The sequence below is a fragment of the Cherax quadricarinatus genome, unplaced genomic scaffold (genome assembly GCF_038502225.1).
Source record: "Cherax quadricarinatus isolate ZL_2023a unplaced genomic scaffold, ASM3850222v1 Contig99, whole genome shotgun sequence".
NCBI classification, from domain to species: Eukaryota; Metazoa; Arthropoda; class Malacostraca; order Decapoda; family Parastacidae; genus Cherax; species Cherax quadricarinatus.
Window position 1 is genome coordinate 202,501 of NW_027195125.1, and position 132,500 is coordinate 335,000.

The 132,500-nt window shown below is 41.5% G+C and overlaps 2 protein-coding genes across 4 annotated transcripts; one reads left to right on the forward strand and one right to left on the reverse strand.

The window, feature by feature from the left end:
- Positions 1-14,352: 14,352 nt before the first annotated feature.
- Positions 14,353-80,645, forward strand: LOC128695585 (ribosome assembly protein METTL17, mitochondrial). 3 transcript variants are annotated; one of them, XM_053786286.2, is made up of 7 exons: positions 53,729-53,895; positions 57,397-57,521; positions 59,273-59,447; positions 63,069-63,200; positions 66,949-67,084; positions 67,660-67,800; positions 79,520-80,645. In XM_053786286.2, exons 2-7 carry the CDS (start codon positions 57,474-57,476, stop codon positions 80,370-80,372), a joined length of 1,485 nt encoding a protein of 494 aa, XP_053642261.2. In that variant the 5' UTR covers positions 53,729-53,895; positions 57,397-57,473; the 3' UTR covers positions 80,373-80,645. The 3 variants fall into 3 exon arrangements, with proteins under 3 accessions (XP_053642264.2, XP_053642261.2, XP_053642265.2); XM_053786289.2 differs by lacking the exons at positions 53,729-53,895; positions 57,397-57,521 and adding an exon at positions 14,353-14,423; XM_053786290.2 differs by lacking the exon at positions 53,729-53,895 and having other exon boundaries at positions 57,253-57,521; positions 79,577-80,645.
- An 8,302-nt stretch (positions 80,646-88,947) lies between these two features.
- LOC128695580 (venom dipeptidyl peptidase 4) lies at positions 88,948-118,077 on the reverse strand. Its single transcript, XM_070080045.1, has 17 exons — positions 117,969-118,077; positions 116,519-116,637; positions 115,570-115,664; positions 111,755-111,829; positions 111,558-111,610; positions 108,048-108,265; positions 107,376-107,545; positions 104,859-105,044; positions 103,452-103,631; positions 102,316-102,419; positions 100,444-100,567; positions 99,803-99,946; positions 97,833-97,981; positions 93,936-94,130; positions 93,230-93,390; positions 91,465-91,676; positions 88,948-90,027 (listed from the first exon to the last, which is right to left on the reverse strand). Exons 1-17 carry the CDS (start codon positions 118,013-118,015, stop codon positions 89,932-89,934), a joined length of 2,328 nt encoding a protein of 775 aa, XP_069936146.1. The 5' UTR covers positions 118,016-118,077; the 3' UTR covers positions 88,948-89,931.
- Between the last annotated feature and the right edge of the window lie 14,423 nt (positions 118,078-132,500).

The window sequence follows — 132,500 nt, forward strand, 5'->3', positions numbered from 1 at the left end:
CCAAGAAAGTGGAGCATACTCAAGGTGTGAGCGTACTTGTGCCTCGTACAGTATCTTGCAACCCCTACTGTCAAGCAGATGCGAGATACGGCGAAGTGCTGTAAGCTTCCTGGCTGCCTTGTTTGCAAGATTTACAACATGGTTCTTCATGGTTAGTTTGGAGTCAAATTTCACCCCAAGGATATCAACTTCTTCTCCAGGTGCCAACATCCTCCCATTCATCCTTACTACTGCACCAGCATTACCATCATGGTGCCTAGAGACGATCATCATTTGCGTTTTCTCAGGTGCAAATGTTACTTGCCATCTATTTCCCCAAGCTGATATAGCTCTCAGCTGGTGATTGATGTAGCTTAGAGCAGCTGGCATTTCTTCTCTTGGATAAGTGAATGTCAGTGTACAGTCGTCTGCATATGCATGTGATTCTGGGATGAGATGAAGAAGGTCGTTGAAGTAGACATTCCATAACAGTGGACCCAGCACACTTCCTTGTGGAACGCTTGCCCCAATAGGATGTCTTGCTGATTCCGTTCCATTGAGGACTACACTTAGAGATCTACCATGAAGGTAATCACTGAGGAGACATAGCGTAGAGCCTGCAATTCCCAGTGCTTGAAGTTTTGCTAAGAGGCCCTGGTGCCACACCCGGTCGAAAGCGCCAGCAATGTCCAGTGCTACCACACAGCTGACTTTGGATTCTCTCTCTCTCTCTCTCTCTCTCTCTCTCTCTCTCTCTATTTCTCTCTCTCTCTCTCTCTCTCTCTCTCTCTCTCTCTCTCTCTCTCTCTCTCTCTCTCTCTCTCTCTCTCTATTTCTCTCTCTCTCTCTCTCTCTCTCTCTCTCTCTCTCTCTCTCTCTCTCTCTCTCTCTCTCTCTCTCTCTCTCTATTTCTCTCTCTCTCTCTCTCTCTCTCTCTCTCTCTCTCTCTCTCTCTCTCTCTCTCTCTCTCTCTCTCTCTCTCTCTCTCTCTCTCTCTCTCTCTCTCTCTCTCTCTCCCTCTCACTCTCACTGCAATGACATTCTGACCACATAGTCTAGTAGAAGTAAGCCAGTGGTCACTGCTGTCGTGGTCCACTCCAGCAGACGGAGGGTCGAGCCTCCACCATGCTGCGCTGATCCACAGTTATTTATCGTTTTACATCACTACGACAGTAACCAACTCCGGCTAGGCAGGAGAGTCAGTGAGACACCTTCCCCCTTGTAGCGTCTTTCTCTGTTGTGTCCACAAGCGAGGCCTGGTCATGGACTGGGCCGAGGGGGCGCTGACCCCCAGAACACCCTCCAGATGCAAGAAACTTAAGCATACAGAAAAGTTAGGTTAGGTAAGATTTATCAGGAATCAGAACTGGGGTTTCCCGACGCGGGTCTTAGTCATATGATGACCTGCAGCTAGAGCTTTTGGTCATCTGACAGAGACCTTCCACTGGCTTACCCCTCCACCTCTTTAAAATTATGATTATAATTATAACCACTATTAATGGATATAGAAAATTGTTTTTATAAATCCAGATGTACTTTTGTTAACCCTTTTTGAGGCCTAGTTCCTAGGCCTACCGTGTATCAACATATTCTAGCGATACCAGCCACAGAATGGTTAGGAAATGCAAGATAAACTACTCGCTTCGGATGCAAATTTTGTCAGTCCTATATCTGTGTTTGTTCTGTTTTTGTTATCTAGTTAAGAAATCGCGTGTCTTGATAATTCCCTCGTCCCGTGTTCTCTTACCCGCGTCCTCCAGAGGAGAGGAGCCGCGCTAATCGTTCTTCCAAACAGGTAATACAATACTTGAAAAAACCTGACGTGGGTTTTTGCGTGTGGGTCTAAGATGGTGGAAAAACGTAGTGTGAGTTGACGTGGTTGGTTGTAAGGCCACACCTTTGGTGGTTTATCTGCCTGCTGCCTCAGTAACCCAAGCCAAGCCACGAGGTCAGTCTTATATACCCATGTCAAGCTAAATATACATCCTACCCCTCTCTCTCTGTCTCTCACTCTCTCTCTGTCTCTCTCACTCTCTCTGTCTCTCACTCTCTCTAGCTCAGCATTACAGGTAACCTCATCGATCTTCGGCTTCAGAGATGATGACACAGAACACAGCAATTCTCAGAGCGATCAGCCGCGCTGTGGTTCGTACGTTGGATTGCGTGCGGCCAGCAGTAACAGCCTCGTTGATCAGGCCCTGATCCGTCGGGAGGCCTGGTCGTGGACCGGGCCGCGGGGGCGTTGATCCCCGGAATGCCCTCCAGGTAGATTCAAGTGCATTGTATTGAAATATATACATATATATATATATATTTCTATATATATATATATATATATATATATATATATATATATATATATATATATATATATATATATATATATATATATATATATATATATGTCGTGCCGAATAAGTAAAACTGGTCAGTTAGCAAGAACTCAATTTAAAATTAAATTCTTTCTAAAATTTTCTTCTATACATTTAAAGATATATTTTTTTCATTTGTTAATATAAAAATTATTGATTTTGTACCAAAAGAACCTTAGAAAACTTACTTAACCTTACTATAAAACGCGCAATTTAATTTAGCCTAATTCAACTCATATTTTATATAGGTTTACAATAATTTAATAATAAACAAACACAATGAAATATATTTTTTCGTTAGGTTCAGAATGGTTTTTGCGAAATTATTGCATGCACAAATTTTCGCCTGCCTTATTCGGCAAGAAGAGAGTTGCTATGTAAGCGAAAATCGTAAGTTTTACCTGTTCGGCACAACACACACATATATAAGACCACCACATTTCGCGCCTCTAGGTACTGCGTTTCCATCTGTTCACGATTAATCCTTCGTATTCATTACCACCTTTCGTGGTGACTTCACTCGTTTCCATTACTGGCTCCGACATGGCCAGCCTTCGGCACGACACAGGCCAGCCTTCGGCACGACACAGGCCAGCCTTCGGCACGACACAGGCCAGCCTTCGGCACGACACAGGCCAGCCTTCGGCACGACATGGCCAGCCTTCAGCACGACACAGGCCAGCCTTCGGCACGACACAGGCCAGCCTTCGGCACGACACAGGCCAGCCTTCGGCACGACACAGGCCAGCCTTCGGCACGACACAGGCCAGCCTTCGGCACGACACAGGCCAGCCTTCGGCACGACACAGGCCAGCCTTCGGCACGACACAGGCCAGCCAGTTCCCCTCCCACACACCCTGGGTCTCTTTCACCTGCTGCTATGCGCTAATACAACACACCCAGGCTTGTTCATCACTCCAAGAATCCCCGTGCCTTACAAAAGAAACACAGAAATCACTTTGCCTTTTGACTGGCAGTCAAACCAGTCAGCATGGATGACAGGAATTATTTGTTGGTTGCTTCAAGCAGCATTTTTTTCCTTGAAGTCATGTTTATCTGCGCTTCAAGAACCTCGCATTCAAGATTCTCCTGACCTTTGATGTGTATCTAATTCTTCATTATGTATACATATGTTCCCTGATGTGTTTTCCAAAGCTTCTAATTTTCTTCTATAGTCATCGTGTTATCCACTGAGAAACCTGATATTTAAGACAGTCCAGAGAGTTTGTGAAAAATATCAGGTGTAAGAATATATACAATAGCCTCTATCTTAAATGCATCTAGTTTGAATAAGTCTAAGCTATTATTATCTAGTGGAAGAACAAAAAGGTACAATACCGTGACTGGAACAATACACAAATAACCCGCTTCTTTCTGGTACATCCGGGTTATATAGTGAAAGGTTACTATGTTTTATAGTCGCCTTTTATGAGCTGATTCTTTCCAGCCAAAAGGAACTAGGAATTATAATTCTGTCTTCCGACCACTTTGTAGAGTTATTGCATACACATGTGTGATGAAATATAGCATTAGATTCTTGCATTGTTAGGATCGAATATCAGTGTTATGCTAACTTAACATCAAAGGGTTTACATGTCTGTCCAACAAAAGTTCAATTACAACTTCTCTATATTACAACATGCTATTAACCACCCTTGAATTCTTGAAGACTACTTGTATGATGAATCTTAATGAAAGTTAAGACACATGTGCAACATCTGGTCATCTTTACTGTAGACGTTTCGCCATCCAGTGGCTTTATCAATACAGATTCTAGGACATAATTAGAAAACAGTAAAACTATATACAAAAGATGAGGTAATCAGTCCCTCAGCCTTGGAGTTAGTGTTGAGAGCACCGTGGTTGTAGAGATTCTGGAGCACAGGCAAGGAGACTGGCATTTATATAGACGTCAGTGGATAGGGACGTGTAGTAGACGAGGACATAGTCACTGGTAGGCGGGATTCCCCAGTGGAAGTAGGTCCTACTTCCACTGGGGAATTAGTTGTAGTAGCCGTGAAGAAGGTCATGTAGATGTCCTCTGAACCAAGATTCTATGATGATGCAGTGTCTGACATCAGTGTCGGTATTGTGTACCTTTCTTGCACAACATACTGAATCTTTTTTAGGACATTTGTCAAAAGAGATAATATTCTCTTTGTAAAGGAAAACTGAGACATTCCTAACCCGTGGGGTTCTCCTAGGTTCACTTCTACAATTAGTTTTCCTAGCTGATATCAAAGTCTTTTCTACAAATTCCTTTGGATACCGGAGTGGCGCTATGATATCAAAGATTTTCGTAATTTCCTCACTGAGAAACTCGGGACTGCAACTCACGAAGCTGAGATCTCAGAGATATAGTGAGAAGGATGCTTATTGTTGAAGATTAAGACACATGTGCGACACACTCATAGAACACTGAAGACTCACAGAACACTGAAGACTCACAGAACACTGAAGACTCACAGAACACTGAAGACTCACAGAACACTGAAGACTCACAGAACACTGAAGACTCACAGGACACTGAAGACTCGCAGAACACTGAAGACTCACAGAACACTGAAGACTCACAGGACACTGAAGACTCGCAGAACACTGAAGACTCACAGAACACTGAAGACTCACAGAACACTGAAGACTCGCAGAACACTGAAGACTCACAGAACACTGAAGACTCACAGAACACTGAAGACTCGCAGAACACTGAAGACTCACAGAACACTGAAGACTCACAGGACACTGAAGACTCACAGAACACTGAAGACTCACAGAACACTGAAGACTCACAGAACACTGAAGACTCACAGAACACTAAAGACTCGCAGAATACTGAAGACTCACAGAACACTGAAGACTCACAGAACACTGAAGACTCACAGAACACTAAAGACTCACAGAACACTGAAGACTCACAGAACACTGAAGACTCACAGAACACTGAAGACTCACAGAGACACTGAAGACTCACAGGGAACACTGAAGACTCACAGGACACTGAAGACTCACAGAACACTGAAGACTCACAGGACACTGAAGACTCATGAACACTGAAGACTCACACTAACACGAAGACTCACAGACACTGAAGACTCACAGAACACTGAAGACTCGCAGAACACTGAAGACTCACAGAACACTGAAGACTCATGAGAAACACTGAAGACTCACAGAACACTGAAGACTCACAGAACACTGAAGACCTCAGAACACTGAAGACTCTACAGAACACTGAAGACTCACAGGACACTGAAGACTCAGAATAGGCTGAAGACTCACAGAGAACACTGAAGACTCACAGAACACTGAAGACTCACAGGACACTCAAGACTCACAGAACACTGAAGACTCACAGAACACTGAAGACTCAGGGAGGACACTGAAGACTCATGCAGAACACTGAAGACTCACAGAACACTGAAGACTCAGCAGAACACTGAAGACTCACAAGAACACTGAAGACTCACAGAACACTGAAGACTCCCTAGAACACTGAAGACCTGCATAGAACACTGAAGACTCACAGGACACTGAAGACTCACTTAGAACACTGAAGACTCACAGAACACAAGAACACTCTTAGAACACTGAAGACTCACAGAACACTGAAGACTCACAGAACACTAAAGACTCGCAGAATACTGAAGACTCTACAGAACACTGAAGACTCACAGAACACTGAAGACTCACAACACTAAAGACTCACAGAACACCTGAAGACTCACAGAACACTGAAGACTCACAGAACACTAAAGACTCACAGAACACTGAAGACTCACAGAACACTGAAGACTCGCAGAACACTGAAGACTCACAGAACACTGAAGACTCACAGAACACTGAAGACTCACAGAACACTAAAGACTCACAGAACACTGAAGACTCGCAGAACACTGAAGACTTACAGAACACTAAAGACTCACAGAACACTGAAGACTCACAGAACACTGAAGACTCACAGAACACTAAAGACTCACAGAACACTGAAGACTCACAGAACACTGAAGACTCACAGAACACTAAAGACTCACAGAACACTGAAGACTCACAGAACACTGAAGACTCACAGAACACTGAAGACTCACAGAACACTGAAGACTCACAGAACACTAAAGACTCACAGAACACTGAAGACTCACAGAACACTGAAGACTCACAGAACACTGAAGACTCACAGAACACTGAAGACTCACAGAACACTGAAGACTCACAGAACACTAAAGACTCACAGAACACTGAAGACTCACAGAACACTAAAGACTCACAGAACACTGAAGACTCACAGAACACTGAAGACTCACAGAACACTGAAGACTCGCAGAACACTGAAGACTCACAGAACACTGAAGACTCACAGAACACTGAAGACTCACAGAACACTGAAGACTCGTAGAACACTGAAGACTCACAGAACACTGAAGACTCACAGAACACTGAAGACTCACAGAACACTGAAGACTCACAGAACACTGAAGACTCGCAGAACACTGAAGACTCACAGAACACTGAAGACTCGCAGAACACTGAAGACTCACAGAACACTGAAGACTCACAGGACACTGAAGACTCGCAGAACACTGAAGACTCACAGAACACTGAAGACTCACAGAACACTGAAGACTCACAGAACACTGAAGACTCACAGAACACTGAAGACTCACAGGACACTGAAGACTCACAGAACACTGAAGACTCACAGAACACTGAAGACTCACAGGACACTGAAGACTCACAGAACACTGAAGACTCACAGAACACTGAAGACTCACAGAACACTGAAGACTCGCAGAACACTGAAGACTCACAGAACACTGAAGACTCGCAGAGCACTGAAGACTCACAGGACACTGAAGACTCGCAGAACACTGAAGACTCACAGGACACTGAAGACTCGCAGAACACTGAAGACTCGCAGAACACTGAAGACTCACAGAACACTGAAGACTCACAGGACACTGAAGACTCACAGAACACTGAAGACTCGCAGAACACTGAAGACTCACAGGACACTGAAGACTCACAGAACACTGAAGACTCACAGAACACTGAAGACTCACAGAACACTGAAGACTCACAGAACACTGAAGACTCACAGAACACTGAAGACTCACAGGACACTGAAGACTCACAGAACACTGAAGACTCACAGAACACTGAAGACTCACAGGACACTGAAGACTCACAGAACACTGAAGACTCACAGAACACTGAAGACTCACAGAACACTGAAGACTCACAGGACACTGAAGACTCACAGAACACTGAAGACTCACAGAACACTGAAGACTCACAGAACACTGAAGACTCACAGAACACTGAAGACTCACAGGACACTGAAGACTCACAGAACACTGAAGACTCGCAGGACACTGAAGACTCACAGAACACTGAAGACTCACAGAACACTGAAGACTCACAGAACACTGAAGACTCACAGAACACTGAAGACTCACAGAACACTGAAGACTCGCAGGACACTGAAGACTCACAGAACACTGAAGACTCACAGAACACTGAAGACTCACAGAACACTGAAGACTCACAGAACACTGAAGACTCACAGAACACTGAAGACTCACTTTGAGGATGTCTCCCCACCACAGTCAGTGCTATGTCAGTCTTTGATGTTGTTAGTCCGTGATGCTGTCAGTCCTTGATGTTGTCAGTCCTTGATGTTGTCAGTCCTTGATGTTGTCAGTCCTTGATGCTGTCAGTCCTTGATGTTGTCAGTCCTTGATGTTGTCAGTCCTTGATGTTGTCAGTCCTTGATGCTGTCAGTCCTTGATGTTAGGCTCTCATGCTATCAATCCTTGATGCTGTCAATCCTTGATACTCTCAGTGCTTGATGCTGTCAGTCCTTGATGTTGTCAGTCCTTGATGTTGTCAGTCCTTGATGTTGTCAGTCCTTGGTGCTGTCAGTCCTTGGTGCTGTCAGTCCTTGATGCTATCAGTCCTTGATACAGTCAGTCCTTGATGTTGTCTACAACCCTACATTTTCATTATATTTTTCACGTTGTCAGCTTGGTGCAATCTGTGGAGTGAGATTTATATGTAGATAAAACTGCATGAGAGAATTTTTATCTCTCTGAAGATGAGAGAGGGGAGATAGTGCCGATACACGCCGGTAAACTCTCTCTCTCTCTCTCTCTCTCTCTCTCTCTCTCTCTCTCTCTCTCTCTCTCTCTCTCTCTCTCTCTCTTTGGATGTTCTGCGTTTTGATTACCTTAAAAGTGTTGCCTGCTGATTGGCAGGATAATGTGCGGTCTGTTGGACGTGCTGCCTGCACTACCAACACCCACCTACACACCCACCTACACACCCACCTACACACCCACCTACACACCCACCTACACACCCACCTACACACCCACCTACACACCCACCTACACACCCACCTACACACCCACCTACACACCCACCTACACACCCACCTATACACCCACCTACACACCCACCTACACACCCACCTACACACCCACCTACACACCCACCTACACACCCACCTACACACCCACCTACACACCCACCTACACACCCACCTACACATCCACCTACACATCCACCTACACACCCACCTACACATACACACACATACACACACACACACACACACACACACACACACACACACACACACACACACACACACACACACACACACACACACACACACACACACACACACACACACACACTCTTCCTCGGGTCACCAACTTAATTGATTAAATTAAATATCCTTGTAAAACTCAACATATTTCCCAGTTAACTTTAAGTATAATATCAAGTTATTCAGGTGTGAATTAAAGTTTCAAATAAAGTTAGATTAAGTTTTGTACAGTTATCAGTGATCACAGTTATTGCATTCGTCTTATTAACAATTATTAAAATTAATATAACCCGGAAGACTTCCTTTAATTTCCTCTCAATAACAGCTTCTGTTATTGCAGTTTTTATGTATTTTAATGAGGATCTTGAAGTAGTTGTCTCAAGACATTTCCTTCTTCTTACTTTCCGTTTTTTTTTCGTTTATAGCTCGAGAACTCCTCATCCGATCGGATTCAAATTTTTAATGTTAGTGTACGGTACCGAGGAGCAGATTCTTGGAAAGTTTGACATGTGCAGGTGTCCTGTGACCAAAGTTGTTGATGCCATTCCCAGCATCCTGGAATGGCTACGATAACTTCCACAAGCCTCAGTGGTGGAGTTTCTGACATTAAGAATGGTGTGTCATAATTCGTCTACGTAGGAGACGGAAATTAAAATGTCCTGGAGCAGATTTGGCCATTTAATGTGTAAAATAGAGGGAAATATTTAGTCCTGAAAAATCAGGTTAAATGAATTAAGGTCTACATCTCCTGAATTCAGGCATCTCAATGTTTAATGACTGATGCATCTTAGGGCCAGGAGTGTTTACCTGGAGTTTACCTGGAGAGAGTTTCGGGGGTCAACGCCCCCGCGGCCCGGTCTGTGACCAGGCCTCCTGGTGGATCAGCGCCTGATCAACCAGGCTGTTGCTGCTGGCTGCACGCAAACCAACGTACGAGCCACAGCCCGGCTGATCAGGAACTGCCTTTAGGTGCTTGTCCAGTGCCAGCTTGAAGACTGCCAGGGGTCTGTTGGTAATCCCCCTTATGTGTGCTGGGAGGCAGTTGAACAGTCTCGGTCCCCTGACACTTATTGTATGGTCTCTTAACGTGCTAGTGACACCCCTGCTTTTCATTGGGGGGATGGTGCATCGTCTGCCAAGTCTTTTGCTTTCGTAGTGAGTGATTTTCGTGTGCAAGTTCGGTACTAGTCCCTCTAGGATTTTCCAGGTGTATATAATCATGTATCTCTCCCTCCTGCGTTCCAGGGAATACAGGTTTAGAAACCTCAAGCGCTCCCAGTAATTGAGGTGTTTTATCTCCGTTATGCGCGCCGTGAAAGTTCTCTGTACATTTTCTAGGTCGGCAATTTCACCTGCCTTGAAAGGTGCTGTTAGAGTGCAGCAATATTCCAGCCTAGATAGAACAAGTGACCTGAAGAGTGTCATCATGGGCTTGGCCTCCCTAGTTTTGAAGGTTCTCATTATCCATCCTGTCATTTTTCTAGCAGATGCGATTGATACAATGTTATGGTCCTTGAAGGTGAGATCCTCCGACATAATCACTCCCAGGTCTTTGACGTTGGTGTTTCGCTCTATTTTGTGGCCAGAATTTGTTTTGTACTCTGATGAAGATTTAATTTCCTCATGTTTACCATATCTGAGTAATTGAAATTTCTCATCGTTGAACTTCATATTGTTTTCTGCAGCCCACTGAAAGATTTGGTTGATGTCCGCCTGGAGCCTTGCAGTGTCTGCAATGGAAGACACTGTCATGCAGATTCGGGTGTCATCTGCAAAGGAAGACACGGTGCTGTGGCTGACATCCTTGTCTATGTCGGATATGAGGATGAGGAACAAGATGGGAGCTAGTACTGTGCCTTGTGGAACAGAGCTTTTCACCGTAGCTGCCTCGGACTTTACTCTGTTGACGACTACTCTCTGTGTTCTGTTAGTGAGGAAATTATAGATCCATCGACCAACTTTTCCTGTTATTCCTTTAGCGCACATTTTGTGCGCTATTACGCCATGGTCACACTTGTCGAAGGCTTTTGCAAAGTCTGTATATATTACATCTGCATTCTTTTTGTCTTCTAGTGCATTTAGGACCTTGTCGTAGCGATCTGTCGTAGTGTCTGTCAAGTTCCGTGCTCGTGTTGGCAAATTAGCCAAAATAGTAATTTTTTTTTAATAATGTAACCATGTTCCTTGGTTTGTTTGTAATCGTGTCCCGTAGCTGGGTTGGTAGCGAACTCAGCTCACACGCTGAGGTCTGGAGGTTGATCCCCGGTACGGGTGGAAATATTACGACGTCTTTCCATAAGGCATCTGCTGCCCATGTTTACCTAGCATTAAAATAGGTACCTGGGTGTTAGTTGAGTGGTGTGGGTCGCATCCCGGGGACAAAATTGACTTAATGTCCGGGAAATGCTCTGCATAAATGGGGACTTTCTATATAGTAGTATGTCACTGATGTCAGCTATGGTGCTTGTACTTCAAGAAATAAAGATTATTATTTCGATTTTGTGAATCATGACGGTGACTCTAAAGGACCTTGAGCTAGAGCTCGTCACGGCCACGCTGGCGGGAGATTCATCTGTAAAATTTTGCATTTGTGGTCACAGTGGTGGGCCATGCTAACCTTCCTATGGTGTATAAATATACCTAGTTGGATGAATCTTATTGCAGCCAGCTGGCCCAGTGGTTAGCGCACTGGCCTGCAATTTTACCACTCACTCGCCATATCTGGAGTATACCTGGAGGGGGTTTCGGGGTCAACGCCCCCATGGCCTGGTCCATGACGAGGCCCCCTATGGATCAGGGCCTGATCAATCAGGCTATTACTGCTGGCCGCACGTAAACCGATGTATAAACCACAGCCCAGGTGGTCAGGTACTTACGTCAGGTGTCTATCCAGCGCCTTCTTGAAGATAGCCAGGGGTTCAAATCCCACCCGTTCCATTGTTCTTTTTTATATATCTTCTGATAAGATAAGATAAGATTTCGTTCGGATTTTTAACCCCGGAGGGTTAGCCACCCAGGATAACCCAAGAAAGTCAGTGCGTCATCGAGGACTGTCTAACTTATTTCCATTGGGGTCCTTAATCTTGTCCCCCAGGATGCGACCCACACCAGTCGACTAACACCCAGGTACCTATTTGCTGCTAGGTGAACAGGACAACAGGTGTAAGGAAACGTGTCGAAATGTTTCCACCCGCCGGGAATCGAACCCGGGCCCTCCGTGTGTGAAGCGGGAGCTTTAGCCACCAGGCCACCGGGCTCGTTTCTTAATCACAATAATGTCGTGTTTGCTGCGAGACAGTGTCGGACCTACATTTTGTGGCCCTGAAGCTTGAAGTGTTATGGGTCACCTTGACAACCAACAGCAGTTTCTCTACTTCATATTTTAACACCCTTTTCATTTCTATTTTAACTATTATCTTGTACTGAATTACACTATATTATCCAGGAAGGCTGGAAGATGAAGGTGAAGATGATGAGGGAGGCTGGAAGATGAAGATAATGAGGAAGGTTGGAAGATAAAGATGATTAAAGGTTGAAAGTGGTGATTAAGGAGGCTGGAAGAAAGAGGAGATGATAAAGGAGGCTGGAAGAAAGAGATGATAAAGGAGGCTGGAAGAAAGAGATGATAAAGGAGGCTGGAAGAAAGAGATGATAAAGGAGGCTGGAAGAAAGAGATGATAAAGGAGGCTGGAAGAAAGAGGAGATGATAAAGGAGGCTGGAAGAAAGAAACAAAACTGTCTCAGATATCTGGAAGGTGTCAGCGTGATACATGATACTCACACACAAGTTTGATGACATATGTCTTGTGTGAAGTGGAGGAGCTGTTATAACCAGCTGTCATAACTAGCTGTCATAACCAGATGTCGTCACCAGCTGTCGTCACCAGCTGTCGTCACCAGCTGCCGTCACTAGTTGGCGTTACCAGCTGGTGTCAACAGTTGTCGTCACCAGTTCTGGAAAGAGCACAGAGCTCAAGGTTCATCCCAACAATGCAGAGAACAACATGGACAGGAAAAATAAAACTAATCTTGGAGAATATACACTACAGAAGCAGTAGCGCAGCAGAGATGACATAAACAAAAGTCTCCAAGAACTAACTAATGAGTGAGAAGTAAAGGTGAGAGACAAGATGAGACACACAGCCACAGAGGAGTAATCTGAGGTAAACCTACTGGAGGAACTGCGAGAAAGCTGACCTTATAATGTTAAGTAACAAAGTTAATTAAAGAAGGGAGAAAGAGAAAGTTTATCTTATATAGATTGAGGCAGGAATTACAGGTAAAACACTACGGTGGATTAAGAAATACATAACGGGAAGGAAGAACGAGTTGTTTTCATGGAGGAGGTGTTGGAATGGGCGAGTGTGACGAGTGGAGTTCCACAAGGAGCAGTACTTGGTCCAGTACTGTTTCTTGTGAATGTAAATAACATGACATGGTCAGATGTGTCCCTCTTTGCAGACGATGTGAAACTAATGAGGAAGATACAAGCAGGAGTAGATCAGGAGAAACTACAAGTGGATCTGGACAAACTACAGGATGGGTCTGACAAGTGGCTGTTGGAATTTAACCCCACCAAATCGAAGTTATGAACTCGGAGGAGAGCAAAGACATCCGGAAGCACTGTACAGACTCAGGGGACACAGGCTGCAAACTTCCATGGAAAAGAAGGATCTCGGGGTGAGCATAGTTACCAGCATCTCACCTGAGACACACATCAACCGAATAACACACAACAATAACCGCTGCAACAAAGGTGAGACTGGCAAATTTACGGGTAACTTTCAGAAACATCAACAAAGAGGCATTCACGACCTTATACACGGCATATGTCAAGCCCATTTTGGAGTATGCAGCGCCAATATGGAACCCGCTTTTGGTGAAGCATGTAAAGATTGAAAAAGTGCAAAGGTTTGCAACGAAACTAGTTTTAGAGGTGAGGGGTATAAACTACGAGGAGAGGCAAGAGGTGACGACATATTTACAACGTACAAAATACTAAGAAGAATTGACAGGATGGACAGAGACACTGAGAGGCTGGTCTCGTGTACACAAACACAACTGGAATTTTAAGAGCACATGTGACTCACAAGGTTGTTAGTGTTGCGCCTCTGAACTGGACGCAATGTATATTTAATATTCTGTATATACTTTATTATCATATAATTTTATATTGGAGATGTTTTCATTAATAACTAAAATGAAAATACGTTGCTTTATATTGTTATTTGACCTAGATTGTGTAATTAGGTAAGATATAGTTAGTTGTATAATTGGCCTGACTCTCATTAACCCTTTGTCGGGTTGTTTCAGTCACTGGGGGAGTTGTGAGTCAAGTGACCACACCCAATGTTGGGGCTGCTGGGTTTGCCTCAGTTACCTCGTTGCCTCTCACAGGAGAAACATCGAGTACTCTCTGGATGAGACCACGAACTCAGCTGGTTCTGTCACCTCCTTTGTGTATAGTAAGTCTTCGTGCGTGAGACAGAGTACACTGCTCATCACTCGGTGACACGCAATTATTTGTGTGTACTTGTCGGTACAAGTCTAAGTCTGGGAATATGGAGACATCACTAGATTTGAGTTTATAGTCTTATTCTAACTTAATTGTATATATATTATTGCATTGCTCATATTCTTGAATCTTTTCATAGTTTGTACCAGTTGGTACTTGACAACATTAATTATTGAAGGTATATATATATATATATATATATATATATATATATATATATATATATATATATATATATATATATATATATATATATATATATCTCAAGACAAGTGTAGGTGCTTGACTATTTATGTCAGATATTTCAATTTTGTATATATTCTCCTCTAGACAACTTGACTAGTGAAGATCTTAAAATTTTATTGTTTTGTGTTCATTGAATTGGGATCCTTATTAATACTGAAGAGGGCTATAGAGTAGCCTGGATAACTGAAATAAAATATAATCCAAAATCTTGTTACGAAACCAGAAAGAGACCAGGAGCTAGAAGGTGACCAGTTGACCGTCTACGTCGCTCTCAAGACGTCTCTTTAAGAAGACGTTTTTTGTAACAGGAAATACTTCTTGAACCTTAGAGCGATCAGGAAGTGGAACGACCTGGACAGTGTAGTGGTAAAGGCGGAATCCATACATAGCTTTCAGAATAAGTATAATAGAGCTCATGCAGCCTGTAGAGAGCCAGGGCCAAGAGCTGAGACACGACTCCTGCAACCACAATTGAGTACAATTAGTTGAGTACACACACAATGTTCTTATTGGACGTCAACGCTCTATTCTTCTGAGTGAACGACCACCTCCTCTGCTAATGGATTGCTTCCCATACCCTGATGTGTGCGTGTGTGTACTCACCTATTTGTACTCACCTATTTGTGGTTGCAGGGGTCGAGTCCTAGCTCCTGGCCCCGCCTCTTCACCGGTTGCTACTGGGCCCTCTCTCTCCCCGCTCCATGAGCTTTATCAAACCTCGTCTTAAAACTGTGTATGGTTCCTGCCTCCACTACGTCATTTTCTAGGCTATTCCACTGCCTTACAACTCTATGACTGAAGAAATACTTCCTACTATCTCTCTGACTCATTTGTGTCTTCAACTTCCAATTGTGGCCTCTTGTTTCTGTGTCCCCTCCCTGGAACATCCTGTCTTTGTCCACCTTGTCTATTCCATGCAGTATTTTATATGTCGTTATCATGTCTCCCCTGACCCTCCTGTCCTCCAGTGTCGTCAGGCCGATTTCCCTTAATCTTTCTTCATAGGACATTCCCCTTAGCTCTGGAACTAACCTTGTCGCAAACCTTTGTACTTTCTCTAGTTTCTTGACGTGCTTTATCAAGTGCGGGTTCCAAACAGGTGCTGCATACTCCAGTATGGGCCTGACATACACGGTGTACAGTGTCTTGAATGATTCCTTACTAAGGTATCGGAAAGCTGTTCTCAGGTTTGCCAGGCGCCCATATGCTGCAGCAGTTATCTGATTGATGTGTGCTTCCGGAGACATGCTCGGTGTTATACTCACCCCAAGATCTTTCTCCTTGAGTGAGGTTTGCAGTCTTTGGCCACCTAGCCTATACTCTGTCTGTGGTCTTCTGTGCCCTTCCCCTATCTTCATGACTTTGCATTTGGCAGGATTAAATTCGAGAAACCATTTGCTGGACCAGGTGTCCAGTCTGTCCAGGTCTCTTTGAAGTCCTGTGTTAGTGTGTGTGTGTGTGTGATAAAGAAAGGTAAGGTCAGAGGAAGGTGAGGTCTGTACCCAAGTGTAACATCCTGGTAATCTCTGCTTCCTGGGTTCTTCTGTTGTTTGTGATCGATAGATTTTGTGAACATGACCATTCATCTGTTGAGTGATGATAGTCCCACTACCATCACCACTACCATCACTACCATCACCACTACCATCACCACTACCATCACTACCATCACCACTACCATCACCACTACCATCACTACCATCACCACTACCATCACTACCATCACCACTACCATCACTACCATCACCACTACCATCACCACTACCTTCACCACTACCATCACCACTACCATCACCACTACCACCACTACCATCACCACTACCATCACCACTACCACCACTACCATCACCACTACCTTCACCACTACCATCACCACTACCATCACCACTACCATCACCACTACCTTCACCACTACCTTCACCACTACCATCACCACTACCTTCACCACTACCTTCACCACTACCATCACTACCATCACCACTACCTTCACCACTACCATCACCACTACCTTCACCACTACCATCACCACTACCTTCACCACTACCATCACCACTACCATCACTACCATCACCACTACCTTCACCACTACCATCACCACTACCATCACTACCATCACCACTACCATCACCACTACCTTCACCACTACCATCACCACTACCATCACCACTACCATCACCACTACCATCACCACTACCTTCACCACTACCATCACCACTACCATCACCACTACCATCACCACTACCTTCACCACTACCATCACCACTACCTTCACCACTACCATCACCACTACCTTCACCACTACCATCACCACTACCATCACTACCATCACCACTACCTTCACCACTACCATCACCACTACCATCACTACCATCACCACTACCATCACCACTACCTTCACCACTACCATCACCACTACCTTCACCACTACCATCACCACTACCATCACCACTACCATCACCACTACCTTCACCACTACCATCACCACTACCATCACTACCATCACCACTACCTTCACCACTACCATCACCACTACCATCACTACCATCACCACTACCATCACCACTACCTTCACCACTACCATCACCACTACCATCACCACTACCATCACCACTACCATCACCACTACCTTCACCACTACCTTCACCACTACCATCACCACTACCTTCACCACTACCTTCACCACTACCATCACTACCATCACCACTACCTTCACCACTACCATCACCACTACCTTCACCACTACCATCACCACTACATACACCACTACCATCACCACTATCACCCCTACCATCACCACTATACCACTACCATCACCACTACCATCACCACTACCATCACTACTACCTTCACCACTACCATCACCACTACCATCACCACTACCTTCACCACTACCTTCACCACCTACCATCACCACTACCATCACCACTACCATCACCACTACCATCACACTACTACCTTCACCACTACCATCACCACTACCTTCACCACTACCTTCACCACTACCATCACCACTACCTTCACCACTACCATCACCACTACCTTCACCACTACCATCATCACTACCATCACCACTACCATCACCACTACCATCACCACTACCTTCACCACTACCTTCACCACTACCATCACCACTACCATCACCACTACCATCACCACTACCTTCACCACTACCATCACCACTACCATCACCACTACCATCACCACTACCATCACCACTACCATCACCACTACCATCACTACTACCTTCACCACTACCATCACCACTACCTTCACCACTACCATCACCACTACCATCACCACTACCATCACCACTACCTTCACCACTACCTTCACCACTACCTTCACCACTACCTTCACCACTACCTTCACCACTACCATCACCACTACCTTCACCACTACCATCACCACTACCTTCACCACTACCTTCACCACTACCATCACCACTACCATCACCACTACCATCACCACTACCTTCACCACTACCATCACCACTACCTTCACCACTACCATCACCACTACCATCACCACTACCATCACCACTACCATCACCACTACCATCACCACTACCTTCACCACTACCATCACCACTACCTTCACCACTACATTCACCACTACCATCACCACTACCTTCACCACTACCTTCACCACTACCTTCACCACTACCTTCACCACTACCATCACCACTACCATCACCACTACCATCACCACTACCATCACCACTACCTTCACCACTACCATCACCACTACCTTCACCACTACCTTCACCACTACCATCACCACTACCATCACCACTACCATCACCACTACCTTCACCACTACCTTCACCACTACCATCACCACTACCATCACCACTACCTTCACCACTACCATCACCACTACCATCACCATTACCATCACCACTACCATCACCACTACCATCACCATTACCATCACCACTACCATCACCACTACCATCACCACTACCTTCACCACTACCTTCACCACTACCTTCACCACTACCATCACCACTACCTTCACCACTACCTTCACCACTACCATCACCACTACCTTCACCACTACCATCACCACTACCTTCACCACTACCTTCACCACTACCATCACCACTACCTTCACCTCTACCATCACCACTACCATCACCACTACCTTCACCACTACCATCACCACTACCATCACCACTACCATCACCACTACCATCACCACTACCTTCACCACTACCTTCACCACTACCTTCACCACTACCATCACCACTACCCTCACCACTACCCTCACCACTACCATCACCACTACCATCACCACTACCCTCACCACTACCCTCACCACTACCATCACCACTACCCTCACCACTACCATCACCACTACCCTCACCACTACCATCACCACTACCATCACCACTACCCTCGCCACTACCCACACCACTACCCTCACCACTACCCTCACCACTACCATCACCACTACCATCACCACTACCCTCATCACCACTCTCACCACTACCATCACCACTACCCTCATCACCACTCTCACCACTACCCTCACCATCACACACCACCACACTCACCACCCACTACCCTCACCATCACACACCACCTCACTCACCACCCACTACCCTCACCACCACACACCACCACACTCACCACCCACCATCATCACCACCACACACCACCACACTCACCACCCACTGCCATCACCACCACACACCACCACACTCACCACCCACCACCCACCACCACACTCACCACCCACCACCATCACCACCACACACCACCACACTCACCACCCACCACCATCACCACCACACACCACCACACTCACCACCCACCATCATCACCACCACACACCACCACACTCACCACCCACCATCATCACCACCACACTCACCACCCACCATCATCACCACCACACACCACCACACTCACCACCCACCACCACACTCACCACCCACCACCATCACCACCACACACCACCACACTCACCACCCACCATCATCACCACCACCACACTCACCACCCACCACCATCACCACCACACACCATCACACTCACCACCCACCATCATCACCACCACACACCACCACACTCACCACCCACCATCACCACCACACACCACCACACTCACCACCCACCATCATCACCACCACACACCATCACACTCACCACCCACCATCATCACCACCACACACCACCACACTCACCACCCACCATCATCCCCACCACCACACTCACCACCCACCATCATCACCACCACACACCACCACACTCACCACACACCACCATCACCACCACACACCACCACACTCACCACACACCATCACCACCACACACCACCACACTCACCACCCACCATCATCACCACCACACACCACCACACTCACCACCCACCACCACACTCACCACCCACCACCATCACCACCACACACCACCACACTCACCACCCACCATCATCACCACCACCCACCACCACACTCACCACCCACAGCCATCACCACCACACACCACCACACTCACCACCCACCACCATCATCTGCTGACAATCTTGCTGACTCCAACACACACGCAAGTCAGCCAGAGTTGCACAAGGAAGAATAATCGTGATTGTCTCACTATCTTGTAAATGTTACACTAATAAAAACATCGGGTGAGTGAACTTACAATGTACAGTGCTTCTACAATGTACAGTGCTTCTACAATGTACGGTGCTTCTACAATGTACAGTGCTTCTACAATGTACGGTGCTTCTACAATGTACAGTGCTTCTACAATGTACGGTGCTTCTACAATGTACGGTGCTTCTACAATGTACAGTGCTTCTACAATGTACGGTGCTTCTACAATGTACAGTGCTTCTACAATGTACGGTGCTTCTACAATGTACAGTGCTTCTACAATGTACAGTGCTTCTACAATGTACGGTGCTTCTACAATGTACAGTGCTTCTACAATGTACAGTGCTTCTACAATGTACGGTGCTTCTACAATGTACGGTGCTTCTACAATGTACGGTGCTTCTACAATGTACAGTGCTTCTACAATGTACGGTGCTTCTACAATGTACAGTGCTTCTACAATGTACAGTGCTTCTACAATGTACGGTGCTTCTACAATGTACAGTGCTTCTACAATGTACAGTGCTTCTACAATGTACGGTGCTTCTACAATGTACAGTGCTTCTACAATGTACGGTGCTTCTACAATGTACGGTGCTTCTACAATGTACGGTGCTTCTACAATGTACGGTGCTTCTACAATGTACAGTGCTTCTACAATGTACGGTGCTTCTACAATGTACAGTGCTTCTACAATGTACAGTGCTTCTACAATGTACAGTGCTTCTACAATGTACAGTGCTTCTACAATGTACGGTGCTTCTACAATGTACAGTGCTTCTACAATGTACAGTGCTTCTACAATGTACGGTGCTTCTACAATGTATAGTGCTTCTACAATGTACAGTGCTTCTACAATGTACAGTGCTTCTACAATGTACAGTGCTTCTACAATGTACGGTGCTTCTACAATGTACAGTGCTTCTACAATGTACAGTGCTTCTACAATGTACGGTGCTTCTACAATGTACAGTGCTTCTACAATGTACGGTGCTTCTACAATGTACAGTGCTTCTACAATGTACATTGCTTCTACAGTGTACGGTGCTTCTACAATGTACAGTGCTTCTACAATGTACAGTGCTTCTACAATGTACAGTGCTTCTACAATGTACAGTGCTTCTACAATGTACGGTGCTTCTACAATGTACGGTGCTTCTACAATGTACGGTGCTTCTACAATGTACGGTGCTTCTACAATGTACGGTGCTTCTACAATGTACGGTGCTTCTACAATGTACAGTGCTTCTACAATGTACGGTGCTTCTACAATGTACAGTGCTTCTACTACAATGTACATGTACAATGTACAGTGCTTCTACAATGTACATGTACAGTGCTTCTACAATGCTTCTACGGTGCTTCTACAATGTACAGTGCTTCTACAATGTACGGTGCTTCTACAATGTACAGTGCTTCTACAATGTACGGTGCTTCTACAATGTACAGTGCTTCTACAATGTACATTGCTTCTACAATGTACATTGCTTCTACAATGTACAGTGCTTCTACAATGTACGGTGCTTCTACAATGTACGGTGCTTCTACAATGTACGGTGCTTCTACAATGTACGGTGCTTCTACAATGTACAGTGCTTCTACAATGTACGGTGCTTCTACAATGTACAGTGCTTCTACAATGTATGGTGCTTCTACAATGTACGGTGCTTCTACAATGTACGGTGCTTCTACAATGTACGGTGCTTCTACAATGTACAGTGCTTCTACAATGTACAGTGCTTCTACAATGTACGGTGCTTCTACAATGTACGGTGCTTCTACAATGTACGGTGCTTCTACAATATTAATGGAAATGTATTCACTGTGTAACGAACTTACTACTACGTAACTTCTTCAGTCACCCTAACTTTGGAGATCAGTCCCCACAGTTATTATATGTATCTCAGAAATTTTTACTACCTACCCTTTCTCTCTCTCTCTCTCTCTCTCTCTCTCTCTCTCTCTGCTATTTGTGAATGCAGGGGTCGAGTCACAGCTCCTGGCGTCCCACCTACAAGCCACCACCACCCACTCACACAACCCACCCACCAACACTCAGGGCCCACCCACCAACGCCCACCACCCCCTTCCACCCACCAACGCCCACCACCCCCTTCCACTCACCAACGCCCACCACCCCCTTCCACCCACTCTGCCGCCCAGAGTAACGCCTGGGAGAATTTACATGAAAGGAATGTTACTCTCTAACATTTTCCTGTTTCCGGTGTTCTTACAAGATGACTGTGTGCGTGTGTGTGTGTGTGTGTGTGTGTGTGTGTGTGTGTGTGTGTGTGTGTGTGTGTGTGTGTGTGCTGCACACTACTCCCTCGGTTTGCTGGAAGCCTCTCTGTCTCCACTGTGAATATCTTCCTGAATCTTGAGCTGAGCTCCTCACATACTTCCTGGATGCTCCCTGGGAGCTCTCCTCCTTCCTTCTTAAGCTTGATCGCCTGGTACTTAACTCTTGTTTTCCTCCTGATGTGGCTGCATAACAACTTTGGGTCAGATTTGACTGTTGATGCTGTCATTCTCGTATTACCTCTAGGTCTCTCTCTTTATCCATGAATATTCATTTCTGGCTCTTCGGCTCAACTCCCTATTTTCCCGAGTCCTTTGCCTTCTATACTTTTTCCATGCCCTTGCTCTCTTGGCTGTGACTTCTCCACACTTCTGGGTAAACCATGGACTCACTCTGGTCTTCCCATTGTTTCTGTTGCCCCTTAACACGATCATCTCCTCTGCCTTCCTACACTGTGGTCCCGTGTCCCATCGTTTGGTTTCTGCCGTTCTTCTCGTTCTGTTACGCTGTGTGTGTGTGTGTGTGTGTGTGTGTGTGTGTGTGTGTGTGTGTGTGTGTGTGTGTGTGTGTGTGTGTGTGTGTTTATACACACTGGAACTAAGACCCATGAGTTGAATATACAGTCATACACATGTCGCTCAAGCCTTGGGTGATTGTAAAATATTTCATGAGTGCAGGACACAGGAGTGGTTGATGTGTGCACCTAGCGCAGGTGTGTACCTAGTGGTGGTATGTACCCACTGGTGGTGTGCACCTTAGGCACTGATAAAATATCCAGGACCAACCTCATGGCACCAGTGTCAGCCAGGCTGGCACTCTGTGTAGCATTATTATTATTATTATTATTATTATTCGTAGTAGTAGTAGCAGTAATAGCAGTAGTAGTAACAATAGTAGTGGTAATAGTAACAGTAGTACCCTCCTGGTAAGCAGGTAGGAGTCATAGAGCGCCTGGTAATGAGACATAATTAGAGTATTTGACTTTTTGCAAGAAGTCCTTGGATCAAGAGCTGCTCACCAGCATGTATTTACTCCCTCTGAAGGAAGCATAACGTGAGAGTGCATCATGCTAGCTACACACAGCATACACAGAAGAACTGGTGATGGAGCGTCTTAATACCAACACCAGCTGCGGCAGACACAATGTTGTGTCACGCACTATTACTACTGTTTCTCCCTTGTTTCAACCTTCCAAGGAAAATTTTCCTGAGAGATACGATCCGTCTGTGTTATGAATAATGGAAGTAACAGATGCCCTCCTCTCAGTATTACATTTATGTTTCAGTACGTAATGGTGGACAACCTCTCAGCTCTCTGATGCATGGCTCTCTCTGTCTCTCTCTCTCTCTCTTATAGCTAACACACCTCTTCTGCTTACTACACCTCTTATTATAGATGCTTTGTTCAGTATATTACTAGTTGTACTCTTCAGGAGGGTTGGTTGGTTACACTCCACTGACTACTGACGGACACTGTTGCTCTAGACAACAACTCCCGTTACAAGTATATTTACTAAAGTTGATAAGTGTAATTCAACACTTTATTACTTTTCTTGGTCTTAGCATCACTTTAGTTTGTGTCTAAATGGATTATAAAATAAAAATACATGTATATATTGTTTATTTATTAAATATTATTATATAAAAGTTAATTATTTAATAATAATCCGTATGTGGGTTATTACTGAGATTACCTGGAGTTTACCTGGAGAGAGTTCCGGGGGTCAACGCCCCCGCAGCCCGGTCTGTGACCAGGCCTAATGGTGGATCAGCGCCTGATCAACCGGGGTGTTACTGTTAGTGTGACTTTGCCAATGGTCCAAGTCGGACCGAAACGTCGTCGTAAGCTTCTCTCTTTTATGTGCGGGTTATTTGTGTACGAGCCACAGCCCGGCTGGTCAGGTACCGACTTTAGGTGCTTGTCCAGTGCCAGCTTGAAGACTGCCAGGGGTCTATTGGTAATCCCCCTTATGTATGCTGGGAGGCAGTTGAACAGTCTCGGGCCCCTGACACTTATTGTGTTGTCTCTTAACGTGCTAGTGACACCGCTCTTTAATGAAAGGTCCACAGCGCAGCGTAATTAATTTAATATTAAACTAAGATAATATCAAGTTGTGATACTGATATGATATTCCTACATTATACTTATTTAAATGTAACATACCATAATTAAACACTAAGACTATATATATATATATATATATATATATATATATATATATATATATATATATATATATATATATATATATATATATATATATATATATATATATATATATATATATATATATATATATATAATATATATAAAGAGTATTGTGCCTAAAATTTGGAGGTACAAATTTGAAGGTTGTTGCAGGCCAGTCTCTCGGGGCCACCAAGACTCTGCTGATCCTCTCTGGCTCGCTGCATAAATTGTCTGCGAAATCCCTAGTAAATCCTGTGAAAATTACTGGGACTGTTCTTGCCAGTAGACACACAGCCTTTACCCCCCCCCCACCCACCCAACAATGACCACCTTGCTGCCTCACATGATATATATGAGGCACAGTGGTGCCTCTATTTTCTCTCCTCTTTTACACACTAGGTTACAATGCTAGGCTAAGATATATTATCCTAGGTAATTTACGTATGTTACTATGCAGAATAACCACTGTGAAAAAAAATAGTTCTTTGGTAATATGAAAAATAGCGAAAGCGCTTAGAATTCTATTATTTTCACAGTGGTTATTCTGCATTTGCATATGTTACTATGTTCAGTAGTAACCCCACACGGACACACAAACTCAGATAATTAATTGATCTGTATATTTCGACCCACTTCTGGAAGCCTCTTCAGCAGAAGAGGATCCCAGAAGGGGACTGTATTTGTGTGTACAGGTACACATAAATACAGTAACATAGATTATCATACATAGCAGCATATGCGTAAGTCTCCAAGAGTAACCCCAAGAAAGGTCAGACAAAGTGACTTATTATCATTAGGGTCCTTGACTTATTACCATTAGGGTCCTTGACTTATTACCATTAGGGTCCTTGACTTATTACCATTAGGGTCCTTGACTTATTACCATTAGGGACCTTGAATTATTACCATTAGGGACCTTGACTTATTACCATTAGGGTCCTTGACTTATTACCATTAGGGTCCTTGACTTATTACCATTAGGGTCCTTGACTTATTACCATTAGGGACCTTGACTTATTACCATTAGGGTCCTTGACTTATTACCATTAGGGACCTTGACTTATTACCATTAGGGACCTTGACTTATTACCATTAGGGTCCTTGACTTATTACCATTAGGGTCCTTGACTTATTACCATTAGGGTCCTTGACTTATTACCATTAGGGTCCTTGACTTATTACCATTAGGGACCTTGACTTATTATCATTAGGGTCCTTGACTTATTACCATTAGGGACCTTGACTTATTACCATTAGGGACCTTGACTTATTACCATTAGGGTCCTTGACTTATTACCATTAGGGACCTTGACTTATTACCATTAGGGACCTTGACTTATTACCATTAGGGTCCTTGACTTATTACCATTAGGGTCCTTGACTTATTACCATTAGGGTCCTTGACTTATTACCATTAGGGTCCTTGACTTATTACCATTAGGGTCCTTGACTTATTACCATTAGGGTCCTTGACTTATTACCATTAGGGTCCTTGACTTATTACCATTAGGGACCTTGACTTATTACCATTAGGGACCTTGACTTATTACCATTAGGGTCCTTGACTTATTACCATTAGGGACCTTGACTTATTACCATTAGGGACCTTGACTTATTACCATTAGGGTCCTTGACTTATTACCATTAGGGTCCTTGACTTATTACCATTAGGGTCCTTGACTTATTACTATTAGAGACCTTGGCTTATTACCATTAGGGTCCTTGATTTATTACCATTAAGGTCCTTGACTTATTACTATTAGGGACCTTGGCTTATTACCATTAGGGACCTTGGCTTATTACCATTAGGGTCCTTGACTTATTACCATTAGGGTCCTTGACTTATTACCATTAGGGTCCTTGACTTATTACCATTAGGGTCCTTGACTTATTACCATTAGGGTCCTTGACTTATTACCATTAGGGACCTTGAATTATTACCATTAGGGACCTTGACTTATTACCATTAGGGTCCTTGACTTATTACCATTAGGGTCCTTGACTTATTACCATTAGGGTCCTTGACTTATTACCATTAGGGACCTTGACTTATTACCATTAGGGTCCTTGACTTATTACCATTAGGGACCTTGACTTATTACCATTAGGGACCTTGACTTATTACCATTAGGGTCCTTGACTTATTACCATTAGGGTCCTTGACTTATTACCATTAGGGTCCTTGACTTATTACCATTAGGGTCCTTGACTTATTACCATTAGGGACCTTGACTTATTATCATTAGGGTCCTTGACTTATTACCATTAGGGACCTTGACTTATTACCATTAGGGACCTTGACTTATTACCATTAGGGTCCTTGACTTATTACCATTAGGGACCTTGACTTATTACCATTAGGGACCTTGACTTATTACCATTAGGGTCCTTGACTTATTACCATTAGGGTCCTTGACTTATTACCATTAGGGTCCTTGACTTATTACCATTAGGGTCCTTGACTTATTACCATTAGGGTCCTTGACTTATTACCATTAGGGTCCTTGACTTATTACCATTAGGGTCCTTGACTTATTACCATTAGGGACCTTGACTTATTACCATTAGGGACCTTGACTTATTACCATTAGGGTCCTTGACTTATTACCATTAGGGACCTTGACTTATTACCATTAGGGACCTTGACTTATTACCATTAGGGTCCTTGACTTATTACCATTAGGGTCCTTGACTTATTACCATTAGGGTCCTTGACTTATTACTATTAGAGACCTTGGCTTATTACCATTAGGGTCCTTGATTTCTTACCATTAAGGTCCTTGACTTATTACTATTAGGGACCTTGGCTTATTACCATTAGGGACCTTGGCTTATTACCATTAGGGTCCTTGACTTGTTACCATAGGGTCCTTGACTTATTACCATTATGGTCCTTGACTTATTACCATTAGGGTCCTTGACTTATTACCATTAGGGTCCTTGACTTATTACCATTAGGGTCCTTGACTTATTACTATTAGGGACCTTGGCTTATTACCATTAGGGTCCTTGACTTGTTACCATTAGGGTCCTTGACTTATTACCATTAGGGTCCTTGACTTATTACCATTAGGGTCCTTGACTTATTGCCATTAGGGTCCTTGACTTATTGCCATTAGGGTCCTTGACTTATTACCATTAGGGTCCTTGACTTATTACCATTAGGGACCTTGGCTTATTACCATTAGGGACCTTGGCTTATTACCATTAGGGACCTTGACTTATTACCATTAGGGTCCTTGACTTATTGCCATTAGGGTCCTTGACTTGTTACTATTAGGGACCTTGGCTTATTACCATTAGGGTCCTTGGCTTATTACCATTAGGGTCCTTGACTTATTACCATTAGGGTCCTTGACTTATTACCATTAGGGTCATTGACTTATTACCATAGGGTCCTTGACTTATTACCATTAGGGTCCTTGACTTATTACTATTAGGGTCCTTGACTTATTACCATTAGGGTCCTTGACTTATTACCATTAGGGTCCTTGACTTATTACTATTAGGGTCCTTGACTTATTGTCATTAGGGTCCTTGACTTATTACCATTAGGGTCCTTGACTTATTACCATTAGGGTCCTTGACTTATTACCATTAGGGACCTTGGCTTATTACCATTAGGGTCCTTGACTTATTACCATTAGGGTCCTTGACTTATTACTACTAGGGTCCTTGACTTATTACCATTAGGGTTCTTGACTTATTACCATTAGGGCCCTTGACTTATTACTATTAGGGACCTTGGCTTATTACAATTAGGGTCCTTGACTTATTACCATTAGGGTCCTTGACTTATTACCATTAGGGTCCTTGACTTATTACCATTAGGGTCCTTGACTTATTACCATTAGGGTCCTTGACTTATTACCATAGGGTCCTTGACTTATTACCATAGGGTCCTTGACTTATTACCATTAGGGTCCTTGACTTATTACCATTAGGGTCCTTGACTTATTACCATTAGGGTCCTTGACTTATTACCATTAGGGTCCTTGACTTATTACCATTAGGGTCCTTGACTTATTACCATTAGGGTCCTTGACTTATTACCATTAGGGTCCTTGACTTATTACCATTAGGGTCCTTGACTTATTACCATTAGGGTCCTTGACTTATTACCATTAGGGTCCTTGACTTATTACCTTTAGGGTCCTTGACTTATTACCATTAGGGTCCTTGACTTATTACCATTAGGGTCCTTGACTTATTACCATTAGGGCCCTTGGCTTATTACCATTAGGGTCCTTGACTTATTACCATTAGGGACCTTGACTTATTACCATTACGGACCTTGACTTATTACCATTAGGGACCTTGGCTTATTACCATTAGGGTCCTTGACTTATTACCATTAGGGTCCTTGACTTATTACCATTAGAGTCCTTGACTTATTACCATTAGGGACCTTGACTTATTACCATTAGGGTCCTTGACTTATTACCATTAGGATCCTTGACTTATTACCATTAGGGTCCTTGACTTATTACCATTAGGGTCCTTGACTTATTACCATTAGGGTCCTTGACTTATTACTATTAGGGTCCTTGACTTATTACTATTAGGGTCCTTGACTTATTACTATTAGGGTCCTTGACTTATTACCATTAGGGTCCTTGACTTATTACCATTAGGGTCCTTGACTTATTACCATTAGGGTCCTTGACTTATTACCATTAGGGTCCTTGACTTATTACTATTAGGGTCCTTGACTTATTACCATTAGGGTCCTTGACTTATTACCATTAGGGTCCTTGACTTATTACTATTAGGATCCTTGACTTATTACCATTAGGGTCCTTGACTTATTACCATTAGGGTCCTTGACTTATTACCATTAGGGTCCTTGACTTATTACTATTAGGGTCCTTGACTTATTACTATTAGGGTCCTTGACTTATTACTATTAGGGTCCTTGACTTATTACCATTAGGGTCCTTGACTTATTACCATTAGGGTCCTTGACTTATTACCATTAGGGTCCTTGACTTATTACCATTAGGGTCCTTGACTTATTACTATTAGGGTCCTTGGCTTATTACCATTAGGGTCCTTGACTTATTACCATTAGGGTCCTTGACTTATTACCATTAGGGTCCTTGACTTATTAACATTAGGGTCCTTGACTTATTAACATTAGGGTCCTTGACTTATTACTATTAGGGTCCTTGACTTATTACCATTAGGGTCCTTGACTTATTACCATTAGGGTCCTTGACTTATTAACATTAGGGTCCTTGACTTATTACCATTAGGGTCCTTGACTTATTACCATTAGGGTCCTTGACTTATTACCATTAGGGTCCTTGACTTATTACCATTAGGGACCTTGACTTATTAACATTAGGGTCCTTGACTTATTACTATTAGGGTCCTTGACTTATTACCATTAGGGTCCTTGACTTATTACCATTAGGGTCCTTGACTTATTACCATTAGGGACCTTGACTTATTAACATTAGGGTCCTTGACTTATTACTATTAGGGTCCTTGACTTATTACCATTAGGGTCCTTGACTTATTACCATTAGGGTCCTTGACTTATTACCATTAGGGTCCTTGACTTATTAACATTAGGGTCCTTGACTTATTACTATTAGGGTCCTTGACTTATTACCATTAGGGTCCTTGACTTATTACCATTAGGGTCCTTGACTTATTACCATTAGGGACCTTGACTTATTAACATTAGGGTCCTTGACTTATTACTATTAGGGTCCTTGACTTATTACCATTAGGGTCCTTGACTTATTAACATTAGGGTCCTTGACTTATTACTATTAGGGTCCTTGACTTATTACCATTAGGGTCCTTGACTTATTACCATTAGGGTCCTTGACTTATTACCATTAGGGACCTTGACTTATTAACATTAGGGTCCTTGACTTATTACTATTAGGGTCCTTGACTTATTACCATTAGGGACCTTGACTTATTAACATTAGGGTCCTTGACTTATTACTATTAGGGTCCTTGACTTATTACCATTAGGGTCCTTGACTTATTAACATTAGGGTCCTTGACTTATTACTATTAGGGTCCTTGACTTATTACCATTAGGGACCTTGACTTATTACCATTAGGGTCCTTGACTTATTACCATTAGGGTCCTTGACTTATTACCATTAGGGTCCTTGACTTATTACCATTAGGGTCCTTGACTTATTACCATTAGGGTCCTTGACTTATTACCATTAGGGTCCTTGACTTCTTACCATTAGGGTCCTTGACTTATTACCTTTAGGGTCCTTGACTTATTACCATTAGGGTCCTTGACTTATTACCATTAGGGTCCTTGACTTATTACCATTAGGGCCCTTGGCTTATTACCATTAGGGACCTTGACTTATTACCATTACGGACCTTGACTTATTACCATTAGGGACCTTGGCTTATTACCATTAGGGTCCTTGACTTATTACCATTAGGGTCCTTGACTTATTACCATTAGAGTCCTTGACTTATTACCATTAGGGACCTTGACTTATTACCATTAGGGTCCTTGACTTATTACCATTAGGATCCTTGACTTATTACCATTAGGGTCCTTGACTTATTACCATTAGGGTCCTTGACTTATTACCATTAGGGTCCTTGACTTATTACTATTAGGGTCCTTGACTTATTACTATTAGGGTCCTTGACTTATTACTATTAGGGTCCTTGACTTATTACCATTAGGGTCCTTGACTTATTACCATTAGGGTCCTTGACTTATTACCATTAGGGTCCTTGACTTATTACCATTAGGGTCCTTGACTTATTACTATTAGGGTCCTTGACTTATTACCATTAGGGTCCTTGACTTATTACCATTAGGGTCCTTGACTTATTACTATTAGGATCCTTGACTTATTACCATTAGGGTCCTTGACTTATTACCATTAGGGTCCTTGACTTATTACCATTAGGGTCCTTGACTTATTACTATTAGGGTCCTTGACTTATTACTATTAGGGTCCTTGACTTATTACTATTAGGGTCCTTGACTTATTACCATTAGGGTCCTTGACTTATTACCATTAGGGTCCTTGGCTTATTACCATTAGGGTCCTTGACTTATTACCATTAGGGTCCTTGACTTATTACCATTAGGGTCCTTGGCTTATTACCATTAGGGTCCTTGACTTATTACCATTAGGGTCCTTGACTTATTACCATTAGGGTCCTTGACTTATTAACATTAGGGTCCTTGACTTATTAACATTAGGGTCCTTGACTTATTACTATTAGGGTCCTTGACTTATTACCATTAGGGTCCTTGACTTATTACCATTAGGGTCCTTGACTTATTAACATTAGGGTCCTTGACTTATTACCATTAGGGTCCTTGACTTATTACCATTAGGGTCCTTGACTTATTACCATTAGGGTCCTTGACTTATTACCATTAGGGACCTTGACTTATTAACATTAGGGTCCTTGACTTATTACTATTAGGGTCCTTGACTTATTACCATTAGGGTCCTTGACTTATTACCATTAGGGTCCTTGACTTATTACCATTAGGGACCTTGACTTATTAACATTAGGGTCCTTGACTTATTACTATTAGGGTCCTTGACTTATTACCATTAGGGACCTTGACTTATTAACATTAGGGTCCTTGACTTATTACTATTAGGGTCCTTGACTTATTACCATTAGGGACCTTGACTTATTACCATTAGGGTCCTTGACTTATTACCATTAGGGTCCTTGACTTATTACCATTAGGGTCCTTGACTTATTACCATTAGGGTCCTTGACTTATTACCATTAGGGTCCTTGACTTATTACCATTAGGGTCCTTGACTTATTACCATTAGGGTCCTTGACTTATTACCTTTAGGGTCCTTGACTTATTACCATTAGGGTCCTTGACTTATTACCATTAGGGTCCTTGACTTATTACCATTAGGGCCCTTGGCTTATTACCATTAGGGTCCTTGACTTATTACCATTAGGGACCTTGACTTATTACCATTACGGACCTTGACTTATTACCATTAGGGACCTTGGCTTATTACCATTAGGGTCCTTGACTTATTACCATTAGGGTCCTTGACTTATTACCATTAGAGTCCTTGACTTATTACCATTAGGGACCTTGACTTATTACCATTAGGGTCCTTGACTTATTACCATTAGGATCCTTGACTTATTACCATTAGGGTCCTTGACTTATTACCATTAGGGTCCTTGACTTATTACCATTAGGGTCCTTGACTTATTACTATTAGGGTCCTTGACTTATTACTATTAGGGTCCTTGACTTATTACTATTAGGGTCCTTGACTTATTACCATTAGGGTCCTTGACTTATTACCATTAGGGTCCTTGACTTATTACCATTAGGGTCCTTGACTTATTACCATTAGGGTCCTTGACTTATTACTATTAGGGTCCTTGACTTATTACCATTAGGGTCCTTGACTTATTACCATTAGGGTCCTTGACTTATTACTATTAGGATCCTTGACTTATTACCATTAGGGTCCTTGACTTATTACCATTAGGGTCCTTGACTTATTACCATTAGGGTCCTTGACTTATTACTATTAGGGTCCTTGACTTATTACTATTAGGGTCCTTGACTTATTACTATTAGGGTCCTTGACTTATTACCATTAGGGTCCTTGACTTATTACCATTAGGGTCCTTGACTTATTACCATTAGGGTCCTTGACTTATTACCATTAGGGTCCTTGACTTATTACTATTAGGGTCCTTGGCTTATTACCATTAGGGTCCTTGACTTATTACCATTAGGGTCCTTGACTTATTACCATTAGGGTCCTTGACTTATTAACATTAGGGTCCTTGACTTATTAACATTAGGGTCCTTGACTTATTACTATTAGGGTCCTTGACTTATTACCATTAGGGTCCTTGACTTATTACCATTAGGGTCCTTGACTTATTAACATTAGGGTCCTTGACTTATTACCATTAGGGTCCTTGACTTATTACCATTAGGGTCCTTGACTTATTACCATTAGGGTCCTTGACTTATTACCATTAGGGACCTTGACTTATTAACATTAGGGTCCTTGACTTATTACTATTAGGGTCCTTGACTTATTACCATTAGGGTCCTTGACTTATTACCATTAGGGTCCTTGACTTATTACCATTAGGGACCTTGACTTATTAACATTAGGGTCCTTGACTTATTACTATTAGGGTCCTTGACTTATTACCATTAGGGACCTTGACTTATTAACATTAGGGTCCTTGACTTATTACTATTAGGGTCCTTGACTTATTACCATTAGGGTCCTTGACTTATTACCATTAGGGTCCTTGACTTATTACTATTAGGGACCTTGGCTTATTACCATTAGGGTCCTTGACTTATTACTATTAGGGTCCTTGACTTATTACTATTAGGGACCTTGGCTTATTACCATTAGGGTCCTTGACTTATTACTATTAGGGACCTTGACTTATTACTATTATGGACCTTGGCTTATTACCATTAGGGTCCTTGACTTATTACTATTAGGGTCCTTGACTTATTACTATTAGGGTCCTTGACTTATTACCATTAGGGACCTTGACTTATTAACATTAGGGTCCTTGACTTATTACTATTAGGGTCCTTGACTTATTACCATTAGGGTCCTTGACTTATTACCATTAGGGTCCTTGACTTATTACTATTAGGGACCTTGGCTTATTACCATTAGGGTCCTTGACTTATTACTATTAGGGTCCTTGACTTATTACTATTAGGGACCTTGACTTATTACCATTAGGGTCCTTGACTTATTACCATTAGGGACCTTGACTTATTACCATTAGGGTCCTTGACTTATTACTATTAGGGACCTTGACTTATTACCATTAGGGTCCTTGACTTATTACCATTAGGGACCTTGACTTATTACCATTAGGGTCCTTGACTTATTACCATTAGGGTCCTTGACTTATTACCATTAGGGACCTTGGCTTATTACCATTAGGGTCCTTGACTTATTACTATTAGGGACCTTGACTTATTACCATTAGGGACCTTGACTTATTACCATTAGGGTCCTTGACTTATTACCATTAGGGTCCTTGACTTATTACCATTAGGGTCCTTGACTTATTACCATTAGGGTCCTTGACTTATTACCATTAGGGTCCTTGACTTATTACCATTAGGGTCCTTGACTTATTACCATTAGGGACCTTGGCTTATTACCATTAGGGTCCTTGACTTATTACTATTAGGGACCTTGACTTATTACCATTAGGGACCTTGACTTATTACCATTAGGGTCCTTGACTTATTACCATTAGGGTCCTTGACTTATTACCATTAGGGACCTTGACTTATTACCATTAGGGTCCTTGACTTATTACCATTAGGGTCCTTGACTTATTACCATTAGGGACCTTGACTTATTACCATTAGGGTCCTTGACTTATTACTATTAGGGACCTTGGCTTATTACCATTAGGGACCTTGACTTATTACCATTAGGGTCCTTGACTTATTACTATTAGGATCTTTTACTAGGGGATCGACATGTGCAGATGAATCAGTTTCCTGAGTTTCTGTCGCCATGTGAATTATTACTGAACACTGACAAGTATTTATTACACTTATGCATATATTACTATGCATGAGAATTAGTGTAACTGTTTTTATGTGTAGCAGTACCTAAATAAACTTAATTACCTTATTTTACAAGCTAAGACCTGTTACTCAGCTCACTTTCAGAGCCTTCCTAGCATTAAGTGGCTGTACCCAGTACTGAAGCTGTGTTTGCTCATTACTTTAGTATGGAAAAAAGATATTTCTTCCAGTGATGAGTATATACTTTCCAGCCCTGAGAGTGTGGTACCACAGAGCTGAGAGGCAGAGTCAAACAGTGCGGTACCACAGAGCTGAGAGGCAGAGTCAAAAAGTGCGATACCACAGAGCTGAGAGGCAGAGTCAAACAGTACGGTACCACAGAGCTGAGAGGCAGAGTCAAACAGTGCGGTACCACAGAGCTGAGAGGCAGAGTCAAACAGTGCGGTACCACAGAGCCGAGAGGCAGTCAAACAGTGCGGTACCACAGAGCCGAGAGGCAGAGTCAAACAGTGCGGTACCACAGAGCCGAGAGGCAGAGTCAGACAGTGCGGTACCACAGAGCTGAGAGGCAGAGTCAAACAGTGCGGTACCACAGAGCCGAGAGGCAGAGTCAAACAGTGCGGTACCACAGAGCCGAGAGGCAGAGTCAAACAGTGCGGTACCACAGAGCCGAGAGGCAGAGTCAAACAGTGCGGTACCACAGAGCCGAGAGGCAGAGTCAAACAGTGCGGTACCACAGAGCTGAGAGGCAGAGTCAAACAGTGCGGTACCACAGAGCTGAGAGGCAGAGTCAAACAGTGCGATACCACAGAGCTGAGAGGCAGAGTCAAACAGTGCGGTAACACAGAGCTGAGAGGCAGAGTCAAACAGTGCGGTACCACAGAGCTGAGAGGCAGAGTCAAACAGTGCGGTACCACAGAGCTGAGAGGCAGAGTCAAACAGTGCGATACCACAGAGCCGAGAGGCAGAGTCAAACAGTGCGGTACCACAGAGCTGAGAGGCAGAGTCAAACAGTGCGATACCACAGAGCTGAGAGGCAGAGTCAAACAGTGCGGTAACACAGAGCTGAGAGGCAGAGTCAAACAGTGCGGTACCACAGAGCTGAGAGGCAGAGTCAAACAGTGGGGTACCACAGAGCCGAAATGCAGAGTCAAACAGTGCGGTACCACAGAGCCGAGAGGCAGAGTCAAACAGTGCGGTACCACAGAGCCGAGAGGCAGAGTCAAACAGTGCGGTACCACAGAGCTGAGAGGCAGAGTCAAACAGTGCGGTACCACAGAGCTGAGAGGCAGAGTCAAACAGTGCGGTACCACAGAGCCGAGAGGCAGAGTCAAACAGTGCGGTACCACAGAGCCGAGAGGCAGAGTCAAACAGTGCGGTACCACAGAGCTGAGAGGCAGAGTCAAACAGTGCGGTACCACAGAGCTGAGAGGCAGAGTCAAACAGTGCGGTACCACAGAGCTGAGAGGCAGAGTCAAACAGTGCGGTAACACAGAGCTGAGAGGCAGAGTCAAACAGTGCAGTACCACAGAGCTGAGAGGCAGAGTCAAACAGTGCGGTACCACAGAGCTGAGAGGCAGAGTCAAACAGTGCGATACCACAGAGCCGAGAGGCAGAGTCAAACAGTGCGGTACCACAGAGCTGAGAGGCAGAGTCAAACAGTGCGATACCACAGAGCTGAGAGGCAGAGTCAAACAGTGCGGTAACACAGAGCTGAGAGGCAGAGTCAAACAGTGCGGTACCACAGAGCTGAGAGGCAGAGTCAAACAGTGGGGTACCACAGAGCCGAAAGGCAGAGTCAAACAGTGCGGTACCACAGAGCCGAGAGGCAGAGTCAAACAGTGCGGTACCACAGAGCCGAGAGGCAGAGTCAAACAGTGCGGTACCACAGAGCTGAGAGGCAGAGTCAAACAGTGCGGTACCACAGAGCTGAGAGGCAGAGTCAAACAGTGCGGTACCACAGAGCCGAGAGGCAGAGTCAAACAGTGCGGTACCACAGAGCCGAAAGCAGAGTCAAACAGTGCGGTACCACAGAGCTGAGAGGCAGAGTCAAACAGTGCGGTACCACAGAGCTGAGAGGCAGAGTCAAACAGTGCGGTACCACAGAGCTGAGAGGCAGAGTCAAACAGTGCGGTACCACAGAGCCGAGAGGCAGAGTCAAACAGTGCGGTACCACAGAGCTGAGAGGCAGAGTCAAGCAGTGCGGTACCACAGAGCTGAGAGGCAGAGTCAAGCAGTGCGGTACCACAGAGCTGAGAGGCAGAGTCAAGCAGTGCGGTACCACAGAGCTGACAGGCAGAGTCAAACAGTGGGGTACCACAGAGCTGAGAGGCAGAGTCAAACAGTGCGGTACCACAGAGCCGAGAGGCAGAGTCAAACAGTGCGGTACCACAGAGCCGAGAGGCAGAGTCAAACAGTGCGGTACCACAGAGCTGAGAGGCAGAGTCAAACAGTGCGGTACCACAGAGCTGAGAGGCAGAGTCAAACAGTGCGGTACCACAGAGCTGAGAGGCAGAGTCAAACAGTGCGATACCACAGAGCTGAGAGGCAGAGTCAAACAGTGCGGTACCACAGAGCTGAGAGGCAGAGTCAAACAGTGGGGTACCACAGAGCCGAGAGGCAGAGTCAAACAGTGGGGTACCACAGAGCCGAGAGGCAGAGTCAAACAGTGCGGTACCACAGAGCTGAGAGGCAGAGTCAAACAATGCGGTACCACAGAGCTGAGAGGCAGAGTCAAACAGTGCGGTACCACAGAGCCGAGAGGCAGAGTCAAACAGTGCGGTACCACAGAGCCGAGAGGCAGAGTCAAACAGTGCGGTACCACAGAGCCGAGAGGCAGAGTCAAACAGTGCGGTACCACAGAGCCGAGAGGCAGAGTCAAGCAGTGCGGTACCACAGAGCTGAGAGGCAGAGTCAAACAGTGCGGTACCACAGAGCTGAGAGGCAGAGTCAAGCAGTGTTACCACAGAGCTGAGAGGCAGAGTCAAACAGTGCGGTACCACAGAGCTGAGAGGCAGAGTCAAACAGTGCGGTACCACAGAGCTGAGAGGCAGAGTCAAACAGTGCGGTACCACAGAGCTGAGAGGCAGAGTCAAACAGTGGGGTACCACAGAGCCGAGAGGCAGAGTCAAACAGTGGGGTACCACAGAGCTGAGAGGCAGAGTCAAACAGTGCGATACCACAGAGCTGAGAGGCAGAGTCAAACAGTGCGGTACCACAGAGCCGAGAGGCAGAGTCAAACAGTGCGGTACCACAGAGCCGAGAGGCAGAGTCAAACAGTGCGGTACCACAGAGCTGAGAGGCAGAGTCAAACAGTGCGGTACCACAGAGCCGAGAGGCAGAGTCAAACAGTGCGGTACCACAGAGCTGAGAGGCAGAGTCAAACAGTGCGGTACCCCAGAGCTGAGAGGCAGAGTCAAACAGTGCGGTACCACAGAGCCGAGAGGCAGAGTCAAACAGTGCGGTACCACAGAGCTGAGAGGCAGAGTCAAACAGTGCGGTACCACAGAGCTGAGAGGCAGAGTCAAACAGTGCGGTACCACAGAGCCGAGAGGCAGAGTCAAACAGTGCGGTACCACAGAGCTGAGAGGCAGAGTCAAACAGTGCGATACCACAGAGCCGAGAGGCAGAGTCAAACAGTGCGGTACCACAGAGCCGAGAGGCAGAGTCAAACAGTGCGATACCACAGAGCCGAGAGGCAGAGTCAAACACATGTTCTGCGCTGATGTTAATAAAGCTGTGTGGAAACACGGTGTTGGTACAGTATGTTTATTCAGATATACACAAATACAGTTACATAGATTATCATACACAGCAGCACATGTGTAAGGTATCTAGAATAACCCAAAAAAATGAAAGTGACTTGTTTCCATTAGGATCCTTTATAGCTGCGTAGAAACACGGGTTTTTGTTTAGTAAAAGCATACACAAATAAGACTGTTTCCATCTTGCTCGCTACCAAGTTATTTATTATGTGTGTGTTTGTGTGTGTGTGTGTTTGTGTGTGTGTGTGTGTGTGTGTGTGTGTGTGTGTGTGTGTGTTTGTGTGTGTGTGTGTGTGTTTGTGTGTGTGTGTGTGTGTGTGTGTGTGTGTGTGTGTGTGTGTGTGTGTGTGTGTGTGTGTGTTTGTGTACTCACCTATTTGTACTCACTTATTTGTGGTTGCAGGGGTCGAGTCTTAGCTCCTGGCCCCGCCTCTTCACCGGTTGCTACTAGACCCTATCTCTCCCCGCTCCATGAGCTTTATCAAACCTCGTCTTAAAACTGTGTATGGTTCCTGCCTCCACTACGTCATTTTCTAGGCTATTCCACTGCCTTACAACTCTATGACTGAAGAAATACTTCCTACTATCTCTCTGACTCATTTGTGTCTTCAACTTCCAATTGTGGCCTCTTGTTTCTGTGTCCCCTCCCTGGAACATCCTGTCTTTGTCCACCTTGTCTATTCCACGCAGTATTTTATATGTCGTTATCATGTCTCCCCTGACCCTCCTGTCCTCCAGTGTCGTCAGGCCGATTTCCCTTAATCTTTCTTCATAGGACATTCCCCTTAGCTCTGGAACTAACCTTGTCGCAAACCTTTGTACTTTCTCTAGTTTCTTGACGTGCTTTATCAAGTGTGGGTTCCAAACAGGTGCTGCATACTCCAGTATGGGCCTGACATACACGGTGTACAGTGTCTTGAATGATTCCTTACTAAGGTATCGGAATGCTGTTCTCAGGTTTGCCAGGCGCCCATATGCTGCAGCAGTTATCTGATTGATGTGTGCTTCCGGAGACATGCTCGGTGTTATACTCACCCCAAGATCTTTCTCCTTGAGTGAGGTTTGCAGTCTTTGGCCACCTAGCCTATACTCTGTCTGTGGTCTTCTGTGCCCTTCCCCTATCTTCATGACTTTGTATTTGGCAGGATTAAATTCGAGAAACCATTTGCTGGACCAGGTGTCCAGTCTGTCCAGGTCTCTTTGAAGTCCTGCCTGGTCCTCATCAGATTTAATTCTCCTCATTAACTTCACATCATCTGCAAACAGGGACACTTCTGAGTCTAACCCTTCCATCATGTCGTTCACATATACCAAAAATAGCACTGGTCCTAGGACCGACCCCTGTGGGACCCCGCTCGTCACAGGTGCCCACTGTGATACATCATTACGTGTGTGTGTGCTTGTGTGTGTGTGTGTTTGTGTGTGTGTGTGTGTGTGTGTGTGTGTGTGTGTGTGTGTGTGTGTTTGTGTGTGTGTGTGTGTGTGTGCTTGCGTGTGTGCTTGTGTGTGTGTGTATGTGTGTGTTTGTGTGTGTGTTTCTGTGTGTGTGTGTGTGTGTTTGTGTGTGTATGTGTGTGCTTGTGTGTGTGTGTGTGTACTCACCTAATTGTACTCACCTAATTGTGGTTGCAGGGGTCGATACTCAGCTCCTGGCTCCGCCTCTTCACTGATCGCTACTGGATCCTCTCTCTCTCTGCTTCCTGAGCTTTGTCATACCTCTTCTTAAAACTATGTATGGTTCCTGCCTCCACTACTTCACTTGCTAGGCTATTCCACTTGCTGACAACTCTATGACTGAAGAAATACTTCCTAACGTCCCTGTGACTCGTCTGAGTCTTCAGCTTCCAGTTGTGACCCCTTGTCCCTGTGTCCCCTCTCTGGAACATCCTATCTCTGTCCACCTTGTCTATTCCCCGCAGTATCTTGTAAGTCGTTATCATGTCTCCCCTGACCCTTCTGTCCTCCAGTGTCGTCAGTCCGATTTCCCTTAACCTTTCCTCGTACGACATTCCCTTGAGCTCTGGGACTAGCCTTGTTGCAAACCTTTGTACTTTCTCTAACTTCTTGACGTGCTTGACCAGGTGTGGGTTCCAGACTGGTGCTGCATACTCCAGTATGGGCCTAACATACACAGTGTACAGTGTCTTGAACGATTCCTTATTAAGGTATCGGAACGCTATTCTCAGGTTTGCCAGGCGCCCGTATGCTGCAGCGGTTATTTGGTTGATGTGTGCCTCCGGTGATGTGCTCGGTGTTATGGTCACCCCAAGGTCTTTCTCCCTGAGTGAGGTCTGTAGTCTTTGTTCACCTAGCCTATACTCTGTCTGCGGTCTTCTTTGCCCCTCCCCAATCTTCATGGCAGGATTGAAGTCGAGAAGCCAGTTTCTGGATCACATGTCCAGCCTGTTCAAGTCTCTTTGCAGTCCTGCCTCATCCTCATCCGATTTAATTCTTCTCATCAACTTCACATCATCTGCGAATAGGGACACTTCAGAGTCTATTCCTTCCATCATGTCGTTCGTATATATCAAAAATAGCACTGGTCCTAGAACTGACCCCTGTGGGACCACGCTCGTCACAAGCGCCCACTGTGATACCTCTTCACGTACCATGACTCGTTGCTGCCTCCCTGTCAGGTATTCCCTGATCCATTGCAGTGCCCTCCCTGTTATATGCGCCTGATCCTCCAGTTTCTGCACTAATCTCTTGTTGGGAACTGTGTCAAAGGCCTTCCTGCAGTCTAGGAAAACGCAATCAACCCACCCCTCTCTCTCGTGTCTTGCTTCTGTTACCTTGTCATAAAACTCCAGGAGGTTTGTGACACAGGATTTGCCTTCCATAAACCCATGCTGGTTTTCATTTATAATCTTGTACCGTTCCAGGTGTTCCACCACTCTCCTCCTGATAATCTTCTCCATGACTTTGCACACAATACATGTCGGAGACACAGGTCTGTAGTTTAGTGCCTCATTTCTGTTTCCTTTCTTAAATATGGGGATTACATTTGCTGTCTTCCATTTCTCAGGTAGTTGCCCAGTTTCAAGGGATGTGTTGAAGATTGTGGTTAGGGGCACGCACAGTATCTCTGCTCCTTCTCTAAGGACCCACGGGGAGATGTTGTCCGGTCCCATCGCCTTTGAGGTATCAAGGTCACTTAGCAGTTTCTGCACCTCCTCGTCGGTTGTTCGTATGTCATCCAACACTTGTTGGTATATTCCCTCTTGGTGTTCCCTTCTGTGCTGTCTTCCCACAGCCCTTCCTGTCTCTACTGTAAAAACTTCCTTAAATCTCCTGTTTAACTCCTCCCATACCTCTTGATCATTTCTTGTGAGTTCTCCACCTTCTGTCCTCAATCTGATCACCTGGTCTTTGACTGTTGTCTTCCTCCTGATGTGGCTATACAACAATTTCGGGTCAGTCTTGATTTTCGATGCTATGTCATTTTCATACTCCCTCCTTACCTGTGCATACTCGTTCCTGGCTCTGCGACTGATCTCCCTATTTTCGTGTGTTCTCTGCCTTCTGTACTTTTTCCATTCTCTATTGCACTTTGTTTTTGCCTCCTTACACCGTCGGGTAAACCAGGGGCTCGTTCTGGTCTTCCCATTGTTTCTGTTGCCCTTGGGAATAAACCTTTCCACTGCCTCCTTGCATTTTGTTGTTACATATTCCATCATTTCGTTTACTGGCTTTCCTGCCAGTTCTCTGTCCCACGGAACCTCCTGCAGGAAGTGTGTGTGTGTGTGTGTGTGTGTGTGTGTGTGTGTGTGTGTGTGTGTGTGTGATAGTGACCAACATCAGAGGACACATTATTATTATTATTATTATTATTATTATTATTATTATTATTAATCCTCTATCATCATCATTATTATTATTATTATTATTATTATTATTATTATTATTATTATTATTATTATTAACCATCGTCATTATTGTTATTATCATTATTATCATTAATCATAGTCATTATTATTATTATTATTATTATTATTATTATTATTATTATTATTATTATTATTGGGTAACTGCTAAACTGGTAGAAGTTATGCACATCCTGTTATGAGAGATATTCAGATTTGATCCAAGTAAAGGGAGGCAGCACAGCTTCCTTGCACCACATACTGACAACAACCCTAGACTTGAGAATATATAGAGAGAGAGAGGAGTTAGGAGGAAATTCTGGACTGTGGACAGGTGGTGGAAGGCTGTATGCAGGTGGTGGAAAGCTGCAGGCAGGTTGTGGATAGCTGTAGGCAGGTGCTGGGAGGCTGTGAGCAGGTGGTGGGAGGCTGTGGGCAGGTGGTGGGAGGCTGTGGGCAGGTGGTGGGAGGCTGTGGGCAGGTGGTGGAAGGCTGTGGGCAGGTGGTGGAAGGCTGTGGGCAGGTGGTGGAAGGCTGTGGGCAGGTGGTGGGAGGCTGTGGGCAGGTGGTGGGAGGCTGTGGGCAGGTGGTGGGAGGCTGTGAGCAGGTGGTGGGAGGCTGTGGGCAGGTGGTGGGGGGCTGTGGGCAGGTGGTGGGAGGATGTGAGCAGGTGGTGGGAGGATGTGAGCAGGTGGTGGGAGGCTGTGGGCAGGTGGTGGGAGGCTGTGGGCAGGTGGTGGGAGGCTGTGGGTAGGTGGTGGAAGGCTGTGGGTAGGTGGTGGGAGGCTGTGGGCAGGTGGTGGGGGGCTGTGGGCAGGTGGTGGGAGGATGTGAGCAGGTGGTGGGAGGATGTGAGCAGGTGGTGGGAGGCTGTGGGCAGGTGGTGGGAGGCTGTGGGCAGGTGGTGGGAGGCTGTGGGTAGGTGGTGGGAGGCTGTGGGCAGGTGGTGGGAGGCTGTGGGCAGGTGGTGGGAGGCTGTGGGCAGGTGGTGGGAGGCTGTGGGCAGGTGGTGGGAGGCTGTGGGCAGGTGGTGGGAGGCTGTGGGCAGGTGGTGGGAGGCTGTGGGCAGGTGGTGGAAGGCTGTGGGCAGGTGGTGGGAGGCTGTGGGCAGGTGGTGGAAGGCTGTGGCTAAGATCATGTTTAAAGCGAGAAGTGTTCACGAGGGAAGGTGAAGCAAAGATGATAGGAAACGGAGGAATAAGAAGAAGAAGAAGAAGAAGAAGAAGAGGGTATAAACAATACTAATGAGTAAGAAGAAGTTAAGAGAACGAGGCAGTCTGTGTTATGCTTCTTGAATAAAGAGGAAGGTATATAAACAAAAGAGTCTCGGGTGTGAAGACTCTTACACTCTCTAAAGTGAGAAAACCAGAGATAATAAGAAAGAGGAGAAGTACAGGAAACAAGATAGAGAAGGAGGGAGAATCTGAAGGAAGAGAGAGAGAGAGAGAAAATGTGTAAAGCAAGAATATAAAAAGAGGAAGAACTTGAAACAAGATTAAGAATGAGGAGAAACATCCAGTACGAAGACTTTGATTAAATGCCTGTATGTATCTCTCTCTCCGTCTGCCTAGCGCTGCCTGCCTGACGCTGCTTGCCTGACGCTGCCTGCCTGACGCTGCTTGCCTGACGCTGCCTGCCTGACGCTGCCTGTCTGTCGCTGCTTGCCTGACGCTGCCTGCCTGACGCTGCCTGCCTGACGCTGCCTGCCTGACGCTGCCTGCCTGACGCTGCCTGCCTGACGCTGCCTGCCTGACGCTGCCTGCCTGACGCTGCTTGCCTGACGCTGCCTGTCTGTCGCTGCTTGCCTGACGCTGCCTGCCTGACGCTGCCTGCCTGACGCTGCCTGCCTGACGCTGCCTGCCTGACGCTGCCTGCCTGACGCTGCCTGCCTGACGCTGCCTGCCTGACGCTGCCTGCCTGGCGCTGCCTGCCTGGCGCTGCCTGCCTGGCGCTGCCTGCCTGGCGCTGCCTGCCTGACGCTGCCTGCCTGACGCTGCCTGCCTGACGCTGCCTGCCTGACGCTGCTTGCCTGTCTGTCGCTGCCTGCCTGACGCTGCCTGCCTGACGCTGCCTGCCTGTCGCTGCGTGCCTGTCTGTCGCTGCCTGCCTGACGCTGCCTGCCTGACGCTGCCTGTCTGTCGCTGCCTGCCTGACGCTGCCTGCCTGGCGCTGCCTGCCTGGCGCTGCCTGCCTGACGCTGCTTGCCTGTCTGTCGCTGCCTGCCTGACGCTGCCTGCCTGACGCTGCCTGCCTGACGCTGCTTGCCTGTCTGTCGCTGCCTGCCTGACGCTGCCTGCCTGACGCTGCCTGCCTGGCGCTGCCTGCCTGGCGCTGCCTGCCTGACGCTGCTTGCCCGTATGTCGTCCCGACATACAACTAATACAAACTAGAGATGGCAGGTATACGGCTTGGGCTGATTCTATACAATGTCAAAGTACACAACATGAAACATTATAGATACATAAGTAGAACATTGGAATGAAAGCTTACGTAACTGAAACTGTAATGTAATACAAGGTATACTATAGTACAACTTAAAACTCAACAAATGAACAACGAACTCAACATTGAGATTACAAGTGATAAAAACAAAAATTTTGATCGATCGATCTGTATTCGTGTGATCTACGGATTCTGAGGAAGGAATATATACAAAGAAAGAGTGTTTAACAGAAAGGCAGATTCGGTGCACTCAAATCTAGACTGTTAACTCTCAGAATGCGGAGAGAACACGAACACAAAAAAAAAATTCTTGAATACTGATAAGTTGATACTGTAACTATTCATCTATACAGGTTATTTACATTTAACCCCAACTCTGCTAGGGTAAGATTGGCATATGCAGAATGGGTGTCATCTCTGGGAGGATCAAACTCTGTAGCATTGGCTAACTCATGCTGTATTTGAGGCAAATCTGAATTGGAAGTTACAAATGATACTTGAGGATTTCTCAATACCTGTCGTGTACGTAGGGAATAACGACATTCAGGTTGATCATCTGACTGAGTATCAGAGGAAGAGAGTACAGGATCAGGAGGATTGTCAGAGTCTGTCACATTAGTCTGGGTTGGAACATCATTATCATCACATACTAACTTCATATGATCCAAATGCGATTCTTTATACTGACCAGTACTAATCTCTCTAACCTTATACTTATTACCAGTGATATGTTCAACTACGCGATAAGGACCAACAAACTTTTGATCAAGCTTTGGCATTGCAGACGTTTTGTTAAAATTAGTCAGCATAACTCTCGAACCTACTTTGATTTTGGATGGCTTTACTCGAGTATTTGCGACTCTTGTAAATTCAGCTGTTGATTTATGAAGTGTTTCACGGATTCTTCTAAAAACACTTTGAGCTAAGCTGGTACGAGTTGCTACGAAATCATCAGGGTTGTAATTTGGTTTCGGATTAGAATATAACAACTCATAAGGCAAACGTTTATCTACACCATACAATGCATAATGTGGAGTGTCACCTATAGAAACATTGTAAGCAGAATTTATAGCACACTGCACATCAGGTATAACTTCATCCCAAGTTTCACTATTGGGATTGATAGTGGCTCTCAATACATCAAGTACTTTCTTATTGGTTCGTTCCGCTAACCCATTGCTGGCAGGATGATGAGGAACAATGGTGGACTTAGAGATCTTGTACAAGGTACACAAATTTTCAAGAATTTCATTACAGAATTCACCTCCATTATCTGTTACTAGGGACTTAGGGGTGGTATGCCTGCAGATAATGCGTTCTTTAAACGCTTTAGCTACTGTCTCGGCAGTCTTATCTGCAATAGGAACTAACTCGCAATATCTGGTGAAATGGTCTACCATAACACACAGATGTTTGTTACCTTGGAGGGAACATTGGAAATTAGTTAACAAATCTAGCGCAACTCTTTCCCAAGGTTCGCTAGTAGTCGGATACACTTGGATTGGATTAGGACCATTAGCATTGCCTTTATGTTGCATGCAGACACTACATTTCTTAACATACTCAGAAATATCAGTTGCCATACGAGGCCAAAAGTATTTCAATCTGGCTTGTTTTACTGAACGATCCATACCAGGGTGTGCAACACCTGGTACATCGTGAACTAGCTGTAAGGCTACATTCACTAGTGACTGTGGAATTACTAACTGGTATACTCTTCTGCTAGGAGTACCCAACTCGGCTGTTCGATACAGTAATTCTTGGTTCATGAGAAAGTCACTGATGGGAGCTGGTGGCTTCACAGTCAGAATAAGATCTTCCTGGAGCAGGAATCGAATCACACCAGACCACAAGGGATCGGTTCTTTCTTACTGGAGGAATGAACAAACTCGGTGGAGTGGATGACTCCTCCCGGTTGAAAAATTAACGCTATAACACGCAATATGAGCAAGGGAGAACGAATCTACTATCTCAAACTACAAGCACAGGAGAAAAGAAATGAACACGGTGAACAATGCTGATATACTGAGTCGCACACAGTGACACGAGGTATCAACTATAAAGAAACTACACTTACAAACTTTAACAACGTGGAAGTTACTCGAGAAATAACTTCTTACAATGCACTGATTACTGTCAACTAGGATGGGATCACAATCTGAAACACAAGGGACAACAAACACTCAAGTGAGCACACTAGCCACAGAAACGTCTTTCTGCACGGCTTGTGGCATCAGCAAGAGATGGCATAACTCGTTGCAAGTAAAGTTCTTCTCAAAGCGTCCCCTGGGAAGGAACGAATACTTGAACAAGTCGCCATCGCAAGGATAGTAGAGCACTATCGTGCGTGCATGATATTGTGGCTGGAGTCCAGACAGGAGTGACAGTATTACTAGTGCCTGACCGCTCGGCTACGTTAATAAGTAATTCACGGATCTATAGGAACTTAATCTGAACTTCACATTTCGCAGCACTTTAACAAATCTCAGATACAAGCTGTGAGAACAAACACATTGCTCGAGGGCTAGGTATTGTCTGTCAGTCAGTAAGGGAATGTAAGGACTGATGACAGGACCAGCAGTAGTAGCCTGAGAGGTCTGAGTGTCGACATTCACTAAAGTATCACTTGACGGTATGTAAGACATAATGGCAAAGTAACACGAGAACAAATAAAGCAAAAATAATGAACAATAAAATGATATAAAATTCTAGAATTGAAATGAAAAGATATACAACTAATTCTGCAGAATAATGTCTAAATACACTGCAAGAGGAAGGAAAACTCAATTTAAAGGACTATTGACCAAGAAAAAAAAATTTACATTGAAATATACAAGTAAAAATATTACTGGAGACTGAATTAAATTCAAAATGAGCTGTCTTTACTCTTGCTAATAAAAAATTAATTAATTAAATTATTTAAATCAATGTGAAAGTGTAAAATAAAATTATTAAATTGTTAACTGGGAAATTTAAGTATTTTCTAAGAATGCATAGACAAAATTAAATTATAAATCATAAAAATAGCAATAAAAGAAAATAATTCACTGCAGAACAGTTCAACAAAATAATTCACTTCAGAACAAGTGCAACAAAATAAAGTATAGAAATAATCACTGCAGTAATAAAGTGTCACTGGGAAAACTCAGGTAAAATAATGAATTAAAATATGAAGACCAAAAAAATAAACTGATTGAACACTTTAACTCTTAATTGTAAATTAGACAAAACAATTTACTCAAACAGAGTAAGAAAAACACTTTACGTTAAAAGTAATTGAAATTGCATCAAGAGTGAATTTGTTCAAGAATTATAAAAAATAAATAAAACACAGGAACAAAACAGGGAATATAACACTTACAGTGACGGAGCACACAACAGTATTAATTTATTCTTACAACAAATTCCTGCTGTGACTGATACAACAAAATCTTGCTGTGACTGATACGACAAAATCTTGCTGTGACTGATACGACAAAAATTTGCTGGCAAAAATAATGGTACACAGTCTGCGAAAAAATTAGAGGAATGAGACACTGTTGGCATACGAAAAAAAGACACACATAGAAATAAATTGATAATTTGGTATGCTGAAAGAATACAATAAAAAAAAATGAATCACTTCACACAGGGTGACTGACTGGTACACTACACAATAATACTTACTAGAGACAGGAGTAGCATAAGAAAAAACACAGAATAAAAAATATAAGATAAATAAAAACACTGAAAAATATTGTAAAAATTAACGAGTCAAAGAAAAACTGAAAACACAAGGTTTAGAGTACACAAACAATTTACTATAAATGTCTCACACACGCAAATGTCTTTAAATGCAAGAAAATGTCTCAAAAAAAAAATTATCACTGAAGTCGAGAGTAGTAGACGGGTGATTACTGGTGACGGGAAGAAGGTGTTGTCCTGTGGGCGGGCGGTGTGTACTGGTGACGGGGCGGGGGGGTTTCCTCCTCCACTCACACTGTTGTCGTGAAGAAATGTGCGTTCTAGGCGAACTCACATAACTGGCTTTATCTCGTTGGCACCAGCTACAATCTCTTGACCAATTATGTGAGCCAAAACAGTACTAGGACCCGGTACAAGGGTGCAAACAACCACAGGTAGATGAGTGGCTGGCTGGTGGTGGTGGTGGGTGGATGCTTCTGCCGCGCACCCCGGGTGGTGTGAGAGAATGGTGAGGGGGGATGCTGGGGGTCTGCCGCGCACCCCACTCACCCACGAAGGTGGCTTGAAACCCACTCTATGCCACAGGAATGGTAAAAACCACTCCTAGCATCCAACAGGGAGCACAAAGCGATATAAACAATACTTCAGAGGAACTTGGCTTACTTCTTACTGCGTGGCTTACTTCTCTCTCTCAGCTGGGTTAGAAGCTGGCTTGGCTGGCTGGCTTACCCCACGAGAATGGATGACTGGAAGACGTGTAACGATGCACAAAGCACGGAGGAGCAGTTGGATGACAGGAGACAGGCTGGATGATAGGCTGACTGGCGTTCACTTCCACAGTCTGGCTTACTGACTGGCTTAATTGCAAAATCCGGGTCAACCCCTCGGAGATTGAAGCAATTAGCACACGAACTAAGCCAGGAAGCTTGAAATGGCTGCAACAGGCTTGCAGGATGAAAACTGTGAGGGGAGTCAGCTGCTGGCTGGTGGTGCGCGAGGGTAGAGCTGGTGGCTCGAGGTGGTGCGGGCGGGTAGTGGCTGGTGGGTGACGATTCACCTATGACCCTGGCGCTACTCACACAAACAGCCTTCTAACGCCTTGAATTACCCTTAAAAACGTAAATCCACGCTCCACACCGCTGTACACCATTTATCATGTGGGAGTTCGATACGTGGATTAGGGTAGAAATACTCACGTAGGCTGTTATTACGTATAATCGTAGATATGTGGAGAGAACCCGCAGCCGTTACCTGTCTCCTTGGTTACACTCGTCAAACTGACTAGCCGGCTGGCCAGTACCCCGTAGTGGGTCTTTTGAAAATAGTGTCAGCTCACCACAGACCGTGACTCAAGACGGTTGGTCGTTGAGTCAACGGACAGGTTACTGGTAACTGGTTACTGGTAACTGGTTACTACTACTGAGAGCCTGACGCTGCCTGTCTGTCGCTGCCTGCCTGACGCTGCCTGCCTGGCGCTGCCTGCCTGGCGCTGCCTGTCTGTCGCTGCCTGCCTGACGCTGCCTGCCTGGCGCTGCCTGCCTGGCGCTGCCTGCCTGACGCTGCTTGCCTGTCGCTGCCTGCCTGACGCTGCCTGCCTGACGCTGCCTGCCTGACGCTGCCTGCCTGACGCTGCTTGCCTGACGCTGCCTGCCTGACGCTGCCTGCCTGGCGCTGCCTGCCTGGCGCTGCCTGCCTGACGCTGCTTGCCTGTCGCTGCCTGCCTGACGCTGCCTCCCTGGCGCTGCCTGCCTGACGCTGCCTGCCTGGCGCTGCCTGCCTGACGCTGCCTGCCTGACGCTGCCTGCCTGACGCTGCCTGCCTGGCGCTGCCTGCCTGGCGCTGCCTGCCTGGCGCTGCCTACCTTACACTACCTGCCTGGCTACACTTGCCTTGTGGAGTAATGTATGCATTATTCATCCTGAAAGTTGCCAGAAAAAAAATGCGAGTTATTTGTAAACCCGGCAGAGGGAACACATGCGCCTACGCAGCTGATAACCCTATAATAACGGTCACGTGTGTGTGATTCATTGCAGTTGTCGCGGTCACCTCATACAGTGGGAGATAACGCCAGGTTAATTATCATATCTAATCAGGGGGAAGTACACAGAATCCTCCGTCGTCGCTATTTCCTCTACCATCGTTATGATTTGGACCTGCCTAGCATGAGCCAGTAGGTGACTTGGACCTGCCTAGCATGAGCCAGTAGGTGACTTGGACCTGCCTAGCATCGGCCAGTAGGACTGCTGCAGAGCTCCTTCTTTGCTGTGTTCTTAGGACTAAAGAAGCCACTGTCTGGCGAATCGTTTCATCCTCAATAAAGATTCCCAAATGCTACACAAGTATCTTATTTTTTAACTTATCGGCTTCCTAAACTATTTATCGTATCCGATAAAGTTAGCCAATTTCCGATACAGTTACTGAAGACAGCTGCAGCGTTAGTGTTTGTGTGTGGTGAAGAACTCTTCTGAGGCCACACAAAGCGGCCATTACCTAAAAAGTCCTACAAACTCATTTATCAACTTGTCTGTTTCCTAAACCGTTTATGCACAGCATGTCAGACACAGCAACATCTTGGGGTCTCGATGCAGGAATTTCTACAGACTTGTCTATAGACACGACCTACTTCCACTAGTGATCTTCCCCACTGGTAACTCCGCCCACCACTGCTCCACCGACAGACAAACTAGTCATAAGTTTGACTAAGACACTCCAATATAGAAACTATTATGCCAAATCGAGACAATTTCCATTAATAGATAAACTAATTGTTAAGTTCTTAAATATTCTGAACTACCTCAGTTTTATAAATCTAGTTAATCACTACAATTACCTAACCTTAATACCAGTATGATCCATATCCTGTGTTAATATACAGTAAGAACTAGTATTAGTCTGCCCGAAATGCCTAGGCCTAACTAGGCCTACTAGTGGCCTTCTTTGTAAAAGTATTTTATAATGTGTAAACCCCACATTATAATATTAACAGAGAAATAAAGAATTTTAATTTTAATTTTAATCTGCCACAGTATATAAGCCTCACCTCCGTGAATATGCAGCAGTTTCGTCGAGACTGATGGACTGAACACATCGAGTCTAGGTTGAGGCACTGATTACCTCAACCTTTCTCTGCATTGGACTGAAGAAGCCACTGTGTAGCGAAACGTTTCCAGAATAAAGATCTCCAAATATTGCACAAGTGTCTCATTTATCAACTTGTCGTTTTTCTGCACCATTTATACACATTAGGAATCACTATTAGGTTTTATTCTCTTTTTCTTTACCTTTATAACTTTATTGTTAAGCTACTCTGTTATTATCTTATGTACAACTTAACTGTTAAGCCTTTCTGTTGTTACCTGCAGGTTGGACACCGTTCTTGTCCCCCCCCCTCGTGCACCTGTCCTCACTCTTCAGTTAGGTACAGTACATCTTGACAGTTCCTGCTGGAAGAACTGTAGCCTTCGGCACAACATCCTACACGTTGCTTATGGGTCTGTTTACCTAACTGATTGTCGTTGTATTCATAACTTTTACTCTCTCTCTCTCTCTCTCTCTCTCTCTCTCTCTCTCTCTCTCTCTCTCTCTCTCTCTCTCTTCCTTCTTTGCTATTTTATACTCTGGTTACTCATAGAATTAGAGCATTAATTTATGATACTCGGTAGAGACATTAAGGAAGGGACGTGTGGGTTGGCTGAATCACTAATGGCTTCCTGGGCCATGATGGCTGCTGCTTCCAAGACATTCAGACCGAACGTCAGGTCACGTCACGTCACGTTAGATCACGTCACATCAGGTAGTGTCAAGTCACGTCTACACCACACCTTTCATGGAGAGATCTCTTTAATCCACTCCTGCATAGACAAGGACCTATGACTCGACTCCTTCCACCACATAAAGGTAAGTACAGACCAACACACCCTCGTTGAATATAAACAGGTTACTTTATTGGGTTTAAAGCTTATCGACTACACTGGGAGAGGTACGAAAACTAGAGACGAAATATGTACAGGCTCGGGGGACAAGGTTGCGACTCTCATTCGAGGAGGAGGACCTGAGGGTGAGCATAGCGCCGAGCATGTCGTCTGCTACGTACCTAAACCGAATAACTTCTGAAGTATATATGCGATTGGCACATCTAAGATTAGTTTCAAGGAATTTCAACGAAAAGCTGTTTACGACACTTCATACGACACATGTCAGGCCCATCTTCGAGTGTGCAGCATCAATATGGAACCCATACCTGATCTAAAATGCCATGAAACTGGAAAGAGTGCAGAGATTTCCAACAAGACTAGTACCAGAGTTATGAGGTATAAACTACGAAGAGAGACTAGAGGAACTAAACCTAATATCGTTAAAGAACTGAATGACCAAGGGAGACATGATAACGATATACAAATACTCAGAATAATTAACAGGGCGGGCAGGGATTGGACTGGAGAAGCCACCGTGTGGCGAAATGTTTCCGTAATAAAGATACCCAAATGTTGCACAAGTATTTAATTTATCAACTTATCAGTTCTGTAAATCATTCACGGTTATGGGTACACAAGAGCACAACTAGAAGTAAAGAAAAATGAGTCACAGAAATGTCAGGGAGTATTTCATCAATCTCAGAGCGCACGGGAAGTGGAATAACCTGAACGGTGAAGTGGCAGAGACAGGATTTATAAGCACTTTTAAGAATAGATATAATAGAGCGCAAATTGCCAGGAGTGAACGTGGTAGTGGCCAATTTAAGAAGAGGAACCTAGAGCTGTAACTGGACCTGATCAACCACAAATAGGTGAATATCCCCTCGGTGTATATAACTTTTGCAAGTAAACAAAAGCAAACACAGTACATAGCAGTGTTTCTTCAGTCATAAAGTTGTCAGGAAGTGGAATAGTCTGGAGAGGTGATGTTGTGGAGGCAGGATTCACACATAGCTTTAGGAAGAAGTACGATAAAGTTCATGGAGAAAGAGTGAACCTAGTGGCGACAGGGAAGAGGCAGGGCCAGGAGCTGTGAATCGATCCCTGCAACCACAAATAGGCGAGTACAGCACTATATATGTGATGCAGGGCCTAGAAAGTGGGGGAAACAATCAAGTTTGATCCGAGGATGACAAGCATAGCCCCCAGTTAATTATATAAATTAACTGGGGCTGTGCATCGAGGCTCTCCCTCTCCTCCTCCCATCCTTGAAGGGTCGTGTCCACCGCAAAACATGTCACCTCCCAGACAGACGTTATCTGTACCCAGCCACACACAGCATTACCTTCCTGCACGGTGCCTCACCACTCTCATCCTGGTGACTCAGGGCATCTTTCTTCCCACACATAGTATTATTTTATGTACATATATTAAGTGTGGTTCTCCATGGGGAAGTGGAGAAGAATTCTTCCTCCGTAAGTCATGCGTGTTGTAAGAGGCAACTAAAATGCCAGAAGCAAGTGACTAGTAACCCCTTCTCCTGTATACATTACTAAATATAAAGAGAAAAACTTTCGTTTTTCTTCTTAGGTCACCCTGCCTCGGTGGGATATGGCATAAATTTCCATTTAATCATACAAACATATTTACATCACAATTTTCATTTTTTTTTCGCTAATGTTCAGTATGGTTCTCCTACACCAGTGTCCAGCAGCAGTTCATCATCAAGCTGACCCTCAGGTTTCAACAAATATCTCTTCTCCATGACAGCTGTCTTAGTGACATTGTTTACCGTGGGGTCCTGTCCAGGGTTGGGTGGGGAGCTGGTGTTAGTGTTGGTGCCGGGGTGATGTTGGACCAGCTTGGAAAGGGATTAAAGTTGCTTCTGGATGAGTTGTGTGTGTTTGGGTGCTCCTTCCTCATTGCTTGATTGGTAGCGCACTTAGCTCACATATTAAGTGTCCGTGTTTCGATCTTCGGCATGGGTGGAAACGTTGGACATGTTTCCCTACACTCGCTGCCCCTATTCACCTAGCAGTAAGTAGGTACCTGGGTGTTAGTCGACTGTTGTGGGTGGCATCCTGGGGGTAGTAGTAGTATACGTTACACAGGGTTGGCCTTTGCAATAAGCTGTGGTGGGATAACAGCCCTTAGTCTACAGGGTTTTCACCCTCGGCTGTTTGCTCTCCATCGTTGTCCAGTGTCCTTCCAGGTACACACAACTGTAGCATCGTGTGGTCTTCAAGTGCGCTTTCTCTTGTAGGATCCTTTCCCATTTTATAGTGTGTGTGTACTCACCTTGTTGTACTCGCCTAGTTGTGGTTGCAGGGGTCGATTCACAGCTCCTGGCCCCGCCTCTTCACTGGTCGCTACTGGGTCACTCTCCCTGCTCCATGAGCTTTATCATGTGTGTGTGTGTGTGTGTGTGTGTGTGTGTGTGTGTGTGTGTGTGTGTGTGTGTGTGTGTGTGAATAAGTCGAAATAAAAATGTAAGTGTTGATCAGGAGGAAAGAAAAAAAATGCGAATAAGAAACTCATCACGATATATCCTGAAGTTTAAGACTTTTGAAATATTTCTTATTTACCTGAGACCCCGACCCCCTCCCTCATTCACTTCCTCCCTCTCTTCCTTCCTCCCTCTCTTCCTTCCTCCCTCTCTCCTTTCCTCCCACTCTCCCTGTCTCCCTCCCTCTCTGTTTCTCTCCCTCCCTTCCTCTCTCTCTGTTCGTCTCCCTTCTTTCCTCCCTTTCTGTTCCTCTCCATCCCTGCCTCCCTTTCTCCCTCCCTGCTTCCCTCCCTCCCTCCTTTTCTCCCTGCCTCCCTCCTTCTCTCCCTGCCTCCCTCCCTCTCTCCCTGCCTCCCTCCCTCTCTCCCTGCCTCCCTCCCTGTCTTGTCCTACACCACTGTCAGCGTTCATGAGTGACAAGGTTCCAAAAAATAATAAAATTGGATTTCCTCCTTCTCCTCCTCATAGTCTTCCTCCCATCCACTTCCTCCCCTCCTCCTCCTTCTCTTCCACCCCCCCCTCCTCTTCTTCTTCCTCCTCCTCCTCCCAGAAAATTGCTTGCTGCCATCATAAAAGACGAGCCTCGTCAACACTGAATGAAGGCAGGTGTGTAAGCCAGGTCCAGGTACTACAGGTGTGTGAACAAGATCCAGGTAACGCGTGTGTGTGATCCAGGTCCAGGCACTACAGATATGTGAGCCAGGTCCAGGTACTACAGGTGTGTAAGCCAGGCCCAGGCAATACAGATGTTTTAGCCAGGTCCAGGTACTACAGGTGTGTGAGCCAGATCCAGGTAACACAGGTGTGTGAGCCAGGTCAAGGTAACACGGGTGTATGAACCAGGCCCAGGTACTGCAGGTGTGTGAGCCAGGTCCAGGTAACAGGTGTGTGAACCAGATCCAGGTACTGCAAGGGTGAGCCAGGTTCAGGTAACATGTGTGTGAGCCAGGTCCAGGTAACACAGATGTGCGAGCCAGGTACTACAGGTGTGTGAACTAGCCCCAGGTACCACAGATGTGTGAGCCAGGTTCAGATAACACAGGTGTGTGAGCCAGGTCCAGGTACTGCAGGTGTGTGAACCAGACCCAGGTACGACAGATGTGTGAACCAGACCCAGGTACGACAGACGTGTGAACCAGACCCAGGTACGACAGACGTATGAACCTGCCCCAGGTACGACAGACGTGTGAACCTGCCCCAGGTACGACAGACGTGTGAACCTGCCCCAGGTACGACAGACGTATGAACCTGCCCCAGGTACGACAGATGTGTGAACCAGACCCAGGTACGACAGACGTGTGAACCAGACCCAGGTACGACAGATGTGCGAACCAGACCCACGTACGACAGATGTGTGAATCAGACCCACGTACGACAGATGTGTGAAACCAGACCCAGGTACGACAGACGTGTGAACCAGACCCAGGTACGACAGATGTGCGAACCAGACCCACGTACGACAGATGTGTGAACCAGACCCACGTACGACAGATGTGTGAAACCAGACCCAGGTACGACAGACGTGTGAACCAGACCCAGGTAGGACAACACATATCCCTGAATGATACCGAAAGGCTCTTGATCCAAGAAATCGTAGTTGCCCTCCCCTTCCTCAGATAAAATATTAATTCCTCCCAGGTATTATTATTATTATTGTTATTATTATTATTAGTAGTAGTAGTAGTATTGTTGTTGTTGTTGTTATTATTATTGAGGGTGTCTTACTTTAGTCTCCCTTAACAACCCCAACAACAGCCATTATCAAGGCTCACATCTCAACTGTCCTCATGTAGAAGGTGTCACCTCATTATACATAGCTCACTGGATATTTTACACGTTATAATAGGCACCAACTCATTATTTTCAGCCCAGATATAGGTCAGAACTGCCTGTGTACAGCGTGAGTCAGGAGCTGCTCGACGACCTCCAGGAAGAACAACAGAGATGGATAACTTGAGAAAAACTTGGCCATTGTACAGATCCATGTTAAGAGTAAGTTTGTGTCAAGTTGCTTAAGGTTAAGTTTGTGTCAAGTTGCTTAAGGTTAAGTTTGTGTCAAGTTGCTTAAGGTTAAGTTTGTGTCAAGTTTCTTAAGAGTAAGTTTGTGTCAATTTGCTTACCTGGAGTTTACCTGGAGAGAGTTCCAGGGGTCAACGCCCCCGTGGCCCGGTCTGTGACCAGGTCTCCTGGTGGATCAGAGCCTGATCAACCAGGCTGTTGCTGCTGGCTGCACGCAAACCAACGTACGAGCCACAGCCCGGCTGGTCAGGAACCGACTTTAAGTGCTTGTCCAGTGCCAGCTTGAAGACTGCCAGGGGTCTGTTGGTAATCCCCCTTATGTATGCTGGGAGGCAGTTGAACAGTCTCGGGCCCCTGACACTTATTGTATGGTCTCTTAACGTGCTAGTGATACCCCTGCTTTTCATTGGGGGGATGTTGCATCGTCTGCCAAGTCTTTTGCTTTCGTAGTGAGTGATTTTCGTGTGCAAGTTCGGTACTAGTCCCTCTAGGATTTTCCAGGTGTATATAATCATGTATCTCTCCCGCCTGCATTCCAGGGAATACAGGTTTAGGAACCTCAAGCGCTCCCAGTAATTGAGGTGTTTTATCTCCGTTATGCGCGTCGTGAAGGTTCTCTGTACATTTTCTAGGTCAGCAATTTCACCTGCCTTGAAAGGTGCTGTTAGTGTGCAGCAATATTCCAGCCTAGATAGAACAAGTGACCTGAAGAGTGTCATCATGGGCTTGGCATCCCTCGTTTTGAAGGTTCTTAAGGTTAAGTTTGTGTCAAGTTGCTTAAGAGTAAGTTTGTGTCAAGTTGCTTAAGGTTAAGTTTGTGTCAAGTTGCTTAAGGTTAAGTTTGTATCAAGTTGCTTAAGGTTAAGTTTGTATCAAGTTGCTTAATGTTAAGTTTGTATCAAGTTGCTTAAAAGTAAGTTTGTGTCAAGTTGCTTAGCAGTGCATCGCTTAAGAAAAAAAAGTTTTTCTTTTTATACAGAAGGGGTTACTAGCATCTTGCTCCCGGCATGTTAGTCGCCTCTTACGACACACATGGCTTACGGAGGAAGAATTCTGTTCCACTTCCCCATTGAAAGCACTTTAAATATTTGTTATAATATTACATAAGAAAGAAGGAACACGGCAACAGACCTACTGACCTATGCGAGGCAGGTCCACTTCTCCCACCAGCTTAAGCCAGTGCCTTGACCTAGTGAGGTCAGACACATTACTTAGTAGCACAGGCTAGTCAGGTCCAACTCATACCCACCCACACCCACTCATGTATTTATTCAACCTATTTTTAAAACTACACAACGTCTTATTCTATGTTCATTTTACATTATTGATAGACATTAATGCTTACAAAGAAAATGTGTATAAAAAATGGAAAGTTTGATCACAGAATTAGGGAAAAAACACACAAGCAAAGGAAAAGATAGAACAGCAATAAGAAAGCAGTTTTCACTGAGAGATTACAAAAGATTTAGAAATTATATTATATAGCAAACATTTAGTTAATACTTTATTTGTGTCCAAAACTTTCTCTGTCTTAGATGGTTGGCTTATTATGGTAATTCTCTTAAGGAAGTGTCAAGTGAAGAATCTCTTCAAATACATGTCAACAACATTAAGTTCTAGTGTTTTTAAAGGAGCCTTGAAACCTTTCTTAAAAGTATCATATATACTAGCTTGATCATTGCGTGTGTTAATTTTTATAATGATATTTTTTAATTTTCTCCAAGGCATTTTCATCAGAAAATAAGGTGAAGACAAAGTTTGACTTCAAGCTTGCAGAAAACATTTCCGAAAATATAAACTCCGGCATGCTGAAGGCTCGTCATTTCCCAGGAGCTTTAGATGTTGGTTGTGTTACCTTGCCTGATGATCTCATGCAAGCTGCAACCATTGCCCTTGCAGGTATGTTATTGAGCTACTAATGTACAGTACAGTATGTGTTCTTTCATAAGTTTCCTCAAGGATGGTTTATTTTCCAAATAGTACAGTAAATAATTATAACAGTTATATACCAAAGAATGATGAAACAGTTAAAGTGTATTGTTTGGACAGTTGCAAAGATAATTTATGCAATATAAATGCTGTAAAGAGTTTTTATGAGGATAGTTAGGTTCAGGTTAGGGTGTGTAGGAGAGAGGGAGATTACTTTCCAGTAAAAGGTCTTAAACTGGGATGTGTAATGTCACCATGATAGTTTAACATATTTATAGATGGAGTTGTAAAACAAGTAAATGCTAAGGTGTTGGGGAGAGGGGTGAAATTAAATTACGGGGAATCAAATGCAAAATGGGAGTTGTCACAGTTACTTTTTGCTGATGATACTGTGCCTTGTTAGAATCTAAAGAGAAGTTGCAAAGGTTAGTGAATGAGTTTGGGAGGGTGTGTAAAGAAAGTTGAAAGTGAACATAGATAAAAAGTAAGGTGACGAGGGTATCAAACGAGTTAGGTAAAGAAAAATTGGATGTCACGTTGGAGTGAGGGAGTATGGAAGAAATGAATGTGTTCAGATGTCTGGGAGTAGATTTGTCAGTGGATGGATTTATGAAGGTCAAGGTTAACCATAGAAATGATGAAGGAAGAAAGGTGAGTGGTGCATTGAAGTGTCTGTGGAGACAAATAATATTATCCATGGAGACAAAGAAGGGAATGTATGAGAGTATAGTGGTACCAACACTATTATATGGGTGCGAAGCATGGGTTGTGAGTGCTGCAGCGAGGAGGAGGCTAGAGGCAGTGGAGATGTCATGTTTAAGGGCAATGTGTGGTTTAAGTATTATGCAGAGAATTTGTATTGTGCAAATTAGGACGAGGTGTGGAGTTACAAAAAGTATTATTCAGAGGGCTGAAGAGGGGTTATTGAGGGGGTTTGGTCATTTAGAGAGGATGGAGCAAAATAGAATGGCTTGGAGGGTGTATAAATCTGTAGTGGAGGGGAGGAGGGGGTAGGCATTGTCCTAGGAAAGGATGGAGGGAGGGGGGTGTAAAAGAGATTTTGTGTTCAAAGGGAATGGACATGCAGCAGGCATGTGTGACTGTGTTAGGAATAAATGGAGATGAATGGTTTTTGAGACCTGATGAGCTGTTGGAGTGTGAGCAGGGTAATATTTTGTGAGGGGATTCAGGGAAACCAGTTAGCCAAACTTGTGTCTTGGAGGTGGGAAGTACAATGCCTGCACTTTAAAGGAGGGGTTTGGGTCACCCTGCTTTGGTGAGAGACGGCTAACATATTACCTGGAGTTTACCTGGAGAGGGTTTCGGGGGTCGATGTCCCCACGGCCCGGTCTGAGACCAGGCGTCGTGGTGGATCAGGGTCTGATCAACCAGGCTGTTACTGCTGGCCATATGCATCACAGCCTGGTTGGTCAGGTACTGACTTTAGGTGCCTGTCCAGTGCCTTCTTGTAGACAGCCAGGAGTCTATTAGTAATCCCCCTTATGTATGCTGGGAGGCAATTGAACAGTCTTGGGCCCTGGACACTTATTGTGTTGTCTCTCAGTGTATCCGTGGTGCCCTGCTTTTCATCGGGGGAATGTTGCATCTCCTGCCGAGTCTTTTGCTTTCACAGGGAGTGATTTTCGTGTGCAGGTTTGGTACCAATCCCTCCAGGAAATGTGCTGTTTTAATATTTACCAAGAGATGACAGAAAACTTTAGTGTTCATAAGTATGTATTACAACTTCAGAAAAATGCTCATGCTTAAAATCCCTTTAGTAAAATATGATGCATAAGTTGAATTTATACTGTGTGCATGGGTGCATATGTGCATTCATGTGCATGTGTATGCATGTGCACTCACACATGCGAGTGTGTGTGTGTGCCTCCATGCATGTATGAGAGAGGAAAAGAGTATGTTCTCACCTATATGTAGTTGCAGGGATCGAGTCACAGGCCCCGCCTCTCAACTTGCCCCAGTCATATTCACTCTCTCCTAGCCTTGTGGGTCCTATCAGACCTACTCTTAAAACTATGCATGGATGTTATGTTATGTGGAGTCTGTCTCTGCTTCTTCGGCAAGATCATTCCACTTCCCAGTCACCCTGAGACTGAAGAAATAGTTTTTGATTTTTCTTTGTGACTCATCCATATATGTACCTACCTACATATTGTTGCAGGGTTGAAGTCAGTTCCTGGCCCCATGTGTGTGTGTACTTGCATATGCAGTTTTGTGCACATTTGTGCATATGCATGTATGCAAGTGTGTGTGTATGGGTGGGGGGGGGCATTTGTCAAATAGATACCTGGCCTGTTTTGCATGTGTATGCATGCATATCTGAGAAGTTTTTGTGTGCATGCACATTGGGCCCCCCATTGCTCTACAACTTGCCACTTGCCAGATACACTCCCTCCTAGCTTTATGGGCTCTATTGTATATATGTTCTTAAAGCTTTATATGGAGCCTGCTCTCACTTCTTCATTCCACTTCTGACTACTCTGAGACTGAAGAAATACTTCCTGACAGCCATGTAGCTAATCTGTGTCTCGAAGTATTTGAGAGACAAGAAACAGGTACTCAGGGACACAGGAGGGAACGAATCTGGCAAGTGCCAAGCACTAAGACTTGACTGCAATCTTAGGGTGGTCAGAAAGTGGAATGATCCTTATGAAAAAGTGGTGAAAGTGGAATGATCCTCATGAAAAAGTTGAGAGGTGGGGGCCAGGAGCTACATATAGGTGAGTACATATTTTCATACAGTGTAATTAGATTCTTTATTGATGATCTTTTGCCCATACGGTGGGCTTTATCAAGTTAGATTCACTTTGAGAGTGAGGGTGAGCTTATATACCTCGGAAACATAATGAAGAGAAAGCCAGGTTGAGTGTTGAAGCTTAACACCTTAGGTAGCTTTCAAAACAGGTTAGACAAACACCATACCTCATTGCACCCAACCTGACTTTTCACGTCACTATGATCCATAGATATATAAACTACTACTACTTACTACTACTTACTACTACTTACTACTACTTCCTCCTCCTCCTCCTCCTCCTCCCTCCTCCCTCCTCCCTCCTCCCTCCTCCCTCCTCCCTCCTCCTCCTCCTCCTCCCTCCTCCTCCTCCTCCCTCCTCCTCCCTCCTCCTCCCTCCTCCTCCTCCCTCCTCCTCCCTCCTCCTCCCTCCTCCTCCCTCCTCCTCCTCCTCCCTCCTCCTCCCTCCTCCTCCCTCCTCCTCCTCCTCCTCCTCCCTCCTCCTCCCTCCTCCTCCCTCCTCCTCCCTCCTCCTCCCTCCTCCTCCCTCCTCCTCCCTCCTCCTCCTCCTCCTCCTCCTCCTCCTCCTCCTCCTCCTCCTCCTCCTCCTCCTCCTCCTACTCCTCCTCCTCCTCCTCCTCCTCCTCCTCCTCCACCACCACCACCACCACGTTAATCTGTTTGTGATTCGATAAAACCCACTGTGCAGGTGAAATGTTAGCAATAAATGATGGTATCATACTGTACTGCAATTCTTTTTTCCATTGTGTTGGCATATTATACCATTTCCCTCAAGCATAATGCATGCAAGATATTTTATTCATCTTAAATTATTTCAGGTTTTCCTCAAAAAAATTTAGAACAGGATGCACAGAAGCTATCATCTTATATTAACTCGAGACATCCACCGATGGAGGAAAATGAGTACAAGGAAAAACTTGCTGAAGTTGTTGAAACAGTCAAACAAGAAGGTATGTAGTAGTTAAGTAAATCATATTTTAAGTTCTTGTTACAAAGGTTTAAAATGTCTTACATATTCTTCGATTAGGAGTGCTGCCAATTCAGTCTGTAGTGAAGATTAGCATTTAATTTGAAATCTTCTATACAGAACAATAATTAAACAATAGTTCAACCCCAGAATTTGCTAGCCTTAGGTTCCTGGAGGCCTCATGAATCTTGATATTGAAGGTGACAGGAAATTTCACGTCAGAATTATTGAAATTTTGGTTACCCAATTTTAAGTTTCTCATGTATAGTCCAGTAATGTGTTTCAGTATAATTCCATGGTAACTACAACTGTCTTGCAACATAAGAACATAAGAAATAAGGAACACTGCAGCAGGCCTAATGGCTGATGTGAGGCAGGTCCAAGTCACCTCCTGGCTTAAACCAGTGACCCACCTAGTCAGGTCAGGTCACATCCACTTAAGGAAAGAGCACGGCATAAGACCTTTTATCACAAGCTAATCAGGTTCAGCTCACATCCACCCACACCCACTCATGTATTTGTCTAGCCTATTTTTAAAACTACACAATGTCTTAGCTTCTATGACGGTACTCCGGAGTTCCATTCATCCACAACTCTGTTACCAAAATAGTGCTTTCCTATATCCTTCATGAATCTGATTTTTTGTTACTTAAAAACATTGCTGCGTGTCCTGTCTTATCTAGATCATTTTAGCACGCTATTTACATTCCCTTTGTTTGTTCCTGTTTTCCATTTATACACCTCAGTCACATCCCCCCTAATTCTACGCCTTTCTAGAGAGTGCAGATTCAGGGCCCTCAGTCTGTCATCATGGGGAAGATTTCTGATACGTGCGATCAACTTTGTCATTCTCCTTTGTACGTTTTCACGTGTACTTATATCCATTCTGTAATACAGCGACCAGAACTGTACGGCATAATCTAAATGAGGCCTAACCAAAGAAATATAGAGTTGAAGAACGGCCTGAGGACTCCTATTATTTATGCTCTCTGATATGAAGCCACGGATTCTGTTCGCTTTATTGTGCACACATATGCACTGTTGTCTTGGTTTTAGATTACTGCTAACCAGAACTCTTAAATCCTTTTTTGCATTCAGTAATATTAAGATCTACACTATTTAGTTTATATGTGGCATGGTTATTTTTTTGTCCAGTGTTTAGAACTTTGCATTTGTCTATATTAAACTGCATCTGCCACTTCTCTGACCACTGCATCAGTCTATTCAAATCTTGCTGGAGTGCTCTAATGTCCTCGTTAGAATGAATTAGGTGACCTACTTTGGTGTCATCAGCAAACTTGCTTATGTCGCTGTTTATTCCCTCATCAGTGTCGTTTATATAAATTGTGAACAACAAATGGCCTAACACTGACCCTTGTGGAACACCATTCTTGATGTGCCCCCCACTCTGATTTGTCCCCATTGATGCAAATTCTGCTGCCTATCTGTCAACCATGCCTCTACCCAGGAAAAAATTTCTCCTCCTATTCCGTGTGCCTTAATTTTCCTCGGTAGCCTCTGATGCGGAACATTGCATAGCTCCTGATGATGCACAAAAGTGGGAAAGATCTAGAGCTAAAGATTTCCATTCCCATATGGCTTGTTCTGCAATGTATACTGATGTACAGTACAACATCCACAGAAATGTCCTCTTTGTAAATATACATCATTCACAGTTAAAGGGTTAAAGAGACATGGTCAAAAATAAAATGAAAGAGCCAAACCTTCCATGGAATTATGCTGAAAAATATTATTGTACTGTATATGGGAAACTTAAAATACTGTACCCAAAATTTCAATAATTCTGACATGGGAAATTTCCTGTCATCTTCAATATCAAGATTCATGTGGCCTCCAGGAATTGACTGCTATCAGCATATTTAAGGAGCTATGTTTTAAACTTAAGTCTATGTAAGCAACATTGATATCTGTAACATAACTCTACATGAGTGACATTGGTGTCAGTAAGGTAAATCTGTGTTAGAAAGGATGAAAGAGTTAAAATCTTTTATTTAGTTTTTATTATGAACTTTTACAATTTTTTTATTTTATTCCCATTATCAACATCTCTGAATTTTGCTGATATTTCCACATGGTAAAGCATATTACACAAGAATTTATGCTTTGAGCCTGTACAGTGTACTGTACATCCTTCAGTATGTAACTTGTTAATTTTCTCAAGAACCCCAACTAAATTCCTTTAAGTTGAACAAGACTTCTAATAAGAGCCTGTGTTGCAACCATGTGATCACCAAGTTAAAGGACCACCAGTGTGTGACTGGTGACAATGTGTACATTGTTAAGCAATATTTTTTTTTTTTTTTTTTTCAACAAACCGGCCGTATCCCACCAAGGCAGGGTGGCCCAAAAAGAAAAACGAAAGTTTCTCTTTTTAAATTTAGTAATTTATACGGGAGAAGGGGTTACTAGCCCCTTGCTCCTGGCATTTTAGTCGCCTCTTACAACACGCATGGCTTACGGAGGAAGAATTCTGTTCCACTTCCCCATGTAGATAAGAGGAAATAAACAACAACAAGAACTAGAAAGAAAATAGAAGAAAACCCAGAGGGATGTGTATATATACATATATATGCTTGTACATGCATGTGTGACCTAAGTGTAAGTAGAAGTAGCAAGACGTACCTGAAATCTTGCATGTTTATGAGACAGAAAAAAAGGACACCAGCAATCCTACCATCATGTAAAACAATTACAGGCTTTCGTTTTACACTCACTTGGCAGGACGGTAGTACCTCCCTGGGCGGTTGCTGTCTACCAACCTACTACCTAGATTAAGCAATATTTATGCCAATAAAATGTTTAGCAGAGGCTGGCAGGCATCCTGCATAGCTTATTTGATTGTAGTTGCAGGTGGTGGGCCCTTACTTTAAAATAGTCCTTTCCTGTGAAGTTATACCTTCTGGATCTCTTGGATGTTCTCTTCACCTTTCCTTTGAGCACCTTTCCAATGACCAGGACATGACATACAAATAGTAGATACTCTACTCTTATTTTCATTGATGAAATTAGCAACAGTGTAACTATTTTTGTTCTGATATTGTCATACACAAAACTTTTGTCAGATCATTGCTCCTTTAGTATTGGAGAGTGAATTGAAAAATACATTGGTAGATAATGCTCTCAGAGGAATTAGATTAATCAGATGTCATCCTCCCAAAACTTTAATTATAATGATATGAATGTTATTCCTAGGTAGTAGGTTGGTAGACAGCAACCGCTCAGGGAGGTACTACCGTCCTGCCAAGTGAGTGTAAAATGAAAGCCTGTAATTGTTTTACATGATGGTAGGATTGCTGGTGTCCTTTTTTCTGTCTCATAAACATGCAAGATTTCAGGTATATCTTGCTACTTCTCCTTACACTTAGGTCACACTACACATACATGTACAAGCATATACATGTCCATACATATACAAGCATATACAAGTATATACACACCCCTCTGGGTTTTCTTCTATTTTCTTTCTAGTTCTTGTTTATTTCCTCTTATCTCCATGGGGAAGTGGAACAGAATTCTTCCTCCGTAAGCCATGCGTGTTGTAAGAGGCGACTGAAATGCCGGGAGCAAGGGGCTAGTAACCCCTTCTCCCCTATAAATTACTAAATTTAAAAAGAGAAACTTTCGTTTTTCTTTTTTGGGCCACCCTGCCTTGGTGGGATACGGCCGGTTTGTTGAAAAAAAAAAATGAATGTTATTGTCTTATTTTGCAGAGACTATTGACCCAATGTCTCCTGGACTGGTAGAGGAAGAAAGGAAACGGTTATTAGACTCGAGAAGATCTAAGGTGTATGAGAAAATGAAGAGAGAAACTTATAAGTGGAAAGCTATCGACTATAATGAGTACAAGTAAGGGTTATTATCATGTTTACTCCAAATATTTAAGGTCAGAGGCATATAAAATTATAAATAGGATATGTCCCATGTTCAGCAAGCAGTATCCAGCTGTGGTGTTGATTTTCAATTGCATCAAGCTGCTCTTAATAATCTTGCATAATGTACATTATAGTGAATTATGCAGTGTGGTACACATATTTTAATAACTTAAGTAATTGCATAGGGCATTATGCTCAAGTATTATTAGGAATGAACTATTCTGTGTTCTTATAGACTGTATAGTAATATACTGGTAAAAGGATGTTGTTAAAAAAATGCTTTATTTCTCTCTAGTGGAGTGAAAAATCCCTGGTGAGTGAAACATCTCCTTAATAAATATCCTAATACCACTTTATTGCCTTGCTCACATGTACTGTATTTGTAATTACTGTCTATTTATACATGCTCATTTACTTACTTATTTTAGTATTTAGAAGCTTAGTTTTAATTTGCAAAGGTAGAGCTTTATTATTTCTATGTACATTAAGTTCCCTCTCTGAAATCTTTCAAACTTTGTGCTTTCAAAACACCACCTTTGATTATTACAGGTCAGCTGCATATGTTGTTGCACGTTTAGCTCCAGACTTCGCTTCATTAACAAAACTACTGCGGGAGATTAAGAAACGGGATCCGGAGTTCTGTCCTGTCCACTTGCTGGATTTTGGGTCTGGGGTCGGCTCTAGCATGTGGTAAGTACACATCATGAGTTGAAATACTGGCAGGAAAGGGATATAAATATAGGGATTAAGAGAGATTAATCACACACCTAGGAAGAACAAAATCCTTTGAGAGAAACAAGGTTTCGGGAAGGAAAAGTTGAGTCTTTTAATCCTTATAGATAACAGTAGACACCCACCTTTTGCACCAGCTAGGTTCCAGAAAAACAGAGGTACGTGTGAAAAAACGTGATGGGTTTTGTGAATAACTTATTGGAAGAATTGAGTTATGTGCCATGACACCTTGAAAAAATGCCATACTAGTTTTTTAATTCTTAAATCATCAATACAGGAGGCCCTCCACATTCGCGATGGTTAGGGGATCAAGAACCTCATGAATCTTAAAAATTTGCGTATGTTTGGTGCGCAAATATGATGTAGGGAAATATAATAATACTGTACTGTAACGTTCGCGAATGCTTTGATGCGCAAATATATTGTAGGGAAATATAATAAAAGCATTTATTTAACCTAACAATACTGCTTCCTTAACCTGTTGAACCACGAACAATCATAAAACACATGAAAACACCATAAAATTTTGTACGTATATACATGTTATGGTTTAATAACAAATAATGCAGCTGAGCATTTGCGAATGTTCGAAGCTCTCAAAAGTGGAGGGCTAGCTGTATTATTAAAGTTTTTGATAATTTATATTGCAGATGTTGATTCTTGTTGATCAAGAAAAGTTTGGAGAGGGTTCATGTTTCTCTTCTAGGTCTAGTTGGATGTAGTGAACTTTAGACCCTTAAACATATGTACAGTGTTTGACTAAAATGGGTTATCCAAGGTTAAATTGATAAAATATACTTGTTATGCACACGTGTGCCATCAAGACCATTATAAAATAATTAAGATATTTACCCAAAATGGCCGACTTATTGAAAAAAGAAAGTAAGGCTCTTGAGAGAAGCATGTTTGACACGGTTACCATATATTCCTTCCATAGAAAATGGACATGCTCCTTCCAGAAACATTTGACATGGCTAATACAATGCCCGAGGCTATTTATCTTCACCACACAATTTTCCTGTTTTTATTTTAAAAATGCTCAGACTTTGACACTTATTCCTTTTTTAACACCTCCAGTATTACTAGTATTCCTTTTTTTTTAGCCATAGTTAATATCCAGAGACAAAGCAAGGTGATAAAAAAATAGTGACTATCAGAGTAGGTGGGTCAAGGGTGAGGGATGGTGGGTCTGAGCGAAGCAGCCACCCCACCACTGTCTCTCAAGACAGTGAGAATTCAACATCTTTTGGTTACTTGTGGTTTTCAACTATTAAATCTGTTGAAAGTTGAAAGTGAACATAGAGAAAAGTAAGGTGATGAGGGTATCAAATGATTTAGATAAAGAAAAATTGGATATCAAATTGGAGAGGAGGAGTATGGAAGAAGTGAATGTTTTCAGATATTTGGGAGTTGACGTGTCAGCGGATGGATTTATGAAGGATGAGGTTAATCATAGAATTGATGAAGGAAAAAAGGCGAGTGGTGCATTGAGGTATATGTGGAGACAAAAAACGTTATCTATATAGGCAAAGAAGGGAATGTATGAAAGTATAGTAGTACCAGCACTCTTATATGGGTGTGAAGCTTGGGTTGTAAATGCTGCAGCGAGGAGGCAGTGGAGATGTCCTGTCTAAGGGCAGTGTGTGGTGTGAATATTATGCAGAAAATTTGGAGTGTGGAGTTAATAAAAGTATTAGTCAGAAAGCTAAAGAGGGGTTGTTGAGGTGGTTTGGTCATTTAGAGAGAATGGATCAAAGTAGAATGACATGGAGAGCGTATAAATCTGTAGGGGAAGGAAGGTGGGGTAGGGGTCGTCCTCAAAAAGGTTGGAGGGAGGGGGTAAAGGAGGTTTTGTGGGCGAGGGGCTTGGACTTCCAGCAAGCCGGACTTGAGTCCTGGAAATGGGAAGTACGATGCCTGCACTCTAAAGGAGGGGTTTGAGATATTGGCAGTTTGGAGGGATATGTTGTGTATCTTTATATGTATATGCTTCTAAACTGTTGTATTCTGAGCACTTCTGTAAAAACAGTGATTATATGTGAGTGAGGTGAAAGTGTTGAATAATGATGAAAGCATTTTCATTTTGGGGATTTTTTCTTTCTTTTTTGGGTCACCCTGCCTCGGTGGGAGACGGCCGACTTGTTGAAAAAAAAAAAAAATCTTTCAAATAAATGTGAGCACTATACATATATAGAGAGCGGTTGTATACAAAATATGAATGCATTTGGTTTCAAACTAACAGGAAATAATGCTGTTAATAACTCAGCCTTAATAAAAACGTAAATATAAAATCTTTGGTTCTCGACGAATCTTAACCAAACAAATATGAGCTCTCAGTGCATGCATAAATGCAAAGTACGAATAATTCATATATCAAAACTAGACTGATAGAAATGAAAAAGGAAAAGATAGTGATTGCAATGGGTGGTTACCCTCTGGAACAAAAGATGGAAATAGATACAAAAAATGAATCCTAAACCGGCAGAAATGCAGTAATGAAGGTGTGAAAAGTAGTGGTCTACTGTTCATGAAAAACTAACAGAGATTAAATATGAAAGAACAAATTAACTGTTTATGCCAGTGCTGTGAAGAACACTGCTAAACAAGGTCTGCTTTATGAATGCTCATATAAATCACTTTATTGATATTTAATGAGAAATTGGTAAAAAAAAAAAAAAATCAAGTGGGTCTGTATTGGGTGATCACATATAAATGAAAAAGCACAGAGACAACCCACTCCAATCGCATAAGAGTGAATTTTTGCTGCATATAGCGAATTCCTGGTAGAAATAGGGTCTTGCACAGAAGTGAAATAACACAGAAATCTACATTAATGAGAGGGGAAACCTATATATATATATACAGTGGACCCTCAACCAGCGATATTAATCCGTTCCTGAGAGCTCATTGTTAGTCAAAATAATCGTTAGTCAAGTTAATTTTCCCCATAAGAAATAATGGAAATCAAATTAATCCGTGCAAGACACCCAAAAGTATTGAAAAAACAAAAATTTTACCACATGAAATATTAATTTTAATACACACAAACTGAAGATTACATGCACAGTTACATGACACTTACCTTTATTGAAGATCTGGTGATGATTGATGGGATGGGAGGAGGGGAGAGCGTTATCTTCTTACTGTTTAGAAGGGGAATCCCCTTCCATTAGCACTTGAGGCAGCAAGTCTTTTTCTGGGGTTACTTCCCTTGTTCTTTTAATGCCACTAGGACCAGCTTCAGAGTCACTGGACTTCTGTCGCACAACATATCTGTCCATAGAGGCCTGTACCTCTCGTTCCTTTATGACTTTCCTAAAGTGGTTCACAACATTGTCAGTGTACAGGTTGCCAACACGGCTTGCAGTAGCTGTGTCAGGGTGATTATCATCCATAAAGCTTTGCACTTTAAGCCACATTGCACAGATTTCCTTAATCTTAGAAGTAGGCAACTTCTTCAATTTCTCTCTCCCCTCCTCCGAAGCAGTTTCCTCAGGTCTGCCCTCTTGCTGTTCAAGATGATCTAGCAGCTCATCAGTGGTTAGTTCTTCACTGTCCTCCACCACCAACTCTTCCACATCCTCCCCACTAACCTCCAACCCAAAGGACTTCCCCAATGCCACAATGGATTTCTCAACTGGCATAGGATTCTCAGGGTTAGCCTCAAACCCTTCCAAATCCCTTTTGTCTACACATTCTGGCCACAGTTTTTTCCAAGCAGAGTTCAATGTCCTCTTAGTCACTTCCTCCCAAGCCTTACCTATAATGTTTACACAATTGAGGATGGTAAAATGATCTTTCCAAAACTCTCTTAGAGTCAGTTGAGTTTCTGAGGTCACTACAAAGCACCTTTCAAACATAGCTTTTGTGTACAGTTTCTTGAAGTTGGAAATAACCTGCTGGTCCATGGGCTGCAGGAGAGGAGTGGTATTAGGAGGCAAAAACTTCACCTTAATGAAGCTCATGTCCCTAGAAAGTCGCTCTGCCACATCTGTAGGATGACCAGGGGCATTGTCTAATACCAGGAGGCACTTAAGGTCTAATTTCTTTTCGATTAGGTAATTTTTCACATCGGGGGCAAATGCATGGTGTAACCAGTCATAGAAAAAGTCCCTAGTGACCCATGCCTTTCTGTTTGCCCTCCACAGCACACACAAATTAGCCTTGAGAACATTGTTTTTCCTGAATACTCTGGGGGTTTCAGAGTGATACACCAATAAAGGCTTCACTTTGCAATCACCACTAGCATTGGCACACATCAACAAAGTAAGCCTGTCTTTCATAGGCTTATGTCCTGGAAGTGCCTTTTCCTCCTGAGTAATGTATGTCCTGCTTGGCATTTTCTTCCAAAACAGGCCTGTTTCGTCACAATTAAACACTTGTTCAGGTTTCGGTCCTTCACTGTCTATGTACTCCTTGAAGTCCTGCACTTATTTTTCAGCCGCTTTGTGGTCCGAACTGGCAGCCTCACTATGCCTTATCACACTATGAATGCCACTACGCTTCTTAAATCTCTCAAACCAACCTTTGCTGGCCTTAAATTCACTCACATCACTAGTTGCTGGCATTTTTTTAATTAAATTGTCATGCAACTTCCTAGCCTTTTCACATATGATCGCTTGAGAGATGCTGTCTCCTGCTATCTGTTTCTCATTTATCCACACCAATAAAAGTCTCTCAACATCTTCTATCACTTGCGATCTCAGTTTCGAAAACATAGTTGCACCTTTGGCAAGAACAGCTTCCTTGATTGCCGTTTTCTTGCCCACAATAGTAGCGATGGTTGATTGGGGTTTATTATACAACCTGACCAGCTCAGAGATACGCACTCCACTTTCATATTTATCAATGATCTCTTTCTTCATCTCCATAGTTATTTTCACCCTTTTTGCTGTAGGGTTGGCACTAGAAGCTTTCTTGGGGCCCATGGTGACTTATTTTGCAGGTGCAATCACTAAAAAGGCTGTGATAATATGAAGTGTTCCAGTTGTATGTTTGGAAGCGACCGCGGTGGCTGGCTGGCTTGTAAACACTGGCACCAAAGGGACAAGTGAGGCGCGCTCGGGCCAAAGTGGATGCGTATGGTACGGAACGAAAAGCGCTGGTCGGATTTTTAAGCGCTAGTCGAGGCAAAATTTTTGCGTTTAAATGAATTGCTAGTCAGATTTATCGTTAATCGAAGCCATCGCTGGTTGAGGGTCCACTGTATATATATATATATATTTTTTTTTTTTTTTTTTCAACAAGTCGGCCGTCTCCCACCGAGGCAGGGTGACCCAAAAAAGAAAGAAAATCCCCAAAAAAGAAAATACTTTCATCATCATTCAACACTTTCACCACACTCACACATTATCACTGCTTTTGCAGAGGTGCTCAGAATACAACAGTTTAGAAGCATATACGTATAAAGATACACAACATATCCCTCCAAACTGCCAATATCCCAAACCCCTCCTTTAAAGTGCAGGCATTGTACTTCCCATTTCCAGTATCATGTGGGGTTCGAACACGTGGATTGGGTAAAGAATACTCACGTAGGCTGGAAGTACGTATATTGTAACTGAAAGTATGTGGAAGGCGCCACAGCCGAACCTGCCTCTCTCTGCCCCTTGGCTAGACCGACTGAGAGTGCCCATGGGCGAGGGGGCGCTTGAAATCCTGCTAGGTCAGCAACAATATGAATACAGCCAGTGATTCACGCAGAGACGGTTGGTAGTGAGTCATCTACTGGTACACTGGTTACTGGTAACTGGTTACTACTACTGAGAGCTCGGCGATCTTCACATCCATATAAGAGTGTTGGTACTACTATACTTACATACATTCCCTTCTTTGTCTCCATAGATAACGTTTTTTGACTCCACATATACCTCAACGCACCACTCACCTTTTTTCCCTCATCAATTCTATGATTAACCTCATCCTTCATAAATCCATCCGCCGACACGTCAACTCCCAAGTATCTGAAAACATTCACTTCTTCCATACTCCTCCTCCCCAATTTGATATCCAATTTTTCTTTATCTAAATCATTTGATACCCTCATCATCTTACTCTTTTCTATGTTCACTTTCAACTTTCTACCTTTACACACATTCTCAAACTCATCCACTAACCTTTGCAATTTTTCTTTAAAATCTCCCATAAGCACAGTATCATCAGCAAAAAATATATAAATATATATACAGTGGACCCCCGCATAACGATGGCATCACATAGCGATTTTTCCGCATACCGATTACTTTTATCGCAAAATTTTTGCCGCGCATACCGATTAAAAACCCGCTTACCGATTTTCGTCCGAGACGCGTCCAATGTGCCCTCAGCCAGCCTCACATGTGCCGGCCGTCCCATTGTTTACCAGCCAGCCTCCGCGGTAACATCCAAGCATACACTCGGAATATTTCGTATTATTACAGTGTTTTCGGTGCTGTTTCTGGAAAATAAGTGACCATGGGCCCCAAGAAAGCTTCTAGTGCCAACCCTGTGGTAAAAAGGGTGAGAATTAGTATGGAAATTAAGAAAGATTTTGAAGGGTTTGGGGCTAACCCTGAGAAGCCTATGCCAGTTGTGGAATCCATTGTGCCTACTTCAAAGATTAAGGAAATGTGTGCACAGTGGGTTGAACTGCAAACCTTTATAGATGAAAATCACCCTGACACAGCTGTTGCAAGCCGTGCTGGTGACTATTTCAATGACAATGTTGTGGCCCATTTTAGACAAATCGTAAAGGAACGGGAGGTACAGAGCTCTATGGACAGATTTGTTGTGCGACAGAGGTCCAGTGACTCTCAAGCTGGTCCTAGTGGCATTAAAAGAAGAAGGGAAGTAACCCCGGAAAAGGACTTGCTACCTCAAGTCGTAATGGAAGGGGATTCCCCTTCTAAACAGTAAGAAGATAATGCTCTCCCCTCCTCCCATCCCATCAATCATCACCAGATCTTCAATAAAAGTAAGTGTCATTTAATTGTGCATGCCTTTTTCAGTTTGTGTGTATTAAAATTAACATTTCATGTGGTAAAAAAAAATTTTTTTCATACTTTTGGGCGTCTTGCACGGATTAATTTGATTTCCATTATTTCTTATGGGGAAAATTCATTCGCATAACGATTATTTCGCATAACGATGAGCCCTCTTGCACGGATTAAAATCGTTAACCGGGGGTCCACTGTATATATATATACATATATATATATATATATATATATATATATATATATATATATATATATATATATATATATATATATATATACATATGCAAAACAACCACTCTGAAAGAATAAGAAATTCCAAGCGCTTTCGTGACTACTCACATTATCAAGGAACTATCATAGTTCTTTGATAATGTGAGTAGTCACGAAAGCGCTTGGAATTTCTTATTCTTTCAGAGTGGTTGTTTTGCATATTCTAAAATCACCTGTTTACTGTGATCTTATTGTGTGTGTGTGTGTGTGTGTGTGTGTGTGTGTGTGTGTGTGTGTGTGTGTGTGTGTGTGTGTGTGTGTGTGTGTGTGTGTGTGTGTGTGTGTGTATATATATATATATATATATATATATATATATATATATATATATTAATAATTAAACAATTTTGCTTTTGATATTGGGCCTAAACATGAGAGAATGCATCTATGTGATAAGTGTGCACTATATAAAACAAATCCTGCAGCAGGCAATGCTTGAGAAAAAAACAAAGTGCAACTGTGTTTTTGATTAAAACAGCAAATTTTTGGTGTATTTTCATATGTTTTTTATAGTAGCATTCACTGTTTCTTGGTCTCATTTGATAAAATAGAAGATGTATTACACAAATGACTTTGATGGATTTTAGTACAGAAAATAACTTGAAATTGAGTTCAGAGTTGTGGAAATGTTCTGTTTTTGCTGATATTAGAGGATAAACAATCACATCACGTGTCCAATACACGTCAGCTGGCGGGTTTAATGTGTGCTGCTGAATGCACTGATATTATTTATACAATTATTACAATATAGGTAGTAGGTTGGTAGACAGCAACCACCCAGGGAAGTACTACCGTCCTGCCAGATGACTGTGAAACAAAAACCTGTAACTGTTTTGCATGATGGTAGGATTGCTGGTTTCTTTTTCTGTCTCATAAACACGCTAAGATAACAGGGATATCTTGCTACTCCTACTTACACTTTGGTCACACTTCACAGACACGCACATGCATATATATATATACATACATCTAGGTTTTTCTCCTTTTTCTAAATAGCTCTTGTTCTTTTTTATTTCTTCTATTGTCCATGGGGAAGTGGAAAAGAATCTTTCCTCCGTAAGCCATGCGTGTCGTATGAGGCGACTAAAATGCCGGGAGCAATGGGCTAGTAACCCCTTCTCCTGTATACAATTACTAAAAAAGAGAAGAAGAAAAACTTTATAAAACTGGGTTGCTTAAATGTGCGTGGATGTAGTGCGGATGACAAGAAACAGATGATTGCTGATGTTATGAATGAAAAGAAGTTGGATGTCCTGGCCCTAAGCGAAACAAAGCTGAAGGGGGTAGGAGAGTTTCAGTGGGGGGAAATAAATGGGATTAAATCTGGAGTATCTGAGAGAGTTAGAGCAAAGGAAGGGGTAGCAGTAATGTTAAATGATCAGTTATGGAAGGAGAAAAGAGAATATGAATGTGTAAATTCAAGAATTATGTGGATTAAAGTAAAGGTTGGATGCGAGAAGTGGGTCATAATAAGCGTGTATGCACCTGGAGAAGAGAGGAATGCAGAGGAGAGAGAGAGATTTTGGGAGATGTTAAGTGAATGTATAGGAGCCTTTGAACCAAGTGAGAGAGTAATTGTGGTAGGGGACTTGAATGCTAAAGTAGGAGAAACTTTTAGAGAGGGTGTGGTAGGTAAGTTTGGGGTGCCAGGTGTAAATGATAATGGGAGCCCTTTGATTGAACTTTGTATAGAAAGGGGTTTAGTTATAGGTAATACATATTTTAAGAAAAAGAGGATAAATAAGTATACACGATATGATGTAGGGAGAAATGACAGTAGTTTGTTGGATTATGTATTGGTAGATAAAAGACTGTTGAGTAGACTTCAGGATGTACATGTTTATAGAGGGGCCACAGATATATCAGATCACTTTCTAGTTGTAGCTACACTGAGAGTAAAAGGTAGATGGGATACAAGGAGAATAGAAGCATCAGGGAAGAGAGAGGTGAAGGTTTATAAACTAAAAGAGGAGGCAGTTAGGGTAAGATATAAACAGCTATTGGAGGATAGATGGGCTAATGAGAGCATAGGCAATGGGGTCGAAGAGGTATGGGGTAGGTTTAAAAATGTAGTGTTAGAGTGTTCAGCAGAAGTTTGTGGTTACAGGAAAGTGGGTGCAGGAGGGAAGAGGAGCGATTGGTGGAATGATGATGTAAAGAGAGTAGTAAGGGAGAAAAAGTTAGCATATGAGAAGTTTTTACAAAGTAGAAGTGATGCAAGGAGGGAAGAGTATATGGAGAAAAAGAGAGAAGTTAAGAGAGTGGTGAAGCAATGTAAAAAGAGAGCAAATGAGAGAGTGGGTGAGATGTTATCAACAAATTTTGTTGAAAATAAGAAAAAGTTTTGGAGTGAGATTAACAAGTTAAGAAAGCCTAGAGAACAAATGGATTTGTCAGTTAAAAATAGGAGAGGAGCGTTATTAAATGGAGAGTTAGAGGTATTGGGAAGATGGAAGGAATATTTTGAGGAATTGTTAAATGTTGATGAAGATAGGGAAGCTGTGATTTCGTGTATAGGGCAAGGAGGAATAACATCTTGTAGGAGTGAGGAAGAGCCAGTTGTGAGTGTGGGGGAAGTTCGTGAGGCAGTAGGTAAAATGAAAGGGGGTAAGGCAGCCGGGATTGATGGGATAAAGATAGAAATGTTAAAAGCAGGTGGGGATATAGTTTTGGAGTGGTTGGTGCAATTATTTAATAAATGTATGGAAGAGGGTAAGGTACCTAGGGATTGGCAGAGAGCATGCATAGTTCCTTTGTATAAAGGCAAAGGGGATAAAAGAGAGTGCAAAAATTATAGGGGGATAAGTCTGTTGAGTGTACCTGGTAAAGTGTATGGTAGAGTTATAATTGAAAGAATTAAGAGTAAGACGGAGAATAGGATAGCAGATGAACAAGGAGGCTTTAGGAAAGGTAGGGGGTGTGTGGACCAGGTGTTTACAGTGAAACATATAAGTGAACAGTATTTAGATAAGGCTAAAGAGGTCTTTGTGGCATTTATGGATTTGGAAAAGGCGTATGACAGGGTGGATAGGGGGGCAATGTGGCAGATGTTGCAAGTGTATGGTGTAGGAGGTAGGTTACTGAAAGCAGTGAAGAGTTTTTACGAGGATAGTGAGGCTCAAGTTAGAGTATGTAGGAAAGAGGGAAATTTTTTCCCAGTAAAAGTAGGCCTTAGACAAGGATGTGTGATGTCACCGTGGTTGTTTAATATATTTATAGATGGGGTTGTAAGAGAAGTAAATGCGAGGGTCTTGGCAAGAGGCGTGGAGTTAAAAGATAAAGAATCACACACAAAGTGGGAGTTGTCACAGCTGCTCTTTGCTGATGACACTGTGCTCTTGGGAGATTCTGAAGAGAAGTTGCAGAGATTGGTGGATGAATTTGGTAGGGTGTGCAAAAGAAGAAAATTAAAGGTGAATACAGGAAAGAGTAAGGTTATGAGGATAACAAAAAGATTAGGTGATGAAAGATTGAATATCAGATTGGAGGGAGAGAGTATGGAGGAGGTGAACGTATTCAGATATTTGGGAGTGGACGTGTCAGCGGATGGGTCTATGAAAGATGAGGTGAATCATAGAATTGATGAGGGAAAAAGAGTGAGTGGTGCACTTAGGAGTCTGTGGAGACAAAGAACTTTGTCCTTGGAGGCAAAGAGGGGAATGTATGAGAGTATAGTTTTACCAACGCTCTTATATGGGTGTGAAGCGTGGGTGATGAATGTTGCAGCGAGGAGAAGGCTGGAGGCAGTGGAGATGTCATGTCTGAGGGCAATGTGTGGTGTGAATATAATGCAGAGAATTCGTAGTTTGGAAGTTAGGAGGAGGTGCGGGATTACCAAAACTGTTGTCCAGAGGGCTGAGGAAGGGTTGTTGAGGTGGTTCGGACATGTAGAGAGAATGGAGCGAAACAGAATGACTTCAAGAGTGTATCAGTCTGTAGTGGAAGGAAGGCGGGGTAGGGGTCGGCCTAGGAAGGGTTGGAGGGAGGGGGTAAAGGAGGTTTTGTGTGCGAGGGGCTTGGACTTCCAGCAGGCATGCGTGAGCGTGTTTGATAGGAGTGAATGGAGACAAATGGTTTTTAATACTTGACGTGCTGTTGGAGTGTGAGCAAAGTAACATTTATGAAGGGATTCAGGGAAACCGGCAGGCCGGACTTGAGTCCTGGAGATGGGAAGTACAGTGCCTGCACTCTGAAGGAGGGGTGTTAATGTTGCAGTTTAAAAACTGTAGTGTAAAGCACCCTTCTGGCAAGACAGTGATGGAGTGAATGATGGTGAAAGTTTTTCTTTTTCGGGCCACCCTGCCTTGGTGGGAATCGGCCGGTGTGATAATAAATAAAAATAAATATATATATATATATATATATATATTTATTTATTTTAAAAAATTTCTATGTGATAAAATAAACTTACATGTATTTTTTTGTGACAGGGCAGTGGATAAAACTTGGCCCGGTGCATGTAAAGAAGCTGTTTGTGTTGATTCCAGTGCTGAAATGAACAACATGGCAGACAAGTTGTTGCGAGGTGGAGACTCAAAAAATCCCTTGAATGTGAGGCCTGGAGGAACATTCTTCAAGCAGTTTGTGCCAATGTCCAGTACTCGCAAATATGACTTGGTAACTTGTTCGCGCTCTCTTTTTGAACTTCCAGATATAGCAGCCAGACTTCGCACAATAGATATACTTTGGCGGAAAACTCACAGTTACTTGCTAATCGTAGAAGCTGGATCAAATGCAGGATATAGGTTAGTTTTGGAGGCACGGGATTATGTTCTTGAATTAAGCAGGCGAGCTCATGAGGAAGGTGAATCTAATCCTACAGGATATGTTTTTTCGCCATGTTCACATGACAAATTTTGTCCACGATATTTGGATGGGACTAACATTCCCTGCAACTTTGAAGTCTCATATAGGCCATTTAGTATTAATAGGAAAATAAATGCCCTAAAAGACAGATTTAGTTATGTAATAATAAAACGGGGAAAGCGAAATGAGGATGTTGACCAACAGTGGCCTCGAGTGATACAGAATCCTTCACTGAAAAAAAAACATGTTATATGCCATTTATGTACAAAATATGGTACACTCCAAGAATTGACAGTGACAAAACGTAGACACGGTAAAGCATGTTACAGTGTGAGCAAGAAAGCATCATGGGGTGATTTGTTTCCTGTGGTTCTTCCAGAACCTGAGTTAACACAAGCAACTGAATCTACAGATATCATCACTGAAAATGGGGACGATCTTGGTAACAAAGAAAACATTGGAAAGGAAGACATGTGAATTTCATACTTTACTAGGGTAATAACAAAATTGACTTGTTCTCTTTTATGTTTAGTTTATTTAAATTTAATGCTTGGTTAGTATTTAAGATTTTTTAATATTTTTAAATCTGGAAAAGTCAGATACGTATTTAAAAATGATGGCTACTTTATCATTTATTTTTCAGCTTTTAATATTCCCAGCAGTGCAGCAGTACTGTTGAATTTTCCATTGTATTATATTAATTTTTGTACAGTTTAGTATCTGTAAATTAAATATATTAATTAAATTGTATCAATTTGTATTATCTTCATCCCTCACAGTACTAACAGCATCATGGAGGCTGCATTACTAACATCCCTTGGATTTCTTATTAAATGTTGAGGGAAAGCTGCTGCTGTATAGTGATATTCCAGTGACTGATTTCAGACCATTCTACTCTCAAAGACCAACATGAAAAACTGTTGTAGGGAGGGCATAGTAGGTAAGCTTGCAATACCAAAGGTAAGTGAGATGTGGGGGGGCTCTTTATAATATTGTGCCATATGTTCTCCACATTTAAGGTACACCCCAATTTTAGCAGGTATATTCTGGGGGGAAAAAAATGCAGTACTTGCTTCACAATGATAGTGAGCCAGTGGCTGGCTGCTTATCCACACAAAAATAGCTGAAAGAGGTGGGACCTTGTGCAGCCTGTCACCTGCTCCACCATCATCCACTAAAATAAATGTGGTTACCTGTTTACAGATGGCTTCCTTACAAATTATTTATAAATTAGACACACATGCAACTCTTGGGTATCTTTATTAAGGAAATGTTTCGCCACACAGTGGCTTCATCAGTCCATACAAAGGAGAATCTTGAAGAACAGAAGGAGAATGAGGTAATCAGTCCCTCAACCTTGAGTCGATGTGGTCAGTCCATCAATCTTGAATAGAATACGGCATACGTGCGGAGAAGGAGCTTATAAACCGTTGGTAGGAGAGGTGCAGCAGTCATAGGTTGTGTCACATTTGTTCAGTGTGGAAGTAGGTCATGCCCAAGAGTTAGGCAAGCGAAGAATTCCCAAGTATTAAGATCCCAAGAAGTTGCAGAGTCTGACAGGTTTGTAGATGAATGGTCCAGAGAACCGACATGTTGATAAATTAGACACAACCTATGACTGCTGCACCTCTCCTACCAACGGTTTATAAGCTCCTTCTCCGCACGTATGCCGTATTCTATTCAAGATTGATGGACTGACCACATCGACTCAAGGTTGAGGGACTGATTACCTCATTCTCCTTCTGTTCTTCAAGATTCTCCTTTGTATGGACTGATGAAGCCACTGTGTGGCAAAACGTTTCCTCAATAAAGATACCCAAGAGTTGCATGTGTGTCTAATTTATCAACATGTCGGTTCTCTGAACCATTCATCTACAAACAAATTATTTAAAAGTGCTGAAGCTAGTTTGCTTATTACTTACCATGTAATATGTAAATTATAATTTATAATATTTACTAATCGCTTTAAATACTCTGGAAAACAGTTTTGTGATGGGGGGTAGTTAACCATTACTGCAGCACTGAAATCACCACTTGTCAGTAACCCAGTGCCTACACTTGGGTCTGACCTTAACCGTGTAAGACGCTGGGTGATTTTCTTGAGACCTTATTTTGGGGGAAAAATCTCACCTTGTATGCCGGCAAATATAGTGTATAGAAAGGGGTTTGATATTAGATAGTACTTATTAAGCATACAAAGTATAATGAAGTGTGCAGTGACAGCAGTTTACTAGACTGGATTGGTGGATAAAAGGTTGATGGTAAGTCTTTTGAATGTGCATGTTTTTAGAGTGACTGATATATCAAATCAATATTTAGTGGTAGCCACTAAAAACGTAAATGTAATGCAAGGAGAATGGTGTCAAAGTGGGCAAGAGAGTAGTGAAAGTGAATAAACAAAAGAAGGAGAATTATTAGTGGGAAGATGAGCAACTGTTGAAAGACTGGGCTAGAGAGCACAGGTAATGAGGTATGGTGTAGATGTTGTGATTACTAAAAACAGGTGCCATTGAGATGAATAACTGGTGGAACGATGAGGTAAAAAAAAAAGGTGTAAAGGAGAAAAAATACCATATAAATATTTTTCATGGATGTAAGGAAGGCACAGTATATGGAAAAAGAGGTTATTTTTTCTGGGGAAGTGCTAAACCTGTAGGAGTCATACAGCATCTGAGGAATGGGAGGCAGTCAGGTTTGAGCCAAAGGGGAGAGTGACCCCAATTCCTTGTATCAAGAGCCCTTCACCAGCATCAAGACTAGTGAAGGAAAATTAAATTAAACAGCAAATTTTATTAAGAATAAGAAACGTTTTGGAGAGAGATTGGGATGTTGTGAAAGGTTGAGTATTAGGTGGACTTAGTAGTTAAGACTACAACTGATGAAGTTTTAAATGGGGAGGTGAAAGTATCCAAAAGATGAAGAGAACACTTTGTTGATCAAAGGGAGGCAGTGATTTCATGCATTGTGCAGGGAGAAATAAGATCTGGTGGGAGTAGGGAAGAACCAGATGCGAGTATGGAGGCAGCAAGAAAGGCAGTCAGTAGGATAAAAAGAGGTAAAGCAGCTGGGATAGATGTGATTAAGACTTGAGATGCTGAAAGCAGGCTGAGATATAATTTTGGAGTGGTTAATGTATTTGCTTAATATATGCATGAAAGAATAGAAGGAATCTAAGGACTTGCAGAAGCATGCATAGTTCTTTTGTATAAGGACATAGAGAAAAAAATACATGCAAGAATTATAGGGGGATTGAATTTTTTGTGTATACCGAGTATAGTGTATATTAGAGATATCGCTGAAAGGAAAGCAAAACAAAAAGAAAGACTGTAGAGGAACAACGAGGATTTAGTTAGGGTAGGGATTTGTGTTGACCAAGTGTTTACATAAAAAAAAATATGCTGCGAGTTAATAATATTTAGATAAAAGTAAGGAACTGTTTTATGCATTTATGGAGTTTGTTTAGGCATGTGTTAGGTGGCTTAGGGATCAGTGTGGCAGTAAAGTTGTTGTGAGGAAAGACTCTGGTTAGGGTCCTCTCAAGAGGTGTCTTAATGCCAGAGAATTATTCTTATCCAAAAAAAAAAAGGAACAACCCTCTGTTACCTGAATCAAATCTAATTGCTACCCATTATCCAATGACACTGTATGACCCTTACAGGTTTAGTTTTCCCTCTTCATGTGTGTCACAATAATCAGATTAAAGTATGTAGGAGAGATGATTCCATCCAATATTTATTAATTATGGTTTTCTTAACATATTGGCTGCCTCCCACCGAGGTCAAGTGACCCCATAAAAAGGAAACGCATTCACCTTCTGTGGAAAAAGACACGTGTGCAGTTCAGGACATTTATGGAAACTTTTGGCCACAAGTGGCTTCTTCAGTCCTAGGACTGAAGAAGCCAAATGTTTCCTTTAATAAATGTCCTGAACTATACACAAGTGTCTTTTTCCACATCTCAGTATCACCATACCATTTCTCACATTCACCATCATTCATCAAATAGATGTCTTGCTAGAAATGTACAGACATCACAATTCATATGCCTCTCCAAACTGAAACATCACCATCTCTCCTTTGGTGTACAAGCACTCTACTTCCCATCTCCATGATTCATTTCTGGCTAATGAGTTTCTCTAAATGAATTCATAAATATTACCTTGTTCACATTCCAATAGCACTTCAACCCATGAAAACCACTTTTCTTCATTCCAAGCTAACACCCGCACACAAGCCTGCTGAAAGTTCAAACCTTGAGCACTCAAAATGTTTACCTCCCCTTCCTTCCCTCCAACCCTTCTTGGGACAACCTCTCCTCTTTTCCACACCCTGACTGTTTTCAGTCTCTAAATGCCCAAATCACCTGAAAAACCTCTCCTAGGCCCTCTGAATTATACTTTTGTTAACCCCACACCATCCTCTAATTTCTATGCACTGAATTTTTTGCATAATAGTCACATTACACTTTATCCTCAAGCATGACATCTGCACTGCTTCCAAGCTCCTCAGGACTATAACATTAAAAACCCATGCTTCACACCTGTATAAGTGTTGGGGTGACTATACTCTGGTACATTGCCCCTTCTTGCCTCCATGAATATATGTAGTTCTTTCTGTCCATGGATGCCTTGACACCACCATCTCTTCTCTCCACATCTATTCTATGGCTCACCTCAGTCTTCATTAGGGATGTGTCAAGGTATCAGTTTCACTATCATTAGTATTAGTTGAATTTGATAGTATTGGAATCAGCCTAAAATTTAGTATTGGTACTGGCAAATGTTTAGTATCATCCCATCTGTAATCTTCATACACCTATCTGCCAACAGGTAAACATCCAAATATGCAAATACATTCACTTCTTCTTTCATTGCCTATACTTCTGAACAGTGGCAGCTCATGTATAGGCACTGTGGAACTGCAGCACCCCCTATTTTCACTCGATATTACTGATTAACATTCAATATAATGAGTCTTTTTTGTTACTTTAATTCTTTCTTTATACCTGTACATTATATAATCTTTAAGCTTAATGTCAGTAGCCATCCCCTAGTACATGAAAAAATTGCAAAATCCTTGTATGGAACTGTGCTCTTCACAGTTCCAGCGACTCAGCGTTTGGCTGTTGTGCGCCTCCACACGTCTGAGATAAGACGCTGCACGCTAGGTAGAGAGAGCACTGTCGCTGATGCAGTGCCAACCTTGTGCACGTGCAAGGTAGCGTTTCTTTTTGACTCGGCGACATGTGTTGTGCTTAAAAACCACATGCCATATTCTTGAATATGATAAAGTGCAGAATTAGATGATTATCATGCTTCCAGGCATTTTATTTAATTCAGAGTTTCTTTTTGGTTCTCTTATTTTACACAATATTAAAACAATGGCTAAAAATTTTCTGAAGCAGTACCTCCACTAATTTTAGCTACGAGCCACCACGGCTTCCGAATACATTCACTTTCCTTTCAGTGTCTGTACTGTTTTGTTACTCTTCCTTGCTCTTTCCTATGTTCACTTTTAATTTCCTCCTTTTACATACCCTCCCAAATTCATCCACCAACCTTTGTTTGCAACTTCTCTTCAAAATTTTCTGTAAGAACTTTGTCATTTGCAAAGAGTATTTGTGACAACTCCCACTTCATATCAGAACAATTATCCTCTAATTCCACATCTCTTCCCAACACCCCAGGATTCACTGTTTTACATCCCTATCTGTAAATATGTTAGACAGTCATATTGACTTCATACATTCTTATGCATGTCGTAAGGGATGACTAAAATGCCAGGAGCAAGGGGCTAGTAACCATTTCTATATAAATTAATTTTAAAAAGAGAAATATTCATTTTTCTTTTTAGGTCATCCTGCCTTGGTTGGTCATGACTGGTTCATTGAAATGAAAAACCTTGCACTATTATCCCTTTTTCCTTATACAATGGCACTATACATCCTTTCTGCTAATCCTTAGGTACCTTCCCTTCTTTCATGAATATGTTGAACAAATATGCCAACCACTCCAAAACTATATCCCCACCTACTTTTAACATCTGTCCAACTCTCAACTGTACCATCTCCTTTATCCCTTTTATTCTGCTCGCTGCCTCACAGACTTCCCATACATTTCCCTCTGGCTTTACCCTTACTCCTACAAGTTGTTATTCTTCCCTGCCCAATGTATGAAATCAGTCTTCTTTCCTTCATCAGCATTTAACAGCTACTCAGAATATTCTTTCCAGCTTCCCAGTGGCTCCACTTCCAACATCTTATTTTTCACTGCCAAATCTATCTGCTTCTCAGACATTATCAATTTATTAACCTCACTCAAAAATGTTTTATTTTCAGCAAAATTTGCTGGTAAAGCCTTACCCATTTCTCATTGACTCTTTTGCATGCTCTCACCACCTCTTTTTTTTTTTATTATTAGATTAATGAGGAAGCCCTCAATCTATATGGGTCATAGAGCACCTGGGAAATGAAAAAAAATCAGGTTTCATCCAAGGAAAGGGAAGACAGGTCAAATTCCTTGCTTAAAGAACACGTGTGTAATGTGTGGCATAACAGTGGTTATTAAAAGATTTATGGGAAGTGCTAAACCTTTATGGGTCATACACCACCTGGGGAACAAGCAATTGGAGTCAGTCAGGTTTGATTCAAGGGAAAGGTAGCTCCATTTTCCTGGATCATGGTAATTGTTACTTCAGTGAGTGCTAGTGTTGAAAGGTGTGGACTTAAAATGAATCTAGTATGAATTAAGATGTAGTATGTCACAGCTGCTCTTTACTAATCAAGTGTTTTTGAGAGATAATAAAGAGAAGCTGCAAAGTAATGATGTTGAGGCAGGTGAAAGTGAACATAGAAGAAAGGTGATGCAAGAAAGTCTGCCATGCAAAAAAAAGTACACCAGATTGGAGGGTGGAATTATGGAGGAAGTAAATGTATTTAGGTATTTGGAAGTGGATATTTCACCAGCAGACTAATAAATGGAAGCAACAAGGGGAATGTTCTTGAACTTACTGTAGTGATAGCAGCACTTTTAGATAGGAGGTGCCTTTCTAATTCACCGAGATATTATGTTTGAGAACGGTCAGAATGTATAGAATTAGGATGGTACTTCATGCAAAAGCAAACCTTTAATATGAATGTTTAGCTCTGCTTAGAGCTTTATCAAATCATTAGAGTAATGCAACAGGATATTATATACAAGGTGAGTAGAGAAAAAAGAAAGGTTAAGGTTAGATGAAATATGTGGTGGTGATGTGTACAGGCATTAGTCTCTTCTATTTGTTGTTGGGTTTTCTTTCTAAGGGGAGCTTGGCAAGTGGCTTCATAAAACTAAGTACCCCTTTATTTTAGTATTTAGTGTTTGGGACTTGTATGATTGCAGTTCCCAAACCCTGCATTCTAGTTCTGTTGTCTTCTTTGACAAGTGCTGCATGTGGCCAAGATGTGTGTGTGTTTGTCTTTACGTATAATACAGGCATTGCTCTGATTCCAAGCTTTACATATATACTTATATGTCACGTTTCACATCACACCCTCTGTAAGGGTTCATATACACTCTTTGCTTCTTGTGGTGGTGGTTGGCATTTGATATGGTTTCTAAGACGTTATGACCAGTGTTGGTGTCACATTGAGTGCCTGGGTCATATTGTTAACTTTGCCACTAGAAGGTACTATAAAATGCAGTTACCCATTTTCTCCCTAGGTTTGTTTAGTATGTGCTGCACTATGTCTGCAATCTCAGATGAAGGGGAAACTTGCTGTTCAGTGAGTATGTTGATATTAGTATTACACTCAGCTTCAAGAAATTCCAGGGTACATAATCTGTAGGCTCTGAGGAAGAAATTTATGAGAACACCACATTCATGGCACCACAGATTTTTTCTTTAAGACCTAAAGAATATATTTCCCAGAGTTTCTTGAAGGAAAGTGTAATACCTATACCAGCAAATTCTGTCTTCACCTTTGCAGTGTAAAGCATAGCAGATACTTAACTTAGGGAGAATACAGACAACCAAGGCATTTTTACCTACTTGTACCATAGCTGACAACCTTACCTGGGCCCTCAAGTACAGCAATTTAAAGCCTTACGTGAATCAACCAGACCAAACACCATCCACCACATCAAAGCAGGCCTGTAAAAAGATTCCTTCCAGAGAGTATGCCAGAATTTAGTGGTGAAATAGAGCAGTCTACACACACCAGTTACCTAAAATATCATGTGTGTAAAATTCACAATTTAGAATGCGTTTTATATGTACACCCCACACACCAGCTGGTTATATGCAAAGCTCATCATGAATATAAGCCTAAAAGGTGTTTGGAAGCTGCAGTCCTATAGTCCTCTAATAGTATAAAGCATAATCAAGAGGCATTTAATATTGCTGCTCATCTTACACACACACCCAATATACAGGTGGCACCAAAAATGAGGTACTGTACATTACTGCCACAGATGATGGTTCACTCTGACCTACTGCTAGCATCTGTATTTATTGCAGACCCTTATGGGTGTAGTGCTTAGTTATGATTACAATATATTTGAGGGTTGAAGAGGGGTTGTTGATGTAGTTTGGTCATTTAGAGAGGATGGAACAAAATAGGATGACTCGGAGGGTATATAAATCTGTAGTGGAAGGGAGGAGGGGTAGGGGTCCTAGGAAAGGATGGGGGTAAAAGAGGTTGTGTGAATGTGTTAGGAGTGAAGACGAATGGTTTTCGGGACCTGACGAGCTATTGGAGTGTGAGCAGGGTAACGTTTTGTGAAGGGATTCAGGGAAACCGATTAGCCAGACTCGAGTCCTGGAGGTGAGAAGTACAATGCCTGCACTTTAAAGGAGGGGTTTGTGATATTGGTTGTTTGGAGTGACATCTAAACTGTCATATTTGGGTGCCTCTGCAAAAACTGATTATGTTGAGGGTGGGGTGGAATGAGAGGTATGCAAGTTATAATTATTATAATCATAACCAAGTGTTTATACTAGGGTCTACAGATGTGAATGTAATTTGGTCATGTAGTAACTGCTACCTATTCTACAAGGATAAATAAAGAAAACAATTTACTGGTATTTAAAATAAATTTATTTCTTCTAGAAGTGTATTTATAGGGCTACTTGTAATTGCTATACTATGCCAACAGTATTCTCCCCACCCCCCATATACACACAAAAAAGTAATCGTCTATGTATGAGAGTTTTACCTTTGACTTTGTAGTAAACACATTTTTTTAGCTAAAAATTTTGACTTAGCTTGACAAGTCTTGAATAAGACACTTGCAACATCTGGATATCTATACATGTATTGCTGAAACATTTCACTTGTGTAGACTTCAGTCCAAAAAGCAACTTTTAAACTAGACAATGGTGGAAAGGTAATTTTGAGGTGTTCATGCCCTCAAAGCTGAACACCTTAACATCACCTCCACTTTTTTTTTTTTTTTTGTCACTTCTGTAATGGACTGAAGCCTCACATTTAAGTGCTGTATAGTCCTTGTGGCTTAGCGCTTCTTTTTGATTATAATAATAATAATCACATTTAAGTGTGTGTGTGTGTGTGTGTGTGTGTTGTACATGGCATTAATTTATTGGTATTGTATACCACTATTATGAAGATAGTTATCTACAAAGACTTGCTAACAGTTTTACTAGTTGGCAACATGCTATCAGATGCAGTGCTGCATCAGTTTCTTGTATATAAATACATTTATTTAATCTCGTGAACAATTTAATGCTATACACTTTACATTCAGCATTTACTGCTGTTGTCAATATTTACACAAAAAAAAAATTATAAAGTAGATATAATTACCTAATTACAATTCAATCTGGAATGATGAATTTATAATGGAATGTAACTAAATATTGTGACTAAAATAAATAATGCTCAAACTCTTGGAGGTACTAATAATTCTTATTTTGCACTAATATCCCCATTTTAAAATGCACATTCTTGCCTAATTAAAAACCAAAATAATGGTTGCATCCTTTAGAAAGCTAGCATGATATAAGACAAGATAGCCCTGGAGTTCTGATCTTAATAACTGTTAGGTCCTGTTGAAGCAATCATTGAGGAAATCTTCCATGGAGTGATAGTGATGCCTCTTTACACCTGCCAAGCCATGATTCTCATCTGGATAACTCTGTCGGGAAAAAAATATTTCTATAAGAATTTCAGTTATGTATTTTAAAAGTAGTCATAACTAATAAATAAACGGCTTTCTGGTACATTTCATCATTCTGTTCAAAACCAAGGCCTCAAACCTGCATGGATCATGCAGTGTAGTAATGTTATCATCCTATCACTTTTTTTTTTTTTTTTTAATTTGTTGGGATGCTTGGCACTATGTGCAAACTTGTAAGTTTAAATGGATCACACTTCATTACTAATGTAAACTGGGCATTATATTATTTAAGGATTCACAATTTAAGGACAGTTTTCCAGCAGCAGCAGCCAAGGCAACTTTAACTGCTAGATTGTCTTAGTCAAGAATCACAGGGTAAAATAATAATAATAAAAAAAAAAAGACTTAATTGAAAGCCAGAGGCTTGTACAAGTCTTGCACAGAGCCAACTACTTATCCTAGGTCATTACTTTTAGCAAACAGGAAGACATCTGCTGTCCAGTTTTGCTATTCAGGATGCAATAGATGACCAGTAGATTCTTTAATTAGACAAACCCATTCAGTTAATTTTGGCTAGACACGAGAGAGAGTATAATTCAGCGTTCCCTGTCTGTCCGTTCTTAAGTATAGGGACCACATTCATTGTCTTTCAGATATCTGGCAACTGTCCCATATTCACCGACTTCTTGTAGAAGTCAGTGAATCCAGAATCAACTAGCTAACTAGTGGATTCTGCTAACTCTCGCAGAATTCATGGTCTGTGGCGTCAGGTCTATCAAAAGTTTGCTTACTTCTCCCACTGTTAAAGTGAATGCATCAAGACACTGAATTTGTCAAAACTGAATTTTGGGCAGTCTGAAAGATAGGGCACTTAAAACATGGTGAATTGATAGCTCAACCCGGCAGTCCTTACAAACACACTGGGCTTTTTTCCACGTGATATCCAAGTCGTGTGTGTTTGATTCAAAATCAGGTGGGCATAGTTTCCCTACACTCAACAGTGATAAAAAGACAGCCTGGAAACAACTATTGTTTGTTCAGTTTCTTCTAATATTCCAGTGTAATATTGATATTACAACATACCAATGATACACTGGTATAAAGTGGTTGGCTATGGATTAGGGTAGTTGGTAAAGTTGATACAAGGTGGCAGAAGGGTAGTTGGTAAAGTTGATACAAGGTGGCAGAGAGAATATTCCAAGTCAGACCAAAATGTTGTCATAAGTTTGTCTAATATGTGCAGGTTATTTGTGTAGTGTCCCAGTCAGTGTTGTGCCTTTTTTCTTTATGGAATTGTGTACAGAAAATTGACTAATAGTGCTAGAAATAAGGTGTATAGGAGTTGTGTGTAGGGGGACATGAAGCAAGGAGGTGAAAGTCCAAAGTATACAATTTGTATGATGAGGTAATCAACATTAATGGTAACTGCCTTACCAACGTTGAATTTAAACAAACCTGCGATCTGAAGAGAATATCTTCAACCTCCAAAGCTCGGGACAGCATCATAGACTGCTGGTAGTGTACATTGTCATCAGCTGTTCCATGTATCAGGAAGAATTCTTTGTTTCTGAAGTTGGACACATTCCTAGTCACATCAGAATATTCATAAGCAGCATAATTGTCACTTGGTGTTGGTAGGCCCATATATCGCTCAGTATAAACTGTATCTGTAGATGAGAGAATATGTAATGAGGGTCATAAAATACATGAAAACTACTCTTAACAGTTGGACCAATTCATTTAGGGCATTTAAAGTATATATATGGGAGATTCTAGAGAGAAATTGCAAAGGTTGGTTGACGAATTTGGGAGACAGTGTAAAAATAGAAAAGTTGAGTGAACATAGAAAAGAGTAATGTGATAAGGGTATCAAATGATTTAGATAAAGAAAAATTGGATATCAAATTGGAGAGGGGGAGTATGGAAGAAGTGAACGTTTCAGATATTTGGGAATCGACGTGTCAGCGGATGGATGTATAAATTATAAGGTTAACCATAGAACTGATGAAGGAAAAAAAGGCGAGTGGTGCATTGAGGTATACGTGGAGACAAAAAAACTATCTATGAAGGTAAAGAAGGGAATGTATGAAAGTATAGTGGTACCAACACTCTTATATGGGTTTGAAGCTTGAGTTGTAAATGCTGCAGCAAGGAGTAATATTATGCAGAGAATTCGGAGTGTGGATATTAGAAGGTGTGGAGTTAATAAAAGTATTAGTCAGAGGGCTGAAGAGGGGTTGAGGTGGTTTGGTCATTTAGAGAGAATGGATCAACGTAGAATGACATGGAGAGCGTATAAATCTGTAGGGGAGGAAGGCGGGGTAGGGGTCGTCCTCGAAAAGGTCGGAAGGAAGGGGTGAGGGAGGTTTTGTGGGCAAGGGGCTTGGACTTCCAGAAGGCGTGCGTGAGCGTGTTCGATAGGAGTGAATGGAGACAAATGGTATTTGGGACCTAACGATCTGTTGGAGTGTGAGCAGGGTAATATTTAGTGAAGGGATTCAGGGAAACCAGTTATTTTTATATAGCTGGACTTGAGTCCTGGAAATGGGAAGTACAATGCCTGCACTCTAAAGGAGGGGTTCGGGATACTGGCAGTTTGGAGGGATATGTTGTGTATCTTTATACGTATATGCTTCTAAACTGTTGTGTTCTGAGCACCTCTGCAAAAACAGTGATTATGTGTGAGTGAGGTGAAAGTGTTGAATGATGATGAAAGTATTTTCTTTTTTGGGATTTTTTCTTTCTTTTTGGGTCACCCTGCCTCGGTGGGAGATGGCCGACTTGTTAAAAAAAGAAGAATATATTAAAAAACATATTGTATATGATGAGGGAGGGGATAAAAGAGATTTTGTATACAAGGGGTCTGGACATGTTATATAGGAGCGAATAGAGATGAATAGTTTTTGGGTCCTGATGAGCTGTTGGAGTGTGAGCAGGGTAATATTTTCTTAAGGGATTCAGGGAAACTGGTTAGCCGGACTCGAGTCCTGGAGGTGGGAAGTACAATGTTTTCACTTTATAGGAGGGGCTTGGGATATTGACTGTTTGGAGTGACATCTAAACTGTCGTATCTGGACATCTCTGCAATGACTGATTATGTGTGAATGATGGTGAAAGTGTTTCTTTCTTTTTTGGATCACCCTACCTCAGTGGGAGACAGCCAAAATGTTGAAAAAAAAAAATGAATTTATATTCTAAATCATCATGAGTGATTCCTTACCATAATAAATCCAGGATGTAACAGGTGCCACTGAAATACCACACTTGAAAATATTACTAAAGTCTTTTGACAGAACTGAGGCAGTCACATAGCCACCGTATGACCATCCCCAAATAGCAGTTCTTGAAGAATCAATGTATGGGAAGGACTTCTGAAGAGCACTGAAAAATTAACTTTAACTTTAGAACATACACATTTATACATAAATAAATTATTTCTCTTGAATACAACACATAAACAATTACTGTAAATATATAAAAATGCAATACTGTACTGCAAATGTGTTCTACAAAGATATTTCACACTGAAGCAGCATGACCCGAGTTCAAGTTTATAAAACGTTTGTTCCCCTCTAACTACACAAAATATGCTGTATTACAGTTCAGTATTGAAGTTACAAAACCATGATTTGGACAGGTGACAAGCAGTATATAAAATGGAAAGCAAAAGTTAATAGGTTATGAAGGACAGAAACATTGGTGAGTTTTCTTTTAAAATTTGTAAAATTTGCTTCAGTACTCAACCTCTAGCAACTTAAAAGAAAAAGTAATTTTGTACAGTATACTGTGTATCAATCCTCAAAAATAACAGACTCCTTATGACTAAATAAAGAATATATATTTTTTAATATTATCATCATTATTATGCCACTTCAAAATAATGAGAAAGGTTAAAATAAAAAATAAAAAAATTAATTTTAACTTACGCAGTAACAGCAATCTGGTCATCAACTTCACCTGTTCCTAAACCATAATAAAGTGTATGGAGAAGTTTATCTCCAGCATATCCAGATCCACGGCCATCAATTGATGTATATATAATTCCTTGCTCAGATGCCAAATAATCACCCCAATCAATTTTAAATCTATCACTAACCAATTGGGAACCTGGACCACCATACCTAGAAAAGAAGCAGAGTTACAAAAAAGTTTTCATAATTATTAGTTCAGTGAATTTTATTACAATAGGGTAATATGAGCAGGGTAATATTTAGTGAAGGGATTCAGGTAAACGGCTATTTTTATATAGCTGGACTTGAGTCCTGGAAATGGGAAGTACAATGCCTGCACTCTAAAGGAGGAGTTCGGGATATTGGCAGTTTGGAGGGGCATATTGTGTATCTTTATACGTATATACGCCTACCATAGTAAGCGTGTATGCACCTGGAGAAGAGAGAAGTGTAGAGGAGAGAGAGAGATTTTGGGAAATGTTGAGTGAATGTGTGGGGAGTTTTGAATCAAGTGTGAGAGTAATGGTGGTTGGGGATTTCAATGCTAAAGTGGGTAAAAATGTTATAGAGGGAGTAGTAGGTAAATTTGGGGTGCCAGGGGTAAATGTAAATGGGGAGCCTTTAATTGAGCTGTGCGTAGAAAGATTTGGTAATAAGTAATACATATTTTATGAAAGAGGATAAATAAATATACAAGGTATGATGTAGCACGTAATGAAAGTAGTTTGTTAGATTATGTATTGGTGGATAAAAGGTTGATGGGTAGCCTCCAGGATGTACATGTTTATAGAGGGGCAACTGATATATCGGATCATTATTTAGTTGTAGCTACAGTTAGAGTAAGAGGTAGATGGGAAAAGAGGAAGGTGGCAACAACAAGTAAGAGGGAGGTGAAAGTGTATAAACTAAGGGAGGAGGAAGTTCGGGTGAGATATAAGCGACTATTGGCAGAAAGGTGGGCTAGTGCAAAGATGAGTAGTGGGGGGGGGGGTTGAAGAGGGTTGGAATAGTTTTAAAAATGCAGTATTAGAATGTGGGGCAGAAGTTTGTGGTTATAGGAGGGTGGGGGCAGGAGGAAAGAGGAGTGATTGGTGGAATGATGAAGTAAAGGGTATGATAAAAGAGTAAAAGGTAGCTTATGAGAGGTTTTTACAAAGCACAAGTGTTATAAGAAGAGCAGAGTATATGGAGAGTAAAAGAAAGGTGGAGTGGTGAGAGAGTGCAAAAGGAGAGCAGTTGATAAGAGTGGGAGAGGCACTGTCAAAAAATTTTAATGAAAATAACAAAAAATTTTGGAGTTAAGTAAGTTAAGAAAGCCTAGGGAAAGTATGGATTTGTCAGTTAAAAACAGAGTAGGGGAGTTAGTAGATGGGGAGATGGAGGTATTAGGTAGATGGCGAGAATATATTGAGGAACTTTTAAATGTTAAGGAAGAAAGGGAGGCAGTAATTTCATGCACTGGTCAGGGAGGTATACCATCTTTTAGGAGTGAAGAAGAGCAGAATGTAAGTGTGGGGGAGGTAAGTGAGGCATTACATAGAATGAAAGGGGGTAAAGCAGCTGGAACGGATGGGATCATGACAGAAATGTTAAAAGCAGGGGGGGATATAGTGTTGGAGTGGCTGGTACTTTTGTTTAATAAATGTATGAAAGAGGGGAAGGTACCTAGGGATTGGCAGAGAGCATGTATAGTCCCCTTATATAAAGGGAAAGGGGACAAGAGAGATTGTAAAAATTATAGAGGAATAAGTTTACCGAGTATACCAGGAAAAGTGTACGGTAGGGTTATAATTGAAAGAATTAGAGGTAAGACAGAATGTAGGATTGCGGATGAGCAAGGAGGTTTCAGAGTGGGTAGGGGATGTGTAGATCAAGTGTTTACATTGAAGCATATATGTGAACAGTATTTAGATAAAGGTAAGGAAGTTTTTATTGCATTTATGGATTTAGTAAAGGCATATGATAGAGTGGATAGAGGAGCAATGTGGCAGATGTTGCAAGTATATGGAATAGGTGGTAAGTTACTAAATGCTGTAAAGAGTTTTTATGAGGATAGTGAGGCTCAGGTTAGGGTGTGTAGAAGAGAGGGAGACTACTTCCCGGTAAAAGTAGGTCTTAGACAGGGATGTGTAATGTCTCCATGGTTGTTTAATATATTTAGATGGGGTTGTAAAATAAGTAAATGCTAGGGTGTTCGGGAGAGGGGTGGGATTAAATTATGGGGAATCAAATTCAAAATGGGAATTGACACTGTTACTTTTTGCTGATGATACTGTGCTTATGGGAGATTCTAAAGAAAAATTGCAAAGGTTAGTGGATGAGTTTGGGAATGTGTGTAAAGGTAGAAAGTTGAAAGTGAACATAGAAAAGAGTAAGGTGATGAGGGTAGCAAATGATTTAGATAAAGAAAAATTGGATATCAAATTGGGGAGAAGGAGTATGGAAGAAGTGAATGTTTTCAGATACTTGGGAGTTGACGTGTCGGCGGATGGATTTATGAAGGATGAGGTTAATCATAGAATTGATGAAGGAAAAAAGGCGAGTGGTGCATTGAGGTATATGTGGAGTCAAAAAACGTTATCTATGGAGGCAAAGAAGGGAATGTATTAAAGTATAGTAGTACCAACACTCTTATATGGATGTGAAGCTTGGGTGGTAAATGCAGCAGCGAGGAGACGGTTGGAGGCAGTGGAGATGTCCTGTCTAAGGGCAATGTGTGGTGTAAATATTATGCAGAAAATTCGGAGTGTGGAAATTAGGAAAAGGTGTGGAGTTAATAAAAGTATTAGTCAGAGGGCAGAAGACGGGTTGTTGAGGTGGTTTGGTCATTTAGAGAGAATGGATCAAAGTAGAATGACATGGAAAGCATATAAATCTATAGGGGAAGGAAGGCGGGGTAGGGGTTGTCCTCGAAAGAGTTGGAGAGAGGGGTAAAGGAGGTTTTGTGGGTGAGGGGCTTGGACTTCCAGCAAGTGTGCGTGAGCGTGTTAGATAGGAGTGAATGGAGACGAATGGTACTTGGGACCTGACGATCTGTTGGAGTGTGAGCAGGGTAATACATATTTAGTGAAGGGATTCATGGAAACCGGTTATTTTCATATTGTCGGACTTGCGTCCTGGAAATGGGAAGTACAATGCCAGCACTTTAAAGGAGGGGTTTGGGATATTGGCAGTTTGGAGGGATATGTTGTGTATCTTTATACGTATATGCTTCTAAACTGTTGTATTCTGAGCACCTCTGCAAAAACAGTGATAATGTGAGAGTGTGGTGAAAGTTTTGAATGATGATGAAAGTATTTTCTTTTGGGGGATTTTCTTTCTTTTTTGGGTCACCCTGCCTCGGTGGGAGACGGCCGACTTGTTGAAAAAAAAAAAAAAAAAAAAGCCTACCATCCGACTTACGACCTGCTCGACTTACGACCGTGTTTTTTATGTCAAATTTCTGGGAAATAAACAACTATTTGTGTTGTACACAGTGTTTATCCTAAACCTTACAGTATAAAATACAGTACTAACAACATAAAAAGCAAAGTAAAACATGAAATACCAAAATAAAACAATAAAATAAAGTCATTACAAAAATGTTTTATTCATATTCAGTAGTAAAGTTCGACTTACGACCATTTCGACTTACGACCGGTTTCTCGGAACCGAACTCGGTCGTAAGTCGGATGGTAGGTGTACTTCTCAACTGTTGTATTCTGGGCACCTCTGCAAAAACAGTGATTATGTGTGAGTGAGGTGAAAGAGTTGAATGATGATGAAAGTATTTTCTTTTTGGGGATTTTCTTTCTTTTTTGGGAGACGGCCAACTTGTTAAAAAAAAAAAAAAAAAAAAAATTACCTATAAATTTCAGTTTTGCTTTCACTTACACATAAACCAACATGGGGTACGACTGGGAACGAGCTGGATTATAATCTGGTGGCAGCTTCATGGAAACTTGGGCCTTGAATCCACCCTCTACATCAATTTCTAGACGTTTCTCCAAAGGTAAAGATCGATCTAGAAGTTTAATCCGAATCTGCAAGAAAGAAGTCTATTTTTGACAAGTGCTCCCTTTTTGCACAATCTAAATACAGTGGACCCTCGACCAGCGATGGCATCGATTAACGATAAATCTGACTAGCGATACATTTTATCACAAAAATTTTGCCTCGATTAGCACTAAAAAACTCGACCAACACTATTCGTTCCGTCTGAGACGCGTCCACTTCTGGCCAGTGTTTACAAGCCAGCCAGCCACCGTGGTCGCTTCCAAGCATACAATTGGAACATTTCATATTATCACAGCCTTTTTAGTGATTGCACCTGCAAAATAAGTCACCATGGGCCCCAAGAAAGCTTCTAGTGCCAACCCTACAGCAGGGTGAGAATTACTATGGATATGAAGAAAGAGATCATTGCTAAGTATGAAAGTGGAGTGCGTGTCTCTGAGCTGGCCAGGCTGTACACAAAACCCCAATCAACCATCGCTACTATTGTGGCCAAGAAAACGGCAATCAAGGAAGCTGTTCTTGCCAAAGGTGCAACTATGTTTTCGAAACTGAGATCACAAGTGATAGAAGATGTTGAGAGACTGTTATTGGTGTGGATAAACGAGAAACAGATAAGTCACTCTGTCTGACTTTTTTGGGTTATCCTAGGTTTTCTGCACATATGCTACTATGTATGATAATTCTATGTAACTGTATTTGTGTATACCTGAATAAACTTACTTACTTAGAAGGAGACAGCATCTCTTAAGCGATCATTTGTGAAAAGGCTAGAAAGTTGCATGACGATTTAATTAAAAAAATGCCAGCAACTAGTGATGTGAGTGAATTTAAGGCCAGCAAAGGTTGGTTTGAGAGATTTAAAAAGCGTAGTGGCATTCATAGTGTGATAAGGCATGGTGAGGCTGCCAGTTCGGACCACAAAGCGGCTGAAAAATATGTGCAGGACTTCAAGGAGTACATAGACAGTGAAGGACTGAAACCTGAACAAGTGTTTAATTGTGACGAAACAGGCCTGTTTTGGAAGAAAATGCCAAGCAGGATGTACATTACTCAGGAGGAAAAGGCACTCCCAGGACATAAGCCTATGAAAGACAGGCTTACTCTGTTGATGTGTGCCAATGCTAGTGGTGATTGCAAAGTGAAGCCTTTATTGGTGTATCACTCTGAAACTCCCAGTGTGTTCAGGAAAAACAATGTCGTCAAGGCTAATTTGTGTGTGCTGTGGAGGGCAAACAGTAAGGCATGGGTCACTAGGGACTTTTTCTATGACTGGTTACACCATGCATTTGCCCCCAATGTGAAAAATTACCTATTTGAAAAGAAATTAGACCTTAAGTGCCTCCTGGTATTAGACAATGCTCCTGGTCATCCTTCAGACTTGGCAGAGTGACTTTCTAGGGACATGAGCTTCATTAAGGTGAAGTTTTTGCCTCCTAATACCACTCCTCTTCTAAACACTAAGAAGATCAATGCTCTCCCCTCCTCCCATCCCATCAATCATCACCAGATCTTCAATAAAGGTAAGTGTCATGTAACTGTGCATGTAATCTTCAGTTTGTGTATATTAAAATTAATATTTCATGTGGTAAAATTTTTTTTTTCAATACTTTTGGGTGTCTTGCACGGATTAATTTGATTTCCATTATTTCTTATGGGGAAAATTAACTTGACTAACGATAATTTTGACTAACGATGAGCTCTCAGGAATGGATTAATATCGTTGGTTGAGGGTCCACTGTATAGTTCACATGCCTAGAAATACTGAAGCTATTAAGTCATCTTAAATATAAAATTTTATTCTGATCTGAGCACTATTTTAAAAAATCCAAATATCCTAATTGCATTACCTCTTGATTATCCTCCAGCAGCAGGAGTCGTGAGTGGTCAGAAGAACGATGCAGAGTTACTTGTGGTATTCCCGGCCCATTACATGTCAGTGCATAATAGGTACTTTCTTCACTCATATCAGCACTGTTGTAATTGCAATCTTCCTGGAAAATAAAGAATAACAATAGCAATAAGTTTAATGAAAGATGCACTCAGGAGAGAGGACAGAAACAAGCAAAATATGCAAAGTTCTTTAATGTAAACCGTATGTATTACAATACAAATAATATTCCCAAACAATTAAAAGGTGTATGAGGAAACTGGTTTAGGTGTCAATTTCTCAAAAATTATCCTGTCTAGACCTTAGTCCTAGTATATATCCTTTATAGTATAATAAGATAGTATATCCTTTGTAGTATAATAATAAGGCATTATAAGGGACTCCAATGGAAATAAATCATTGACTTTTTTTGGGTTATCCCAGGTTCTCTATACATATGCTACTATGTCTGATACTCTATGTAACTGTATTTGTGTATACCTGAATAAACTTACTTAATGTTTTGAAGTGCCAGCCTTGGCTCCCAAACTTTACAAAGTCTGCTATAATATTTTATTATTGTGCTATATCAAATAAAAAAATGTAGATAAAAAAACTTACATTAAAGTCATTTTTGAAGCCACAAGTAATGCAATATGCTTGTTTGGGTTGAGTTGAATTTAGATCCCCTACATAATACATATGTCGTTGACCAGGTTTTCCAGCAGGAGCAGCTGAGAAATATCTGAAAATGGGATAATAATCATGTCAATAATAATCAGACATTCCAGAGAAGCTACAAACGTTAGCAGACATTCCTAAAGGTGTTTAAAATAAGTATGCTAAAAGTGAATACTGAATATGGCGATAATAAAAATATGGGGGAAACGAGAGATCAGAAAAGAAGGAGAGATTAGAGGAAGTTAGTATATTTAGATATTTGGAAGGTGCATCAGGATAATGTTAATCAATATGGAAAAGGAAACAGAGATGAGGGGTGAAGTTTGTTGTCAAGTTTATGTATGGAAAGTAAAGTTTGTCAATAGATAACAGCATAGATATTTTACAGCACTTTGCTTTACAGTGTTTTGCTAATACAGTGGTTTTTCAATTATACCCATTCTTCATTTATTCAAACTTCCTACAATAAATATATTCACCATTCACTACAAGCTATGGACGAAAATATTTTAAGGCAAGTAATGCGTGAACTGTATATGCATTTTTTAGGCCTAGCTATATTGTTCACTTAATATATGATAGAATAAACATGTTATCAGGCTTTTATATGCATTTGGAAGTGAAAAAAAAAAAAGGCTACGATTTGTTTTACAGCGGTAGTTCAGAACCTAACCTGCTGTATAAGCAAGGTCTGCCTGTACCAGTACATGGTTTCAAAGATTTAAGACCCATCAACTGCACACAGGTTTTGAACTCTTTCAAGGTCATTTCCCAACAGTTATAACTTTACCATAAATTTTTGGGGTTAACCAAAGGCAGAATGACAAAAAAATAAAAAACACACATCCATGATTATACATTCAAGTGCCATTTTGTCATAAGTGGGCAGATAATGCAATTCAAATGACCCTTCAAACTACATCTCCAACCCTCCTTCAGAGTGCAGACACTATTTCAAACCTCCTGCACTCATGTCTAACTAACCAGTTTCCCCTAATCCCTTCATAAATGTTACCTTGCTTATACTCCAACATCAAGCATTCAACATGCCTGTTGAATGCTCAAGCCCCTAGCACTCAAAACCTCCACTAATTCCCTCCCAACTCTTCCCAGGGCAATCCTTATCGCTCCTTCCTTCCACCCCCGATTAATACAGCCTAATGGTCATCCCCATTTTGCCCCTTCTCTAAATGTCCAAACCACCTCAACAACCATTCCTTAGCCCTCTTAATTATATTTTTGGTACAACTCTTGAATGGCTCGTAGCAAACAAAGACTGAGGTTCCCATACTACCTAAAATGGAATTTCTGAGAAACAGTATTAGATAGTGAAAAACTTACATACGAAAATTTAATATTTTATAACTGTGCTTAAAAGTATTGTGACTGAAATAACTTGGTGCCAAAAGTATTGCAAAAAAATTCTTGCATGTATAATACATGTATAACAGTTACGTGTATATTTTGTACTGTAATCCATATTACAGTATATATTAAGTACAACTTATGAGTTTGGTAAAAATTTAATTAGAACCTTGTTAAATACATATATCAATTTCAGGAAAGCAAAAAACAGTACAGAATAGTTACAAAAACAAAAACAAATTTTTTTCACATAGAATATTCCCATGGCTCAGTTTGGTATTTTTTCCCATTACCAAAATTCTATGGTAAAAAGCCTGTCTTTGTACATTCTGTCTATGGCCCCTTTCAAATACTGTAAACCTTTTCCTGTTGTAGCAGATGAACTAATGTCTAGACAAGCACCCACAAAAAATATCTAAAAAGGAGGGAAAACTTAATTGCACTTACATGATGTGATTATTTTGGTCCCAGGAGAGAATTTCCACAACTTCATAAGTTCCAGTTGTCAAAGGAATCAAGGTTTTGTCCGATGATCTCCGAAGATTGATATGCTGGATAAATTATTACGGTTTTAGTTACAATCATTAAAATTATTCATTAATTTGGGAGGCTGTGAAATATTGAACAGCAGACTAGACAAAGGGAGTATTGAGAAAGTGGATATATTTAGGTGACTGGGAGCTTACACATCAGGAAATGGATTATGAAAGATTAGGTGCACCACAGAACAGATTCAGGAAAAAAAGGTAGAGGTGTATTGAAGCATTTGTGAAAATTAGGCTTATCTACGGAGACAAAAAAGGGGAATGTACCAGAGTATACAATAGTGGTACCAACACACATGGATGAAGAATGGGTTTTGACATTGCAGCAAGGTGGCTGCTTGTGGTAACGATATCATATTTGATAGCAATGTGTGGTGTGACTTATGTAGAGAATTTAGAGCACAGAAATGAAAAAAAAAAAACAGTGTGGGGAGAAGATGACAAGAGTGTGTATAAATCTGGGGTGGCAGAAAGGAGCAGTTGTGGTAGTCCCAAGAACAGTTGGAAGAACAGGGCGAAGGTTTTGAGTGTTAAGGGCTTGAGCCAGTTAGACAGGAGTGGAGACAGGTAGATTTTAATGTATGTACTGTTGGACTGTGAGCAAGGCAGCATTTATGAAGGGATTCTGGGAAGCTGGTTAACTGGTCCTGGATATGGAAATAGCAGTGCATACACTGAAGGAGGGAACGAATGTTGAAGTCTGAGGGCCATTTAAATTGTGATGTCAGAATACTAATGGCAAGGCAGTGACTGAGTGAATGATGGTGAATATGCTTCCTTTTTAAGTATGGAAACAGAATAACATTGCTGTATATAGGTTTCTTCACAATTATGGGAACTGAGTAACAAAGCTATATATATATAGGTTTCTTAATAAGTGTGGGAAAAGAGTAACAAGTTATACCTGTTCTATGTCATAAGACACTATTTGTCTTATGTTATAAAACAATGCCATTATTTTACTATTGAGAATGCCTACTACCGTAATATTAAAAATTAGCAATTATACAGACATTATTAATACAGTAATAAACTTACTTTGAAATTTCCTTTTGCTCCCTGATCTGTGGGCATGATTATGAGGTATGTGTCACCATTAATATCATCAAATGTAGGTGGAGTATAGAAATCATTCCAGGCATGGTCTGGCGACTCATGAACCAAATCATCACTACACACACCAGTGTCTGCCAAGCATATGCTAAGGGTATTCACATTCTGAAATGTAATTAATCCTCTACTTAGCAATCATTCTGTATAGTTAATAACTAAATTATTTTCTTATTTATGGAGATGTGCTAAACCTGTAAGGTTCATACAACACCTGGAAAATGCAAGGTAATCAGGTTTGATATGAGGAGAGGGCAGCTCCAATAACCTGAATCACAAGTCCTTCAACATCAAAGCACTCCCTTTTAATTGTGATTGCTAACTATAAACACAACCTATATCAAGCTATAGCATATCTACATTCTGTATTTTTTTACTAATACAGCAATGTTTCTTTTTTAGACATAAGTTCAACAACAAAAGCACAACATATTTAGTAAATACTTTTATACAAACATTAATGTTGGGTCTCAATTAGGTTCATTAAACCATGTTTCAAAAAACAATAAAAATGAATTTAATGATATTTATTAATTTGTTTGACTGTAGTTGCAGTTAGTAGTTACCTCTACATTATTCAGGGAAACAATTTAAAATTACATTCTATTTGAGATAAATACTTAATATTTTTTCATATACAGGTGTGTACTGTGCTGCAATCTAAATACGTATAAAACACTGCATCCTATGTAGTGTTTCAAAAAAGCTTAAAACATTAAATATACCAAACACTGATACTGTATATGAATCAGTGAGAATAATAGAAGTGTTTCTAAATCTTCAAAGAGAGGGGTGCCTTGAAGGTGAAGGTATCTTGATCTGAGTAATTAGTGCTACTTTCTTCTTCCAGGGATCATACCCAATTGTTCCCCACCCCTCACATTTTTCTGGTGCACTAAAACCTTTACGGGTTTAGCAGCAATTACATCAATAACTTCACTTTCATTTGTCTTTAGTGCACAAATATTTCTAAAATATATTAAAAAATATTGTGATTATGTATCAGCTTTATTTTCACTGAATTTATTTAAGATTTAAATGTATTCTTCATGTATACTACAGTAGTACCAACCACAATTTGATTTTAAATATATGGTAATAATACAGACCAACAGTGATTTTATTTTTTTAGTTGTCAAGAAATTAACTTGACAACTTTATAAATTTCCTTAGGAATTTCTTGTTAAAAGGCAAATGAGGGTGCAATTAACTGAAAAAGTTATATACCTGTACTAATTTCATTGTTTACAGATACTATTAACATACTGATGCATCTACAAGGACATAATAAGTACTGACAATTTTTTATTTTATCAACACAAAAACAGCACTAACCTGATGTCTGTTCATCCACATAATAGAAACTTTATCAGGAGTAGCCCAGCCAACAGCAGTGAAGTAATGGTCAGCAGAGGATAAAGAGTCAGGAGGAGGCAGGCGAGTCACAGTTTCTGCACTACCACTGACCAATTTAGCAAGGTCTACCACCCATAGATCCACCACAGGATTGGAGCGGCCAGGCTGAAATTACATTTTACTTAATACTGTCGGTGAAACATATAAGTGAACAGTATTTAGATAAGGCTAAAGAGGTCTTTGTGGCATTTATGGATTTGGAAAAGGCGTAGGGGGGCAATGTGGCAGATGTTGCAAGTGTATGGTGTAGGAGGTAGGTTACTGAAAGCAGTGAAGTTTTTACGAGGATAGTGAGGCTCAAGTTAGAGTATGTAGGAAAGAGGGAAATTTTTTCCCAGTAAAAGTAGGCCTTAGACAAGGATGTGTGATGTCACCGTGGTTGTTTAATATATTTATAGATGGGGTTGTAAGAGAAGTAAATGCGAGGGTCTTGGCAAGAGGCGTGGAGTTAAAAGATAAAGAATCACACACAAAGTGGGAGTTGTCACAGCTGCTCTTTGCCGATGACACTGTGCTCTTGGGAGATTCTGAAGAGAAGTTGCAGAGATTGGTGGATGAATTTGGTAGGGTGTGCAAAAGAAGAAAATTAAAGGTGAATACAGGAAAGAGTAAGGTTATGAGGATAACAAAAAGATTAGGTGATGAAAGATTGAATATCAGATTGGAGGGAGAGAGTATGGAGGAGTGAACGTATTCAGATATTTGGGAGTGGACGTGTCAGCGGATGGGTCTATGAAAGATGAGGTGAATCATAGAATTGATGAGGGAAAAAGAGTGAGTGGTGCACTTAGGAGTCTGTGGAGACAAAGAACTTTGTCCTTGGAGGCAAAGAGGGGAATGTATGAGAGTATAGTTTTACCAACGCTCTTATATGGGTGTGAAGCGTGGGTGATGAATGTTGCAGCGAGGAGAAGGCTGGAGGCAGTGGAGCGTAGTTTGGAAGTTAGGAGGAGGTGCGGGATTACCAAAACTGTTGTCCAGAGGGCTGAGGAAGGGTTGTTGAGGTGGTTCGGACATGTAGAGAGAATGGAGCGAAACAGAATGACTTCAAGAGTGTATCAGTCTGTAGTGGAAGGAAGGCGGGGTAGGGGTTGGGCTAGGAAGGGTTGGCGGGAGGGGGTAAAGGAGGTTTTGGCCTAGAGTATGAAAATTCAGAAGGGAACCTTGCTGGAATTCACAAACATAAAATATAAAAAAAAAAAAATAATACATTAACTAATGTTGCTGTTTTTTAACAGTGGCCATCTCCCACCGAGGCAGGGCGACCCAAAAAAAAAAAACACACTTTCACCATCATTCACACTATCACTGTCTTGCCAGAGATGTGCAGATACAACAATTCAGATGTCCCTCCAAACAACAAATATCCCCACCCCTCCCTCTTCCTGGGTGCAGGCATTGTACTTCCCACTTCTAGGACTCAAGTCTGGTTAACCAGTTTCCCCTGAATCCCTTCACAAAATGTTCCTTTGCTCACACTCAAACAGTTCTTCAGGTCCCAAAAACCATTTGCCACCACTTGCTATCTAACATGTTCACACATGCCTGCTGGTTGTCCAAGCCCCTCGCACACAAAACCTCCCATACCCCCCTCCCTCCATTGCTTCCTAGAATGGCCCTTACCCAGTCTTCCCTCCACTACAGATTTATACACCCTCTAAGTCATCCTATGTTGCTCCATCCTCTTTGAAAGAAAAATTAACTGAAACTAAAAAATAAATAATTTGGTGTAATATAAGTTTTATTATTATATTAGTCACTATGTTAATCATATTAATATTCATTATATCGAAGAAGTATTGTAATGTGCAGCAAATTGTTTTGAACGGTGGCTAATTTATTAAATCAGATTTCTTAGAGCACCTAAAATCTTTTTATCATATTTTGACAAGACCTAAAGTGCTTATAATGCCTACTACTAAAACATTAATCAACTTTGAGAAGACAAAGGAACAGTTTCTAATTTTCCTTCATAGTTAGTTATCGTATTAATATGCATACACTTAAAATCACTAGTGTACTGTAATCACAGACTGTATGGCATATATCGAGTTACTGTACTTTCCAGTTTCCTATACATTTATGCCATGTTGGTAAATTAATCACAACTTGGTTTACGAGCTATAATCACCTTTCATCTCTTAAATATACAGTTCAATAATGACAAAATCAAAATTAATGTAAATTCAATGTAGAACAATAAAATCTCAAGAATTATTTTTGCATATGTATTATTTTAGCTGCAATTTTTCAGGCAACTTTCTGAAATATATTGTCAAACAAATCAATTAAGGCAGTTACTGTACACATTTCTACTGTTATTAAAAAACCACTATGCACCTAAACCTCAAGGCATCAAAGCATCCAGTTCTACAGCCTTTATTAATTCTCAACTATTGCAACTTATTGCTCACTACAACCAGCAACTTTCTATACCTTGGGGTATTTGATGGACTGCTGAATAGGGTACTGGAATGCCAAATCTCCAGGGCGACCATAGAGAGGGAAGTTCATTGTGTCTACCCGAGAATCATTAAAGGTAGCGAACGCCAGGCGTCGACCATTGGAGTTGAACCATAGAGCAGAATTTGAGCTTAGAATTTCCTCTGTAGTGGATATACAAAAAAGTATTTTAATTATTATTGTAATGTAGCTATTTTAAACCATTTTCAGACAATGCAATTTCAACAAACTTTTTGCATAGAAGCCTTTTAAGGAACTGTAAAAATAAATACTGTGTCTGTTGCCTTATTAGTAGCTTAATAATAGAAGAATTTCAACACGGTTCTTGAGGTCCTGAATATCATAAAACAGCATTTTAGTATAAATACGCAGTTAAATTTGTGCAGTACTTGCAAAATAAAGTACACTTTTCATTAACAAAGCTTTATAGACTGGTTATTTATATTTTAGTGGATGTACAAGAATTTTCATTAGCATATTTTACTGTAAACAGAAATAGTAGTTACAGTGCCATGATGTAGCAAATTAATGAATAACTCTTAAGAAATCATTTAAAAAATAATAATGGTACAGTCCTGTGAATAAATATTAACTTTACTGCACTCAACAAAAATTTACACTTTAAAATGGCAATGTACATTGTACCTTCATACACCCAATCAGGAATGCCATTGAAGATGCTGCCAATCTGTCCAGTGTCAGTCAGTCTATACATGGTGTCTAGATCAGGGCCAGTGGTGTAATACAAGTCGTTGTGAGAGACGAAAGCCAGAGCATCATCAGTGGGTGCCCATGTGGCAAACAGTAGAGGTGGCTGGTCGCTTCTTGATCTCACACGAGTTGGAGCAAGTGGGATTGTTTTCCTACAAAGAAAATGGAATCAAATATTAAGAGGTACATCCCATTTATCTCCAGATTTCACAGTACGAGAAGTACCCAAGTTACACACACCTGCACATACAGCAGGCCCCACTTATACGACAGGTTAAGTTCCAGGCTACTGCTGGAAAGTAGACATCGGTGGAAAGCAGAACGCCATTCTTTCCACTTATAAATGCATATAAATGCCAGATAAGTTTACAATAACATATATTAAGTTAAAGAATAACGAATAAAAAAGTATAAAGAATAAAAAGAATAAAGATTTTATTTCTTCGTGAAGGTTACAATATGTAACTATAATTTTGGTTAGCTAAGTACGTACAAGGAAAGTCACTATCATGCCGGGGGATTTCGGGCAGATTAATCCTAGTACATAATAGCTACTTAAATCTAGACAAGATAAAAGTGGTTAACTTTTATTAAAATCTTTAATTATTATATTACTAATGTGAGGTAGTCAAGGTGGAGGTTTATAAGAATAATAATCTTGAAGTTGGACATAATAAAAACAATATTACAAAATTACAAACAGTAATATTTCATGGATTGGCAGAAGTTTAATAGACTTGAGGTCATATAATATCATATAATAACTGATTTGAAGTTGTTTTGGTTAGTATTAAGAGATGAAATGATTTTTAAGCAAAGTCCTAAATTTATAAGTATTCATGGGATCCTTTACCAGTTCAGGTAGTGAATTCCAAATCTTCGAGCCCTTTATGTACAATGCATTTTTGCATAGCGAGAGACTGACACAAGGGATGATGTTGAAGAGTGTCTTATGCCTTGTATTGTGACTGCATTCTGTTGTAACTATCAAGAAGTTTAAGTGGAGGGTTTATATTGGATTTTAATATTTTTTATATGTAGTAGGCACAATAAAATGAGTGTATATCTCGTATATTTAGCAAGTTCAGGCTTTTGAAAAGTGGTGGGGTGTGCTGTCTAGCAAAGGAGCTGGTATTAAAAAACAATAAAAAGTATAATACACACACACACACACAATACACTCATTACTTACCTTAAAATATTTGTAGTCTTAATGTAGGGTGAGAGGTGAATAGTATTTATTTGTAGGAAGTCAGGTGTGGGAGGTATGGTAGCCAGCTAGGACAATTCACCCACACGTAATACGTATGTACTATGGCATTTAAAGCGCACTAGAGTAATAAAATGCATATACAGTTCACTCATTACTCACCCTAAAATATTTATAGTCTTAATGTAGGGTGAGAGGTGAGTAAACGAGGTAAAACGAATAGACGAGAGAGAGTGAGTACATGAGAGAGGAAACAGACGCGGAGAATGTAAACAAACAGACAAATATGTCTGGTTTTGGTCGATACACGTTCATCTACACCTAACATCTCATATTTATGTTAATTTATTCTACTGTTGGGTGTATCTTATTCCTTATCCTCATATCAGACATAAACAGAGATATACACCACAGCACCGTATCATCCTTTGCGGATGATACTAGGATCTGCATGAGGCTGTCATCTGCTGAGGACGCGGTTAACCTCCAAGAAGATATAAACAAAGTTTTCCAGTGGGCAACGGTAAACAATATGATGTTCAATGAGGACAAATTCCAACTACTCTGTTATGGAAAACTGGAGGAGATAATAACTAGAACAGAGTATACTACTGACTCCGGCCATACAATAGAGCGGAAAAATAATGTAAGGGACCTGGGAGTAGTAATGTCTGAGGATCTCACTTTCAAGGATCACAACAGTGCCACGATCGCACGTGCAAAGAAAATGATAGGATGGATAATGAGAACTTTCAAAACGAGAGATACCAAGCCCATGATGATCCTTTTCAAATCACTTGTTCTCTCTAGGCTGAAATACTGCTGTACATTAACATCTCCATTCAAAGAAGGTGAAATCGCAGATCTAGAGAGTGTACAGAGATCCTTTACTGCACGTATAAGTTCTGTCAAGCACCTTAACTACTGGGAACGCTTGGAAGCACTTGACTTGTACTCGTTGGAACGCAGGAGGGAGAGATATATCATAATCTACACTTGGAAAATCTTGGAAGGAATGGTCCCAAATCTGCACACAGAAATCACTCCCTACGAAAGTAAAAGACTGGGCAGGCGATGCAAAATGCCCCCAATAAAAAGTAGGGGCGCCATTGGTACACTAAGAGAAAACACCATAAGTGTCCGGGGCCCAAAACTGTTCAACAGCCTCCCATCAAGCATTAGGGGAATTGCCAATAAACCCCTGGCTGCCTTCAAGAGAGAGCTGGACAGATACCTAAAGTCAGTGCCGGATCAGCCGGGCTGTGGCTCGTACGTTGGACTGTGTGCGGCCAGCAGTAACAGCCTAGTTGATCAGGCCCTGATCCATCGGGAGGCCTGGTCATGGACCGGGCCGCGGGGGCGTTGATCCCCGGAATAACCTCCAGGTAACCTCCAGGTATGTAGCATGTTTATTACATAATTTTGAAGAAATATCACAGATGGATTAATGAAAATGTTTATATTAACATAATATACGACATTTAATGAGCCTCAGAGTGATTATTATTGCATATTATTAATACTGTCATTATTAATATGGCATCCTCAAGACTAGTAAGACACACTTAGTGATTTTAATGTGTACCTGAATGCCAGCACAGTGTGTAAGTTTATTTGGGTGCAGGTACACATAAGTATAATTATCAGAGTGTACAATATGAAAACTTTTAGACACTTGAAATTTTGGAAAGTTTCCAAATGTAATGGAGAGAGACAGTGCTCACAGAAAATGTAAACAAACCAGGTGGGGGGCATGGTGACCAAATTAGAAAGTCAGATGGGGAGCCGTACAGCGAGTTTAGGTCGTAATTTGAAATGTCCTTATTACCGGAATGCCATAAGGGGAAACGACTGTACGGTACTGTACAGTCTGGGAAACAGGAAGCAATTAATGTTTTGCAATTGTCGAACTGCAGTACAAATATGCATGTGAAAACAATCACTCTACTAGTGTACTTTAATTCTATAAAAAATAAATCATTAGCAAGTTGCAACACCAGCTTTATACATAAACCACCATCAGTCAGCATCTTGTCCTGACAAGCCAAACATGCTGCAACACAAACAGATTAGTGACTATCTGTTTCATATGAACTTCATTATACATTTTTGTGGTTATTTTCATGAGAGCAATTACTACATCAGTTTAAATACTTGTCACAAATTAACACTGAAAAGTATCACTGATCAACAAATATTAAGAATATACTAGTTGAGCAAAGGCTGTCACTTACCCAGTCTCCAGGTCAAGAATGGTATGACGAGCCAGGTAGGAATAGCGGAACAACTGGAAAAGAGGGATTTTGCTGTTATTATTTTTTTAAAACTGTACAATGTATAACCAACATACAGATGTTATCACATACTATCCAATGTTCAGCATAAGAATAAAATTAAGAATTTTTATTTCATCATTTAACAGACAACTGACCTTCTGAACATCATGGACCATAAGCAGGTACTTCCTACTCGGTGAGAGACTGTACTTGAAGGGCCGCCATTCACCCTAGAGAAATAATTTTATGCTGAGGAAAGCTGTGTTGTCAATATTAATTTTTTTTTTTTTTTTTTTTTTTTCAACAAGTCGGCCGTCTCCCACCGAGGCAACAAGACAGGTAGGTAGGTAGCAATCAATACTATCATGTAAGGTACTGATAGTCAAAAAACAATGTATTTAAAAACATTAAAAATTTACAATACAGTGTACAGATATAAGGCAAAATCTATTTTTTTTTTATTTACGGGTAAATACTAAGAATGAAAGTGATGAATGATGATGAAAGTATTTTCTTTTTGGGGATTTTCTTTCTTTTTTGGGTCACCCTGCCTCGGTGGGAGACGGCCGACTTGTTAAAAACACAAACACACACACACACACACACTACAAACCTCACTCAAGGAAAAAGATCTTGGGGTGAGTATAACACCAGGCACATCTCCTGAAGCGCACATCAACCAAATAACTGCTGCAGCATATGGGCGCCTAGCAAACCTCAGAACAGCATTCCGACATCTTAATAAGGAATCGTTCAGGACCCTGTACACCGTGTACGTTAGGCCCATATTGGAGTATGCGGCACCAGTTTGGAACCCACACCTAGCCAAGCACGTAAAGAAACTAGAGAAAGTGCAAAGGTTTGCAACAAGACTAGTCCCAGAGCTAAGAGGTATGTCCTACGAGGAGAGGTTAAGGGAAATCAACCTGACGACACTGGAGGAGAGGAGAGATAACATGATAACGACATACAAAATACTGAGAGGAATTGACAAGGTGGACAAAGACAGGATGTTCCAGAGACTGGACACAGTAACAAGGGGACACAGTTGGAAGTTGAAGACACAGATGAATCACAGGGATGTTAGGAAGTATTTCTTCAGTCACAGTAGTCAGTAAGTGGAATAGTTTGGGAAGCGATGTAGTGGAGGCAGGATCCATACATAGCTTTAAGCAGAGGTACGATAAAGCTCACGGTTCAGGGAGAGTGACCTAGTAGCGACCAGTGAAGAGGCGGGGCCAGGAGCTTGGACTCGACCCCTGCAACCTCAACTAGGTGAGTACACACACACACACACACACACACACACACACACACACACACACACACACAATATGCAGCAGAAATGTGAAGCTAGATTACTGATATTTGTGTTATTCATTTTATATTATAACTACCAAAAATTCCTAAGAATAAAACCAGATATATTTTCTTGAAAATATTTAAAGTACTATAGTTTAATGCAGAGATTGCTATGGCAATGACTGTACATGTCACTCCCTATTGAATGCTGAGAGACGGTCCAGAAATGCATGCCACCTACAGTAAACCTTTGTGAATTTATGTTGAGCTCCTACCTAACATGCTCTCACAAGCCTGCTGTATGTCCCATCCCCTAGCACTCAAAATCTCTCTTATCCTTTCCCTCCGACCTCTCCTAGGACAACCCCTACCCCTTCTTCCCTCCACCCTAGATGTAACACCCTCCTAGCAACCCTATTTTTCTCCAGCCTCTTTAAATGTTCAACCTACCTTAACAACCCCACCACTAATTGCCCTCAAACATATCTCTACTATTGCCAGCCTCTTCCTTGCTGAAACATTCAAAACCCATGCTTCACACCCATACAACAGTGTTCGTACCACTATTCTTTGGTACATTCCCCTTTATTCCTTCATGTATAAAATTCTTTGTTTCAACAGATGGCTTAATGTACCACCCACCTTTCCTTCGTCAATTCTGTAGTTCACCTTATCTCTCATAGAACCATCTGCTGACACCTCCACTCCCAAATATCTGAACAAAATTACTTCATACTCCCTCCCTCTAATCTGATATTCAGTCTCCCACTGCTATTTTTTTTTTATACTCTCATCACCCTGCACTTTCATGTTTACTTTTAATTTTCTTCTTTTGCACAGCCTCTCAAATTTATTTACTAACCTTTGCAACTTCTTTTCTGAATCTCCCAAAAGAGCTACATTGTCAGCAAAAAGGAACTGTGACAACTCTCACTCCATAACAGATTCACTAACTTTCAATCCTACACCTTTTCCCCTAATACCCTACCATTCACTTCTTTGATAACCCCATCTATAAATATATTAAACCACCATGGTGACATCACACATTGCTGTCTAAGGCCTACTTTTACTGTGGCATCACAAACAAAAGTTCTTTACTGGTATAAGTAACCTATTGCCTATTCCATACAGTGCACTCTTATTCCTTTTCTTAATCCATAAATACAATAAAATGTTCCTACCTTTATCCAAGTACTGTTCACTTATATGCTTCATTGTAAACACTTGGTCTACACAACCCCTACCCTTCTTGAAATTCTGTTCCTCTGCAATCCTACTCTGTCTTATCCATAATTCTTTCAATAATAACTGCCATACACTTTACCCAGTTTACTCAACAGGATTTTTTTTTTTGGTTGAACACACCAGCCATCTCCCACCAAAGTAAGTTGATCCAAAATAGAAAACACACTTTCGCTATCACTCAATCCATCATTCTCCAATATTTCAGTTCAAAACTGCAAAAATCCCCACCTCGCCTTCAGAGTGCAGGCACTGTACTTCCCACCTCCAGGATTCAAGTCCGGCTAACCAGTTTCCCCGAATCCCTTCATAAATGTTACCTTCCTCACACTCCAAGAGCACGTCAAGTCATAAAAACCACTTGCCTCCATTCATTCCTATCTAACATGCTCACACACGCTTGCTGGATGTCCAGGCCCCTCACATACAAAACCTCCTTTACCCCCTCCCTCCAACCTTTCCTAGGATGACCCCCACCCTACCTTCTCTCCACTACAGGCTTATTCCCTTTAATTCTTTAACCCCTCTTCCCTTGTACAAAGGAACTATGCATGCTCTCTGCTAATCCCATCAATACACTGCACAAAAGCATCGACCACTCCAAAACTATATTCCCACCTGCTTTTTACATTTTTGTCTCAATCTCGGCTGCTTTACCCTCTTTCATCCCACCCACTAATTCATGCACCTTCCCTACACTGACATCTGGTTCTTCTTCAGTCATACAAGGTGTTATACCTTCCTGCCCAATGAAAAAATGGGTCCCCCTCATTTGTTTTTGACTTAAATCCGTTTGTTCCCTATTTATCTCATTCCAAAATTTTCTTATTCTCAGCAAAATTTATTGACACCTCTCTTTACTTCTCTCCCCTACCAATGACATTTCCTTGTACCACATCCACCTCTTATTCTCACTGTAGTTACCACTAAATAATGCATTCAGAAGTCTACCCATCAACCTTTAATCTACTAAATACATAGTCCAACAAACTGCTATCATCACACCCTATATTGTATCTCATATATGTACTCATTTATACTCTTTTTCTTACAATATGTATTACCTATTTCCAAACCTTCTTCTATACATAACTCAATTAAAGCCTCTCCCCTCCCATTATCATTTACTACTGGCAATCCAAACTTACCCACATCATCATCCACAACAGTTTCTCTCACTAACCATTTAGGTTCCCCACAACAAATATTTTCTCACTGGGTTCAAAACTTCCTAAACACTCACTTAACACTTTCCAAAATCTCTCACTCTTGCACTCTTTTTTTTCTCTCCGTGATTGATCATTCAATATTACCACCAATGTGTCCTGTACTCTAAATTCTAGAATAAAATTTCTGAATACTTTACCATAGTCTACAAGAGCTTTAAATTTATTATTGAAAGACCATAACTTGTTTGACCTACCATGACATCTTCGCTAACCAACTCTGTAGAAGCCTGGGTGTCTACAATAAAAATGTTGAGGGCTTCTGATTCCGTACGGTACAAGAACTCATTATCTGCAGGAAAAAAATAATTAAATTATATCTATAATTGTAAATTATTTATGAAATACAGTAACCAGCATCAGAGTAACTTAACTTCTAAGGAAATTACTGTTTAATCATAATGTATAAACTGAAATTTCTAGTACAGTTCAATCACTATTGTGTGTACATTATTATTATTCCCTGTATTATTATTATTCATTATTATTATTACTGCTATGGGAGGCTGAGGGAGGCACAAATACGAGTAGGCAAATATGAGAGGTTAGGGGCCAGAGATGAGAGAAGGAGGTTATTTGACAAATGTGACCATGAAGTAATAGTCTATCAAATGAGAGTAATAGGAAAATGGATATTCAATTTCTAACAAACTGATCACATACAGTGGTTGTAAACAAGATAAACTTCAATATCAGCAAAGTAAAAAGTTAAGTACCCCAATGTATGGTCCTCATACCATTAATATTTCTCATTCTCATAGCCAACATGGACAAGAGCACTAGCCATTGCTCCATTTCTTCTGCAGATGATACATATCTTCTGTAGATGATACCAAAGTATGAAAGTCACCTCAGTACAAAGACAAAACTAGCAAAGCCTTACAATGGTAAATGAAATAACACGTTTAACAGTAACAGATTTCAACTGTGCTCAAAATAAGCATCGTATACAAAATGCTGGCAGGCCATATCTGTGTATAAAACAGGAATAATTATGGCACAGGATGTCATTTGGAGAACACAATAAGGCAAATGCAACAGAAGCCAGGATAATGATAGTATGAATTTTAAGAACTTTTAAAACACACACACATTCAGTATACATATATACATTTATGTACTGTACATACAAATCAATGCACCTACCAGAGATCCATGTGCCGTTGAAAGACTCTGTAGAGAAGGTTCCATTTAGTACCTCTGCTAAATCTATACCACCTGGAGTAGCCGTTAATGCAGATGTCTCCGGAACTATGGTGGTAGGCCTGTGAATAGTCATGAATACATACAACTGTTTTATGTAGTATTCTAGATCAGACTGAGAAAGATTACTAATATTATGTAGTCACATATAACACTTAAATTTGTTCTAGTCAAACAGTGCTACTGAAGTTTAAGTGACTATCAGTTAAAACTAAGAATACATTATTTCTATATATCAAAGCTTAACAATGCTGCACTCAAGTTTGGTTAATGTGAAGTCACATAAGAACATAAGAAAGAGGGAAGACTGCGGTAGGCCTAATGGCATATGCTATTCAAGTCCAATTCACACCTGCCCAAACTATTTTTTAAGCTAACTAAAGTTATTGCCTCAATTACACTACCTGGGAGTTTGTTCCACTCATCTACAGCTCCAATGCCAAATCAGTGCTATCCTATACCCTCTCCAAATCTAAATTTGTCCAATTTTAATTAATCCATGGTGGTTACCTGAAGGAAGTTTCAAGGGTTAATGTCCCCACAGATCAGTCTGTGACCAGGCCTAGCGGTGGATCAGGGCCTGGTCTACCAGGCTGTTACTGCTGGCTGTATGTAAACCAACGTATGAACCATAGCCCGGTTGATCAGGTACTGACTTTAGGTGCCTGTCCAGCACCTTCTTTAAGACAACCAGGGGTCTACTGGTAATCCCCCTTATGTATGCTGGGAGGCAGTTGAACAGTCTTGGGCACTTGACACTTATTGTTTTGTCTCTTAGCATACTCGTGGTGCCCCTGCTTTTCACAGGAGGGGGGGGGATGATGCTGCATCTCCTGCCGAGTCTTTTGGCGTCATAGGGAGTGATTTTTGTGTGCAGATTTGGGACTAGTCCCTCTAGGATTTTCTAAGTGTAGATTATCATGTATCTTTTTCACCTGCATTCCACGGAGTACAAATCAATGGACTTCAACTCCTCCCAGTAATTTAGATGCGTTATTGTACTTATATGTGCCATTAAAGTTTTCTGTATATTCTGAAGGTTTGCAATTTTGCCTGCCTTGATAAGAGTCTTTAGTGTACAGCAATATTCCAGCCTTGAGAGAACAAGCAAGTTGAAGAAAATCATCACAGGCTTGGCATCTCTAGTTTTGAAAGTTCTCATTATCCATCCTATCAAACGTGAAATTCTCTGACATTATCACTCACATGTCCTTCACATTAGTTTTTCGCTCTATTGTGCAGTTGGGATTTGTTTAATACTCCAATACAGTTTTTACTTAATTTAATTTACTTATTCAAGCATTTGTATAAATTTATGTAACATTTTTCCCCTTGGTGGATTAAGAAGGAAGGAAATTTTCAAACGAGCCTAAAATATTTATGTGATACTGACCTTCGTGTGATGATAATTGTAGCAATGCCAGCGGCCACAACAAGCATGACACCCACTGTGCCCAAGAGTAAGTTTCTCCATACTCGCGATCGCGTAGAACCCACAAGCTCCTGTTAAATACAGAATAAATTAATAAAAGTTGATCAACTAGAGTCATATAATACTGTAATTAAGATAGGAGCTAGCGTACATGGAAGTTTATTTAGGCACAGGTATACATGGTATAATAAACCTTGGTAATAGATACTGATAAGTTGGTTAGAAAAACACATAAGCAAACACTAGGACATATTACAAAAAGTTTTGGTCCTGGGACTTTGATCACGGTCCCAGAACCAAAAAGTTTTCTGTCCTAGTGTTCGCTTACGCGTTTTTCTAAACCAAAAGGTACACATAAGTACAATTATCATACACAGTGTAAATTACCTAGGATAACCCAAAAAGTCAGACAAAGTGACAGCTGTTATTATCGTACCTAAAGCAACACATACTCCAGTAAAATCTAACTGCGGAACTGTGCCCTAGTTATTCATGTATACATGCTATATAATTTGTATGTAACCTTTAACTAAACTGTCGCTCTGTCTTTAGTTTTGTATTAGAAAGTTTTCAACAAACATACTTAGCTTCATGCTCTTTTCACATTATTTCAAGGACATGACTCATGTGCACTTCCCCTGGAGTTTACCTGGAGAGAGCTCCGGGGGTCAACGCCCCCGCGGCCCGGTCTGTGACCAGGCCTCCTGGTGGATCAGAGCCTGATCAACCAGGCTGTTACTGCTGGCTGCATGCAATCCAACATATGAGCCACAGCCCGGCTGGTCAGGTACCGACTTTAGGTGCTTGTCCAGTGCCTGCTTGAAGACAGCCAGAGGTCTATTGATAATCCCCGTATGTATGCTGGGAGGCAGTTGAACAGTCTTGGGCCCCTGACATTTATTGTATTGTCTCTTAACATGCTAGTGACACCCCTGCTTTTCATTGGGGGGATGTTTGCTTTCGTTGTGAGTGATTTTCGTGTGCAAGTTCGGTACTAGTCCCTCTAGGATTTTCCAGGTGTATATAATCATGTATCTCTCCTGCCTGCATTCCAGGGAGTACAGGTTCAGGAACTTCAAGTGCTCCCAGTAATTGAGGTGTTTTATCTCCGTTATGCGTGCCGTGAAGGTTCTCTGTACATTTTCTAGGTCAGCAATTTCACCTGCCTTGAAAGGTGCTGTTAGTGTGCAGCAATATTCCAGCCTAGATAGAACAAGCAACCTGAAGAGTGTCATCATGGGCTTGGCATCCCTAGTTTTGAAAGTTCTCATTATCCATCCTGTCATTTTTCTAGCAGATGTGACTGATACAATGTTATGGTCCTTGAAGGCGAGATCCTTCGACATGATCACTCCCAGGTCTTTGACGTTGGTTTTTCGCTCAATTTTGTGGAAGGAATTTATTTTGTACTTTGATTAAGTTTTAATTTCCTCATGTTTACCATATCGGAGTAATTGAAATTTCTCATCGTTGAACTTCATATTGTTTTCTACAGCCCACTGAAAGATTTGGTTGATGTCTGCCTGGAGCCTTGTAGTGTCTGCAGTGGAAGGCACTGTCATGCAGATTCGGGTGTCATCTGCAAAGGAAGACACGGTGCTGTGGCTGATATCCTTGTCTATGTCAGATATGAGGATGAGAAACAAGATGGGAGCGAGTACTGTGCCTTGTGGAACAGAGCTTTTCACCGTAGCCGCCTCAGACTTTACTCTGTTGACTACTACTCTTTGTGTTCTGTTAGTGAGGAAATTATAGATCCATCTACCAACTTTTCTTGTTATTCCTTTAGCACGCATTTTGTGTGCTATTACGCCATGGTCACACTTGTCGAGGCTTTTGCAAAGTCTGTATATATTACATCTGCATTATTTTTGTCTTCTAGTGCATCTAGGACCTTGTCGTAGTGATCCAATAGTTGAGACAGACAGGAGCGACCTGCTCTAAACTCATGTTGACCTGGGTTGTGTAATTGATGGATTTCTAGATGGGTGGCGATCTTGCTTCTTAGGACCCTTTAAAAGATTTTTATGATATGGTTTGTTAGTGCTATCGGTCTGTAGTTCTTTGCTATTGCTTTACTGCTCCCTTTGTGGAGTGGGGCTATGTCTGTTGTTTTTAGTAACTGTGAGACGACCCCCGTGTCCATGCTCCCTCTCCATAGGATGGTAAAAACTCGTGATAGGGGCTTCTTGCAGTTCTTGATGAACAAGTTCAAGACTCACTATGTTAAAGTCGGTACCTGACCAGCCGGGCTGTGGTTCGTACATTGGATTGTGTACAGCCAGCAGTAACAGCCTGGTTGATCAGGCCCTGATCCACACCATGAGAGGAATGGTCACAGACCGGGCCGCGGGGACATTGACCCCCGGAACTTTCTCCAGGTAAACTCCAGGTGTCACGATTTTGCTTCCCCTGTAACTCATTTATATTATAATAATAATAATAATAATAATAATAATAATAATAATAATAGTAATAATAATCTTCATTTCTACAAGTACAAGGTATACAGACCATAGCTGACATCAATGACATACTACTATATAGAAAGCCCCTTGTTATGCAAGGCATTTCCCGCAAATTAGGTCAATTTTGTCCCAGGATGCGACCCATACCAGTCAACTAATACCCAGGTACCTATTTTACTTCTAGGTGAACATGGACAGCAGGTGTCTTAAGGAAAGACGTCCTAATGTTTCCAACCGTACCGGGGATCGAACCACGAACCTCAGTGTGAGAGCGCGCTGGTAGTTGAACAATCGAGTCATACGCACAGTTCGAGACATTTACTGAAGAAACGTTTCGCCATAAGTGGCTTATTCACTAGAACTGAAGCCACCACTTGTGGCAAAACGTTTCCTCAATACATGTCTTGAACTTTAAGCATCACCATACCTTTTCACTCATTTATATTGCTGCCTCGTTTTCAAAAACTTCTTTAATATTTTCTTATTCCTTGAACCACCTAACACATGGAGCATGGGGACGTTAGGAAATATACTTTGAATCTTAAATAGTGATTAAGTGGAATGCACTAAACGAAGAGATGGTGGAGGCCAACCCTACACAGTTTTAAAGAATAGATTCGTTCAGGCCCTGAAGTGGAAACGGGACTCTGAGAATTTAGGTTCCAAAATCACTTAAGAAGGATATGACATCCTCAACACTGAAGACAAACACAAACAGCATAATTATCAGCTGTAACTACAAAAAGATAATAAAAATAGGTTCCACCATGTTGTGTCTTAGTGCACCAGTAATCTCGCTCTTCAAAATGGCCCAAAATAGGTTCGTGTATTAGAAAGATGTCCGTCTTTCTTAGCATTTAAAATAACATTAATGCAAGGTCTTGGGAAGGTGAAAGTTATAGTAGAGTGAATGTTAGGTAAAATACAGCTAGCACAAAACAAAAACCGCAAAGGTCAAACAATGCGGGTGCACAGTATTGTATTGTCCGGATAAGTGGTCAGCAGTTCTCTCTTTAATGTCATTGTACTGTCATCAACCACTCCTCACCTAGCAGTAAAAAAAATAGGTACCAAAAATAACTACCTGTTTGTTAGTTGATTGTTGTAGGTCACATCCTGGTGAAAAAAACATGCAACGCAAATGTGTAAGACACTCCAGTTTTACTGGAAGTCATATCCAGTGCAAAATGTCAATGTACAAGAAAACTCCAGACGTGTTGGCATATTAATGTTGCGTACAGGGTGCCATGCAATGTGGGGTAGCTAGTAAATGTATGACCTAAAACATTCAACTATTACGAATAATACAGTGCAGCTATCTGTATTATCTAGAAGTGTAGTTTATTATTATAATTTATCAATATACTATTGTGTATCATATCTCAATAAGAGTTAGCCTAAAACGCTGCATTTAACAGAACTTATGTACTGTTTATATGTAAATAAAATGCCTGTATGAAGTAATTTTAAACTTCGGTTAATTTTTCTTTAATACAGTCATTAATTTTATTTAATAAAACATGAGGTACTATGCGTTTAAAACATTCTCAAATGTCAAATATATTAACGACAAAACTTGAACAAAACTACGAAAAGTAATAATGTTTACCCGGCTGTTGTGGATGACATCCTAGAGGGTTGATGGTGTTCAATTAAATACGTTGGAGCCTCGATATGAGCTGATGTGTGATAACAGTTCATAGCTTGTAAATTCAATTGTAAAAAAAATAATAATAAAAATCAGGCAGTTACCACTTTCTTCTGATGGTGACTAGTCTGTCCTTACGTTTGGTAGTAGTAAATGAAAACAAAAACTGACATGCGCAACAAAAAAAAAAAAAAGAAAAACTAAAAAATGCAAAAGATCGTCTGGGCGACAACAGCACAAGGTTAGACTAAAGGTGAAGCAAACGGTACATGTGCAACAGAGTCCGCGACTATGAGGATAAGTTAACCCTAGCATTCTAAATAACCTTTTACATCTATATTAATAGAAGTCTGACTATTTTCACAGTTACTAACAAACTCTAGCATAATTTTTTTTTATTAACACATAGGCCGTTTCCCACCAAGGCAGAGTGGCCCGAAAAAGAAAAACTTTCATCATTCACTCCATTACTGTCTTGCCAGAGGCGTGTTTACACTACAGTTATAAAACTGCAACATTAACGCCCCTCCTTCAGAATGCAGACACTGTACTTCCCATCTCCGGGACTCGTGTCCGGCCTGCCGGTTTCCCTGAATCCCTTCATAAATGTTACCTTGCTTACACTCCAACAGCACGTCAAGTCCTAAAACCCATTTGTCTCCATTTGCTCCTATCTAACATGCTCACGCACGCTTGCTGGAAGTCCAAGCCCCTCGCACACAAAACCTTCTTTACCCCCTCCCTCCAACCATTCCTAGGCCGACCCCTACCCCGCCTTCCCTCCACTACAGATTTATAGATGTATTGGATATCCGCATCTGCATCCGCGGAACATCCGCACAATTTCTTACATCCGCATCCGCATTTTACTGGAAACAGATATTTGCATATGCATCCGCATCAGCAAAATAGGTAAGTAAGACATCCTTATACACATCCTTATCCGCGGATATCTAAATTTTCACATCCGATACATCTCTCTACTCTCTAAGTCATTCTATTTCGTTCCATCCTATTATTATATTCAAAGGGAAACTAAACGTAGGGATCACACAGCGTCTAATTAATGGGAGGTAATCAGGTCTGATTCGAGGAAGGGTAGGATAACTTATAATTCCTTTAATCACGAGCACCTCACCAGCATTAAGGATTGGTAAATATTAAAACGAAACATTATTATTAATAATTGCATCCAAAATATGACTGTTTCTCAACGAGATATCCAATGTTGCTGTATACGACCGCTAAAGACGGTGACCCTAAGATGGTGTCTAGCACCACTAAAGACGGTAGCCCAAGATATCTAGGCCCACTAAAGATGGTGGCCCTAAGACGGTGTTTAGGACACTAACGACGGTGGCCCTAAGATGGGGACATATATGATATGTGATTGGGAAGGGAAAAGCTCAGAAATAAAGAAACGGGATACTACCTGTTCACTAAAAAAAAAAAAAAAAAAAAAAAAAAAAAAAAAAAAAAAAAAAAGGTCCTATTATGAATCTCTATTATGAAACCCATATGGGGAATTGGGTGCAAGCAGGTTCGATCTAAGGAAGGGGAGAACAAGTCCAATTCCCTGGATCAAGAGCCTTTCACAATCAAGGAACACCCCACGCGAACGCAACAAGTAATATCACAGCCCCAGATCGACTCACCCAGAACTGATGAGTAAGACTTGAAACATTGGGCAAAAAGCTGTCAATAAAGATGTACAGGTGTTGCACATATCTTACTCATCAACTTGTCAGTTTTATATAATACTAAGATAGCAAACCGCCTAGTTACTAATAATGTTAAAGATAACACTCGGCTAGTAATGGGCGAGTGTAAACAGCAAGAACCCTGAGTTGTACACTATCGGTCACCACTCCTGATCTGCGAGTGACCTTCAGTAACACTTCTGCTACAAGACAAGTCACCGGATGTCCCACAAGGTGGTCTACCATAAACAGTTTGTGTGAAGTTTTGCTGAACATTTCTAGAAACTATTTTTTTTTAACTTAAGGTTATTTTTACATTACATTTTTACGACTTAATAACAAAAAACTTTGTTAAATGTTCATAAAAAAATGTTCTCAGAGTATGTTACATTGACAAGTTCCCCCTTCATCCTTAACTCCACCATGAGTCCAATTCTTGTCCTTCAGTCATATTTATATGCAAAATTTGGGTTATTTTAGGTTAAATCTAAACAATTTATCATCAACGAATGCCTGTAATAATTGTTTGTTGTATTCGTTATGTAAATGTATGTTAGTCTGTAATACCATGCTCAGTGAATCTGAAAAAAAAAACTTATAATAATAAACCTTTCTCCCATATGCAATGCACATTTAGTTAACAGCATGAATGTTCTTATTATTAGGCTTTCATTGGTTTGCATTACAGTGAAACCGAGATGTTTTGCACTACAGTACTGCCACAAATAAAGAAAATGCCATGGGGGCAAGTCCTTCACACATAATATGATCCAATGATGGAGAATGCACAAATCATGCGATGTGACACTCTTGGAGGACGTGGGAAGAATGTTTGGTGAAAGTCATGTGTGTGGGTGTGGCGGGTCTACACAAGCTTAGTAATACTACTTCAACCTCGCCTGATGGAATATATTTAAATACAAGGTATCCGAACACTGTAAATAATAGTACATGTGTCTAGGTTTAAATAACTCAAGCTAGTTGAAGCACCTAAAGCAGTATCTTGTAACCAGGAAGGTACTGCCATCGTCGTGAGTGTGGAACGAAACACTTTTAAATAATTTTGCATTCGAGCAAGATTGTTTTTGTTTCATAAACACGTCAGATGACAGATAAAGCTTACTACCCCAGGAAATTTAAAATAAACTTATGATAAAGAAGACGGGACACTAGGAGAATATTTTTACTCTTCGTGTTTTATTTCTTAGGTTTAAAAGCTTATCGACTATACAAGGGTCATTAAGGCTGCATTCAACCTGTATATTTAGCCTGTATATCAGTCCTCCATCATTAGAACTGATAAACACTCCTGGCGAAACATTTCCTTCAATAAATATTCAGAACTGTGTACATTAGTGCCCTTTTCCACATTGTGGGTATACACCATCGGTCAAGATTATTTTAATCCCTAAATAGGAACTGAAGTAAATCGAGTGTATAAACACACAGATATAAACATCTGTGCACACACCTGTATTCTACATATTGGTAATGGAGTATATACAAGTGTTTGCCCTCTTGTTACTGCATACACCAATACGCGCACATACAAGCCGAGTTGTACATCAGGTATATAAAGTAAATGTACAAACTAATGCGTTTAGCATATAATAATAGTGAATGTAAGATATAATTAAAGAAAAGATACAGCTTAACTGCTAAAGAACTTACTCTCATTAATTCCAGACCTAAGCAACTAAAGAAATGTGTTATATAACTTTAAAAAAGATGGCCATTAATGAACCCCCAGAGGCTGTGAAACCAGCCTTGTGGTTGCAATTCCCGGCTAGAAGTGACCATGATGCCACCTGACGTTATATTGCACCAAGTGTATTTACGAAGCCTCATGTAAAAGCTAATCCAACCTTGGTAGAAGGAAACCTTTGAAGCTAAGAGAACACAAGTGTTAGGGGCCCAAGACTGTGTTCAACTGCCTCCCAGCATACATAAAGGGGATTACCAATAGACCCCTGGTTGTCTAAGTCAGAGAGAGGACCTTTCGACGTCATTTAGGTCGTTAGTATGACGTTAGTGTGGCTTCGTAAATGGTCCAAGTCGGACCGAAACGTCATCGTAAGCTCCTCTCTCCTATGTGGGGGTTGTGTATTGTCCCAGTCACGGTATTGTGTCTTTACGTTCTTTCTGGTTCAAATTTTACAATTTACAATGATTCCCTCGAATATTTCTTACTGCTGGCGTAGCACATTAACAACGCTCTGTCAGTCAACTCCCTACATTATACTGCGAGTAGAAACAAACTATTTTAAATTCAGTCTGCATTGGTAATTATTAATTTCAAGCAAAAACTTTCCAAAGCAATGAATAGGTTGTGTCGTGCAGAATAATTATAATGCACAGCAGCAGAGGAAGCAACTTTCACTGGGGAAAAACCACTCCACAAAAATTAGCTGCAGTAACAATGTTAACGACTCTGTAAATATCAGTGAAAATCTGAAAATTACAAATAACCCCAGTCAACCGCAGTTCTACCCATTTTTTTTATATCTAATGATATTAGAGCAAAAACAGTTTTAACCTGAATAATTCATGACAATGAATGAGATCTTTCACGTTATTTAAAATAATCGCACACGACAAAACTGCTAGAGAACAACTCAATCAGCAGGGAATCCCTAAATGTCTAATTCAAAACGAAAAAAATAACCGGGTGTAACGTTGAAGAACAAATACTAGGCTAAACACAGGAGCAGGTTACACGAGTGCAGTGAGAAATGAGCAAAAAAACTACAAATTAAACAAGCTATAAAATAGATAAGGTAGTTAAAAAATATTAATTATGAAGGATCAAAGGCAGCAAATGCTCTTCTTGATAGCCAGGAGAGGAAAAAAGATACGTGGTAAATAAGCAAGATCAAAAGATGCCAGGAAACAGGTAAAAAAAATTTTTTTAGCACTAACGGAGAAAAGAACACATGTGCTTGTGTTCTTTGATCAAACGTGCTGAGAGCTTTTCGCTACCAGCACGTTTGAACCGTGTCCTTTTTATTCTCCGACAGTTTTATTTCACGTTGCCTGCTTCGTATCATTAAAACAGTCCCTAATGAATGCTTTTAACAATCACTGGCCGCTGTCGAGAAATCTTCACAATATCCCCGAGATAAATTACTGTTGTTGCACTAGATGGAGACACGTGCAGACACCTACGACAGATTAAAGAGCCTTGGAACAGCGCTCTCTAATCTATCGTAGACAACACAGTACACAACTAGAGCACGGGACAAGCACGCGCTTGACTTGGAGTTCTCGAAAAAAAAAAAAAATGAAGTGCCGCAAATTAAGTGGATTTCGAAGAAGTCATGCCGTATCAGACCCTCGTCCAATCCATCATCCTCTGAAAGTGTTATTATCACAAGTGCGAGTATTATGTGCTTTATACAAGGAGGCTTTGTACACACCTTCAAGAAAATTTTCCTTCGGAGGAAATAAATGGTATAAAACGTCAACCTGGGTGGCGATAAGTCTTGAGTTTCGTAGTTATCAAGGCCGTGAATTACGGTGTTACTACGCATTCTCGTGTCGATCTGCCGCGTTGGCGCCTTCGAAATTATGCGTTTCGAGTTCCCTGATGGGCCCACGACCTCTGCTGCAGTCAGTCACAAGCGATTGAGCAGATACGCCTCGCAGTAGACGGAGGTTGTCCTGCCTAATTACGGTGATACCCTGATGTGGTCGTGGTTGTGAGGTAGCTGGAATGAGCCATAAAGATGTTGGAACATGTTTGGCAATGAGGATTCATGGTCTTCTTGGTGTCTGGGTGTGTTGATTTATGCTCGCCGTCCGCAGTCTCTGCAGACGGCTACAACAAAACACTTCAACACACCCAGAGAAGACACTGCCGAGAAGAGATACAGTCCTTCCCACTAACTCCATTGCCAAACATGCTTCCAACATCTTTGCATAAAACATCATCCAAGTATCTACCTCCACAACCACGACCACTGGCGCGACATCACCAGTAGTAGGCAGGACAAGCTCCATCCTCTGCAGGGGGGTATACATAATCCCTGTAATGACTGGCAAACAAGTTATACGGGCGAAACATCGAGGGACCTCCAAACACGTATTTCAGTAGGAACACCAATACGCAAGCAGGTCTGACGACACAAGGAATGCATGCGTACAACACCGTAATTCACAACCACTTGATAAACTACAGAAACTCAAGACTTATCGCCACAGAAGACAACACCCAATACCGAAGAATCCTGGAATCATCACTTATTTCTATATCCGACAACTTCAACCAGAATAGTGGCTTCTATAACATAGCTGAACCACTTGCCAAGAAACTTCTTCATCGCTATCCCACATAAGAACACTGTAGAAGGTCTGCTCACAAACTTGTCCAGTCTCCTTTCCAAGCTACCCAAGTTTTTAGACTCTACAACCCAACTCGGTACATCATCAGATGCAGCATTCTTCACCTGACCTCAGCCGGACTATAAATACTCGCTTTCCTTCCACCCCAGGTAGTTCTGTTTGTGACTAGAAAAAGCCCACTGTGTGGGCGAAACGTAGTCAATAAAGGATCACATTATACTGCATTTGTGTTTATATTGCCAAAATTTTCCTTCGCATGGTGTTAAGTTAGGAGCTGGATCCCAGAGGTGGTACGCTATACTATTCTCACTTGGAATTCAAAGTGTGAAACACTAAATTATTGTTTCCAGTTGTTACAAATACGTCTTATATATAATAAAATAGTAATACTGCGACTACTAATAACAAAATTATTTTAATATTTTACAAGTGTAGAGGTAGACAATAAAAATTTTACCTACAAGTCTCCTTTTTACTTTTCATAAATATTAAACTATTACACACAAGTCGAGCCATTGTAAATGGAGGATGTGGGAACCTCAACTTCAAAAAAGTGAAATGTTCATTGATTTTGAGCTCTGTTTAGACTGTTTACGCGGTTTATCTCCTAACAAGAATGCAACGTTAATTTGCTTTATATGTTTTCATGTCGCTTTTCATTCCCTTATCAATGTCATTAATGTAGACTAAGAGGAAGGAGCCAGAAACTGATCCTTACGAAGCAGTCTCCATTCTGATATCACCTTATTTATGCAAACACTGCTGTTTGTCAGTAATGACTCTAGCTATAATTTTTTTTCTTATAAATCATGTCCTCTCAGCCACTGGTGAATCCGCGACGAGAGACTTAAATCAACTTATGCTCAACAAGCTGGTTTTTGCTTATATCCACTACTATTGATTCTAATAATATTCCCACTTCTGATGTCAGACTGACTGGGCGGTAATTCGATGGTAGTCAGTTATATTCCGTTTTATAGACAAGACTCACATTACTCGTCTTTCACATATCGGGTACAACAACCTTTGCAGTGATGCACTGCACAGACTAGTTAGCGGTTTACTAAGTTGCATCTTGCATTATTTAGGAAAGCTTGAAAATAATGCATTAGGACCCGGGGACTGTTTTATAATCTACTTCACTAATAACGAATATATAAAATAATCTATATGCAAGGAACGTTCAGAAATTTGTGCTGGCAATCACGTAGGAAAACTGACGTGTCAAATGAGGATGGGCTGCACACTGAGCATACAGGAAAGTTAACAGTCATACATATACATATCACTGGGCTCCTTACTCAAATGCCAAATTTCAGACCATTGTTTTTTACCTCCCAGGCTTTTGCTCTGTAATGGTTCGCTGCTTTTATACTATAAACTATAGCTAAGATTTAATTAAACTCAGTACCAATAACAAGACTCAAATTAAAAGCTTAACTTTCAACCAGTGTGCGAATGATGACAGCAACCAGGAGCGAAGCTTAATTTTGGGAGTGGGAGATAGAAGGGAAAAGCTGTGCAGTAAGCTGACCTTTGACCAAATTTCTCTTTCCGTACCCCACGCACGACCTTACCCACCCACCATCCATCTCTTAACACTGTTGCAAACTTTCTTGCAACCAGCGAGGTCGGAACCCGTGATACTCATCAGCCTGGAGTAGGACCTGCTTCGTATGATGCAGTAGCTTACCGTGGCGCACCTCCATTATGTCCTTATGTGGGCTATTGTTCTTATTTTTTCCCCAAATTTCGATAAAAAACCTATTTATAATAATCTTATGCAACTTGGGCACTTTTTTTTGTTTACCAGTGTCGTAAGGGGAGCGAAACTTAATTTAATTTAATAATTTATCATGCATTACGATGGGCAGCGCAGTTCATGCTAGAGAACGAAATTTCTGCTTTAAGAAAAAGTACAACAAACTAGGAATTTAACCCGCTGCATCTGCATCAAGACTGGTGCAGGGGTGGAAATATAAACACACATGCAGTATAATGTGATCCTTTATTGACAACGTTTCGCCCACACAGTGGGCTTTTTCAAGTCACAAACAGATCTACCTGGGGTGGAAGGTACGCGAGTATAGTCAGGATCACATTATACTGCATGTGTATTTATATTTCCATTGTGTCGGTATTTTATACCATTTATTTCCACTGGTGCAGGGCTCTTGATCCAAGGCGGCAGGCGGATCGTTTAGTGCTCTTGGTAATGGAAAAAAATACAATACAAATACGAACATCGAAGACAAAAAAGACAGTTTAAAAATGAATTTAACACAACACAAATACTATCACATTAAGTTAAAATAGTCAGAATCAGTTGAAAATCAAATTAAATTGTAAATATAAAAAATAAAGGCTCCTAAAAGTTCCAAGATCCCTTCCCACAGCCCAATAATTGTGAAAAAATTATGACGAAAGTGAAATGGCCAAAGTGTCTGGCGAGGGTTTCGAAGTCTTGTGGTGTTAGGATAATAGAGATTTTTGAAGTGACCAAATTTTGAGTCAGTCAAAAAATTCATTTAGATTGTCGATCCTGAGTCTGATTAACGGCTCACTGAACACTGAGTCATACTGGGACTTGAGTATCTCACTCATTTCTTTGTTGTCATCTGTGTAGGTCTCACCTCGTCTAAGCAGGGGTCCAATACTGGACGTTGTTTTCGCCTTTGATTTGGCATAAGAGAAGAAGTATTTCTGGTTTCTTCCAGTTACATTGATGGCTTTAAGTTCTTCCTGAGATTCTTGTCTCATGTAAGATTCCTCAAGCTTAAGTTCGATATTTGCTATTTCTCTGACAAGTGTCCCCCTTCGTATTTCAGATATACTGGCCCCTCTCAGCAGCTCTGTGATTCTTCACCTTCGCCTGTATAGGGAGCATCTCTCTCTTTCTAGTTTACATCTTCTCTTCCTTTTTCTTAATGGAATGTACCTTGAGCAGACCTCAAGTGCCACCGAGTTATTTTTTTTTTTTACAGGCAAAGGTTCGGATCCGTATTGATTAGGATATCTTCCCAGCTTGTCTCATTTAGCACATGGTTGACTTGTTCCCAGTGTAGTGTAGTGAACAATTCAAACGTGTTCCACAGTCGGCTGTACGCAACAAGCTACACACAGGGGAAGCTGGAGCACCTGCAACCTTGACACTAGTGATAATTCCTGATGTAGGAATCAATGCATGTGGACACATCAACGTGTGGGGCCCATGAAGGTACTATGGCAGAAGTCTGCTATAGAGAGCTCGTCACAGCAACCTTCGCCTCGTCATCTGCCCCTTCATTTCACGAGACACAAGAACCAAGCACCAACAGAACTCCACAACCTTGTGCTGGAAGCGGACATGGGTTAACCATCCCAGAATGTTTTAAACCACAGGCTGGACAAAAGCATACTGGACCAGGGCAAAGCACAGTGCAAATCTGAGTAAAAAGAAATCTGCGTAATTGGTCAGTTTGTCTTCCTGATGTATTCTTGACATGTCAATATGTGCTAATCACATCCCCTTTCTCAAGCCCTTCTTTCAACTTCAAACCTCTCCGCTTTTATTTTCTCCCTCTTTTCTAAATTAATACTCATATCTCTCACCATTATATCTTCTCCAACCTTTAACAAGGAAAGAGGCGAGTGAAATGTTGGTCAGAGAACATACACTCCTTGTAGCCTCGGAGACACACTGATACTGGGAGGGACGTGGACCAAGCAACGGGAAAATTATCATTACATATAGCATAAGCGTCTCATACTGGTTTCGAGGAACGTCTTTGGGGTCAGTCTTACGCCAGTTTTACACTAGAAAAATCTAACAGGAAAATAAGTTAGGGTGAGGGGATAAGAAGAGCAGGAGGCAAGAAGAGAGGAGACAAGGAGAGACGAAGGGTAAAAGGCACCAACAGTAGATTGGAGAGGCAGCGGGACAAGTTAAGAAATAAGGAATGTGTAATATAGTCTTTACTGTAGACCATTAAAAACGGGAGAAGGGGTACGATTTTTTTTAGGCAACATTACATAAACAAAATTTACCCAACAAGTGAATATTTCCAGAAGGTATTTAAGATTTTTAACACAAGGCTAAAGTGTTTTCTTAGAATGTAACATTTCAGCTAGACTAGAGTTTTTTTTAAAATTCCCCCCCCCCCCGGATGCAACCCACAAGTCAGCTAATACAAAAGTACCTATTTTTACTGCTAAGTGGGTGGGCTGACACAGCAAGGAAGCTTGCCCAAACATTTATCTGCATTAGGAATTCGATCCCAGGACCTTGAGGAGAGGAAAGGGAAGAGGACTGGGTGGAAGAGTACAAGAAGTGGAAAGCCTCTCTCCTCGTTGCTCG

Bases quoted from the DNA above. Each gene is read 5' to 3' on its own strand.
- LOC128695585 (XM_053786286.2), top strand. From the start codon at position 57,474: ATGGATAACTTGAGAAAAACTTGGCCATTGTACAGATCCATGTTAAGA. The intron at 63,201-66,948 runs GTATGTAGTAGT...CTTATTTTGCAG, and splicing joins TGAAACAGTCAAACAAGAAG to AGACTATTGACCCAATGTCT. The intron at 67,801-79,519 runs GTAAGTACACAT...TTTTTGTGACAG, and splicing joins GGGGTCGGCTCTAGCATGTG to GGCAGTGGATAAAACTTGGC.
- LOC128695580 (XM_070080045.1), bottom strand. From the start codon at position 118,015: ATGCTTGTTGTGGCCGCTGGCATTGCTACAATTATCATCACACGAAG. The intron at 94,131-97,832 runs GTAAGTGAAAGC...CTTCTTTTCTAG, and splicing joins TACCCCATGTTGGTTTATGT to GTATGGTGGTCCAGGTTCCC. The intron at 90,028-91,464 runs GTTTGTTTAAAT...TTTTCCCGACAG, and splicing joins ATATTCTCTTCAGATCGCAG to AGTTATCCAGATGAGAATCA.